A 125,051-nucleotide genomic window follows, 5' to 3' on the forward strand; every position below is an offset into this window, starting at 1 on the left:
TTGCTTATTAATTGGATTAAACTTTTTTACAACAAAATAAACAGTTTGATTAAAAACAATGGCTATTTATCGGAAAAGTTCCCAATCCAGCGAAGTGTACGACAGGGATGTCCGCTATCCTCCACCATATTCATTATATGTATGGAGGTACTGTCTAGAAAAATCAAGCAAGACGAGAACATAAAAGGAATCACAATTAACAATACTGAATTAAAACAAACATTGTTTGCAGATGATGACATACATAAATAATGGTGAAAAAATCCTTTGAAAGCCTCATTGAAATCATCTCTAACTGGTTGTGTATCCGGCCTCCAACTTAACGCATCAAAATCCATAATTTTAAGAGCAAGAACATTAAAAAACTCAAACACAGTGTTTTCAGAATACAACAATTTTATTTGGACATCAAAATATGCCAAAACCCTTGGAATGACATTCAATACAAATCTTGAACTGAATAATAGATTAAACCTTGAGCCTGAACTCTTAGAATTTAAAAACTGCCTAAAACAATGTCAGCATCGTAAACTTACACTTCTAGGTCAAGTAACAGTTGTTAAAACATTCGCGTTGCCAAAACTTGTATACGCCTTCACAGTTTTACCCCCCCCCCCCCCCCCCCCCCCCCCCCCCCTACAATTGAAGAAATAAATACACATATATATATATATATATACAGGTTCCTATGGGACAGTAAGCCAGAGAAAATAAAACGTAATATACTAGTAACAAATTATGAAAAAGGGGAACTAAAATTAACATCCAGTGTTTCATAGCTTCTATTAAAGCATGCTGGGTCAAAAGACTTATTTCAGATGAAAACAAAGGTATATGGAAATGCTTTTATGAACAAATTTTAATAAAATGGGAAATGAACTTATTTTTGAATGCAATACGACGTCAAAAGACATTGAGAATAAAACAAAAGGAAATATTTTCCTAAGAGATATCCTAACCTCATGGTTCAAAATATAGACGGAATATAGTCAAACACAAAAACAAACTAGTCATATTATTTTGAATAACTCTGAAATAAAGATAAAAAACTTTTTTCTGGAAAAAAATGCTAGTATGAAAAAGGCATAAAATATATTGAGCAATTATTCAATTTTAGAGCAAATACATATTGCAGATTCACAGAAATAAAGACTCTGTATTGATTACAAGATCAAGACTTTCTTGATTACTATAAATTGATAACAAGCATCCCTAAATGTTATAAAAACAAAATCAACCAAGAATTTTTACACAACTCAGAGAAGAATCATTATTACAAAGGATAAAGAAAAATATAAAAACAAATCAACTTTTATATAAGATACAGATAAAGAATAAAAAGATAGGAATTAGTAAATCTGAAAATAAATGGAACAAAACCTTTATAAATGACAGTTTAAATTGGGAACAGGTATATAGTATCCCATATTCAACAACAATCGATACACTATTGAGAAATTTCCAATACAGATTCGTAAGGGGTTTAGTACCAACAAATAAATATCTTTTTAAATGTAAAATAGTACCATCAACACTCTGTGACTTTTGCAACATGCACATAGAAACTGTTGTACACTTATTTTGGGAATGTCCACATGTACAAAATGTATGGTCCCAGCTAATTAGGTTTTTAAAGTCTAAAGGCTTAAACTATTGTTTAAGTTACAAAGATATTTGTTTTTGCATACTCGACAACAGAAGAAATAATGAAGTTGTCAACTTTATTACAATTCTTTGCAATTTTCTTATATTTAAACTGAAATATAGAAAAACAGTTCCAACATTTGAACACTTCAAACTTTTTCTCAATAATAGAATAACAATAGAAAAAGAAATTGCACTAGTAAAAAAAAGTTAGAAAAACACAGTCTAAAATGGTCTGTTTTCAGTTCCAAGCATATCGTAGTTTACCCATTAAAAAATCTTAAAATAAGTATTAACATGGATGGAAGCGATCTATATATTTTCCTTTCTCTCCCTTTTATTTTTTTAAAAAACTTAAAAGAATAACATTATTCAACCTGACCAAAATTTTGTGACATAATTTCCTCAGTATGTTACTACTGTCTCCTTTTTACTTGTGGTTCAGACCGAAAAGTAAGTAATAGGTGCACACTACATTTAGTTATTATATACATTTCTTACGAAACATAATACAGTATACTTTAAAACGAAAAAAATATAGACAATGTATATGACAATATTATGATACTATACATGTATACTCAAATGTGATTGTGTACCGTTATGTATGTAAATGGATTTTGAAAATAAATGGGGTTACCCGAAAGGGGCCTCAAAAAAGAAAAAAAAAAGTTGAAGTCGGACCGATTCCCAATTGAGGCAGTGCCTTATTTCATATTAAATCACATGCATCTTACACTAATGTTATTTCATATCAATTCGATTAAGTTAAAAACAGATAACTTTGTTATGAAACAAATCAATAGCATCTTATAACATTCTGAAAACAGTGTTATAACTACTCTTAAGTATTTCATGAGACAAAAATGCATTGTATTTGAAAAGTAAATAAACGTGTATATTGCAATTGAAATTTTGCTCGAATTCTCACGTGCATGCATTTCTGCTTTTTTTACAGATGTCATCATGAGCGACAAGGAATTTCAAGAAATTATAAAACAAACCAGAAACGCAATGAAAAATGCAGCAACCTTTGAAAAAGACTTGATTAACAAAAATATCAAAGAGTTGCAAGAAGCATGGAGAAAGGTAAGTATGATAAAAGAAGATTTAATCATGCTATTTTGTAAAAACAAAATACTGACGAATGAAATGGCTTTTTCTTGCATACTGTTTAGATTTTTTCCGTGATATAATTTGATAGGTCATTAGACTTCTACCGCGAAATAATATTTCACGAAAGAACTCGTACATCTGTCTCGATAAAATAATAATATTTTTTATTACATACGCATCTACACATAAAATTGTTGTATAAATGATAAAATGTGTTATCCACCGTGAGTAAATCGTGCTTATAACGCAGAGCAAACATGAAAATTTGTATTTACGCATGTCCAATCGGAAGCGAAGTGAGAATTTACAAGAACATTCTTCTTGACAGTTACATAAACCTGTCTCCGATTTGATGCGAAATGATTTTGCAAACTAGGTAATTTTGAGTATTGTTTATTTCATCTATTTTTAAACGGCCACTATTTGCGGAAGTATTTTTCACGAGTGTTCCATTAAGATAAATGATCAATATTTTGCGACTTTTATGTGATTGTATTAAAATATCTTGCTGAATGAAAACTGATGTTGGCAATAGATTTTATTAGGAAAATAAGCAGCTGCAAGCTTAAATGCGAAAGGAGAGACGTGAAGTCACCATCGGGCTTTCGTACATAAACCTCTGTTGACCGAATAAACGTAAATTTATGCGGCAAGCCGATTCAATAAATTTGAATCTACCCTGGGGAAAAGTATCCTTCATCCTTAGCGGGGTTTAAAATAATTGTGCAATAACTCTATTGTGCAATAACTCTATTACATACTCTCGGCGATATATGACCATTTTGTGTCGATTCGTCGTAAAACCCAACTCACTATTACATACTCATATTTAAGTTACAATGGAACCTGAACGTCAATATAATTCCATGTTGAGGTTCAAGTTTCATATTTGGTGCGCGATATTGCTCATTACAGACCTGGAGCGGTCTTTTGCACATGTCCGGAAGAGAGTATCGATCGAAGCGCATGGCAAAAATACCGTCGCAAATTACTGCATGTCCGCACGCATTTAGTGTATAAAATGTATAATATACTGGCTAAAGGTTGTGGTTAATATTACCATGGTTACGAAACTTTATTCATGTTTTCACGAAAAGTATTGTTTTTTTTGTCGAAAGTTCATAAAATTTTATGATTATCGTAGGCCGAAATATGCCACCATATCATGCGTACATCTCTTACAACTATGCATACAATGTAATGTTATAAATAACGCGGCTTCTGCCAGGAACCAATGGGTGACAGAATTATCATTTCTTTGGACCAGGAACAAGTTTTTTGACCCAGATAAATTAGTCGAACCGGTGATACCATAGATAAACACAAGCCAGTGCACTCTAGGTCACAACAGCCTAAATAGTTTTCCCTATATATTCTATATAAAACTTACCCTTTTCAAAGAGCTACCAAACATAGCTAGACCCATTTCAGAGAACAAATCCTTACCTTATTTTAAAGAGTTATGATAAAACTGATATAAAATGAAGAGAAAAGTAGGGGTCATATATCTTCTAAGAGAGATTTCTCTGGTCACATTTGCTTACTGTAAACTGACATCAAAATCACACTGCTGTGACCTGGAAGTACTACTCATACTAAAATTGAGCTTGACTTCACCAAATACAGCCTGCTGTCCCATTTTTCCTACCAAAATGTCAAAAATACATCCACAATGAAATTTAAACAGAAACTAGCCTCAATTTAGACCTCTGTTGCCATGCCAAGTGAAAAATTAGTGTTCAAATACCTGGCAGCCATTACGCGACTAGACCAGATGGCTCCCACGCTGGTTCCTTTAGTATAGTTAGGCCTATAAGAAAAACTGTTTTTCTGTAATAGTCTCAATTTCATTTGTATAGTACCAGTAACACATCTGCATGAAAAATACCAAGTTTCAGCTTGATTAAATCAGTTTTCCAGGTTTTATGGCATTTTCAGTAATGCGGGTCCCTGCGCCAATTTTCCTTCAAAATTGATGTCGCGACATAATTTTTAACCAGTTCTTTTAGCCAGAGCTGGTTTACGCCCTATTTCATACATTTTTACCATAATTTGCAAGCAAATTACACAAATTACACTCTTACATTTTGAAATATACCAAATGTCCCCTCTGAAAGGTATAGATGGGCAAAATTTAGAGTGTAAATGTGCATTTAAAAAGAAATACACCCAACACAGTGAATATGTGATTTTTTTGGTTTTTATCAAGTTTTGCAGCAAAATTTCAATGAAATGCTCGTTTTTTACCAAAATCTGACCAAACTACTTCATTTATATCAATATCTGGACAAATCTCAATTTTTACCCACATTTTCTTATAGGTCACAATAGCTAAATAGTTTTCCCTATATATACTATATAAAACTTACCCTTTTCAAAGAGCTACCAAACATAGCTAGACCCATTTCAGAGAACAAATCCTTACCTCATTTTAAAGAGTTATGATAAAACTGATATAAAATGAAGAGAAAAGTAGGGGTCATGTATCTTCTAAGAGAGATTTCTCTGGTCACATTTGCTTACTGTAAACTGACATCAAAATCACACTGCTGTGACCTGGAAGTACTACTCATACTAAAATTGAGCTTGACTTCACCAAATACAACCTGCTGTCCCATTTTTCCTACCAAAATGTCAAAAATACATCCACAATGAAATTTAAACAGAATCTAGCCTCAATTTAGACCTCTGTTGCCATGCCAAGTGAAACATTAGTGTTCAAATACCTGGCAGCCATTACGCGACTAGACCAGATGGCTCCCACGCTGGTTCCTTTAGTATAGTTAGGCCTCTAACAGCGAGCATAAAGGTTGCAACACACTAAATAGCTGTTCTTTATTCTATATAAAACTGGCATATTTCCAATGGCCGCAGCTCACATCAGGACCCATCTAAATGTCTGTAACTTACATTTACTTGAAGAATATTGTCAGTGTTGAATAAAAATCAAAAGAAAAGTGGGGGTCATGTTTGATGCAAGAAAAATTATTTTCAGTCAAACACACAAACTGCAAAATCAGCTAAAAATGAGACCCCAAATCTAGTGGTGGTGTATGATCTAAGTTTCAATGAAAAATTCTGTGATGTTATTTCATTATGAAAATGCTACCTACATGTTAAGCATAGATCTGCCATGTGATTTTAGCAAAACAAAATGCAAAGAAAATGAGGAAAATACCTCTGCAGAGCAAAAAAAACTGAGGACTCTTTGTATCCGCAATTATGCGACTACCATTTTTTCGCGCCATTTTCCTATTTAGTGTCTGTATGCCGTAAGGCTATGTACAAATATGAGAAATTGTTCTTTGTTTCATATAAAATTCAGCTACTTCAGATAAACTTTGATACAGTTTATAGATTTTCTCTCCGCTGTAGACCTATTTTCCACATGAAATTCAAGGGCGGATTCAGGGGGGAGGGCGAACCCGGCGCGCCGCCCCCCCCCCCCCCCCCCGACAAAAAAAAAATCAAAAAACGCCGGAGCATAGGTAATATGTTTTTTGTTCTGGGTGAAAAAAAGTGCAAAATATGCATTTTTCTCGCTAGCTACGCTCGCACAGGTATTTATCTTTTGTTCTGGGTGAAAAAAAAGTGCAAAATATGCATCCATTTCTCGCTCGCTACGCTCGCACAAGTATTTATCTTTTGTTCAGGGTGAATAAAGTACAAAATATGCATTTTTCTCGCTAGCTACGCTCGCACAGGTATTTATCTTTTGTTCTGGGTGAAAAAAAGTGCAAAATATGCATTTTTTTTCTCGCTCGCTACGCTTGCATAGGTATTTATATTTTGTTCTAGGTAAAAAAAAAGATATAAAATGTGCATTTTTCCTTGCTCGCTACGCTCGCACAGTAAAAATCCAACAAAGTTTGCATGAGCTCCAATAACGCTCTTTACCATTTGTACAATATGCTAATAGTCCTTGGTAACCTCTCCCCATAAAAAATCCTCAGAAAACCAAGGGCTAAGAAATTCCATTCTGCGATACTTACGCAAGAATAAGTCTGATAAGTCATAAAACTTGGAACATAATTAGCATGTTATTTGGGGTCCTCCTTTGAAAATACCTAATAAAGTTCCTCAGAACGCCCAGAATGCACCAGAAGGATCCATTTTTTTTTTCAAAATTTTCCGGGGGGACATGCCCCCTCCCCAACACAAAATCCTGGATCCGCCCTTGAAATTCATACAGTTGCTTCGAGAAAACGAAAAGAAAAAAAGGGCTATTGAATAGTATGCAGTGCAATGCAAGTCAACTGGAGTCAGGTACCCTTATCTTTCCGCGTTTCAGAAAGCGGCCCTCAGAATAAACACCATACTTTCGTTTTTTTAAAGTAAACAACTCGAAAACATGCAAATATAGTGTCTTATTTTATGTAAAATACATTCCATGAGTGTAATGATGCCCTTTTGGTCTCCGGTTTACGCGCAAATGCGCGAAAAATGGAAAAATTAGGATCTATTTATTAGGGACTTTTTTCGAGTGTTTTACTAAAGTTCCGCTAACGTTTTAATGCGCAGAAGGTAAAATAAGCACTACTTCATCTAAAATGCCACGGATTTCATGTCTAAATTATAAAAATACCTGATCTGATCGGTAACAGATTTGGTGGTTACGCCACATAGATTCTGCTAATGCATCATTCATCTTATTAACTAGTGGTTACTTGCATCGTGTTCTTGGGAGCTTCAGTGGTGTATACTTATTGATTAAAGGAATATAAGTGGTTCCTTAAATGTTAAATGCGCTTACATATAAATTTAGCTGTTGGTTATGATGCGTTGTGACAGCATATATTGATACATTCTCAAATTCTTGTTCAAGTGGAGATAACCCCCTTGTACTAAAATACGGAAACACACTGTACCGAGATTGTTAATGCTACACTTCCGGTAACCGGGCAAACAACACATGAGCCGTTCCATGAGAAAATTAACATAGTGCGTTTGCCATGCCATGAATATACTACCACTTTAGATTTCATACAGTTTGCCGGGTTGTAGTGATGAATATAGCCAGTCTATCACTCTGATCAATGACATACCGTGCAAAGCCTGGTTGTAAATTATCTAAATACATGTACACTGCTGACTAGCGTACAAATTAAACCAACTAGAGCTAATGCGGTCTCAATCAAATCGAGTCTGCAATATTTACTCTTCTTAAGGACAACGAAAACGCACGCCCACATTATATGCATTTTATTACATGAAAATAAAACACTAACGACTCCATCAGATATATATCATAACTTTATTACAAAACGCAGACTTAACAACTGAAAATAATTCAAAATGTTTAAAATCAAATGTACACCAGTCCATCGAAGAACCTAAGGTGAAAATCCCAAAATCACTCTTTTTCATCACAGTAATGCAAACTTAACAAAGGCAAAAAAAAAATCCAAAACAAAGTCCCTCATAAAAGTCTGTTCGTAATGCCACCGTCGGGATCTTTAGAAACGACAATATCCTCCATCAGCGTCTCTTACAGATGTACATAGTCGTCTCATGGACCTTACTCGGGTGCGGATAGTCGCCTGTGGAATCTGACGCCATTCGGCCTGTAGTGCAACCCGAAGTCCTTGTACGTCACGAATGTTATTTCTCTTCCGAATCCGCTGCTTTAAGTGGTCCCAAAGGTGTTCAATTGGGTTTAAGTCTGCAGACATGGATGGCCAGTTAGCAAGAAGCTGTACCCCGTTTTGTTGCAGAAAATTTAAGGATACTCCCGCCACGTGCGGTCTTCCTGCATAAATAACGTCCCAGGATGCTGCTGAACGAATGGAACCAGGACAGGCTGTAGGACGGTATTAATGTATCGTTGAGCATTCAATCCTAAGCGGCGTCTTCTTCCTCCACGTCCCACACCTTGATCCAAGAAAGCAAGATCTGTCCTGTTGTTTGCAGTTATACCTGCCCATATCAGAGTCGACGCTCGTCCGCTGCGCTCGTCCTCCACAACACAGCTATCCCTGAACCTTTCATCACGGCGGCGATACACATGCTGTCTTCGGTCACTTGAATCGACCATTACTTTGGTCTCGTCAGAAAAAATAACGCTGTCCAATCTTTTTAAGCGCCAACGGGCATGGGCGGCTTCCCAGCATCTTCTTGCAAGTCTATGGCGTGGTAATAAGCGTGGGCCACAGTATGGCCCGTGACATCGAAGACCAGTATCCCTCAAACGTCGGCGAATGGTGCGATCAGAGACCGTCGGATTTCGGCGTCCTGGAATAGTTCTAGCAGTTTCTGCTGGTGTCCTAAACCGATTGGCAATGTGTACCAGGCGAATGTTGATATCTTGGCGTGCTGTCGTCACCCTCCGCTGGCCTGGTCTCGGTCGGTCTTTGACGGTACCAGTAGTACGAAAACGCTGGTGAAGCCGAGAAATTGTAGACCGTTGGACACTAAAACGGTTGGCGATTTGTTGGTAAGATACACCAGCCCGAATCTGTCCTAAAGCTACCAAGCGGTTATTTCTTTGTAGAACCATTGCGTACAATTTGCTAGCAAGTCTGAGTAGTTTTTTTTTTCAAATTTAGTACCTTTTATAGAGGAAAAGTGTGTGTGCATGCAATTTCCATGGGAGCTTTTGACAAAACATTACGATTTCTAAAACTGACCATTGGCATAGTTTGATATTCATTTTTATAAGGATTTTAATTGCTCATTTGTGTCTAACATTTCTAGAACGGTGTGAAAAACAAGTTAATAATTAACAGTTTAAAACATTAAATAATTTCATTTCATAAAGTAACAATGAACTGTTTCATTCTGTTTTCTGTTGTGATCGTATCACAATTAGCCAAAAGTGTTACTTTTGATTTTTGGGGTACTGTCTTTATTACGCAATAACTTCTTTACTATGCAATCAATTTTCATAATTTTGGTATCTAAATGACCGCAATGCATTTGGTTTTATGAAACTGTGAAAAAATATTTATAAGAAAAATATTTTCCTTGTTAAAATGCAATTATCCCGACCGTGCGTTTTCATTGTCCTTAAGTATATTTGTTTTGTCCTCTTTGCTTCCGAATGATCTATTTTTCAGATTTTGTTAGGGCCTAATATATTATGTTGTTATCTATTTCAAGAATTTTACAAAAGCAGTTGATAATTTTAGGTTTTTATTTAAAAAAAAACATCCTTACATCCTTTAAAGATGTTTCAGCAAATAACTTTTTATTTACACAACGGTATGTTCTTTGATTTTAATGCTCCCGAAGGTGGCCATATTAAAATCGGATTGTCCGTCCGTCCGACCGTAACTTTGTAAATTCTTGTCCGGGCTGTAATTCTGTCATCCATGAAGGAATTTTGATATAGTTTGGAATAGATATTAACCTTAATGAGACGACGTTTCATGTTTAACACTCAGACCCCTATCTACAAGGACAAGGTCACACTTAGAAGTCCAACATAAATAGGGTCTGTTTCGTGTCCGGATCGTAACTTTGCCATTCATCAAGAATTTTTAAAAGTACTTAGCATAAATGTTTATCAAAGTGAGAACCCTAGCTCCAATGTCAAGGTCAGACTTAGTGTTCAAATGTTAACAGGGTCATTTTTTGTGTCCGATCCATATTTCTGCCATCTATGGAGGGATTTTGAAATATCTTGGCATAAATGGTAACCATAATCAGACAATGTGTCACGCTCAAGACCCAGATCCCTTTCTCCAAGGTCAATGTCATATTTGAAGTCATATCTTAATAGATCTTTACGTGCCCGATATATAACTCGGGTTAATCCATGAGGGGATTTTGAAACAATTTGGGTTTATAAATGTTTACCTAAGGAGGCAATTGTTACGCGCAAGACGCAGACCCCTTGCTCCAAGGTCAAGGTCATTTTAGAAGTCATATCTTAATAGATCTTTACGTGCCCGGGTATATAACTCTGTTACCCATGAGGGGATTTTAAAAACAACTTGTCATAAAGTTTACCATATGGAGGCAGTGTGTTACGCGCAAGACCCAGACCCCTAGCTCCAAGATCAAGTTTATACTTAGAAGTCAAGTGAAAGGTTAAAAGGGTCTGTTTATATCGGTTCGTAACACTCTGTCAGTAATCAAGAAATTTCGAAAATTAATTAGCAGAAATATTCCCGATAACGAGGAAAACGTGCCATGCATAACAACCAGACCACTAGCTCCACGGTCGATGTCACATTTACAGGTTAACGGTTTACATGGTGTGCATAACTATTCTATCGATAAAGACATTTTAAAATTACATGGCATAAACGTTCCCTATATTGAAATGACGTGTCAGACGCGAGTCCAAGATCTCTAGCTTCAAAGTCAAAGTCGAACTTTGATACAAAAGTTAACATTTATGTTTCTTGTCCAGTCAATAACTCTGCCACCATCAAACATTACTTGTCGCAATTTTTCCCTATGATGAGTTAGTGTGTCATGGTCAAGATCCAGACCCTAGCTCTAAGGTCAAGGTTACCTTCGGAGAAATTTTTTATCTTGTCGACAAATGAGTCATACCTAAACTATACTGGCATATTTTGCGCATCGGACTGTAGCATTCTTGGGCGAACCTCGGGGGCGTTTGTCACTAATAGTGCCAGCTCTTGTTTGAGCTTCAATTCTGTCTTTGAGAGTTACATATATTTGTAATATTCCCTATAAAATGTCAAGGTCAGTAGTGGCTATTGTCAAGTTACCTTAAAGACACACCACAAACTAACTGTAACCTTTTGTATTTCCATGATGCTATCTGACTAAAGTACATCTCCTATAACGCTATACTTAGGATCTGAGGACGTGCTATTGATAGCCTCGTTCTGACGACCATTCCGCTAGCCAATCAGAAGGCTTACTTAAAACATTTTGTAAGAATAAAAAATCTATATTTAGACTGGGTTTTTGATATTTACATTTTTTGTGACGTAAAGTGTCAGATAACCGGTTAGCTCTGTCGGTAAAGCGTTAGCTCTGTCGGTAGAGCACTTGCTCTGTAAGCGACGGGTCCCGGGTTCGAGTCCCTGACTGCCTATACATTTTTCTTAATCTTTGACATTCGAACAAGTCGTCTGATTGGTTAAAATAAAAAATAGATTTACGAATAAACATAGCAATTCTGGAAATCAAAAATATACAGAAGACGAATGAGAATGGGTCATTCTTGGATCTTCGTTTAGAAGATAAGTACTTCAGTCAGATTGATCCATGATTGTAATTATACATTTTTTATATGGAGAAATGAGAAATAACAAGTATCTAATTACAGTTTGACAGTAACAGATATAAGGCTAAGACAATGTATTACTAAATATATTATTCAATTAATGTAGTAGTATGCACGGTACTTCATGTATTAAGGTGAGTTTAGACCACACTTTGTTTTTAAATACAGTGTAAGATAGTTATTATTCTATATTTTTTATAAAATTATACTGTGAAGAGAATGACTGAGTAAGTTTGCAGATGAATTTATGAAAACAGGGCTTAGCTTGTCCACCTGTCATCTTGTAGAATAGTTGTATGATACTAGTATTACCAGAATTATTTGCACAAAGTTCATGTGGGAGGAAAAAGTAGACCACTAGGTATTGGTGGGTCTTTAACTCTTCTATTTGTTGAATACCGTAAAAATAAATGCTATAGCCTATAATTAACGGTCAATGCGAATACGGTAATGTTACACACCGATAGCCACACGAAAACTACATGCAGATATAGACTTGCCACAGTTCGCTACTGCGGAAATCTAAAGTGGTAATATTGGACTGGGAATTCACGGCATGCGGCCAGCATGGATCCAGAACAGCCTGCGCATCCGCGCATTCTGGTCAGGATCCATGCTGTTCGCTTTTAAAGCCTATTGAAACTAGAGAAACCATTAGCGAATAGCATGGATCCTGATCAGGCTTGTCTGGATCTATGCTGGTCGCAAACGCACAATGTGGGTTTTCTCATGGCGCGGCTCATATATTCTTATCTGAATCTAAGTGAAATAAACAGTTTTTTCGAAACACTACCTTACCACTACAAACGCACCCTGCTAAGATCGGACGAGTGTGTATATATATATATTATGAACTTCATGTGGAAAATAGGTCTACAGCGGAGTGAAAATCTATAAACTGTATCAATATATATATATATATATATTGATACAGTTTATAGATTTTCACCATGCAGTAATACTTGTACCATCATTTTGTCAAACAATAAGAGTTTGGTTTTAATATCAAAATTTACCTTATCAGACAATGATAAAAGATTATGATAAGCTCTAAGCGCTTGATCATGCAGGGATTTTACAGCTCCTGACATATTACCAGTGTATTAAACTTTACACCTAAGTACATAAGATTATCCACTATTTCATTTTTTTCTCCATTTAGGATAAAGTCAGGGTAAACTTTTTGTTTACGCTTTTCAAACACACATATTTTAGTTTTGCTAACGTTAATTTTCAAGCCCCATGTTTCTGAATACTGGTAAATACTATCACTTTATGCCTGTAGGCTTTTCGGGTCAGTAGTGAACAAGTCAAGTCAAGTCAAAGTTTATTCGGCAAAAACATATACATGTTCATCGCCAATTACAATGTGGCGGTACATACACATTTTACAGAAAAGTATGAGTCATATATGGTATGAGTGGAATGTACAATCAATTATAAACATATTAAGCATTATGACTAAATATACACACAAGCAAGAACATTTCATTCATTACAATACTATTAGCATAAAAGTAGCTACCCAACTGCTTCGTTCCTTTTAAACGTTGCGAAGTAAATGTACTTTCCTAAATTTAGAAGCTTACTTCTTTGAGTTAAGCTCATAATAGATTTGAATTTATGAACACTAGGCCATACACAGTAATATTTTGGCAAATACTGTTTCCTTAAATCATAATAAAAAGGACAAACCAATAAGAAATGATATTCATTTTCAATTTGTTGCATATTACATTTTGTACATAATCGCTGACTCCTCATAATATTTCTGAATCTTCCTTCTTCATTCGCCAACTAATGCGCAGAGCATCTGAATCTAGATAAAGCTGTTCTATATCTTATGTAATCAATATATGATAAGTATTTTTCTTGACAAAAGTCATTTTTAAAGACATTATAACTTTCTAGTTTTGAAAATGTACTAATGTAACCCGAATAGTAAGATTTACTTCCCTTGATTTATATCTCGCCATTTGTAGTTTGAATAAACAAGCAGAAGTAGTGATCTCTCTTTCGATAAGGTTTGTATACTTTATAAACTACCTTCTTTTACCAAAATAATAAAGTTTTGTAGTGTAAATTCATACATTAAAATGTATAGAACTGTTGTAAGAAACAAGTAGTGCAAATCACCTTACTTCAATAGAACGCTCATTGAAATGTGAAGCAGTCATCAAACGCTTATTAATGAGGATAGTGTCGATACAGCTTACCAATGAGAAAATAGAATCAGGATTGTCACGTGATGTTAGTCATTTAAATACGGCAGAACGGCTTAGGAAATCAGATGGTTCCCAGGCACTGGAGACGAAAGGTCGAAACAGAAAAATAATTATTATAGAAATTAATTGGGGCTTTGCAGTAGAATAGACTATCTTAATTTATTATCCGTGTTCTCCTTGAAAGCTCTGCTACCTTGGAGAGGATAAATAACTTAATATAGGATAGTAAAATACCGGGTCGTAGTTGAGATCTATAGGTAATTAAAACAGAAGGTTGTATAGGCTCATGTTAGTTGGAGATATAGAAACATATATAAGACATACAACCAATACAATTTATTAATACCATTTGTTCGTATTAGTTGAACATATTTACAAGTAATTAACAGTGATTTAACTATAATTGTTTATTTCCTATGAAATCAATCTAAATCATTTACGAATCAGTCATTTGTCTAAAATCATAGGCCAGGAAGCCCAAAGGAAAATTTGATATAAAAATAAACATATAAGGTTTAGCTCGTATGAGTTGACTATAGACAAGAAATTTCAGTTAATAAGTGTTTCAAGTCGTGTGATTTATATATTCCGCTCGGTAAACGTTACCTTAAGTTCTGAATGCCACTGTTGTAAATAATGATCAAATATTCTTTGTATTACTGCATTTATTTGAACAATACTAATATTATTATGATTCCATAAGTAGGAAAATCCTAGATCAGACAGCAAACTTTTCACATTTTTTGACCAACTATTCACTAATATTCCATTGGCGTCGGTTAAAAACATCAATTTATGTAATAAAGAGTTTGGAGATTTCACAATCCTGTACCAATACTTAATAATTATAACTTTACGCAGGACTGACAAAGGAAATCTGCCAAATTCACCAAAAACTGCTGAAGTCGTTGTCTGTTGTCGTATACCGAGAATCTGTTTCAAAAATTTGAGATGATTTTTTTCTATATCAGGTGCTTTATGAAATCCCCAAATCTCTGATCCGTATGACAGAATTGGTAAAATCATGCAATCAAAAAGTTTTACCTTTTCTTCAACATTCAAAGAAACTTTATCAAACAATGTATTCAAAGAATATAACGCCTTCAATGCTTGGTTAGACAATGATTTTTGAGCTTGAAAATATACTGAACAGCAAAAGAAACTATCCAGATGTATAACTGGTATATTTTGAAATAAAAATGAAAATAAAGCAGTATCGTCTGCAAACAATAAGAAGTATATTTGTAATTCATCCAGGGTGAAGGCCTCATTATTATCATTTTGCAAATTTTCATACATGTCATTTACGAAAAAAAATAAACAAAAGAGGTGAGAGTGGTTCCCCTTGTTTTACGCCCATATAACTGTCAAAATAATCAGAAAGAGACCCATTTGCTTTCACATAAGATTTAACACAATTATACATACTTTGCAACATAGATACTACTTTGGAAGACACGCCATCATTTAGCAATTTAAACCAAATACCATTCCTGTATATCATATCAAAACATTTTTGGAAATCTATAAATGATGCATAAACCTTTTTCTTTTCATGTTTAATTATTTATCAATAATAGAACATAGAGCAAAAAATACAGTCTACAGTACTTTTATCTTTTCTAAAGCCGTATTAAAATTCGTTCAGTAATTCATTGTCTTCATATTTGCGCAGCCGCATATCTAACATTATAGAAAAAATCTTAGAAATATACTTGTTAGAGTAATGCCCCAATAACTATTTACATCGTTTAAGTTGCCCTTTTTAGGTACTGGCACTACAATACCTTTACATTAAAAATATGATTGAACAACTTACACAAAACAGGCGCTATGACAGTCTAGTTTTCTATGAATATTTCAGGGATGAGCTTGTCAACACCAGCACTTTTCCCCATCTTTAAGGAAGAAATGGCCTTTATAACATCATCAACACAAAAATCACAATCTAACTGTTCTACATTTACAATATTAATCTCATCACTACTCAAATTCTCTTCAACATTTATATTTGTGAAAATTCTTCCATATTTCATGTTAGGTGTATAATCGAGTCATGTGCGAGAATTTAGGTCACCTACCCAGAAAACAACCACACGGTCACTGTAATTCCGTATTTCAGTATTATTATGCTCAAAAAAGTCAAATTCGTATAGTGTAGAATTATTATTTCTATACAAAGCGGAATTTTCAGGCGGTATATAGCTCACACAAAAGTAAGAATCATATTTGGCACAAGTAAAATGCTGATCAAGTTTAAACCAAATTATACCTCTGGCATTCAAACTGATAAGCTTTAAATAATTTTTATAACATTTTTATAGTACACAATAACTCACCCGCTTTCACGTTTAGCCCTTTTATTTGACTTTGGACGAGGGCAGTTAAAATTATCAAAACCTTCAATTTTAATATTAGTTTTGTTAGAATTCCATGATTCTACAGATAGCAAAATGTCAAAATCATTTACAAAGTTAATAAAGTCACCATCGTTCAGTTTCAAATTTATACCTTGTACGTTCCATAATAGAAACGATAACTGTTTCTCAGAAACTTCCTAGCTGTAGCCGGAAGTGGCTGTATTCTCCACCGTGTACTTTTATTGTTTATGAACAGTTGTCATACGATTAGTATGTTGACTTTCCATCATTTTTGGCTTTAACCATTGCCGGTATCAAAACACGGCGCCGCTCCTGTATGATTTTTGGGAACTGTTTGCTCAGTTGGTTGGGGATTCGCAGAAACGCCCTGGGAACCCGTACCAACGCCAGTTTGTAACGATTTCGCATAATCCGAAGCCTTTTGTTTGATCATGAGTTTATCTGGAAAATGATTGAACTTTACAACAATGGGTCTCTTTTACGCACCATCATATTTATTGCCTAGTCTATGGGCCCGCTCAATTTTAATGCTAGTTTCTGCATCCGTGATTTTCAATGTATCTTTACATTATTCAAGCACAGTATTGGCACAATTTTCAGATCGCCTGCTTTCAACAGTACCGAGTTAATCAAAACCAAAGAAAAGTAGGTTGTCACGCATTGAACGAGACTGTAAATCCGTGATTTCTTCGTGAACCGATTTAAGATTGTCATATTGCTGTTGCAGCTGGGTAATACGATCTCGTTCCTTCTTTTACGTTTTATCTATCTCTGACTGTCGACTTGATATCATCACAGTTTTGTGAATCATAAGCCCTACTGTTCTCAACACTATTCAAGTGATCGTTTGTTTTACGCGCAGACTCTTCAAGGGTAGTAACTCGTGAGTCCGTAACTGATATACTTTTTGTAAGTGATGATAATTGATCCTGAATAGAATCTAACTTTTTCAGTCTACTGTCCAAAGAATCAAACTTATTCATAATAATCTGGTGGAAATTATCCTGTCCCTGGGACTGCTGATTAAACGGCTGCTGCTGTACAGACTGGTATTCTGCATGCCTTAGGGCGAGGTCATATACTGTTGTGAAGATGGTGGCTGGCCTGGGGTGTATAGAAGACATTACCTGGAGTCTGATGATTATAGGTTATTAGCTTTGTATCGGGAAATATGCACGTGTTCTTCAGAGGACATATTGCACGACTTTAGGAGAGCAATATTCTTCCGCTGAAGAACGAGGTACAAAAAATCAGAATTGCTTACACAGTAGATGAAGAAATTGCCCTAGAGTTCGGTGACCTGTGCTTTTTCTTCTCTTATTTGTCTTAGAAACTCATATTCTTCAAGCTCACAGAGTAGGAAAAATACTTAACATTAGAAAAAAAGAACGATCCTAAATCCGTAATTTGTTTTACATTTCTTGACGTCAATGTGGTGTGTCGCCCTTAAATATTCACAAACATCGATGTTTTCAGTTTTACTCAGGCTAATGAATAACATGAATTAAGATCTTTATCATATATAATTAGGTTTTAAAAAGTTTTACAAAAGCTTTTCGTCGATGAATATGGTTCTTTTGCAAGACTACTGCCGTACGTAGCAAACCTGCCGTCAATGTTAATTCAACGGACTTCGATGTACTTTGGCACAAATGTTCACCACAATGAGGCACCCTTGTTTTTAGAATTAATTCCCTTTGTTGTTACTATAAATAGCTTATTTGTATAACTTTTATATAACTAGCCGTAGGGAAAAATCGAGACCACTTTTCTGTGGTATAACATGCATGTCAGGGCACAATGTTTAGGTGCATTTTGACCTATCTCTACCTGGTAAGGAGTTGTGTGTGGACTTACATTATTTAGATTTTTTGTGATTAATTTCACCTTTGTTGTTGCTATAAATAACTTATGTTATAATATTTATAAATACAGGTGCTAGCTGTTCTGTATCATGCTTTTATGATTCTCATTGTTTTCTTTTTTAGGGTAGTAAATCTGAAGTTTCGGTATTTGCTCTGGAAATAAAAAGTACTATTGAAAGTAAATTTGGCAGTACTTACACGGACCTTACTAGGAAGTTGAAGGCGTTGCATAAAAAAGTACCAGATGTGGTAAGACTTCATCCATTCTTGACAATTATTTGATTCACACAAAGCGCCTTCGTAATTCTAGTGATTAAAAAGGCAGAGAGACTGTTTTGTACAACAAAACGCCCGTCACAGCTTTATGTACTGAAATATTTCTACTTGCTCGATACCATTATGTGTACGTTATGGAAATTTGCTACTGGTCTTCTATTAGTTGAATGCCAGCTTTTAGGGGGTTTCCGAAACGTCTTCACACAATCAATTTATCAGTCATGGATGTTTTTGTGACCTCATTGTGTAGAAGGGAGGGGACACTATAAGTTGCCCTTGTCCGTCCGTTCGAATTTGTATCATGCATATCTCAAAAAGTACTTGACACAGAGTCATCAACCTCACTGGATTGTTAATCAGCATGTGAAGTTGTGCACCTAGCGTTTCAGTTGGGATCTTACATAGCTAGACCAGAGTTATGTCCCTTATCATAGTTAAAATATGCATAAAAACCTGAAAGTCGCATGTATCTCAAAAAGTATTTAATCTGCGATTATAAAACATTACAGGAATCAGTACGCGAAGCTGTACACCTGTTTTTTTTTAAAGATTTCATTATGCCAGACCAGCGTTATGGCCTTTGACTTTGTCAAAAATATGCATAATAGGACATAACAGTTTACGTCGCACATATATCTTAAGAATATTGAAACGTAATAGGAATATCGTTCTGCATGTGAAGTTGTGCATCTTGGCTTTTGTTCGTGATTTCTGTCCGTCAGTCCCGAGGTATGGTCGTAGATTAAGTCTAAAAAGAAGCATAAAATGCATAGATATTTGTCATATATGTCACATGTATTTCAAAAAGTATTTGACTTAAAGTCATAAAGTATTATGGAATAGGTACTCGTATATAGCATGTGAAGTTGTGCACCTGGTTTTCATTTTGGGATTTCTCTCAGCCATGTCAGAGTTATGGTCCTTGACTTAGTGAAAATTGCTTAAAAGTTTGTCTCACATATATATTTTAAAATATTTTTACTAGACTCATACCATGTACATTGTAGGAAGGATGGTGAAGGGAGGGGGCGGAATCTGTGTCCTATGGACATACATCTAGCTTTTCTCAAAAAGTTTCTTTTGTATCTTGATACTGCCTCTTAGTATCCCGTCATCCCCCGCCAATATCACACCCACTAAAAGGATTTTTACTTATGTTTGCTTGTTTGGAAGTACTCTTTCACCCACTCACCACCGTGCTATATGCACACATTACCCTGTCCCCTTAATTTATTTTGTTTCTTTTTGTTTTTATTTTTGTTACTTGTAGTATCAATAAACCATTCGCCAACATTATCCTCTTTACTTTAACCCCCTGTCCCCTAAAAAGAAGTATTGTTTTTGGGGTCAATTAGTCGAAAACAAAGCTTTCAGCTCAAATACTAAAAACCCTTTAGTTCTACAGTCGTCAGACATCATACACTGAATGCTATAGCTCCCCTTGTTAGCTCACCTGAGCAATGCTTAGGTGAATTTTTGTGATTGTTCGATGTCCGGCGTCCGTCGTCTGTCGTCTGTCTGTCAACATTTAGCTTGTGTATGCGATAGAGGCTGTATTTTTCAACTGGCCTGCATAAGATTTTGTCTGAATGATTACCTCGATAAAATCTAAGCCAAGTTCGAAAATTGGTCATCTGGAATTAAAAACTAGGTCACTAGGTCAAATCAAAGAAAAACCTTATGTATGCGATAGAGGCTGTATTTTTGAATTGATCTTCATGAAATTTTGTCAGAATAATTGCCTTGATAAAATCTAGGTCAAGTATGAACATGGGTCATCTGTGGTCAAAAACTAGGTCACCAGATCATATCTAAGAAATACTTGTTTAAACTCAAGAGACCACATTTTTGGTCCAATCTTATTGAAAATTGGCCAGAATATTTGTTTCCATGAAATCACTAGGTCAAACATGTTTACACTGTTATGGTGTGTTTCTCAGGTGGGCGGCCTAGGGCCATCTTGGCCCTCTTGTATGAAGGTTGCCTGTGGTCAGTCGGTCAAATGTCAAGGTCACACTTACCTCTTAAACTGCAAACGGTTTCCTCTTACACTACACATTTTTTATATGTCTGCCCTTATGATTATGATATGAAACCAGTATGTAGACAAAAATATATGTAGAGGAAACCCATTGGATGTTTTTTCTTTTGTATTTACTATATACTTGTTCAGGAGTAATTTTTAATATATATATATATATATATATATTTATTTACCTATTTAGAAAAACTTGGAGTAAAACGATTTTTGGCAAACAGATTACTGTTAAAAGTACAGGCATGTTTACAGATACGGGTCATTGTGTGCGTCGTGTAGTAAATAAATAGAATAGATGTACATGACCTCGTAAACCTAAATGCTAAATGCGGTTTTTACTTATATGATGTCGACCGTTGCGGCTTTTAATAAGTTTTAAATGAATCTTTGTTTTATAATGTTATTATAGTTCTTAAAATCAAGCAGAGTGCAGGCAGCTCATGGCGGTGGCAATTGTCCCTTGGATGTTTTATGTGTAGGTCAGGAGGGGTGCTGCAGGTCTCTTTGTAGATGATATTTATAATTAATAACATTCAGTAAAACAACACAAAACATTTTGGAACATTTATTTAAACTTTTGGAGACAAATTTGACCGTAAAGTAACATCTCAAAACAATAAAAAAAAACTCCACCAATACCCGGACATGTTCTATAATAACATCCGCGCCTTGAAATAAGGCCCCTTTTTATTAGCTCAAAGGCTCAAGGTGAGCTTTTGTGACCGCTTGATGTCCGTCGTGCGTCGTGCGTCTGTCAACAATTTCTTGTCTGCACGATAGTGGTTTCATTTATGATTTGATTTTAACCAAACTTGCACACAACTTGTATCACTATACGATCTCGATTTCTTTGTTGAACAAGCCACTTCCCACCGTTGGTTCAAGAGTAACGGCCCTTGAAAGGGCAAAAATATGTTATTTTGGTCTTGTCTGTCGGATAGTGGTTTCATTTAATGATTTGATTTTAACCAAACTTGCACACAACTTGTATCTCCATAAGATCTCGGTTCCTTTCTTGATCCAACCATATTCCATAATGGGTTCTAGTTACGGCCCCTGATAAGGTCATTGGCTATTTTTTCTGCACAATAGCAGTTTCATTTATGATTGTATTTTAACCAAACATGCACACAACTTGTATCACCATAAGGTCTTAGTTCATTTCTTGAACCAGCCATATCCCACTAAGGGTTCTAGAGTTACGGCCCCCGAAAGGGCAAAATTGGCTATTTTAGTATTTTCTGCACGATAGTGGTTTTATTTATAATTTGATTATAACCAAACTTGCACGCAACTTGTATCACCGTAAAATTGCATCACTATAAGATCTCGTTTCCTTTCTTGAACCAGCCATATCCCACAATGGGTTCTAGAGTTATGGCCCCTGAATAGGCACGCAACTTGTATCACCATAAAATTGAACCCTTGCCCTTTTGCATCCACAAACTTTGTCCGGAATATTTCTTCTTCATGCGTGGAGGGAACTTGACGTAACTTGATGTGCACAAATCGAGGGGTGAATGCGAAAGAGTTCTAAGTGCATATAAATAAAGAAGCAGTTAGAACTATTTCGCATTCACCCCTCGGAATGTTCACCATCATGAGACGTAGTGGCATGCGCAAGAACAAGGTCTCTAGGTCTAAAGTCAAGGTCACACGTAGAGGTCAAACGTCAGATTCAATGAGCATTTCTTTTTCATGCATTTGATGTAACAAATGTTCACCACCATGAGGCACCCTTGTTTTTAGAATTACTTCCCTTTTGTTTTACTGTAATTAGCTTAAATTTTTTATTATTGGCTATAGGGGAAAATCGAAACCACTTTTCTGTGGTACAACATGCATGTTACATCAAATTTTAGGTGTATTTTGACCTATCTCTAACTGGTAAGGAGTTTTGTGTAGACTTATATTATATAGATTATTTTAGGATTAACTTCCTTTTGTTGTTACTATAATTAACTTATATATTACAACTTTTTATAATTTCCCAAGTGCTTGTTTAAAGAAATTTGCTATGACGGACGTATATTGTGACATTCTCGCACTCTTGTTTCCCTGAAACTTTAAAACATTTCTTGTTAAAAACAACAGGCCATTTAAAACAATTTTACACAAATTTTTTTTTTTTGGATATTTACCGGTGATATCAGGTATTGACTGTCTACCGTAATTATTCAAATTATTTCCCTATAGTTTAAGATACAGCCTTTAAATTTGAATGACATATACAGTTTTGCAAATAAATCTTAACACTGACTTATTTCAGTGATCAAGAATTTGATCTACTAACCTACTTTCTTAATATTTTAGAATCAGTTTAACATTTGAAACACATGTAGCTCATATTACTCAGGTGAGCGATCCAGTTCATTTCGTATGAACAGCAAAAGGAAACTCGCGAAAGCTACGTCATCGCTGCTTAGTGATAATCGACCGCTGTTCCTGTTTAAAAGAAGTGATGATCAAAATAAACTCATTAGTAGTATACGGAGCTCTTTAACGTCACGACTGCGCATGCATGAGAATGACGTCATGCGCGGCGGCCAATTTGAATTTTTTTTTAGAATGACATCATCTTTCTATTTTAAGAATGACTTCACAATGTTGTAAATAGAAACGATCATTATAAATCTATTTTAAGACTGTCATACTGAAAGGACTTAATGTTTTATGAATAGAAAATGTCTCCCAGAAGTATACGGAGCTGACTCGCATACCTATCTAGGGCATGGTCGCGCACATTGAGGGTCAGGTGCTCAGCCCTAGACGGGGAGACAAAATATTACAAGAAAATCAAATAGAATATGAATTATATTTAACCATATAAATTCATCACAGACCTAAATGAACAATTACAATTTATTTAAATCGAAACAGATTATATTAAAAAGCAAAGAACATTACTAATCTAAATCGAGATATTTATCACATTAAAACTAAAACATTAAACATTGTTTTACTGAAGATTACTTTTTTTTTGTCGACGATATGTACCCCTCGGCGTTCATTAAGTAAATGACCATGTATCTGTTTAAACCAGAGGTCATTCAATATGAACTCATAGTCTAATTCTAGAATGAACTTCCGACGTAGGTGCAACTATTATTAGGTACTGTATACCCATAGCGATGGTCATTAATCAAACGAGTCTTTGATGGTTGAGCTTTGGTATTCATGCTTGATAGTGCACTTTCTGTCTCTCTGAGTCCATGTGGAAAACTCATTATCTTTTTCGGAATAGCGCTGAAGCTTGATAGTGCACTTTCTGTTTTTCTGAATGCATGTGGAAAACTCACTAAGTTTCCTGACTTGGAATTCGTGCGTGACAATGCAAGCGATGCCTGTCGGAGCAAGTATGGGAGAAAGACATTAAATTTCCCGACTTGGAACTCAGGTGTTAATGCCTCTTTCATACCATCAATAATATGATGTTAAAGAAGATTTTGATAGTTTTCTTGAAAATTTGCCAACATTTTCAATGACCATCTAGAGTTTTAGAACCGGTAAGGTGCTTTTTGAAAAAGTTGCTAAAATCATCAAAAATAAGACGTTTTAAGGTCCACTTTTACATTTTGGGTATCTGACATTTTTGAAAAGCTTTTAGGGTGCACTTGACCGTAACCTAGGTGCCAACCGGAAATGAAGTCATTAAACTTCGAAGTCATCGTAAAGGCTCGAGACCGGTACCGTTAAAAAGATCTTTTCAAGTATGTTCGGAAAATATGTACTATTATGGGTCTATCTCTATCCGTTTTCCAGATATTGAGGTTAAAACCGGAATCATTCATCCGGAAACACCCGGCTTCACGCCTTTATTATTAAAGGTAACCTAGGCATGTTGGGTATCTATCCGAAGGTCTCGACGAGTACTATTAGTTGGAAGTGAAATCAATCATGCGTAAAATTCATATTTTCTGCGCGTTCCTAGACTCGAACCTTGTAAAGTGAGGTATCGTTGGAAAGGTTTCGTCAAGAAGATTCGGAAAGTTTATACTTCGTGTCGTATTTTCAAAAGGGACCGAATAATAAGCCAACATCACTTAAACGTTAAAGCCCGGTTAACTCTTTATAAATGAACTAAAGCTAGGCATGTAGTGTATCTAACCAAAGGTCTCGATAAGTACTAATAGGCAATAAACTTAAATTGAAAGTCAAATCGCTCATGCGAAAAATACATCAAAGTAAGCTTACCCGATCCTTACACTTTGATATCCAAAATGGCATTGAATGAATTTACAGGGCGATGTATAATAAATAAAGCCAAAGCAACGGTCTGATTAGTCAGTATAGCTTATAGCAATGCTCTGATTGGCTAGTGATACGACGCATTCTCACTGGTTACTCAGGGATCACACGCATATAAGTCAAAAGTCAATTTGACTATGACAGAAGGCGTTACGAGCTACTGCATGAAACACATCCACTACCTCCACCTCCGCCGCCGAGGCCACCACCACCACCCCCTCCACCACCACCACCCGCCGCCATCGCCCCCACCCCCGCCCCCACGCTACAACCATCGCCGCAGTCACTACCGTCTTCGATGCCTTTTTGTCAAAAGCGTAAGAATGTCTAACAAAACTTGTAAGAAGACAAACAGTGTCTTATTGTTAAAGAAAGACATTTTGTCCCTGATTTAAAAATGAAGCAGTGCCCTGTTTGTCAAGAGTGGTTCTCTAGACGTGACGTAATGCTGAGACATCAACGAAGTAAGCATAGGAGCGACAACGACTCTGAGAATTATTTACCATCTCTACAAATATTGGACACTGCAAGAGAGATGACGTTTCAACATCAATTTTCTATGGTCGTTTTAGGACCAAGTGGTAGTGGAAAAACTGCATGGACAAGAAAACTGCTATTATCAAATCACGTTAGACCTCAGCCTCAGCGTATCATATGGTGTTTTGGACAGTGGCAACCTTTGTATGATGAATTTCAGCGTGAAATTCCCGGGGTCGAATTTGTACACGGTATTCCAGACTACTTGAACGATTTCCCAATACATAAATGTTAATCAAAGGAACCTGCTGGCCTTTGACGACTTGATGACTGAAGCTAAATGCGATCAAAGAATTGCTGATCTCTTTACGAAGGGCAGTCACCACAAAAACATATTTATCGTATATCTCACCCAAAATTTGTTCCCGCAAGGTAAAGCCTGCAGAGATATCGCCTTGAATACACAGTATCTAGTGTTGTTTAACAATCCTATAGATAGACAGCAAGTGGCAACCTTGGTTAGAAGAATATATCCTTCCTCCCATACAATCTTTATGAAACGCTTTGAAAACGCAACATCTAGACCACACGGTTATTTGGTGGTAGACTTGAAATCGGGCACCCCAAAACAAGACCGTTTACGTGAAAATGTATTTGAGACAGAAAGTCCAGCTACTAAAAAGAGAAAACTGATGGATGAAGGCACATATGCAAACGTTGAAAAGAATCAGTTGTTTGGCGATGGAGATTTGTCTGACACTGATGACGATAATGATGACGAAGATGAGAAGGAGGCGGAGGGGGATAATATTGACAGGAAACCAGTGAAGCTGAATGTACCCACTGGACTACCAAAAACAGAAGTTGCAAGGCTGAATGACCATGTAACGTGCCAAGCTAATCACGCGACAACAGAGATGTGTATTTTGAGAGAATTATCCATTCATAAAAAGAAATGTGATCAATGATATACTACCGGATATACGTAAATCGGCCAGAGACTACCTAGTGAGATAATTACGTCAATCTATTATTTGGATAGATGTCCTTAGTATAGATCAATAATGAACACGGCCGAACGACTGCATCTTAATTCCTATTTACCCGTCCCCTTAGCCATTACTGAGGCAATTCGTATGTACAAACCTGATTTGAAAGAAGTACTGATCCACAAAAAGTGCGAAGAAAAGGATGATGACGATGATGATAATAATGATGATAATAATGATGATGATGAGGATTATGATGAATAGTTTAGAGCAAGCGTAAGAAAGCAAAAACAAGCTACACAAACAAAAATGAGCGATCATCTAGTACTTAAATTTGTATCGCCCGTAGCTACGGGGTATGAAATAGCTAAATAAATGGGAAAAGTTCATCAAAAAAGCGAAAATGTTCTTTGGTTGGTGGAAACGACAGTATCCATTACACAGTCTACAAGATTGGATGTTTGCTAGCGGGAGACGAGACATTGACCCTTCTGCAGCTAAACACGTATGGACTGAAAATGAAAAACAGAAATTAAGAGAAAAGGATAGACGTCAAAGTATAAAACGAGGGACCCTATACGAACAGTCCCTTCGAAATTAGAACAGAACAAAACATATTCTTTATTAATAGCGTTATTGGATGAACTTCAGTGAAACACAGGATACATATTCAAACATATGCGAGCTGTATTGCGTATATTACATTATGAACCGATGTTCTGGACGAAAAATGAAGGACATCTAAAACCGTTTGATGTGCATTGCAAGAAGATGAATGGTGACTTTATTTTGTTTTGTTTTAGTTGATACATGTAGTCGGTATTAGTGATACAAGCTTGGGCAATAAAAGATTGAAAGAACAATATGTCTTTGTTATTTATAACCCATACATTTTAATTATAGTTGACAGAAATGTAAGATGAAACGTTGGTAGGTGTGGTGGTGTACATAAATAAAACAACGTATTTGTTTATTGTATTTTATTTCTTCAACATCGTTTTCACAAAGTGATATCATGCTTCTCAATAAACGTCTCTCGCAGTTCTAAATAAAGAATTGCATCAATGATATCTACAGATTTCGTAAGTAAAATAAGACTATGTTTATTATCATTCTCTTGGACTGGAAACCAATCGTATTGAAATTCTTAGCCACCACCTCGTATCACATCGTTGACATAAAGCGCTTTTTCCTCATTCTCAAGAATATACGTCATCCAGTCACTTTGATTGCCTTAATATTCAAATTTTACTTATGAAACCGAATCATGTCGATCAAAGTGTCTTTAAAAGATATAAAAGTGCTATTTTGCTTTAACCACTGTTTTAGGCTTCCGTGGGAAAATGTTTATGCTGTTATTTTGCCAAGAGCCATTTTCTACGGATCATAGTCCAGCATGTAATATAACGGTATGTACGGTCTTTCTACACAATCGGAATATATTTTTTTCGCAGAGATCCGATGGTAACACATCCATCGTTCATTCTTTATAAAACTAACTCTTTAGCCTATCTTTCATACAAATTTCGTATAATTGATCAACACAAATCAGCAACGAGTTCAAGTCAGACACGCTCGCTTTAAAATGCTCTTATCTACCAATTTCTGTTTGCATGGTGATCACAGAGCATAGTAAGTACTTCTATGTAGATATTTCCAGGTCCTTCAGGTTCCGTACTGATGTTACAGGGGCAATTTGGTTGCAAGCTATGGTCGCACCACTTGAGTTCTATTTTCGGATGATATTTGCTCATGTATTGTCGGAGCATATATACCCATGTAGAGTAATTCATATCGAACTCTATTCTTGTTTTTGTTATGTCCTTGTAATTAACATAGAGATACCCCTTCGCTTTTAGAAACTGGCGTAAAGCACACTCTATGTCTACCAAATAATGACCGCCAGGCAAATTAATCCCCATGTCCGTATACGGATCACCAGTGTGGATGATGGAGAAGTCTACATTCAAATTCGACATGTTTCTTATATAGCTTGTCAAAAATCCTACCCAAATGTCTTCCGAAAACCCAAAATGTACTTTACTATAATGCACTTCATAAATCCATACTTTGTGATGTACTGGAGTATACATTTTCCGAATCTTCTTGACGAGACCTTTCCAACGATACCTCTCTTGACAAGGTTCGAGTCTAGGACCGCGCAGAAAACATGAATTTTACGCATGATTAATTTCACTTCCGGTTTGAGTGTACCAATTAATAGTACTCGTCGAGACCTTCGGTTAGATACCCAACATGCCAAGGTTATCTTTAATAATAAAGGTGTGAAGCCGAGTGTTTCCGGATGAATGATTCCGGTTTTAACCTCCATATCTGGAAAACGGATAGAGACAGACCCATAATAGTACATATTTTCCGAACATACTCGAAAAGATCTTTTTAACGGTACCGGTCTCGAGCCTTTACGATGACTTCGAAGTTTAATGACTTCATTTCCGGTTGGCACCTAGGTTACAGTCAAGTGCACCCTAAAAGCTTTTCAAAAATGTCAGACACCCAAAATGTAAAAATGGACCCTAAAACGTCTTATTTTTGATAATTTTTAGCAACCTTCTCAAAAAGTACCTTACCAGTTCTAAAACTCTAGATGGTCATTGAAAATGTTGGCAAATTTTTATGAAAACTATCAAAATCTTCTTTAACCTCATATTATAGATGGTATGAAAGAGGCACTAACACCCGAGTTCCAAGTCGGGAAATTCAGAAAAGCAGAAAGTGCACTATTACGCTTCAGCGCTATTCCGAAAAAGATGATGAGTTTTCCACATGGTCTCAGAGAGGCAGAAAGTGCACTATCACGTCTGAGTGCCAAATGGGGAATTTGATTATTTATTTATTATTATTATTATACCACATTTATATATCACTCTTTTCATGCACGTGTGCACGTTCAAAAGTGCTTCACAGAAAAATTGCAAAAATACTAACAAATACACATACAAAAATAATGCATTCCACATTAACAAAATTCATAAATGTATAACGTATAGATTAAACAAGATAAACATACATACATATTTAAAAGTATTTAGGTTACCCTAGGATAAAATACTGTTCTACGCAGTTTTATGAAGAAGAAGAAAAAGAAAAAAGCATCAATGTATCGATCAGTTAACAAAATACTGTACAAAGCAGTGGGTTTTTAGCAGGCTTTTGAAAGCAGCTTGCGTGTCAGCTTCCCTGATCTTGACGGGAAGGGAGTTCCAAAGCTTTGGAGCAGTGCACGAAAAGCTGCGATTGCCATACATCATGGTTTTAGTTTTTGGCATAACCAGTGATGGCGTGTCTTGTGATCTTAGGTTTCTGACCGGTTTATACACTTCTATCATATCCCTAATATAGGCAGGGGACTGATTATGTAAAGCCTTAAAGGTGTGGGTACCTTGTACTGCACCCTGTATTTTACTGGCAACCAATGGAGCTCCTTCAGAACCGATGTTATATGATTGCGACGGGGCGTCTTGGTGATGATGCGAGCTGCCGTGTTCTGGACATATTGCAACTTGTTAAGTGTGCTGTTTGGAATACCACTTAACAAGGCATTACAGTAGTCTAACCTAGAAGTAACCAGGCTGTTAATAAGGGTCTTTTGTGGCATCACTGGTAAGATACCGTCTGATGTGACCTATTCTGCGAAGTTGTGCATATCCAGCCCGGCACACAGAGTTGACTTGTTGTTCCATATCCATATTGTTGGCAAGTACTACACCAAGATTCCTAACACATTTTGTGGATTTTATCACAGACTCACCGACCTTAATAGAGACGTCATCAATGTACTTTGATGTGAATAGCATTACCTCCGTTTTATCAGCATTGAGCTTCAGCATGTTGCAATGCATCCATGAGACAATTTCATCCAGACAGCTCTCAATGCGGCGCAAAGCCTCACTTCTAACCACAGCCTCTATCGGCTTAAAGGATAGGTATAATTGAGAGTCATCGGCATAGAAATGGTGTAGAAGTCCATGACGTCTGCATATGGCACCCCCGGGTTTAGTGTACATGATATAGTTCTTTGGACCAAGCACTGATCCCTGGGGCACACTGTATTTCATCAAAATAGGCGTCGACAACTCACCATCAACGCACACAGTTTGATAGCGGTCACTAAGATATGATGACATTCATGCATATGCTTTGTCTGTGACTCCAAAATGATGTTCGAGTCGGTGTAACAGCGTTTGGTGGTCAATCGTGTCGAAAGCTGCAGACAGATCGAGTAGCACGAGGACTGTTACAGAATTTTGGTCGAGGGATGTGAGGATGTCATTCTGTACCTTTATCAGAGCCGACTCAGTTGAATGAAACTTTCTGTAAGCAGACTGCAGTCCCTCATGTAGCTTATTTTCACACAAGTGCCGCTCAAGACGCGCATCTACCACCTTTTCTAAGATTTTTGAAATGAAAGGGAGGTTAGACACAAGCCTGTAGTTTTTGAAAATGTTTGGTTCAAGGCCTGGTTTCTTAAGCAGGGGTCTTATCCTAGCACTTTTAAACTCTTTTTGTACATAACCTAATTCCATTGATGTATTTATGATGTTTGTTATCAATGGCAAGAGCTCGTCGAGACATTTCTTCAAAAGCCATGTTGGTAAAGGGTCAAGTTCACAGGATTTGTTTGGAGATTTTTGTATAATTTGTTTTACCTCTTCTATCGTTGTAGGAGCCAAATCAATAAGACAGTTTGCTACTTCCTGGTGTTCGGAACAATGCAAGTCAACTGAATCACAATCAGTTTGGCTGTGCGAAATAATGTCATTCCTAATGTTTTCAATTTTCCCGATGAAAAAGTCACTAAACTTCTGCGCAAGTTCCCTTGATGATGAGTTAGAGGGACGAGAAGCATCATGGCTGTCTCCTAGTAGATTTTTAGTTATCTTGGCCAAACTTTTGTGGTCAGTGCCACACGACTTCACCTTCTCAGAGAAGTAGTCGGTTTGGGCCTGAATTAGGAGTTTATTGGTAGCACATTGGTCCCTATAAAGTTGATGGTCGATTGTTAGCTTAGATTTACGCCATTTCCGCTCAAGCTTGCGTTTCAAGTGTTTAGTCTCATGAAGTTCGTCTGTGAACCACGGACAGCTAGGTCGAAGAACGATGGTTTTTGTGCGTAAGGGAGCATGTTTATCTATCAGTAAGGATAATCCTTTTGAATATTCATTTACTAGCTGATCCACGTCTGTGCCTTCTGGAAACGTATTTAGTTCAAGGGACGCTGAGATGTCTTGTCTGAAAGAACTTACGTCAATAGAGCGTAATTTCCGAAATGAAACTGGCTTCCGTATCGGCGCTGGTTTTGTGGCACAGGCGTTAAAGTGAATTGCATAGTGATCCTGCGACATATTACCAGTATTGTCACAAAGACCTGGATCGATGACCTCGACACATGATATCATTTTGCTGTCGTTCCTGGTTACTACAACATCTAATGTATGACCGCGCGCATGGGTTGGTCCGTTCACATGTTGATGCATACCACATGACTGAAGTACACTTTTAAATTTGACAGCATCTCGGTCTTAATGACTTTTTCATCCGGTATAAATTTACGCATTAATACCAAAGCTCAACCATCAAAGACTCGTTTGATTAATGACCATCGCTATGGGTATACAGTACCTAATAATAGTTGCACCCACGTCGGAAGTTCATTCTAAAATTAGACTATGAGTTCATTTTGAATGACCTCTGGTTTAAACAGATACATGGTCATTTACTTTGTGGACGCCGAGGGGTACACATCGTCGACAAGAAAACTAATCTTCAGTAAATCTTGCTTTTTTCAACATGTATTTATCTTAAACAATGTTTAATGTTTTAGTTTTAATGTGGTAAATATTTCGAATTAGATAAGTAATGTTCTTTGCTTTTTAATATAATCTGTTTTAATTTTTAAAAAAAATGTATTTGTTCATTTAAGTCTGAGATGAATTAATATGGTTAAATATAATTCATATTCTATTTGATTTTCTTGTAATATTTTGTTTTCACGTTATCTCCCCGTCTAGGGCTGAGCACCTGACCCTCAATGACCATGCCCAAGATAGGTATGCGAGTCAGCTCCGTATACTTCTGGGAGACATTTTCTATTCATAGAATATTAAGTCCTTTTCAGTATGACAGTCTTAAAATAGATTTATAATGATCGTTTCTTATTTATAATATTGTGAAGTCATTCTTAAGATAGAAAGATGATGTCATTCTAAAAATAGAATTCAAAATGGCCGCCGCGCATGACGTCATTCTCACGCATGCGCAGTCATGACGTTAAAGAGACCCCTATACTACTCTCATTCATTACCTGACAGGACTTTTGTAAACAATTTATCAAAAATAATAAATGATTTGCTGACTGAGCAGTTTTGTTGAAATTTTTAGCATGTTCATTTTCACCGGAAGTTTGGCATAGAATGTATATATGACACTGAAGCACTGAAACACGTTAAAGTGAGTGGAAATAAAAGTTAAATCTTGGTAATAATGCAATTCTGCATGTTTTGAAAAGCGTTGTATCGGGAATACTTTTGGTTATTCATAAGAATTTCTTTCAACAAACCTATATCAATAAGTTTGTACCACAAGTCACTTTCAGGGTAGCTCTACTCACTTTTTATTGATTTTTAGAGAAAATACTCATCTAAATTGTCTGGGCTAGTCCCTTTAAATGCTTTTGAGGGTCACGTTTTTGGCTTTTATGTCCAAAGTTTAATTAGATTTAATTGAAAATACACGTCTTAAATTCTTGTCCTTTAAGCAAGTGTATTCCTTATAAAGTCATTATTTAACAAAATTAAAACGTATTGCTTGCGGTGCTCGACTTTTGGAAATAAGCATTCGAAGAGGTTGCATTTATTCAGAAAAAAATGACAGAAAAAATCAAGACAGCGCTAATCAAACAATTACACGCAAAACATCATTTGTGCAACACAACCATCCTGTAAATGTTAACTGAGTCGCCGTCGTTGACGATAAATCGCTGTCGCAGAAAACTTCAGACTTCAGTTTGAATAATCTTTCAATCATGAAATTACGTCAGATAATTGGTGATAAGTTGGAAATAATATTGTACTGACATGGCATCTTTATATCTTTAATGTTGGGACGAAACTTATCAAGGTCTTCGAGTGGTTTTATGCGCAGGAATTGAACCACGAGGCGTTAGCCCGAATTGTTAAATATATAAGCGTTTGAACGATGAACCGTGATTTATAAGACGCTTAAGCACGACACGAGAAGACAAGACAATACAAAAACTAGGCAACTTTCTGTCGAGTGGCAGTCGTGCCTTTGCTCAGCCAGCACGACAGTACGATTGATAAGAAACCAAGTAACGACCAATAAAAAGGTCGCAAACCCGACAGATTTGTATATCGAATTTACATGAAAATGAGTACGAAAATGTCGTTCAGGTGCCATTTATTTGTCGTGCTATCGTTTTGTCATGTATTGCCCCGCCAGGTCCACAGAACAACAGATAGACACAATTTGTATTACATGGGTCGTTATGTTTGCGTCTTCCTTCTTGTAGAAAAGCATACAGCAGTTACATATTTTACACGTACTTACGACGAATAAAGATCGACAATCCAACTTATCGTGCTGTCACCGTCTTTCTGTTGTGTTCTTGTGTTTCCGGCCAGCAAATATGACATCTCGACAATTAAACATACAAAACGACAAAATATTTCTTGTCAAAATTTCGTGTTTGCATCTTCCAGTAGACATGCCCACAAGAATTACCTATCCTAGAACTATTTCTCCGTTTAAAAAAGATGTACTATTTGTTTGTTTTGTTTACTTTGGGTTAACGCCGCTTTTTAACAGTATTTCAGTCATGTGACGGCGGGCAGTTAACCTAACCAGTGTTCCTGGATTCTGTACCAGTGCAAGCCAGTTCTCCGCAAGTAACTGCCTACTTCCCCACATGAATCAGAGGTGCAGGACGAATGATTTCAGACAAAATGTCTTTTATCAAATCGTCACGGAGAACATACGTCTCAGGCGCAGGTCGAACTCGCGACCCCGCGATCCGTACTGAGCTAAGCCTGCGAGGAGAGTGGTATACATATGCATATGTGTTACTGCTGTTCCAATAGCAACTCGACAAATACAAAATGTGTCGTGCTTGCGGGGCAAATACACTTTATTTGCCCATATTTCTAGTGAAATGTATTGTTGTGTTGTCGTGCCTTGGTGTCTACGCCCCGCCAACACGGCGACGTGTTTTGGTGTCTTCCATTAGACATGTGCACAACACCTCTGCTCTATGTTCTGAAAAAAAGTCGTACAGACAGGTATAGATTACATATGCATATGTGTTACTTCTGTGCGCATATCTACCAGAAGGCAGACACCAACCTGACAACTCGACAAATGAAAAAGTGACAATACGACCGACAGAACTTCAAATATAGGACGCCAGAACAACATTTTTTATATCCGCCATCATGTAAACTCGACAAAAATTAACAACGTTTACATTATTTCTATGTATAACATAATATAGCTTTTAACTTATTCTCTTTTTATCGATTTAAATAACACATACTGGTTATATTTCAGAGACCTCCTCCGCCCAAATCATCGAGATCGTGAGTGTTTGTTTTATTATATCTATATATACAAATATCATAATCTAATTTAATACACGTAATTAACAGTTGTAGAATTGTATAAAAAGTGTAGTTTGTACACAGGGGTTGGATTTAGTCTGAATTTTGATGTTGCTAAGGTGAGAACAATGTTTTTTTTTTCTCTTTGAAGCCATAAGATATGGCCCGTTTATCTTTTAAACACACACACACACACACACACACACACACACACACATCAGGCAACGACGTTTTCAATAATGACGTCGGTTATGTAGATGATAGATATTGCTTAACTGTAGGTTGCATCATTGAAAAATATATAAAATATGAAATAATGCATAAATTCCGTAATTGTAGATTCGGCAAATATTTATATAAGTAGTAATTATTATTTCGCATTCAAAGACGTTTTAAATAGATTGATGAAATATGTTTCTTATATCTTCCGAAGGGTATTATTATTTTCTTTCGGCTTATAAAATGGGAATATGTCGAATTTCGGTGTACAGTTTTTTGCACAGTTTGCTATATGTCTGCTTACTGGGAATATTGCCGCGTCTGCTTGTCTTATATGATGATTATGTAGTGTTACTCTGTTTCTTAGATTGATGGTTTCTCCTATATAATCTTCTTTAAAACCAGAGCAGCGTATTACATATATCACATTCTTAATTTCGCAGGTTGCTGAAAGTTTTATTTTGAAATATTTACCGTTTCTAAATGTATATGTGTTCCCTTCTAGAAGATGAGCACATTTTGTGTCATCAGATTTAGCGCGTGTTAATAATTTCTTAAGATTAGCTGGTTGTCTTTTACTCTTTATGAAATGGTGTTTGTCTATAATTCCTCTCATTTTGTCATCCGCTTTTAATATCGGTGTATTATTTTTGATGATGCTAAAAAACTCTGCATTTTTCGGATTGTGTATTGATGCGAGTGGAATTGTTGGAGAATTATCTTTTTCTTTTACTTGTCTTAATTCACTTTTTGTGATTCTTAGCGCCATTTTAATGCCATTTTCAACAAGTGGCAAAGGGTAACTGCGAGCTTAAAGGTATCTTCTTAGTTCTGAAAGTCGATAAACACGTTGGTATGTATTTGAAACTATAGCACATATCCTTCTTGCAAGACAAAACGGAATATTTTCTTTTGTATGTTTCGGGTGACAAGATTTAATAAATAAAAGGTATTATATTGTTTGCTGTCTGTTGGTTTATAGTAAACATCTGTTTCTAAGTAAGTGCCTGATTCTATTACAAGAACATCCAAGAAGGGTAATTCCGTGCTGCTTTCTCCATCATAAATTTCAGATTGTCATTGAGACTGTTCAACAGTCTTTCTAGAATTTCCAGGTCTTTAGTAGAACGTGTCCATAAAATGAAAATGTTATCCAAAAAGCGTTTCCAGTGATCTTTGAAATAGTCTTTGAATTCCTCACCAAATGTAGAAGAAACGTCATTATATAATTTGTTTTCAAGATAACTAATAACTAGTGTAGCATAGCCTGGTGCAAAATTTGTCCCCATGGCCGTACCTTTTATTTGCCTATAGTATTTTCCGTTAAAGTAGAATGTATTATTCATAAGTATTAATTTTGCTGCTTCCGTGATGAATTCCTTATCGAAACGTTTAGGTATTTCTTCTGGATATAGATTTAGCCAGTATTGTAATGCCTCCAGTCCTAACCCATGCGGTATATTAGAGTACAGAGATTCAACATCAAAAGACACTAGAATTGTTCTTGCAGTAATCCTTTCTGGAAGAGAGTTTAGAAAGTCTGTACTATCGCGTAAATAGCTAGGGACATATTTTGTAAGTGGCCTTAGTAAAATATCTAAAACATTACTGAGTATGTGTGTTCGGCACGCTTGACTAGCAATAATTGGTCTTAATTTCAAGTCTGTAACATTTGTGCAATCACCACTTGAAAGATAAAAGAGGAAATGTTTTCTTTTACAGAAAATGGTTTGACAAAGGGATATTATTTTTAAAAGACATTTACGACTACAGATTTAAAAAGTTCTATTCCTTCGATTTCGTTAAAAATCTTTACGATATATCAGAATGTGATTTTATGTTATATCATAAAATAATAGGGGGAGTAAAAGCCAATTGGAAACTGAGATTGAAACATGAAGACATAAATACAATAGTACAGCAAGAATATTTGGTTTCAAAAATAAAACAGGATACTCAAGTAAATAAACTGTTCTACAAATTACAAGTGAGGGCGAAAAAAATTACTAATACCCGAAGTCAAAAATGGGAAACACTTTTTTTAAACGACAATCTAAATTGGAAAAGTATTTATACTAATCCCATTATCAGTACAATTGATACCAGATTGAGAACATTTCAATATAAATACTTAATGAGAATAGCACCAACTAATGTATTCCTATACAAATGTAAAATATCTTCATCAAATATGTGTGAATTTTGTTCAATGGCACCAGAAACATTTATACATATGTTTTGGGAATGCCAATCAATACAAACCCTATGGAGTGATATTAAGACATATCTTTCAAGAAAAAGTATCGCAGATATCCCTTTTAACTTTAAAACTATTTCACTAGGTTTCTATGGAAACATTGGGAAACGCAAACAAAAAATTATTAATTTTATTCTAATTTTAGCAAAATATTTTATTGTTAAAAGCAAATACAACAAATCTCCACCAAGCTTTGAATTATTCAGAGTATATCTTCAATACAGAATAAACATAGAATATACAATTGCAAGTATAAAGAATAAAACGGACACGTTTAATGCGAAATGGAAAGAATTTCTTGATGTTGCATAAACAATACCAAATACAATGTACAAATATATATATATATATAATTTGTGAGCAAAACAAATACTCTACTCTGATTACTCTTTGTATTTTTACATTATATTACAAATAGAGACACACACCAACCCCTACCCCCCCCCCCGCCCCCCCTCCCCACACACCCCCTCTCCTTTTTTCACGACACTCCATCATCATTTCATTTCATTTATCATCATTTTCCATTATTCATCATATAGAAAAACATTTTAGAACGAAAACAAAATGCATGTCCTTTATTTCTATTACTGTCTGTCATTGTTACAACATTTAGTTCAGAACTATAGATATATATAACTGAATAATCTTCTCTTTGTATTGTCAGATAGAATAGTATATGTTGTTAATTGTTTAATTTGTTCTAAAGTGAAATAAAAAAATTGAAAAACAAAAAAAAAAAAAAAACATTTGTGACTTCAACATATTCTGTTGCGGCATTTTTACATAACTCACTTATTTGTTTGCTTTTATGGACCTTTGGTAGACCATAAAAATTACTTGCCTTTACTTCAAAGTTTTGGAGATAATCTATTTCCTTATCTGTAAGGCAGTATTGAAACTCAACGATCAGTTTGCAGTAGTCCATAACTGACTAATAAATATAAGAAACAAGAACTTCAAGAACAAAGTAATCTGACGTTAGACTAAACAATATTGTAGATAGATTTTAAAATACAACTAGAAGTACTGAAAAAAGAACATTAATGCGTCTGTTACAGAAAGTCTTTACATTAAAAACATTCACGACGCAAAGTTATGTTTCTTTTTACCGACAGTAAGGACATCAGATTTAGTTATCTATTGTCGAAATCGAAATAATAGAGTAACAAGATGTGCACAATTACTATGTGTCAGTACCTGTAATATACTTTATTTCTAATCAGTATGTGCTTCTTTCAAATACTTGATAAATTTATTCAGAATGGGATGATTGTACTTTTTTTTTGACACACCAGATGATAATTATGTTTATATTTTACATTCTTTGTTGGTAGACACAAAATATCTCTAGAAGTTTCTGCTCTGCGCTGTTTATATTAGGTACGATTTCACATTTATGGTCATTTTTTTTCTTGGAAATGTCTCAACCCTTCAATTTCTTGAAATCGGATTATAGTGAAGGTTATAAGCCGAAAAATTGTGCACTTTGTAGAAGAGTTTTTGTTTTGTATAATTATTACGCATTATATCATAATTTTACAATTCTGATGTAGAACCCATCGCTGCATGAAGTTTTTACCAAAATATAGGCCGATTTTGATTAAACTTTTCCAGTGGGGATTTTCATTGTTCTTGTCATAAAATTTTTCTTTTTTGTTTAATTCTAAAAATATTTTGTACAAATATTTGTCTCTTTAATGCCGAAGCGATACATATATTTGTTTGGTGTTTGTTGCAAAATTACTGGAGCGTGTCGAACTTTATTGATTTAAGCGATTCTGCATGTGAAACATGTATACATTGGCCTAATTTGTAAAAATACATGTAAAGGACCAGGTTGAAGCCGCGCCAACTAAAGTCGATAATATGTCAATGTAGACGTAAGTAGACTTTTCTGAATTTTTTTTTCAGTTGACGATTTCATTGCAATTTTCTCATACAGTGTTCTGAAGCTGATAAAAAAAAAAAAACACTGGACAGTAGTATAAGGGTCGGTTTACTTGTAACCAAGCGGCCACCGTTTTGGATGACCTAGTTTGCATATAAGAAATGAACTCAGTACACATGCGCGGAGGCCATTTTAAGAATAACACCAACTTTCTATTTTAAGAATGACTTCACAATGTTATAAATAGAAACGATCATTATAAATTTATTTTAAAAATGTCGTACTGAAAAGGACTTTATGTTCTATGAATAGAAAATGTCTCCCAGGAATAAACGGAGCTGACTCGTATACCTATCTAGGGCATGGTCGCGCACATTGAGGGTCAGGTGCTCATCCCTAGACGGAGAGATAACATGAAAACAAAGTATTACAAGAAAATCAAATAGAATATTAATTATACTTAACCATATAAATTCATTTCAAACCTAAACGAACAAATACATTTTTTTTAATCAAAACAGATAATATTAAAAAGCAAGGAACATTACTAATCTAAATCGAAATATTTATCACACTAAAACTAAAACATTAAACATTGTTTAAGATAAATATATGTTTAAACTAGACATATCAGTATATGGCTGAAGGTGACGATTGTACCCCCGCACGCACTGACACAGTACATTGCAATTTGACGCACACAAGACTGCATAATTATGTGGACTGTAAGTATAAAGACTCTATGTATATAGTATAGTAACAAAAAACAAAGTCTCATAACTCTGCAGAATATTTATCTAAAAGAACGTAACATGCACCATGCACAAGTAGGGTTAGTACTGATCACTTGTGTGAAGTTTCATTAAATTGTGTTCAAGGGTTCGGGAAATTAGGCGCGCACAAGACTGCATATGCAGACTGTATGTATATAGTATATTAACAAAAAACAAAGTCCCATAACTGTGCAGAAGCTTTTTTCTGAAAGAACCTAACATGCACCATGAACAAATAGGGTTACTACTGATCACTTGTGTTAAGTTTAACCTAACGTGCATCATGCACAACTACGGTTGTTACTGATCACCTGTGTGAAGTTTCATTAAATTGTGTCAAGGGGATGAGGAGAGTTGGTGCACACAAGATTGTGTCTATGTATATGGTCTAGTAGCAAAAAACAAAGTCCCATAACTCTGCAAAAAAGAATTCTGAAAGAACCTAACTGCATCATGCACAACTACTGTAGTTACTGATCACTTTTGTGAAGTTTCATTAAATTGTGTCAAGGGGATGAGGAAAGTTGGTGCGCACAAGATTGCATATGCAGACTGTATGTATATAGTATAGTAACAAAAATCAAAGTCCTGTGTGAAGTTTCATTAAATTGTGTCAAGGGGATCAGGAGAGTTGGTGCGCACAAGATTGTGTCTATGTATATAGTATAGTAACAAAAACAAAGTCCCATAACTCTGCAAAAAAAATTCTGAAAGAACCTAACTGCATCATGCACAACTACTGTTGTTACTGATCACTTTTGTGAAGTTTCATTACATTGTGTCAAGGGGATGGGGAAAATTGGTGCGAACAAGATTGCGTATGCAGACTGTATGTATATAGTATAGTAACAAAAATCAAAGTCCTATAACACTGCATATTTTTTCTGAAAGAACCTAACATGTACCATGCACAACTACAGATGTTACTGAACACTTGTGTGAAGTTTTGTTAAATTGTGTCAAAGGAATGACGAGAGCGGACATGATTGTGTCTATGTATATAGTATAGTAGCAAAAATCAAAGTCCCATAACTCTGCAAAAAATTCTGAAAGAACCTAACTGCATCATGCACAACTACTGTTGTTACTGATCATTTGTGTGAAGTTTCATTAAATTGTGTCAAGGGGATGAGGAAAGTTGATGCGCACAAGATTGCATATGCAGACTGTATGTATATAGTATAGTAACAAAAATCAAAGTCCCGTAACTCTGCATTTTTTTTCTGAAAGAATCTAACGTGCATCCTGCACAACTACTGTTGTTACTGATCACCTGTGTGAAGTTTCATTAAATTGTGTCAAGGGGATGAGGAGAATTGGAGCCCACAAGATTGTGTCTATGTATATAGCATAGTAACAAAATAAAGTCCCATAACTCTGCAAAAAATTTCTGAAAGAACCTAACTGCATCATGCACAACTACTGTTGTTACTGATCACTTTTTTGGTTTCCGGATGACAACTCAAGAAAGCATGGAAAGGAACATGAAAGTCGATAAGGAGAATGATCATAACCAGCAGATAACCCCTATTGATTCTGAGTAAGTAGGTCAAAGGTCAAGGTCACAGTAATCCGGAATATTTAAACAGTTTCCGGACGATAACTTGAGAAAGCTTGGGCCTAGGATCACGAAACATAATAGGTAGGTTGATCATGATCAGCACGCAACCTATATTGATTTTGAGGTCAGTAAGTTAAAGGTCAATGTCAAATTGACCAATAACAGGTCTACAGTTTCCAGATGATAACTCAAGAATGCTTGGGCTTAGGTTCTTGAAAGTTGGTAAATATGTTGAGATCAGTAGGTCAAAGGTCAAGGTCACAGTTACCCGTAATAGCTGAGCCGTTTCCGGGTGATAACTTGAGAACGCTCAAGGCCTATGATCACGAAACATGATAAGGAGGTTGATCACGATCAGCAAATGACTCCTATTGATTTTGAGGTAAGTAGGTTAAAAGTCAAGGTCACATTGACCCAGAACAGTTGAACAATTTTTGCCAAATATCTAGAGAATGCTTTGGTCTAAGATCACATTTGATACGAAGGTCACTTATGACTGGTAAATGACTTATAATTATTGATTTGAGGTCAGTACGTCAAACGTCCAGTGCACAGTGACCAATTAATTTCTGTTCCTTGTGCAGTTACTGAATGCATCAAGGGGAAGGGTGGGGCACATTTTGTGTTCTACGAGATCAAGGTTAGGTGTGACTGAAGGCTAACAAATTATATAAACATGATTAAGTCTTGTTATAAAAAAGATGTCCAAACCTTTCTCTATCGATCTACTTGCGTTCAATGTAACAACGTTGTTTAAAATATGATTTTACGGTTGCCTAAAGCCGCCGTAATCCCAATTTGTTGTTTCCACGTCAAAGATCATGTCACCAGTTTTGAAAAAATGACGCATTAGATACTTTTATATCAAACTAGTGAATGAAGTATTGCCATGCAATACAATTCCCCTACTGGAAGGCACCTAATTTTCTCTACTGCAGAATAGTAGAGAAAACTGGTCTCGATTTTTCCCTACGGCCTGTAATAAATAAGTTACAATTTAAGCTATTTATAGTAAAACAAAGAGGCATAATTCTAAAAACAAGGGTGCCTCATGGTAGTGAACATTTGTGCCAAATTACATTAAAATCCTTCCATGCATGAAGAAGAAATGTTCCTAACAAAGTCATTCTTGTATCTGACCTTTGGCCTCTATGTGTGACCTTGACCTTCGACCTAGGGACCAGGTTCTTGCGCATGACACTCTACCTCATAGTGGTGAACATTTGTGCCAAGTAATATTCAAATCCTGTCTTGCATGACAAAGTTGTACACCCGGCAGGAAAAATGTCCCATTGACATTTGATCTCCAAGTGTGACATTGACCTTTAAGCTAGGGTTCTGGGTGTTGCGCATAACACGTCGTCTCATCATGGGGAACATTTATGCCAAGTAATATTAAAATACCTCGATGGATGACCGAGTTCTGGACCGGACAGGAAAGAACTCTATTGACATTTGACCTCCAATAGTGACCTTGATCTTTGAGCTAGAGGTCCGAGTTTTGTGCATGACAAGTCGTCTGATCATCGGGAACATTTGTACTAAGTAATATCAAAATACCTCGATGAATGACAGAGTAATGGACCGGACACAAAACAGACCCTGTTCATGCCATGTTAACATTTGACTGCCAAGTTTGACCTTGACCTTTGAGCTAGGGGTCTGAAAGTTGTGCTTGACACATTGTCTTATTATGAGGTACACTTGTGCCAAGTAATATTAAAATCCCTTCATGGATGGCAGAGTTATAGACCGGACAGGAAAAAAGCCCTGTTGACCTTTGACCTCCAATTCTGACATTGACCTTTAAGCCTGGGGTCCGGATTTTGCGCAGGACACGTCGTCTCATCATGGGGAACACTTGTGCCAAATAATATTAAAATCCTTTCATGGATGACAGGGTTATGGACCGGACGCGAAATTGCGGACGGACAGAAGGACGGACGAAAAGACGGCCGGAATGACGGAAGGACGGAAAAGCGCATTCCTATAGTCCCCGAAACTGGTTTTCAACCAGTAAGGGACTAATAATTTCTATATCAAGTTTTATAATATTCTATAAACTTTGTAGATGACACAATGTTATTGTTTCTTTTTGTCAGTAGAATAAAGGTCAATGTCATTTGAGAAGAATTGCATTTTGATATGCTTATTCCTTTACACAAGTATTTAGTCAATTAATATTTTATATAAAGAATGCGGTATCCTTTGTTCAGTTCTCATGGATTACTTTACTTTGATTTCATACTGTTTTAACGCCAATTGTATATGACTTATTTGAAAATGAGATATATTTTATCTGTCCGCCTCGAAGCAGGACTCCACATTTTATCTCCACACATGCATATATTCATAATTTTGAGTTAAATTAAAAAACAAGTGTCAATTAGAATCTACAAAATGAGTTGTCGTGTGATTAGAACAGAACAGAATAGAACATACGTTTTATTTTGAGTTTTACATAGTATATCATCATATACAAATGTACATATAAATGATATACAATTAAACATGTTAACACGTGTAAAAGAGTAAGTTAACATGGATGAATAATACATTCGATAATATAAGATATTATAAAAAAAAAGTACCTAAAAGCTGCCAATTATTTGTAGCCTGCACCGAAACATATATGACTGGTTAACCGTATACATTTAAGAGTTCCAAGTAAAGTAAATTGCACAGAGGATGTATCAAAGATAAATAACAACATTGGTCGAAAGCATAATTGACAAATGAATTGAGAAGAATGTATTTAACGAACCGTATGTACCACTATATGCAGAGGTGTCAAGCCGCCAGGAGAGGGTCACATTTAGACCATCTTTATGGCAGCACATCCTGTGTTGCGCAAGTGAGTGCCCCCTACCCCTTCGCAGATGTAGGTTCCCCATGGTTGACGACTCGACAATAGCGTTAACGTTACATCTGTGATTTAACTGAACATTCACATACTAGTAATTATATCAGGCACAAAGCTACAATTAACCATTAGCATTATTTTTTTTTTTACTTCAAAGGATTCTTTAATATATTTAGCTAGATAGTTTAAAACGTTCCTTTTATTTGTTGTAATCAGTTCAATAAAGTTCATCATTGATGGCCTAATGTAGTAATATTTCTTAAGATATTTTTTTCTTATATCAATATAACACTGGCATGGATGGAATGATATTCGTTTTCAATATCTAATGTTCCGCATGGTGGTATTCTGTTTTGGCCATACCTACCAGTTTGGGTTCTAAGAGCGTGTGCGGATATTCTGATTCTTGTAAAATTGAATCTAAAACTTTTAGGCATTAAAAGAAGATACTGTATTACAGATGTTTTACTTTATATAAAAAAACTTTTAAACCAACGGCGACGCCGACGCTGGGGCGAGTACAAAAGCTCTATTTTTTATTCGAAAAGTCGAGCTAAAAATGTAACAGATTAAACTCTTCCATTTTAACTTTACTAAATTCGCTACGTTTGTACACGTTTCAAAATATACGTGCAAGCATAAACATATAAGTGCATGTAATTAATTATAGATATATGTAACGCACAAATATGTAGGTGAACATATATATATGGATACGCACGTCTGTATATATACGTCTCCTTTCAATGACGTGTGGATTTTGAAATTCATGCATTTACAAGTGCAATTTGAGTACCTATAGTATTGATTTAAATTTACAAATGCATTCCTAATTACAAGTGCATATTACACGTGTTTTGTACATGAAAGGTGGAACATTTAGGAATAATGAAAACAATAAGACAATGAGCAAAGTAGGAGTGCTTGTAGTCTTACCTTCAAATAAATTCACCTTTTTTCCCAGCATTTTTTTTTCATTCATTAGACGGGCGCTAGTGCTTTTGTGTTTTAATGTGTCTTTGTATTTTCTATGAGAAGTAGTAAATCACCAAAGTAACACGTTTTATCTATGAAAACGTACAGCGAAACAGTCCGATGACTGTATCTACATCTTCATAGTGTGTGACCAAGGCTTAGCTAATACATCGCAAAAGTACCCGCCGAGTATTAGTAAAAATCCGTTAGAAAACAAGGTTGAGCGATGGCTTAACTAATACTGGTTTGAGCCTTTCTTAGTGCTAGAGTTGAAAAACTGGCCAATAAACTACTTACGAAAAAACAACTGAACAAAACTATTCAAAAACCAAGCTTAAAACGTACCATTAAAAGTGTTGTTCAATTTGTCTATAATTTGACAAATTCAAATGCCGTAACTCCATATACGCACATTTCTTTTCATTTCTGAGTACCCAGACTAGTTAATAATTTCCTCCGACGTTTTGCATAAAATGGTGGGACATTTGTATTGCATAAATAAGTATATGATGAGTTTTGTATACCAATGCCTTTTATCATGATTTCAAGGGACTTAACTCTGAGCCTTATATTTTACCATAAACAGGGCGAGTAGAGTGGGTTCTACATCTAAAATATTTCGTTAAAGATAATAGTAATGTAGCAGATAAAGAGCCAAACTCGAGACTCCAAAAAGTGCACAGTTCGAGCCTATTTACAGTCCTATAACTTCAACTATTAACATTGAACTGTTATAGAGATCCTAACGCACAGCTGTGCTTACTTTTTTATACCGTCCTTATATTTCGAAATTAATTGCACACCGTGGCCCTTTTTCCTGCGCAGCGATAACTTCGAGTAGCTTTTAGCTCACCTGAGCCAAAGGCTCATGGTGAGCTATTGTGACCGCTCAATGTCCGTCGTGCGTCGTGCGTCGTCCGTCCGTCAACATTTCCTAAAAAAATCTTCTTCTTGAAAACCACTGGGCAGAATTACACCAAACTTCACAGGAATTATCCTTGGGTGGCCCCCTTCCAAAATTGTTCAAAGAATTGAATTCCATGCAGGAAAAACTTTAAAAATCTTCTTCTCAAAAACCAGAAGCCCTAGAGCTTAGATATTTGGTGTGAAGCATTGCGTAGTAGACCTCTACCAACTTTGTTCAAATCATGACCCCGGGGTCAAAATTGACCCCGCCCCAGGGGTTACTTGATTTTACATAGGAAAATCTTAAAAATATTCTTCTCAAAAACCAGAAGCCCTAGAGCTTAGATGTTTGACATGTAGCATGGCCTAGTGGACCTCTACTAAAATTGTTCAAATCTTGATCCCGGGATCAAAATTGACCCCGCCCCAGGGGTCACTTGATTTTATATAGAAAAGTCTTCAAAAAATTTCTAAAAATAAACCAGAAAGCCTAGAGCTTAGATATTTCACATGTAGCATGGCCTAGTGGACCTCTACAAAATTTGTTCAAATCATGACCCCCAGATCAAAATTGACTCCGCCCCAGGGGTCACTTGATTTTACATAGGAAAATCTTCAAAAATTTTCTAAAAATAAACCAGAAGGTCTAGAGCTTAGATATTTGACCTGTAGCATGGCCTAGTAGACTTCTACAAAATTTGTTCAAATCATGACCCCCGGGGTCAAAATTGACCACGCCCCAGGGGTCACTTGATTTTACATAGAAAAATCTTAAGAAATCTTCTTCTCAAAAACCAGAAGCCCTAGAGCTTAGATATTTGACATGTAGCATTGCCTAGTAGACTTCTACAAAATTTGTTCAAATCATGACCCCCGGGGTCAAATTGACCCCACCCCAAAATTTCAAAATTTTCTAAAGATAAACCAGAAGGCCTAGAGCTTAGATATTTTGACATGTAGCATTGCTTAGTTGACCTCTACAAAATGTGTTCAAATCTTGACCCCCCGCCCCCCCCCCCCCTCCCCTCCCCCGCAGCTCAAGGGGTTACTTGATTGTACATAGAGAAATCTTCATAAATTTGCCAAAAATAAACCATAAGGCCTAGATGTTAGTTATTTACATTGCCTAGTAAACTTCTAAAAACAGTGTTCAAATCATGACCCCAGGGTTAAAATTGGCTCCGCCCCAGGGGTTACTTGATTGTACATCTGAAAATCTTCCAAAAAATTTCTAAAAATCATCAGTTTGACATTTGAAACATGTAGCTCATATTACTCAGGTGAGCGATCCAGGGTCATCATGACCCTCTTGTTTAAATATTTCTACATGAGAGACATTTTTTCATTTTTTTTGTAAATGTAAAATACAAAATAGATACGTGATTGAGACTAGAAAAATGTTTATTATGATTTTTTAAATAAAAAAAAAAGAATATCCAAATTGAAGCCTCCGTGTGAAGTAGTAAATATATACACAAAAGCTATCTGTCAGTGATCTGTAACATCTAAACCATTGAAATATCAGCGGTGTTTGATCATATGACTGAGTGAAACAAACAATAATACTTTATATGTGTTAGCATTTAAGGTTTCAAGCTAATTTATTAAGGCATAAACATTATACAATGTCCATCTCCACAAACTAAAATTCAGAAGTTGTTAATTGTTTCGTAAAGAATGAACTGTCTTAATTTTCAGTGAAGACAAACTAACGCCAGTGGTATCAAAGTCGGAAATTCACTCGCGTAAAGGAAAATCCACGGAAAAAAGGCAAGTATGCTTTAGAATTAAAATGTATTAATTTGTGATTTAAGTACTGCATAAAAAGTCGTGTAGGCTTTAAAAGCAACAAAAGCAAGAAAAAAATAACTGCAAACGTGGTACACTGATGTTATATTTATGTTACGGCGGCTTATGGCTCCCCATAAACAAGCACAAAGATCAATAACGAAAAGCCAAGCTCTAAGAACGAGAAACCCAGTGCGGTTGTGTATGTATAATAAATGAACAAAATGATTACAAATAAGTACACAAAATTAATCATTTCGGTAAAATTAAATTTTATTTTTATATATATATAAAAGTAGCGAAAGTCAAGATGCCATGGCGCTTTTAACAGATTTGTCTCAGATCAGAAACATACTAAGCAATGATGCATCGTCACCTTCAAATGATGTTCAGACACTTGTGACGGACATTCGATCTTTTTCAGAACGGTAAGTAAATTGAAATAGGATTTAAAAAAAATTGTTTTATGTTAGGTACACTTTCAACTTGTCCACGTTTTAGCTTGTATAGTGATCGTCCTTTGTTGTCGTCGTTCTTCTGCTGTCCATCATATGTTGAACATCCGACCGTTGTCCGTCAACGGTTTTAGAGTTACCTCATAACCTGATCAGTCAGTCATCATGAAACATACACAGAAAATATATGACAACAAAGTTTGAAAACTGACTTGATTGCTTCAAAAGACAAGACTTACGGCTCCTTAAGAACGTTTTTAATTTTCTTCTAAAACTTAAAACCCTGGAGATTAGGTATGTATCCTCTACAAAGTTTGTTGGGGTAGTAATTGGCCCCGCCTGCTGTCATTTATTATGCCCCCCTTCGAAGAAGGAGGGGTATATTGTTTTGCAGATGTCGGTCGGTCTGTTGGTCGGTCGGTCGGTCGGTCGGAATGTAGACCAATCCGTTTCCGGATGATAACTCAAGAACGCTTGGGCCTAGGATCATGAAAGTTGATAGGGAGGTTGGTCATCACCAGCAGATGACCCCTATTGATTTTGAGGTCTGTATGTCAAAGGTCAAGGTCACAGTGACCCTGAATAGTAAAACGGTTTCCGGATGATAACTCAAGAACACTTGGGCCTAGGATCATGAAAGTTGATAGGGAGGTTGATCATGACTAGCAGATGACCCCTATTGATTTTGAGGTCAGTATATTAAAGGTCAAGGCCACAGTGACCCTGAACAGTGAAACGATTTCCGGATGATAACTCAAGAATGCTTAGGCCTAGGGTCACGAAAATTGACAGGGAGGTTGGTCATGACCAGCAGATGACCTCTATTGATTTTGAGGTCAGTAAGTCAAAGGTCAAGGTCACAGTGACCAGGAACAGTAAAATGGTTTCCGGGCAATAAATCAAGAACGCTTGGGCCTAGTGTCAGGAAAATTGATAGTTAGGTTGGCCATGACCAGCAGATGACCCGTATTGATTTTGAGGTCATTAGGTCAAAGGTCAATGTCACATTGGCCAGGAACAGTTAAACGGTTTCTGATCTTCTTGTCCAAAACCATAGGGCCTTGGGCTTTGATATTTGGTATGTAGCAAAATCTAGTGGCCCACTACCAAGATTGTTCAGATTATTTCCCTGGGGTCAAATATGGCCCCACCCCGGGGGCCACATGGTTTATATAGACTTATATAGGAAAATTTTTTTGAAAAACCTCTTGTCCATAACCACAGGGCCTAGGGCTTTGATATTTTGTATATGACATCATCTAGTAGTCCTCTACTAAGGTTGTTCAAATTATTCCCCTAGGGTCAAATATGGCTCCGCCCTGGGGGTCACATGGTTTACATAGACTTATATAGGGAAAAACTTTGAAAATCTTCTTGTCCAAACCACAAAGACTATGGCTTATATATTTTGTAATGTAGCATCATCTAGTGGTTCTCAGCCAAGTTTGTTCAAATTATCCCTCTAGGGTCAAATATGGCCCCGTCCCAGGGGTCACATGGTTCATATAGACTTATATAGGGAAAAACTTAGAATCTTCATGTCCATAACTTACATCATTCAAATTTGGACCACATGTATAGTTTTGAGTGGCAAGATGAACCTTGACATGAGTTGACCTTGATCTTGACCTAGTGACCTACTTTCACATTTCTGTAGCTACAGCCTTCAAATTTGGACCACATGCATAGGTTTGTGTGCTGAAACAAACTTTGACCTTGTTATTGACCTAGTGACCTACTTTCACATTTTTGAAGGTACAGGCTTCAAATTTGGACCACATGCATAGGTTTTTGTTCCAAAATAAAATTTGACCTTGATTTTGACCTAGTGACCTACTTTCACATTTCTCAAGCTACAGCCTTCAAATTTGAACCACAAGCATAGTTTTGTGTACTGAAATGAACTTTGATCTTGAGATTGACCTAGTGACCTGTCTGAAGGTACAGGCTTCAAATTTGGGCCACTTGCATAGTTTTGTGTTCCGAAATAAAATTTGACCTTGATTTTGACCTAGTGACCTACTTTCACATTTCTCAAGCTGCAGCCTTCAAATTTGAACCAGATGCATACTTTTGTGTAACGAAATGAACTTTGATCTTGAGATTGACCTAGTGACCTACTTTTATACATTTCTGAAGCTACAGGCTTCAAATTTGGACCGCATGCATATTTTTGTGTTTTGAATTGAAATTTGACATTGATTTTTACCTATTACCTACTTTCACATTTCTTAAGCTACAACCTCCAAATTTGAAGCACATGCATAGTTCTGTCTACCGAAATGAACTTTGACCTTGAAATTGATCTAGTGACCTACTTTCACATTTCTCAAGCCACAGCTTTCAAATTTGGACCACATACACATTGTTTTGTACCGAAATGAAATTTGACCTTGATTTTGACCTTGAGCTAGTCTTGAAATTTGGAACATTCAAAAATGGCTCATTGGATGGCGCCAAGATCACTCTGTAATCTCTTGTTAGGTTAATAGGTTAAAGGTCAAGGTCAGATTAAACCAGAATGGTAGAACTTTTGTTTACAGTGAGCATATAATTTCTGTTCCTTGTGCAATTACTAAATGCATCAAGGGGGGCATTTCGTGTTCGACGAGCTCTTGTTCAAATTTAAAACTCATTTTGCCATAACCGTAATGTCATGAGCTTAGATATTTGGCATGTTGCTTTTTGTAGTGATCCTTTACCAAATTCGAATACATCATGCCCTTGGGATCAAAGTTGGCCCCACCATGGGTGTTACTTGCCTATCATTGACTTATATAAAAAAGATTTTGAAAATATGTTTGTCTCAGACCGTAGATATTTTTCATGTTGCATCGTGTAGAGGTTTTCTAACATGTCTGTTGAAATCATGCCCCTTAGATCAAAATTACCATTGCCTTTGGGTTGAATTATTAACCAGGTTTTCAACGAAAACCTGAGTTATTAGATTGGGGTATGTCGTTGGTCGGGCGGGCGGGCGATCGGATGGGCGGGCGGCGGCGTCAAACTGGTGTTTCCGGTCAATAACTTTTGTTTCGGTAAAGATATTTGAATAAAACTTGGTATGTTTGTAGCTTATATCAAGACAAAGGCTGGGATTGATTTTGGGGTTTCTGGGATTAAGGTCAAGGTCACTGTTACTTAAAATAGAAAAAGGGTTTCCGGTCAATAACTTAACTTAGGAATGAGCTATCATGATGAAACTTGGTGTATAGAAAACTTATATAAAGTTGTAGCTTGGGATTGATTTTGGGGTTACTGGGATCAAGGTCAAGGTCATTGTTACTAAAAATAGGGTTAGGGTAAGGGTTAGGTTAGGGTTAGGGTTAGGGTTGTGCTTTAAAGTGGTGCACTGTGATTCAGTATACCTTTTTATTCTTATGAAAAGTGTTGAAAATCTGGTTTCGTGGCATTGCCGCGTTTCTTGTTTTACATTAATGTATACAGAAAAATTATATTGAAGAATATTTTCTTGTTTAAAACTGTAATGCCCTGAGCCTAAATATTTAGTATATGTTAATGTTTAGAAATAGTCTTCAGAATTTATAGAAGTCCGACCCATTGCCATTTGCTGGTGGTCATTCGTTTAATTTAGACATATTTAAAAACTGTGAAAAATCAGGCTACACTGACCTAAATTTAAAGTAGTTTTGGGGGATCAAAGTTAAAGCCAGTATTTATAATGTGTATGTTTCATGATGACTGATCAGGTTATGTGGTAACACTAATATTAATAGAATCAGTATTACCGAAATGGAGAAACAGTTTCTGGCCGATAAGTATATTTTCAGCTGTAATTTCTAATGTTCTGTTGTTTTAGACCAAACTGTAATATATTTTGCACCCTTCATTGATAAAGCAAATATGATCATATGTTGCATACTGTTACACCATGGAATGTATAAAAGCATGAACGTTCGCCTTTGATATAACATATATAAAACCACCAGTTTAGACTGTCAGATATATCAGATGAACGAAATAGGGCCATCAACTTTCAGCTATTTAACAGAAAAAATATTAAAAAATGTAACCAACTTATACAAGTATTTAGATGAGCGATCATTGCCTTTTTTCAAAATTTCAGACCAATATTTAATGCAATGTAGTTCCGACATTATTTTCCAGAAATACACATTTTACAAAATACTCATGTGTGGTTTAACATTTTTTGATAATTCAGATCTTTATCAAAGCAAAGTGACTAATATTGTAAAACTCAGATAGAACGTTTAATAGCTTTCAACATGAGGAAAAACATCGCTTATCTTTTTTTGACTTGCAGTGTGACTGCAGAGAATAAGAAGCTTCTGATGGAAGGGTAAATATACATTTGAGATCTTCTTTGTTTTTTGTTATGTTTAACGTCTCAAATATAGGTCATATGGCGATTTTCCACCATTTGATGGATGCCCCTTTATACATTATTTCAGCCATGGGCGGACAGCACGGAAAAAACATAATTGACCTTGTGTAAGCTATCTAGATGATTTCTCACATGGAATAATTCTACACCATCCCAAGTGAGGTTTCGAATCGGTGAGGGGCAAGTTATTCTAAGTCATCGGCTTTGACCACTCGGCCACAGGGCCCCCTAAAATTGCATTACTCGAAATTAAGCGAACTACTAAAATAGGAATATTTTTGATATCTTGAACTCAGCCTAAAAATGAAATGGAAACAACCTAAACATTACTATACTTTGAAAGACAAATAAACACACCAGCAAATATACGACCAAGTAAAACCTTAAATCACTAGAAAATACTAGATATAATAATAAGGCTTTGGGGTATAAAGAACGTTTTCCTATTTACAGATTTGTTTGTATGATCAGTTAAACTCGTACATGCGTTAGCAGTGGCACACGATGTTTTGCACTACAAGCACAAATACCCATGAAATTTTAAAATTTAAATCTATGAACTTGTGTAACTTGAATAATTATTCACACTATGTCGCTGAGTATTATGAACAAGTTTCATCCTACACAATTATACCCCAGTCACACATACGGCGCGGATATCTACGTCTAGCTACGGACAGAAACGTAGTAATCCGTATCAATCCATACCTGAGCCGTACCTCAGAGTAGTCATTCGTATTAAGCCGTACCAAAACGTGGTCAAAACGTATTCAACTCTTATTCCAAACTTGCAAGTTTCTCCAACTTTTGAACATGCACAAAAGTTTGAGCGAACCGTAGCCATTTGAGCGTGACTTTAGTCCAACTTGGCTGAAACTTATTCATCCGTAGTTAAACGTACTTAAACGTAGTTATCCGTGCTGTTACGTACCTTGCCGTAGCCGAACGTAGTTTTCCGAGGCTGCTCGTACTTAAGCATAGTTCAACGTAGTTTACCGCAGACCCGTCCGTGCGCTGGGCAAGTTGCAAGGAGCAGTAAAACGTAATTCAACGTAGTACCTCGTACCTATCCGTACTTATTCGCGTCCTGTATTGTTTTGTTTGTTTCCTGTTTATCACCATTTTTCCCGTACTAAGACGTACTGCTCCGTAGTTATACACCCACAGACTAATCCGCACCGTACCTCAACACACGGACATATCCGTATGTGTGACTGTAGCTTAAGAGAAAGGTGAAATGTCTATATCCGAAGAATGCGGCCGCCCCTACAGTTCTCAACATGAAAATAGAGGATGAGTGAGTTGGATTTTACGGCGAATCGACCCAAAAAGGTCATATATCACCGAGAACAAGTTATTTTGAAAACGCAAATTGAAAAACATCTCTAAAAGCATTATGTAAAAAAAACATATATAATGTTAAAAATACCATTTGTAAAAATCGCAATAAATGTGAATTAAAACATCTGATGTTCAGATTTTACAGATACATGTCTGTCTGTTTTAAAAAGATAAAAATACATTATTGTCGATTGAAATTGTTTCAGACAATTCTTTCAGAGATTGACCGTTATAGTATGTACTGCGCTGTGATTAGCGAAGTCCATACAGTCGATTGGAATGTGTTTAATTGTAAGCGGTGCTTGACGTGGTACATGTTCAAGTTTATCGTCTTGTTTAGAAGATGTGTCAAACGAATATGACCTATTCGACAGCGAGAGAGAACAATTTCCTCCCTGCGAACTGTTCCCTTAATGCCATTCGCTTACAGTGGAATTTATTGAACGAAGTATTGTTCCATTACGATTGCGCATTTAGATAAAATCTACTTATGCACCTTTGGTTTCAAAACAGTATTTGGTAATTTCAGTTTAGAATGTGGTAACGAAAGGGATTTCTTTGCTGTAGTATCAGCTTTCGTTAATACTGTTTTGTTCACTTTATAATGATATACAGTTAAGAGCTACATCAACCGCGTTTGCCTCGGCAGAAAATGTCATTGCGTTATTTGGCAAAAATAATTTCGATCAATGAATATGGTTTACAACAGCACATACTTCAAACCATCTGTATAAACTTGAAAATCGGTATTTGAAATTACCTTTAAAAGATATGGTGATTTCAAGCATTTGGTTTTCATATTGGTATAATAGAAAGTTTTTATTTAATATAATATCAAAAATCTTTGCTGTGTCAACAACGGGTATTTTTTTACCGTCTAGAAAAAGCTCAGGGTCACGTAATTTACAGAAGTAGGCACACTGAGGTTTTGATTCTGAAAATTTAAAACCATTTCCCTTGGTCCAAGTTTGAACATTATTCAAGCACTGTTGTAAATGGCGTTCAGTGATAATGGTAACATATCAAAAAGTCATCAACATATAACGAACAATCTGTCCATGGTATCGAACATTTCGCTATTTTATTAATTTTAGTGCTAAAACGTGTAACATATAAAATGGAACTTTGCGGAACGCCCTTTTCCTTCTCAAAAGAGTCAGAAAGGACAGAACCAACACGTACTTTGAAACTGCGATCGGATGCAAATTGAGATATTAACATTTAGACGACCTTTTAAACCTAAGTCATCAAGGTAATTCATTTAACCATACCTCCATGTTGTATCATAAGCTTTTTCTAAATAAAAAGATGTTCCTTTTTTGACAAATGCATCACGTATAACATAGATAATCTGTTGGACCGCACTCATTGCGAAAACCGCTTTGGAAATTTGTAATTCATAATAATTTGATGAAGGGCTTTCTGAAAAATTATTACTAAGATTGTTTGCAATATTCTCTGATGTAGATGCAATGGAGTTATCTGATTTTGTTAAATGGCCGAAGTTTGACGTTATTCCTGTACGAATTACTTTACGAATCATAATTATAAACGATCGTCTGGAATTTAGTTTAGATACATATAAATGCCAAGACTTTTTCTTCGCTTGTTAAAATGTTCTGTGCGCTTTTGTTCTCAAAATTTTAACTGATTTTAGATTTTCTTTAATTTTGCCGTATATTGAATTTTAATGGCTACAATTTCTTGAAGTATTCGGAATGGCTTGTCGGCAAATTCAAATAAAATAACAGAAATCCGATCAACAGTGTAACATGTTATGCTTAGGAAGCATTTCTACAGAGGTAGCCTCCCTTGTCTTGTATATAATACCCAGGCAACGGTTCACTGTAGCTCAGTCAGTAGGCATTAGTGATAGTAAATAAAGTAGTTAGAATACAAGTGTTATCATTCTATATTAAGTCCTACATCATATCATTACATGGTGTCAGAAATACTGGATTTATGAACTTGCGCACCATTTAATTGTTAACATTCAAATAGAATAATTTCATTTAAATTTCTCATGGATTTATAATTATGGATTTATGAGTGAATTTCACAATGTCAAGGGAAGTCACAACTCCAGCTATAAAAATGGACTTATCTGGGGTCCCAACTCCTTGCATGGATTGGAGGAGTACAAACCTTCCTGAAACATGGCGCAAATTTGTAGAACATTGTGACCTCATTTTTAAGGGGCCCTTGAAAGACACAGATGAAGAAGTCAAAGTGACATATCTATTACTGTGGGTTGGCGAAAAGGGCATAGACACTGTGGGAACATTAACCATCTCAGAAGCCAACAGGAAAACGTTAAAGCCTATATGTGATGCAGTGAAAAAAAAACACCTAAATGTAAAACGTGGAACCATTTTGGATCTGTATGTAAATCCAATGTTAATGAAATTCTCATGTCAGAAAAAGATAGCTTGGATAATGACAGTACTCAGGATCTGTTTATTAATTGTGTAGAATCAAGTGGGATAAATGGGCGTGTATTTGCACAATTTGAGATAGGTCCTTCAAAAACATTTAGTTTATACAGAATTTATTTTAGGTCGATTTTGAAGGAAGTTCTACAACTTATATTAATCACTCTCGACACCTCATTCCTGATGGAATCCATCGCCACGAGGGTATGAGAGAAGAGGCCAGTTTCCCTTTTAGTGCTGAGCGCCAAGCAAGGGAGGTACTGATACCATTTTTCACGTCTTTGGTATGCGGCCGGGGATCGAACCCACGACCTCCCGCACTCGAAGCGGACGCTCTACCACTAGGCTATCGAGGCGGTTAAAACATTTGTTAGGTTTATACTTGACACGGGTAGCCAGGTAAATGTGTTACCACACAGAGTATTTCAGAATCATGGAATAAGCACTGTCCTTGAAAATCCAAAATCAAATTGTCTGCCTAAAATGGAAATGAGTTAGATTTTATGGGATGCATTAAGATACAATGCAATCATCCAGGCACTGGTTCAAGCAGTGATGTGCTGTTTCATGTTGTCAATACAAGGTCACCCCCATTATTAGGGCTCCAGTCATGTATTGAATTAAATTTGATTAAGCTCACTTACTCAGTGGAATCCCAGGTGAACCAGTCTGAGTTACATCTCACAAAAGAATTAGTCATGAAACACTATCCTGCAGTGTTTAAGGGTGTTGGCAACCTCCCTGGTGAATGTAAAATCCATGCTGACCCATCAGTCCCCCATGTTATACACCCTCCCCGTAAAATACCACTTGCACTTCATGACAAGGTTAAAGCTGAACTATCGAGAATGGAAGAGCTAGGTGTCATTTGCAAGCTAACTGAACCAACAGAGTGGGTCAGCTCCATGGTTGTCACAGAGAAAAGCAATGGGGACATAAGAATTTGTTTGGACACCCGGGACCTTAATAAAGCCATTCTACGCCCTCATTATCCATTAAGGACACTTGATAACATATTGCCACAGTTGTCAGGTGCTAGATATTTTACCAACTTAGATGCCAGATCTGGATACTGGGCCTTGAATCTTGACCATGAGTCCTCCCTGCTCACATGCTTCTATTCCATATTCGGTCGGTATAGATATCTCAGGATACCCTTTGGCCTCAAACTCAGTGGGGACTTGTTCGTCCGTAGAATGGATGAACTGTATGCAGATTTACGGGGCGTAGTTCTGATAGTAGACGACATCCTTTGATACAGAAAAACAAGACTCGAACACGATGAAAATCTTAAAGCAATCCTACAAAGGTCCTTATAGAATGGAATCAGATTTAATGAAAGCAAACTTGAGGTTGGTATTTCCGAAGTAGGGTATTTCGGTCACTTGCTGACTGCAGATTGGTTGAAACCCGACCCGGCCAAGGTCAAAGCAGTAGAAAGCATGCAGACACCTTCGAATAAGACAGAACTTGAGACGATATTGGGCATGGTGAATTATTTTTCCCGATTTGCTCCCAACCTTTTTCAGGTCACCGCTCCTATGAGGCAATTATTATCAAAAAATGTTCTGCTGGCAAAAGCCGCAAAGTGACGCATTCAAATCTATGAAACAAATAATCACTACACCTGGTCTGGTACTTGCATACTATGATCCCAGTAAGACCCTCACCCTCTAAGTTGATGCGAGCAAATATGGACTAGGAGCCGCGCTTATACAAGAGGATAAGCCGGTGGCATATGCGTCCAAGTCATTAACCCCACAGGAGGTTAATTTTGCACAAAGTGAAAAAGAAATGTTTGCGATACTGTTTGGGGCCAGGAGGTTTCATCAGTTTGTTTATGGCCGAAAGGTTCTTGTGCAGTCAGATCACCTCCCATTAATATCCATATTAAGGAAGCCCATCAGTGCCATTCCTGCAAGACTCCAAAGAATGGCTATCAATTACAAAGGTATGACCTTGACATTAAACACTACCCTTCAAAACAGGTCCCAGTCGCAGACAGTCTCAGTAGGAAATTCCTGAATGATACATTTCCTGACCTTTTTGCTGGGATGGACATGCAAGTGCATTTGGTCATCTCAAGTCTACCCATATCTGACAGGAAAATGCAGGAAATCCAATTCTTTACTGATCAAGATGAAGAATCAGTGCTGTTGAAACAAACAATTCTTCATGGTTGGCCTGATGTGAAAAACAAATGTTGTGATCACATTTTTCCCTACTAGAATTATAGGGATGAGCTCACTATTGTTGAGGGTTTAGTTATGAAAAGCAATCAAATCATTATCCCCAGATCTCTTAGACCAGAAATGCTAAAATTAATACATCTTGGTCACATGGGAATAGAAAAATGCCTCCGCAAGCCAAAGATGTAATGTTTTGGCCCAGCATATCAGGCAGTATCAAGGAAATGGTCACAAATTGTGAAATCTGTTTAAATCACAGATACTCCAACCCAAAAGAACCCTTAATCCCCACAGAGATTCCTGATTATCCATGGCAAATTATAGGCCCTGATTTATTCACCTGGGAAAACAAGAATTACTTGATAGTAGTTGATTACTACAGCAAGTATTTTGAGGTCAAACAAATCAATAGCATGAATAGTACAGCAGTCATTAATGAGATAAAAAGGATAATGGCCAGATGGGGAATAAGTGAAAAGGTCATTTCAGACAATAGGCCTTGTTACAGGTCCCAAGAATTTGCTGAGTTTGCCAAAAACTGGGATTTCAGACATGAAACCATTAGTTCTTACCACAGCCAGTCTAATGGCATTGCAGAGAAATATTCTCAGTTTACAAGAGAATACTAACTAAGTCCAAAGAGAGCAAAAGTGATCCATTAATTGGGATTCTTGAATACCGAAATTCCCCCTTAGAGTCCGGTTACTCAATTGCACAGTTGGCAACAGGACGGCAACTGCGCTCATTCCTTCCAACCTCTAGAGAGAAATTGCAGCCAACACTAGTACCCCCTAGCTTGGTCAAGGAAAACATAAGGCTGTGTAAAGAAAAAGACAAGTCGTATTAGACAGACAGACAGTCAAACCATTAGAGCCCTTAGAAATAGGTCAGAGAGCTAGAATACAACAGCCTGATAAATCTTGGAAACCAATCACAGTCATTGAAAAGCTCAATGAAAGGTCATATACAGTCCAACCCCCTGATAGCACATGGTACACAAGAAACCGCATGACCTCTTAGGTACAAAGGAAACCACCCAAAATGTTTGTATCTCAGATCCTGAATTGCCTTCATTATCAAATCATTGTGACGACCTTTTTGATTCAGAGATCAAACAGGCAGTTCCACTCTCACAAAGTGCCGATACCACCCAAGATTCTAATAGCTACATGTATGTGACAAGGTCAGGCAGGGCTGTGAAACCCAAAGTAATTGAATCCATGTAATTCTTAAAGGAAGTGTCAATCAGCTTAATACTAAATTTAATGTAAGAACATGTGGTGAACTGTAGAAATCTTACATCAGATGCCAGGAATAATGTGTGAATGGAACTTGGGATCTCTTTGAACTGCAGGAAATAATTCCTGTCCAGCAAAAACTACAACAACGGGGAAGACAGATATTAATGACTGTGTGGTTTGAAGGAATGAACTAAACAAGAGGTCATATTGCTCCAAGTTATTGTACACAGTGTATTGACTTACATGATGGTCTTGTATATGATATCTTTCTTAAATACTTATCATTTGTGCATGTTTACAAGAAGGGAGATGTAACATGATATGCATCAGTGATAGTAAAAAAATAGTTAGAATACAAGTGTTGTCATTCTGTATTAAGTCCTACATCATATCATTACAAACGGGATCAAAAAAATTTGTTAAACTTCTTATAAGTACATTTTAGTCATATTGGTTAAATGCCTGTGTCTGATGCAAAAAGACTAAATACAGTGCGTATGTTTTCAGTCAACTCCAGCCAATTTCAACGTCAAAGTAAGTATTTATAATGTTAAATTTCAACGTAAGGTCATGAAAAGGAATAAGGATGGATGGATAACTTCATTTATATCCATTAAAAAAAATAGAAAAAGCGGAAACCCCACAGGTCGCTTAACACGACAAAAACGAAATGTTGCAGGCTCGGTTTGATTAAGCCTGTTCATGGACTGTAGTAGAAATGCATGCTAGAAATGCACGGTTGAGCAGAACTCAACATTTACACATGCTACAAGTACAAAATATAATTTAGAGACAGCCGCATATGTCTCTAAATTGTGTTTTGTAATTTCAAACTAATCTGAATGAACATATTAAAATATCATCCAATTAGGAAACAAAATAAGAAACTACTATCAGTTATCTTTATCATATTTAGCACGTCACACCTCAGAAAGGTCCAAGACAAACTTTCGAACTTGAACAAAATTGCTGGAGACGGAACAACAATGGACTTTGACCAAGAAAAGAGCTGGGATGATGTATGTACAGAAATAGAACAGATTGAAAAGAGGTACATTTCTTTCTTGCGTTGACAAATATAATCATGAACCTGCATTTTGTCAAAGATTTTATACACTTTCCTGTGATGTGATGAATACTACTGCTATGCTAATAAAATCAAATTTTTTACAAAAGTTTCGTCGGTATATTCTTTTTTTTTTTGTCATAGTTTTCATTATTGATTATAGATTTCATAAACAGTGTAGAATTTTCTTCTGTTACTGTTGTGACAGTTTGCATGTTAAATTAAAATGCGCTATTACATTAACATAACAATGACTAGGACAAAGTTGCAAAAAGGGTACAAGATATGAAAATGGAGTGTTACATTGATATTTATGGTTTAAGCCTTCACTAATTTAATCAGATACAGCAATATAGCGTTTATGCTGTATAGACGATTGTGTCCTCATTCATTACCATTATACACAATGTTATCACCTATTGTACCAAACAAGTTAAATGCTATAATACTGTAGCCAGGAAACGAAACAAAATTTGTGCATCGAAGTTTGTATCACAATTCAGACTCCACTGTATTTGTTGCAAAGTTTGTTTGATTAAGGTTTGAAGAACTGTTATGAATTCGTTATACGCTAGTGACGTATTGAAATAGTAAAATCGGGAAACCCATAGGCCGCCACACACGACAAAAATGAAAACGCAGACCCAGTTTGATTGAGCCTGTTTTCAGTAATGAAAATGCCTGATACTGTCCATATCCTCTAGAAGAGGTTTAAGCAGAGGATTTATGCACATATTTATATAGTTTTTTTTTTTAAAAAAATAGACTAATTAAATAGGGAAATGTTATAAATGTTTACGACATGTTGGTTTCTTACAGAAGAATGTTTTAAGAGAAACTTGCCATAAAGTGTCCCATGTCTTATGATCTTGATTTATATTTGTCTTATGCATATGGATATGTTATTTCATATAGAGTAACTGACGACCTAAAAAAAATGGACACTGTGATGAAGGAATTGGAAAATGAAATCAATAACTTGGAAAACATTAAAACGATTCCCAAGGAAAGTAGAACCACTGAGTCGCGAGAGGCGACACTTACAAATAAACTAAAAAAAATCGTATCAAGACTTCAGAAGTTGAAAAACCTAGAGGAAGATGCGACGTAAGTGTTCATTTTGTAGATATTTGCAATGACTTTGTTTTTGTTACAGAAAGAAACGTTTAATCTATTGCTGGTAGGGTTCTTGGATATATATATATATATATATATATATATATATATATATATCCCAAATGTATTGTAATTCAACAATACGGATATAAATACAGGGAAAAAGAAGAAAGTGACGGAGATCCACTAATATTACATTTGCGGTTTATTTAGATTCTGTCCAGTAATAAATATAAAAGAACTCAACCGGTTTCAATGCTTTTGCAGATCTTCGGGAGTGAAAATGTATATATATATATACAGTCAAACCTGTCTGTAGAGACCACCCTTGGGAAGTCAAAATGGTGATCTTTGTTGACAGGCTGTGTCAACTTAGGTAAACTGGCTATTTTTGGTTAAACGGAAAAAGAAAATAGTGGCCACTTTAAGCAGATTTTATATTAGTGCTTTTATTAGTCCCCGTTTGGTTGAACTATAGGATTGCGTTTTTCCGTCCGTTCGTTCGTCATTCCGTCATTCCGATCCATAACTCTACCATCAATTAAATGATTTTGATATCACTTGGCACACATGTTCTCTGAATGAGAAAACATTTTACCAAGGTACGGGCCGGACAGGAAAAAACAAACATTTTGGCATTTGACCTCCAAGTGTGACCTTGACCTTTGAGTTAGAGGTCTGGGTGTTGCTCATGACAAGTCTTCTCATTATGGTGAGCATTTGTACTGAGTAATAATAAATTGCTTGATGGAGGACGGAGTTATGGACCGTACACGGAATTACGAGCTGACGGAAGGATAGTGAAATTGTTCATTTCAAGTTTCGTTACTGTGAATACTAAACATTCTCCGTTGTTTGTTTACGATACGCCGACATGTGCATACAACCATATTACAAGTAAATAAAGATCAAAAGTGTTACCAGAATTTATAAGTTTATGGATTTAACTGTCGTTTCTGCACTCAAAAAATACGTGGACTTTCTCTATAATGAATAAGTTTGGGAAAGAGACTTGTGCTCATTTTAAAATAGAAAATAAATAATTTGTTAAACTTTGCATTGCAATCATTTGTCGAAATCCGCGTTAAAGGTGTTTTATCACAGCGCATCTAGCCATATTCATATATAGGCACTTGACAAAACTAGGGATATCAATTTCATAATTCCGATGAATGAATGCTTAACTTCCCAAACGCACCCCGATGTAATAATTATATATGAATGAACCCTGAAAGGGGACTGTAAAAAAGCGCACTATAAAGACCATAAAATGACTTTAAATTGATTCTAAGGAATAGATTGTAGAACTGTTTTTATAATATCTTAATACAAATTTGACATCTTAGTCTAAGCTTTGCAGAATTATTTATACTGTCACGGATCTCATTTGGTACATCTGTTTCATGGAATATATATTTATGTTGTATTGTGTTCTAATTTGAACACATCTCGTACCTATTATAGTTTTCCTAAGTCCGTGAATGGCTAATATATTGACAAAGGCAAGCGAAAGGTATGGTTCGTGATCTACTTACATTGTTATGATAAACAAGTGTAGAATGTTATGATCTTACAGGTTTTCAAAAAAAGTAGACCTACACAATTATCTTAACCAAAGCCGACAAAACCTCGTGGAAGGTATATGCTTAAATGCCTAAAGATCTTGGATTATCTGTAATATTTTTACTAGGAACGAGGACTTTGCACGATTGTCGCATCGGAGCAAAATGAAACATAAGTATTTGCATGTGGGAAGAAATCAAGTCATTGCACTTATATTTTAACTTTAATCATAGGGGAGTCGACAACAAATAATCACAAAAAAAACCAACATAATTATATATAGCCTTTTATTACATTGCACAGAGTCCAGTTGAACTGATTTATCGTACGTGATTTTTCAAGATGTTTTGATTTTGAATGAAATCGGATTATCAATAAATAACTTCAGTATTCAGTCGTGTAGTTGAAATGTCGTGTCGATGTTTTATCGTGCTCCATTTGCTTCTACTTAGTGCTATGAAACAAAACGCAAGAGCAGTTTTAGCAACATGTTCAGCGTCAAAATAGTTATATTTGTGACATTTCATTGAACATTATGGCATTTAACGGATTGTTTTGTAAATACGTACAGCGTAGCTTTAACTGTTTACGGGATCTTAATGCCATTTTATTGCAACATATAGCCGAAAATTTAATGACTGTTACAAAAACTTATTATCATTATGTATTTAAGAAATATTACAATGACTCAATGTAATTCCAAGGTAGGGTTACAATTGCAAAAACGAGTATTATTCTTTCAGAAAAAAGGCACAGAAACAAAATGACGACCTGCCCAAGAAATTGAAAACTCTGGAAGAAAAAGTGAATACAGTTTGGAAAGCAGTAATGAAAAATGATTCTAGCGATGCCCGTGCTAAAGCTGACAGAAGTAATGATTCAGAGAAAATGTTATCGGATATTGAAAAGAAGTTAGTGGTGTCTTACTTATTTCATTTAAGTATTTCTTGTTAAATTGTATCTCTCAGGTCCCAGATACTCCGAGAAAGATGCATCAAGTTATATAGTGACAGAAGTTCTCAAAATTTTCCTTTAGATTACCTCCCCTGATATTTTGATTTTTCATGGGTAATCTCCCCTGAAAACTAAAATAATATGATTCTCTCCTTTTCCCTACGTGTAATTTTAGATTTCTTTTTGATATTTGTATCAGAATGATATATTGCAGCCTTCTACCGGAAAAAATTCTTGAAACTCAAATTCGGATTCTCATAATCAAAGAAATTATATACATTGTATTTCCCATAGGCATCAATGTTAACTTCAATACTAATTATCTCTCCCCGCCCCCCCCCCCCCCCCCCCCCAAAAAAAAAATAAAAATGATAAAATTTGAAAAATCTCTCGGTGAAAAGTTTTTAATTTCGAATGTCTTTAAAATGACCAAATTTCATTTAATACAAGATATGAAATATGGCTATTACACCATGTTATCCTTAAAATGTCTATGTTTGCTTACCACGAATAAATGATAAATTGACAGTTAAGGTACACAGCGCTGTAACAGCCATGGTTTACGATTTACAACATAATTTATGTTTGCTTGCTGGATATGTTCTATTTCTTTGTACATCTAGCAACAGGTGTTGTTACTTTCTTACGTTTACCGTCCTTTAGGTCATTTAAAATATCATGTTCTAGCCTCAATCCATGTAAAAACGTAAAAAACTTAGAAGCGTTTTATTTATATTTACAACTTTTCCTCACTTTTTTTCTTTACTTCATGCCTTGCCGTTATCACGGGAGATACCAAAACAAAACACTGAGAAATTTGTCTTTATACTTTTAACTTTTCGTCCTAATTATCAGGAGTTTAACAGTTTTGTATTTTAATTATTCTTGTAACTTTGTGACTCATAGTTTGTAAGATACATAGATCAGTATCAATTGGCAAAGAAACTAATTTAGCGTTAAGTGATATATGAATAGTGAAATGTAAAGAGTATTGTCATCAAGCTCAGTTTGGAAGATTTCTAGATAATAATTTAATGACATTAAACTACATCCTATTTATATTTGTTTGTAAATATAGTTTCTATCAAAATGTCATGTATGGAAGTGTTTGGTTCATACAAAACTATTTTCTTTTACAGAGTTATCAGCCTGAAAAGTTCTGAAGAAGCAGCCTCGTACGTATATCAATTATCATTTTTGTTATAAAAACAATTACAAACATGAGTATTTTATAGAAGAAAGCTATTTCTATCAAGATTTTGGTATGAAATACTGGCATGTTTAAATTGTTGGGAGGCCGAAGCAGAACGATGTTTTTCTTATCCAAGTGGAAATACTCGTAAATGAACCACAAACATGTATATCTTACATTTCTTCTCCTTTTGCACTGTTTTAATCTATCCAGTATTGCATTCTTTCATAGAGCAACACAATTGTCAACTCGCGACAAACGTTCTAACGGGGTGCCACTAACGCTCTCTATTGATAAGAGTCAGTTATTGCATGTATTTCTAACGGCGACGTGACATTTAGGCGGTAGGGACCATGCGAAAAAGAATTTGTTGTATAAAATATATAATTGCTTGAATCGACTTTTAGTGTAGACGATCGGGTCTAGAATCTTACCTGGGGTAACAGAAGTTGGACAAAACGGAAATAGTCATTTATCCATCTCGATTTACCTCAGATATGCGAAAAAAGTGTACGGTTATGAGACATTTTTCTTCCCACCATCATGTTTCGTCTGGTCACACGTTTCAAAAATATACATACTCTGTCTCTAAATCTTTCCAGTGACTGACTTTCCTGACCGTGTATGAATTTGTACAACAGTGCTCATTTTGAGAAAGAAGATGGATTACAAAACCTTTTTAACAATTAGTTCTTTTTAATTACTGGTCTATGGCCAACGTTTCCGTAGCCACTGTCTGGTTCCAACACTATACCGTGGCTCATAATAGTATATCCAGGTCTCATCTCCAGTTAGGAGCTGTGAAATTGTGCGATCAACTGAAATTGAAATTTTTTCTTTCTTAAACCCATGTACTGGTTGAGAATCGCAAGAGTTCCTCCCGTTGACGACCGAAGAAAAAACCGGTATCTCGGACACCGTGTTCCTGGCGTCTTCATCGATAAGACGTCTTACAGCAGCAATTTTCTTTGACGTCACTGCTGTATTGAACCTTTTTAGACTAGACCTGATTTTAAGGACTCCCTGATCATTTACACATGAAAACAGTATTCTCAGATACTACAGACTTCCAGGTATGAAGTCTGGATATCTGCTTTTTATGTATTTCTAAAGAACAACATATTTTAATGTACACTCTAATTTCAGATTTTTGTTCGCTTTTCACGGCTACTAATACAAAACCGAATATATCCAAAACGCTTGGATACTTTTCAGTCAGTTTTCAATTGCAGGATTTTAAAGGAGTCATTCATGTATCATCCATGAAAAACGCGAATTTCCTGCATGTCAACTGCTTACGGAAGTAGCAATGTTTGAGCTAGAATATATTTTGTTCTTCCAGCCCACCATCCCTACTAATTATGGTCATCGCGTAACAATTACTTTATTAATTATGCGTCTGTGTTAACTAGAAGCTATACATTTGATTATAATATTTGTGACAACTGATTTATTTACTTTTAATTTTTAACTGTTATGTATTAAAAGATAAGAAAGAAAGCAATTTTCTAACTTATCCTAATGAAATGAAATGCTGGAGTAAGGTAACGTTTCTATATGAATCTATTAATGTATCGGCGGTCCCAGTGTATGGGTGATACTAAGTAATAAATAGTTATCATAGCCCTAATTCAATGTTGGAAACGGGGTGTTTTCATAAGAATTGTACGTTGTGCATAAGACTGTGAGAACATTTCTTTTATACAGGAATATTTGTAATAAAGACAGTTAGACCATTCATTTAAAAGGGACCAAAATTATCCGAAGATTAACAAGGAAGTACATAAATTATATTAGAGAGTTTGAGATTTCAACCTTCGCCTTCCCTTTCAACGTCTCTTGCAAAGTTAACGTATGAAGTTGAAGTTCGATTAAAATTCCTTGAGATTTCAAACTTTACAATGAACCTTACTTCTTTTAATCCGCCCATTCAATTTATCGCATGGATATTAGTGTGAATACAAAAAAAAACACATTTTATATAAAATGATGTCAGTATACCATGCACGATTGTAAATTATATATGATAGGAAATAAAAATGATAATAATATCAACGTATTCTATTGATGACGGTGTTCTTGAAAGATATTACAGTTAATATTTTTTAAAGAAAAACATGAGACACCAACTACTACAAATGCATTTCCCGATATACTTTGAAGTTAAATTAAATATATGAGATAAAGCAAACACAAAAGACTGTTGACTAGTATTTCATAGTTTTTCTTAAAGTTTCTTTTTTTTTTACTTAAGTCCTTAAAATGCGTGTTTTACTTGTAGACTGTACCTGTTGAAAATCTAACCTTTTAAAAGATATGTTGATAACATGAGCCAATATACACAAGTTATGAATACATTTAACAAGCGATTTGAAACAAATGTAAGATACACTCGTGATATCATACGTTTTGGCATCGTGGCACTCAGTTTGACTCTGTATAATGCCAAACTCTCAGACAGCACAATATAATCGTGCCAAGTCACCATGTGTTTAGCGAAACAGTCAAGAACTGCTAGGTGGAGACGAAAATTGTCGCACGAAATAACATGTGGGCATATACACGTATTTGTTTGAATATACTATTTCATAAGTAAAGCATGTGCAGATCAAGGAATTTTGATTAGAGGGACACCAACTTTAAAGAGGCGTCACTCATCCATGGGGTGGGGTGGAGAGGGGGGTGGGGGCTTAGTCACACCAAGTTTCAAGACCGATTTTCTTTGTAAAATGTAAGAATCAAATGGGGATTGACCCACAATGCCCTTCTGCCAGGCTCTGGGTCCGTGCTTGTAAAGAATGGAGTTATCACATACGGCTAACAGGAAACTTCTCGCATCATGATATCATAGATCTGAGATTGTCTGATACTTCAGACATTTTTTCCCGTCTTACTAGTACCATTTTATGTTTATAATTAAAACGCAATTGTCTTAAGTGTCCGACAGAAACGGATTTTTTTTTTTTTTTTTTTTGAAAGTTAAAATAAAATGTTCCACCAAATGATAATCGCGCGTTATCATTATTTTTTCAAGTAAAATGACTGTCATGCTATATGCCTCCATCCAGATTTCAGTCTTTGATGCCGAGTATGTGGACAGAGTAGATGTACAAAGACCGAAGTTTTGACTTTCGTGATATCACATCTTCGGACGTTCAAAACTTCACTTCTTACGCCAAAAAGGCCTTTCTGGTATAATCAGTACCGCCTGAGGACACGCATATGCCGTAGAAGTTAAAGTCTGAACAAAATCTCAAAGTTTCTCAAAATCACTTGATAACTTCATACTTCCAGGTTCAATTCAATGTATTTAGTTAAAGCCATTGGCGAAACAAAACGTCATTATTCTTATACTTATTGATAGTGTTTCGCATTAAATTTAGTCCAGTTATACATATGGATAATCGAATAACTTAATAAGCAGAAATTCTGAAACTAAGCTTTTTATTTCACATAGTAATGAAGCGAAGGCTTAGGCTTACTTGATACTACATGGAAAACTTTAGAAGCAACGTCAATTATAAATAAAATACACGCATATCGGTGACGTTTTACCCCAAATATATATGAGAGACGTTGAAGGGGAAGGCGAAGGTTGAAATCTCAAACTCTCTATTGACAAAGATGTAGCGGTGGTCATACCCTTAGTTGAACAAAGGGTACACTTTTAGTCATTTATTTATTTTTCGACAAAAAAGAAGAGTCTTTTATATTTTTTTTCAAACAAAGTGGATAAACAAATAAAACATTTCTTTTTTCAACAATCATTGTGCTGTGTGACCCGCGAAATGTTCATGGTGGGTTTTTAGCACTGCCGCATCTCTGTTATTTGTCCGTCCGTCGTCAACAGTTCCTTCAAACAATTTCTTCTCATGAATCGCGTGATGCAATTTCGCCAAACATAGCCAGAAGCAACTTCTTTATTTTATTCAAATATTTTCAAATGGCCACCAGAGCTAAAGATAGTCAGTTTAAAAATTATCTTGTCCAAAGCCGCAAGACCCAGAGCTAAGATATTTGATTTATAACATCATTTAGTAGTCCTACACAGATTTTGTTCCAATCACACCCTTTGTTTCAAAATTAGCACCAAATTGTTGTTCACTTGCTTAATAAATAGACTAATATAAGAAAATATTCAAACATATTCTTATATAAAACAGTAAAATCCTACACTTATTACATTTTGCATGTTGTATTGTGTAGAGGTCTTTTACAAAGTTTGTTCAAATCAGGACCCTAGGGACAAAGTTGACCCACTCTTAGATTCATTTGTTTTACAAAACTTTGTATAGGAAAACCTTTAATGTTTTTGTCTAAATCTTCAAGCTTTTGAGATTAGACATTTGGCGTGTAGACTTATGTATTGTTACTTTACTACGTTTATACAAATCATACCTATGGGGTCAATAGGGTCACTCAGTTATATAAAATCTTCATATCTGAAGCTGCAAAACCCAGAGCTTAGATATATGATGAGCATCATCGTCTTGTGGCCCTCTGTCAGGTTTTTTCAATTCATTCCCCAGGGTTCAAAATTGGCCGCTTATTTTATGTAGACTTATATAAGAAAACCTCTAAAACATATTCTTGCCTGAAACCTCATAGTCTAGAGCTAAGGTATTTGGCTTGTGACATTATGTAAGGGTCTTTGTTCAAATCATGTGAAAACTGTTCCTGCCCTTGGGTTGACTTATTTTACAATGTGTGTAGGAAGACTAATGAATAGTCATAGGGATGATATTGATAACTTTGATGAATATTGACTGATTTTATTTTATTTTATCTTAATTTTTAAGTAAAACTTACAACATAAATTGCATAAATATGTCTAGACCTAATGCAAGTTACTGGCAATATTTTATAAGATAATCAAGATCACAGCGGGAAGAATAAAAGCGAATACCTGATTTTTATTATTTTAGTAGAATAAATATAGATAATTCTGTCAGTTGTTTATTTTGTTATCATATCTTCCAATTTTAAGTCTTTTATAACTAAAGCATATCACCCGAGTGCGGTTCCATCACTTCAGCATATTGTAAATGCTATTGGAGTTTTGCTCTAAAAGTAAACATATGAATATTGCAATCCTTAGAGGGTGATACGAAAAACGTTCAACGCGAGATATATGAACATAGACCGAGGCGTCAGCCGAGGTCTATATTCATATTTCGAGGGGGGAACATTTTTCATATCACCTCAGGAATGCAGTATTTATTTTATTATGCCAAAATGATATAAAGGCCAAACAATTACTGGAAATCAATATAGATCTAATGATTTAAATGAATTATGTAACATTAAAAAGTAATTACTAACTAAATAATGAAGACAGAATTAAGGAGTCTTTACTTGTTAACAATCGTGGCGACTTTGCTGTGTTATAAGACGTTTATGTATCGCTGACCGCTATATTTATGCTTATTTCAACAGTGTGTTAATGCTGAAATCGACATCAGTAACATTCGAAAAATACCGATAACTTTATTTCTAAACGATAGATATATCAAGTGTGAGCACTCATTTTCTAAGTTAGGTCATTTTCAATCTGATGGTGATAGTTTCGATTTAATATTTGATGAAAAAGTTGTTTTCGAAATTTTTGGCACATTCAAATCATTAAGCAGTGCGAAAGTATCAATCTCTCAACGGGAGATATGAAAAAATAATATCACATGCGCAACAGCGCTATTTTGACTTTCTGCACATGTGATGCTATTTTTTCATATCTCTCGTTGAGAGATTGATACTTTCGCATGATATGAAATTATTGATCATATCACGTGCGCAGAAACTGAAAATAACGATTTCGCGCATGAGATATAAAATAACTGGGGATTATGATATATTATTCAAGTTAAATTAATGGGAAATTTGCACTAGTATAATTATGGTGGCATATTTCTGCATACGATAACCAGATAGGTTTCGCGAAAATGTATCGAGTTTTCACGAAAAACGGAAAAGTTTTCGTGAAAGCATTAAAAGCTTTTCACGAAAAGAACTGCAAATATTAAGTGAGAATATTTGCGTAAGTGCCCACTTCTGCATAAGAAAACCAGATAAGTTTCGCGAAAATGGGCCAAACTTTCATGAAAAACGGTAAAGTTAACGTAAAAATAAAATGTTTTCGCGAAAATAACAGTTTTCACGAAAACAAGATGGCTATAAACAGCATACTGCATTCGGTGTCAGTCTGGCATTTGGATATGTTGTATGTGCAACGGACTAAGATATGTGTACTATCGTTGTTCATAGTATGGTGGCATATTTCTGCATACGATAACCAGATAAGTTTCGTGAAAATGTATCGAGTTTTCACGAAAAACGGAAAAGTTTTCGCGAAAACATTAAAAGCTTTTCACGAAAAGAACTGCAAATATTAAGTGAAAATATTGCGTAAGTGCCCACTTCTGCATAAGAAAACCAGATAAGTTTCGCGAAAATGGGCCAAACTTTCATGAAAAACGGTAAAGTTTTCGTGAAAATAAAATGTTTTCGCGAAAATAACAGTTTTCACGAAAACAGTAAAATCTTTCAGATGGCTATAAACAGCATACTGCATTCGGTGTCAGTCTGGCATTTGGTTAGGTTGTATGTGCAACGGACTAAGAGATGTGTACTTTCGTTGTTCAAAGCGTTCCGAATGTTTCTATTTTTAGATAAGTAACAAATCTTTCATGAAAAGATTAATTTTCAAGATCTTTTATCTTAACTGCAGAAGTGGGCACTATCGCGAAATTTTCCACTTAACATCTGTATTTATTTTCTCGAAAAGGTTTTATTTTTTCGCAAAATTTTTCCTGTTTTTCGCGAAAACTCGATATATTTTCGCGAAACTTTTCTGGTTATCGTATACAGAAATATGCCACCATATCATAGCGTTCCGATTGTTTCTATTTTTAGATAAGTAACAATACTTAACAACTTTTCATGAAAAGAGTAATGTTCAAGGTATTTTATCTAACTGCAGAAGTGGGCACTATCGCGAAATTTTCCACTTAATATCTTATTTATTTTCTCGAAAAGTTTTTATTTTTTCGCAAAATCTTTCCTGTTTTTCGCGAAAACTCGATATATTTTCGCGAAACATTTCTGGTTATCGTATGCAGAAATATGCCACCATATATAATAAAATGAAATATGCACTTCTAAACAAAGAATTACGGTATTTTGCACCGGCAGTTGAAGTACATGCACCAAATTATTGAGAGAAAAATCTGAGTAATTAATGAAACGCATATCAAAATTTCAATACAGAGTTTTCATATTAATGTCTGTGTTCAAAGCTAGAACATTACGTGTAGTTCTGTCAACGATTTCAATCTTACATATCCCTACAATTTTATGAATGACTAGACATAACAGCAAGCAGCTAGGGAAATGCATGATATTTCTCCACCAATTTTAAACATGAAATTCCAAAGGTGTTTACTAATGTTTAAGCTTTTCTCAACGGAAATAATTTTAATTACACTGTCTTGTTTAACTAGTTGAAATTGGGTAAGTGTGAGTTTGGCATGCACTTGCATAGATTACTGACCTTTCCGATGCGATGAAAACATTTACCTACCATTTCGACTCCCCGCATCTCCTTTCATCTTTCTATCTTTGCGATGTGTTGCTCTGACTATGTTTGTTGGTGCTGAAGGCGTCCAGGGAGTCTAACCTTACCGTATATTTTTGTGCACTTTTTTATCTCCCCGCCAAAGGCGAAGGGGATATTAGAAATGCTCTCCGTCTGTGCGTGCGTTCGTCCGTCCGCAACGATCTTTGTCCGGAGCATAACTCCAAAAGTACTGGAGGGATTTTCTTCAAACTTCATACACTGATAGAACACATTGGGAGGAAGTGCAGTGTGCAAGAACAATAACTCAACCTTGCCTATTTTTTGAGTTATTCCCCTTTATCTTTTTTTCTTAAAAACAATTGTCCGGAGCATAACTCCAAAAGTACTGGAGGGATTTTCTTCAAACTTCATACACTGATAGAACACATTGGGAGGAAGTGCAATGTGCAAGAACAATGACTCTACCTTGCCTATTTTTTGAGTTATTCCCTTTTATCATATTTTCTTAAAAATTTTGTTCGTAGCATAACTCCAAAAGTACTGGAGGGATTTTCTTCAAACTTCATACACTGATAGAACACATTGGGAGGAAGTGCATGTGCAAGAAAAATAACTCTACCTTGCCTATTTTTTGAGTTATTCCCTTTTATCATATTTTCTTAGAACATTTTGTCCGGAGCATATCTTCTTCATGCATGGAGGGATTTTGATATATCTTGGCACAAATGTTCACCACCACAAGGCGGAGTGTCCAGCGCAAGAACCAGGTCCCTAGGTCTAAGGTCACGGTCACACTTAGAGGTCAAAGGATATAAGAATGAAAACCTTGTCCAGAGCATTTCTTCTTCATGCGTGGAGGGATTTTGATATAACTTGGCACAAATGTTCACCATTACGTGACGGAGTGTCATGCGCAAGATCCAGGTCCCTAGGTCTAAGGTCAAGGTCAAACTTAGAGGCCAAAGGTCAGATACAAGAATGACTTTGTCCGAAGCATTTCTTCTTCATGCATGGAGGGATTTTGATATAACTTGATACAATTATACACCATCATGAGACAAAGTGTCATGCGTAGTTTCCTTCTTTAGAATTACTTCCCTTTATTGTTACTTTAAATAGATTTTATTGTAACTTTTTCATTACTAGTCGTAGGGAAAAATCGAGACCACTTTTCTGTAGAACAACATGCATGCTACATCCAACTTTGAGGTGTATTTTGACCAATCTCTACCTGGTAAAGATTTTTATGTGGACTTTTTTTTTAAAGATTAACTTCCCTTAGTTGTTACTATAAATAACTTATATTGTAACATTTTTATAACTGACCGTAGGGAAAAAAACAAGACCACTTTTCTGTGGTACAACATAGATGTTACTTTCCAATTTTAGGTGTATTTTAAGGTATCTCTACCTAGTAAGGATTTTTTTGTGGACTTAGAAAAACAAAAGACTTACAATGATTCTTAAACAACCACAAAATTAAAATTCCATTTGCAAATACAGCTGCTAGAGTAAAGAAATTTGCTGAGACAGGCGTATATTGTGACATTCTGGCACTCTTGTTCCCTGTTAGCTTTCCATTCCTTCTTTTTACAGTAGCCATATAGAAAAACATCATAGCTATACTGTTCATGAAAATTAATAAAATTTAGCAGTAAACCACCTCACCACTGACTTATTCTTTCTTCCACATCTTTTAAACCCCTGATGCGGACCACAACTAAACGGTTCTTCAAAGCTTTCCCCAAAATTAATACTTTCAGACACTAACTTGCCAGGAACTTTAGCCTTCAATTATAATATGCCCGGCGGGGGGATTAGCCATGTCTAACATGGCTCTTGTATTTTTTGTAATCATACATTGCGTACTCCCGAACCCGACAAATGCGCGAATGTTACAACTCCGCGAATAAACGATAAACGTATTCCTACAGTAACCAAGATTATGAAGATTAGCAAAAGACATATTATCATCATGTTTTAACAAATCAAAATTATAACTTTGTTATTCCAGAAAAAAGGCACAGATACAAAACGACGACCTGACTAAGAAATTGAAAAATCTGGAAGAAAAAGTGAATACAGTTTGGAAAGCATTAGCTGTGAATGATTCTGGCGATCCCCGTACTAAAGCTGACAGTAATACCAGTTCAGAGAAAATGTTGTTGGATATCGAAAAGAAGTGAGCGTTGTCTTATTTATTTCTAAAAGTATTTCTTGTTGCACTGCGACCGCTAACAGGTCTCAGATATCTCGAGAACGAATTAGTATGATCACCAGTTTTTGTCATAAAGCAGCCTAAATAAAGTTTAAGGTTACGAAATCAGCTTTTGACCACAAAGTATCAATACATTGGATGTAAGGTAAATGACTGGTATACAGATTCATAACGAATAACAATATAAAGTAGTCTTTATTTGCTACAGGAGAAGCAGATATTTATAGATCTACCTTTCTTTTTTGTTAGAGATCTAACACAGAATAAATGTACATGTATTGTTGATGCAAATTATACATCGTTCTAAAATGATCCGATTTATTTACGTATCAAACAAAGAAGACTGAAACTGTGTGTTTTACAAGAAAATCACTTTTTGCTCGTCTTAATTAGTAATAACGTCACTTGTTATTTTTAGTTAAGTTTATCTTGTTTCAACGATCTCTAAATATATTTGGGTTAATAACTTCAATACATGTCGAATAAAGAGATTCACTGCATGAAATCCAAAACAAGAACTTGGAGATAGACTGGCTCCTGTCGCTATGTTTTGTTCTGTCATATATTTATATACAAGTTCTCAATAACAACTTGTTTTTATATTGATCTTTGTTATTGCCCCTGACTCTGGTGTAAGGTTTAGCCATTTTAAAAGTTTTAAATTTACTTTAAAATATTTGCAGTATTAAAAAATAACCATGCAGCCCGGGAACCAGACTAAGAGATAAAAGTGCGAATATACTCTATAATATGATATAACTGTACGATATGCATGTGTCATATAAAACATTTTTACAGACTTGCCGATGACAAGAAAAATCTGAACTCAGTGATAACTGAAATCGAAAAGGAAGTGAAGAATTTGGAAACGTTAAGAAACGTGAAATCGGAAAAAAACAATGAGCAAGCGAATTCACATACGAGTAAACTGAGGCAAATACACGCTCAATTAATGAACTTGAAAAATGCTGAAGAAGCAGCTTCGTAAGTACAAAATTATAATTTTGTTTCAAACTAACCATTACGGTAAAACAAAGTAATCTATAAAAGTTGCGTATCCATTAAACGTGGATCGAAGGTCAGTAGTTTATCGTTGGGTCGTCCTAAAATCAAATTGATTTATCCCCCCGCCAAAGGCAAAGGGGATATTAGAAATGCTCTTCGTCCGTGCGTGCGTGCGTCCGTCCGCAACGATCTTTGTCCGGAGCATAACTTCAAAAGTACTGGAGGGATTTTCTTCAAACTTCATACACTGATAGAACACATTGGGAGGAAGTGCAGTGTGCAAGAACAATAACTCTACCTTTCCTATTTTTTGAGTTACTCCCCTTTATCTTATTTTCATAAAAAAATTTGTCCGGAGCATAACTCCAAAAGTACTGGAGGGATTTTCTTCAAACTTCATACACTGATAGAACACATTGGGAGGAAGTGCATTGTGCAAGAACAATAACTCTACCTTGCCTATTTTTTGAGTTATTCTCCTTTATCTTATTTTCTTAAAAAAATTTGTCCGGAGAATAACTCCAAAAGTACTGGAGGGATTTTCTTCAAACTTCATACACTGACAGAACACATTGGGAGGAAGTGCAGTGTGCAAGAACAATAACTCTACCTTGCCTATTTTTTGAGTTATTCCCCTTTATTATATTTTCTTAAAAAAATTTGTCTGGAGCATATCTTCTTCATGTATGGAGGGATTTTGATGTATCTTGGCACAAATGTTCACCACCACGAGGCGGAGTGTCATGCGCAAGAACCAGGTCCCTAGGTCTAAGGTCAAGGTCACACTTAGAGGTCAAAGGATACAAGAATGAAAACCTTGTCCAGAGCATTTCTTCTTCATGCATAGTGGGATTTTGATATAACTTGGCACAAATGTTCACCACCACGAAACGGAGTGTCATGCGCACGATCCAGGTCCCTAGGTCTAAGGTCAAGGTCACACTTAGAGGCCAAAGGTCAGATACAAGAATGACTTTGTCCGAAGCATTTCTTCTTCATGCATCGAGGGATTTTGATGTAACTTGGCACAATTATACAACATCATGAGACGAAGTGTCCTGCGCAGTTCCCTTCTTTAGAATTACTTCCCTTTGTTGTTACTTTAAATAGCTTTTATTGTAACTTTTTCATTACTAGTTGTAGGGAAAAATCGAGACCACTTTTCTGTAGTACAACATGCATGCTACATCCAATTATGAGGTGTATTTTGACCAGTCTCTACCTGGTAAAGATTTCTGTGTGGACTTAAAGGTCCAATACTAAGGAAAGTGAACATTTTAATTTCTTTTAAAAAGCACAGAATCTATTTCATTTTATTGGAAAATGAAAGTTGGTATGTAGAAATTTGAAATAAATCGCAGTATATGTACAATTATTTTTCTATGAAGTATGAAGAAAGTTAAAAAGACCCGGGGGGTCATTCTGTTGATTCATTGAAATTTCAACATAATACACATACATTTCTTTGAGTTCCAAAGACCTTCTGTAAATTTTGACCTGCCAATCTTCATTATTTAGTGTCTTGCAGAAGTCTATGCACTGGCTATGAAAAAAATTGCCAACTCACTTTCCCTTAGTAATGGACCTTTAAATTTTTTTTTTTTTAAGATTAACTTCCCTTAGTTGTTACTATAAATAACTTATATTGTAACATTTTTATAATTGACTGTAGGGAAAAAACAAGACCACTTTTCTGTGGTACAACATAGATGTTACTTTCCAATTTTAGGTGTATTTTAAGGTATCTCTATCAGGTAAGGAGTTTTTTTGTGGACTTAGAAAAACAAAAGACTTACAATGATTACTAAACAACCACAAAATTCCATTTGCAAATACAGCTGCTAGAGTAAAGAAATTTGCTGTGACGGGCGTATATTGTGACATTCTGGCACTCTTGTTCCCTGTTAGCTTTCCATTCCTTCTTTTTACAGTAGCCATATAGAAAAACATCATAGCTATACTGTTCATGAAAATTAATAAAATTTAGCAGTAAACCACCTCACCACTGACATTCTTTCTTCAACATCTTTAAAACCCCAGATGCGGACCACAACTAAACGGTTCTTCAAAGCTTTCCCCAAAATTCATACTTTCAGACACTAACTTGCCAGGAACTTTAGCCTTCAATTATAATATGCCCGGCGGGGGGATTAGCCATGTCTAACATGGCTCTTGTTTGGATTTAAAATCAATCTACCGGCTGAGTGAAGCAGTTAAAGGGAATTCCTATAGTTTTTATGCGCATCTTTCTGTGCAGCCGACGCTTTCTATGGAAAACTGAAGTGAAGTCAACATTTGTTGAAACATGTGACAAACAATCTTAAATATGAGGAATCTTGAATGAAATAACATTTTTGATAAGTTTTATCTGTAATCAAATGTTGATACTGGTCTATGTTGTATTGACAAGTACCCTGCCTGACAGGTATCTTGCCATTTTTGTGGTTGTGTTTTCACATCGCATTTTAGCACAAAGACAGTGTCGTTCATATAATGTAAGATAATTGACTTAGTACTGATAAGACAGCATCACCTTTCAGATTATTTAGCATTCAGTTATAAAAGAATGAAGAATTTTTAAAACTTTTTTTAACTTCTAGTAGGTATATATATGTAATCCATTTGGACAGGTTCGCGCCATTTTTTGTCCAAACAGGTGTTGTATTCGAGCGGTCTTAACATAAAATTTAGCATGGTGACCCATACATTTTTAGCCATTTTTATGCTCACAATACAATTATTCATACAGAAGAAAAACAGGAAAAAATTCTATGAAATAGGTTTTTTTTTCAAACTTAAAAAATATTCTTCACGATGGGTATTGTTCATAGGAAAAATTTCACAAAAGTGAATAGGAAACAAACTTTTTTTTCATTTGTACCCATTATTATAAGGATATAGTATTACAAATATGACTATGATATCAAATAAGTATATAATAAAATCTGTAAAAAGAATAAACTTTATTGTGCTGTCTTGATGTATATTTTAGTTGGTATTTGTAAAGCAGAATATTATAAAAATGTTGAAAAATCGCTGGCAGTTTCGGCAACAGTGGGTATGTTCAAAACAATTTTTCACAAAAACAAGCCAAGTGACCCATTGTTTTTATTTGTTCATTGTTTTCAGCACAAATTTAAATCATATATGTGAATTAAAAAAAAAATCTATGAAAGGAAAAAAACTATAGGAATTCTCTTTAAAGTACGAAATAGGACAATTATGCAATTGCCTCTCAGAGATTGTCTGTTGATTAATTCCCAATAACACTTAATAAATTTATTTGAACGGCATAACGTTGAATGACTTAACACTATCAAAGAAGCTAATATTAGGCAAACATGACCAATTATACAAACTAGAAACTGGTTTTTTACGAAAACATATGTCTCAGACCACTTATCGCGCAGATATTGTAAAATGACTCAAAGTAAGGACCAAACCTCGAGCCATAATATTCCAACTATATATAATACTTGACTTGGCAGTGGTGTAACTCCTGTGAAGTCTGGTGGTATTCAAACCCGTCTATTTGCATAGTAGCACAAATCAAACAATTTGACAAATCAAGTATGACCCTGGAAACGATTTTACCAGAACGGGACGATAATATGTACAACTACGCTTCACGTTAATTACATGTGAAGTTTGGTGAAATTCAGCCTAATTGTATAAAGCAAGTAAACACTGTATAATATGACAAATCGACGGCTATAACTTTGCTGAAAGTCATTGAACCGGAACATATCGATGATATGAATAACATGGTTTCGTACTGATAACGCCTGTAAAGTTTTGTGGAAATTGGCAATGGGGTAAGAGTGTAAGAGGAGTTGTCAGAATATCATAAAATTTCAAAACTAACGGGGCATAACTGACAGCATTTGCCGCAGATGTTTGGACCACACTGAAAACAATATTGAGGCATGTTGGTTGAAGGCTAGCAATGCAACCTAATGGTTTTCATAAGATAATTGACAACACATATTACATGCTAATCGCATGTATTTTAACTACTCTGTAGTTAATCATTATAGTTGCCCTGTTGAAAAATATTTTTGATTTAAGTGAAAATACATTTCTTTTTAGCTCGACTATTCAAAGAATAGATAGAGCTAATGGACTCACACATGCGTCGGCATCCCGATTGGTTAACTTGTAATATGTAAGCTTGTATCTCAGTAACCACATGTGGGAATGGCTTGAAACTTCAAACACTAATTCTAATCACTGTAATAAAATAGCTTACATTTCCCAGGTTCCCTTACTCTATTTTACTTTCAAAACAATTATGCCCCTTTTTCGACTTAGAAAATTTTGGTTAAGGTTTTATATGTAAACTGGTATCCCAATACCCACTAATGGAAATAGATTGAAACTTCACACACTTGTTCACTGTGATGATCCGACATGCAGTGCACATATTCCATAACTCTACTTTGCATATTTACAAAGTTATTCACCTTTTTTGACTTAACTGTTTTTTGGTTATGTTTTTGTATGTAAGCTGGTATCTCAGTACCCACTAATGGGAATAGATTGAAACATAACACAATTGCCCATTGTCGTGAGCTATTATGCATTGTACAGGTTCCATAACCCTGTTTTGCAATTTTACAAAATTATGCCCCTTCAATGCGACATCAATTTTTATTGAATTGAAAAGGCTGTTGCACAGTCGAGCATTGCTGTACTCCGACAGTTCTTGTTTCGTTTGCTTGTTTTAAAACTTTGTTTAATGGTCTGCAATATGTTCGTATAAGAATGGCTATAGTATTTGTCTGAATAGTAGGTATTTGTAACAAAAGCCTTATTATATTTATTGTATAATTAATTAGAAATATTTTTTCAGAAAAAAGAAATTAAAACAAAAAGACGATACAAGTCAGAAATTGAAACGTTTGGAACTTTTGGAAGACAAGGTGAAGACGGTTTGGTCAGCAGTTTGTAGTAATGGCGCTTCGAGCAATGAGACTGATACAGAAAAAATGTTATCAGACATCGCAAAAAGGTTAGCTATTTTGAAGAATTATTTGTGTCTGAAATAGTAATTATATTTCTATAGTCCGTTAGTAATTAAAATATGAGAGGTATTTTTCAAGAGCATTATTAAGTTGATATGTCTTGGGATAAAGAAAAGTGTGGACTAATACTGAGATAGTGTACAAGGTAAGTCGTTTAACAACGACTAAGTCTCAGTTTTAGGGCGAAATTAATACCCTTTATAATCCGAAATTGATGCACTTAATTTAAAACAATGATCATGTATGGGAAATCCACAACAATTTAACAGATAAATATTTTGTTAATCATGTATTGATAAGACCAAATATTAGAAACAGTACAATGTACTATGTTAATAAATGTAAATATCTAGTATATAAAACAAAATAAACATTCCGTCATTAAATACTTTCACCATAAAATATTCATGTATTTTGAGAGTTGAAACATTGTTTTCTTTCTTTATGTAAAATACATTCCAGCAGTGAAATAATATAATGATATCTTGACGCACGTTGTAAACACAAATGCGCTAAAAATGGAAATTTTAGGATCTTTTTATTAGAGTCTTTTTCTAATCGAGGCATACGTTTTACCGAATTACTGCTCGTTTCATGACAAAAGCATACTAGTAATCAGTTCAGAGCCACAGACTTGTCCTTTGATACTTCTTCTTATATCAAACCTAGACATACACCAAAGACTTTCTGTTCGTTCATACAAATACAGGTACTTTTTACCTTATTGAAAAATGCGTGGGGAGGAGTGTGGGGATTGAGGGAGAAGGGCTTATAGACGGTTATCATTAGTAAATAGTAAATCTATAAGAATTTCTGACCTCTAATATTGTGTACCTACTAAACCAAACAATGAAGTTCAATTTCTTTTTCAGACAAAAACAAATACAAGACCACGTTCAAGAACAACTTGACCAAACTCAAGAAAGCACAGAGTTGTTGAGAAAGAGCATTGAATGCATAAAATCAAAACTACTCAACAAACCTTTCATGTTTGAAAAGCCAGAATGTTATCACAGAAGGAACATTAAAGACTTCAATGAAAGACTCAAGATACAGTTGTCATTAGTGCATGAAATTGAGGATCTCGTCAATGAAAATGCAGAAAGGTAATACTTGAAAATTCAAGACGAAAACCAATTATTTACATATAGTCTAACTTATATTTTTGAGCGAATAATCTGAAATGTTATGCTAAACCGAAAATACATGTAGAGGCAAAGGTAACGTTTACCCTAAACATTTACAAAAGAGTTCATAAATTGTTTACCAACTGTTTAAGGAAAACTGCTGATAAGTTAGAGCGAGACGATTGAAAGTTATGCATTTATTACAATAAGGGTTTCTGGCTTACTAATAAATGTAAGAATGTCAATTCTTTGGCCAAAATGTTTATTTTTCCCTTAGTAAAAATAGGGTAAATCACAATTTTAAAATATATTTGTTTAAGAAATGCTATAAACATTTTGCTGGATTTTTTTTTCTTTTATGCTAACTAAGATATCCTGAAAGCTTTATAACAATCAGTAAAAAGTTAAAATCAGCATTTACATTTTGTCAATTTTATTGTCCAAGATAACAAAGGCGTATGCACTCAGTCAAAACAGAATGTGTGTATTAATCCTTCTCTTGTAACTTTGTAACCAGATTACCATGCCAAGTCTTCAGCTCAGAGTAAGTATACTAATAACATCCAGTTGCATTCAGTTGATTCATTATCCTGTAAATTGACGTAAGTTCTTATGCAATATTTTGACATGAACATCATACTTTATTCTTATGTTACGATTTCAAATCCGTTTTGCAAAGAAACATAATATTCCAAAGTTTGTCATGAATAGTAATGCCACGCTTTAGCAAACAAGAGAGACTGCAGGCGGCAGTACTGCTGGCGTCTGAAACTTCCGATCTTGACTTTGCACGACAACTGTTATAGGAATGTATTATTATGTGATATATTTGTGCAAAGTAATATCAAAATCCTTTCAAGACTAACTAGGTTATAGCCAGGACAGGAATAAACACTATTGACCTCTAAGTGTGACCTTGACCTTTGAGCTACAGGTCTGGATGTTGCACTTGGTGCATTATCAGATGCTGGAAACATTTGTACCAACTAATATGGTCCAGACTCAATGAATGACAGTGTCCTGCCCAGGACATGAAACGGACCCTAATAATAGCATTTTACATTGTGACCTTGACATTAAGCTAGGGGTCTGAAAGTTGCACATGGCGCATTGTCATATCATGGGAGAAACATTTGTGTTACATAATTTTAAAATCCCTTAATGGCTGTTTGAGTTACAGACGGGACAGGAAAAAGGCCCTGATGACCTTTTACCTTCAAGTGTGAACTTAACCTTTACCTTTCAGCCTGCGTTTGATATGTCGTCTCATTATTGGGAGCATTTTTGCCAAGTTATATCAAAATCCGTTGATTGATGACAGAATTATGGACAGGACACGGAATTACGGACGGACGGACGGAAAAGTGCAACCCTATAGTCCCCGAAACTGGTTTCCAACCAGTAATTGACTTTATTTAATGAGATACAAGTTTATTTGGGCTAAACTTTGATCTGATTAGCGATAAGGGGCTTTTACGGCCCTCTTGTTTGGGATCAGCTTGTCAATAGCCACGGTTAAACTAAGTAAAATATGGATTCAATGAATGTGCATAAAACATTAAACTTCAAATGATGATAATTTAAGACTAAACATATACTTTTGAAGTCAGCAGCTTGAAGGTCAAAGTCACTCGGATCAATAACATAACACTAAATATATATCATTTGCAGGAAACGAAAAACATACACTAATAAGCATCAAAATCATGTAGGACGATCATCGCATGTTTTCCGTGAATTTCAGTAACCGTTTTAAGGTCATAAGGGTCAACTAGAAAGCTTATGTTTGAAAGCATTTTGTTCCTGGATACTTGTACTTGTTTCAGGTTTTCGAGCAAATTTGTTGAAAGAATGGTAGTTGTGCGTCATTTAAAACACCTGTTCCACTCTCTTTGCCAAGAGGATTTAAATTCACCAAAGAGGCAACAAGATAGTAGAAAGAAAGGTGAAAGGGAAAGCAAATCTCAAAAAGATGATAAAGAATCAGATGAGTTACTGGTACTTTCTAACGCGTTCAGGAAAAGACTTGAAGAACGAGGAATTACTAAGTAAGTTACGTTTTTTTGCGTATTTTGATAGTAGTGTAATTCTGCATAAATGAATATTACTTTCAACTGCAATGTAAAATTCTGAATATCTAGGGTTGTGTGTGCTTACAGATGGAAATATTTTAGTATTTGCTTTCTCTTGAACTTGTCGCAGTTTGTTTGTTTAACTTCAACGCTTATTAATTCATGTTTCTATTATGCTGTCCCAGTACTTGGACACAGTGTTGAAATATTTTCCTTTGGGATCATGGGGTAAACTCTATTACTCTTTTATACTGTAACAGAATTCCGCTTTTGCCGTTGCTATGGGGCGTGATGGGTGTTGCAAATTTCATAACCTCTTATGAACATACTCAGGCTTCCAAAGGGTCTTGTAACAGTATTTATTTTGGATAGTAGTTTTGCGCTAACAAAGATTCTCGGGGTTCTTTCATGTGCTCAATTCAACACAATTGTGCAAAGACGTCTAGACATACAAGGAGATATCTGATTTGATTTTACCATTGATGATTTAATTAAAAAGCACATGTAAGAATCATGGTAGCTCTCTTTCGTGGAACTATACAATAATAATTAAGTCCAGATGTAACATATTGAACAAAGAATTCAGTTTGTCCAGGTCGCATAGGGAATGTGTTCATATAATGAAGACATCTTTCAGAAATCGTTTTAGTAGGTTTTGATGAGTTGCATAAACAGGAAGGAATTCCAACAGACAATCATAGTAGTTACAATTAAAGTAAAATGTAGATAACTTCGTAGATACAGGTTAATTGCCTTTATTATGTACTTTGTTGAGAAACGTGCCGGTATGTCATTGCTTTCTTTCGATCTACAAATTTAATGCTGTGATTCCTTAGTCATATGTTATTTTGGAATATAAAGACATTGAAAAAGGTTAGTATGTTGCCATCATTTGTTTGCTGCGGAAATGTATCTAAAAGGCATGTGCCGTCACGAAGGTATGTGGGAATATGATTAGTTAGTGCCGTAATAAGATGTCAAGTAAATTACTTAACCCGTGAGCCTGGCGAGACGGTTCAGCAATTATTGGTTGCAACTTCAAATCGGAAACATTTTATATTTCATTTTGTTTATCCTTTAGGATCCTCAGCTAAATTCTGTATCATTCATTCAGCATATTATTAACTATATTTTTACAATGTTCCGAATCCATGTTTACGGTTGCACCACCTGCGTGCTTCTTTAATGATAACTTAGAAATCATTTACCAGGGTGTTGGTGACTGTCCTTTCAGTTCTATTTATGTTGGATTTTCTTGATTACTACTACTCGAGGGTAATTATTCATAGTGAACACGAAATTTTGCAGAGCCGCGATTCTGTTCCCCGATGGAATGACGTCGCTCCTGTTTTGTTTTGTTTTTTACCTTTAACGGATATGGATCTTCTTCGCCATCAAAATATTCAATTAGCTGAAGTTTTCTTACAACTCTTGGATGTCATTTTCCTATTCTTGAAGATTTTTGTCTGTCTTGGGGTTAATTTTAAACCCTTTTCTAAAAGCTTAAGATTGATAATTATTTAAAGTTTTGGAACATAATTAACTGATACAAGTAAATGGCTAAAAGTAAAGTTCCATTATTTTGACGCCCTTTGACGTAGGTTGTATGCGACTTTATTCAGTTTTGGGGAGGCTGCGATTTTGGTACGTGACATTCCCTGTTTGATATTTGTCTTTGTTGTTATATTTTCTGGTCCTTTGGGATCATGGAGTCCATTTAACATAATATGTAAAAGTGTTCCGCTTAAGCCGGTACAATGGGACGTGAGAGAAGTTGCACATTTCATTACCTGTCATGAACAGGCTCAATCTAACCGGGTCTGTATTATTATTCTTGGTGGCATTCTTTACTTCCAAAGGATCTTTTTACAGACTTTATTAATTATCACAACAGCAATCTTTAAGTGCCGTGTGGCGATTGGAAAAAGTCATTGCGTACTTGGATTCAGTATTGTTATATTTTCTGGTCCTTTGGGATCATGGAGTCCATTCAACGTAACGTGTAATAGAGTTCGGCTTAGGCCGGTGCTAAAGGGCGTAAGAGTTGTTGCACATTTCATTACCTCTCATGAACAGACACTGTCAAACCGAGTCTGCTATTATTCTTCTTGGTTGCATTCTGTTCTTCCAAAGGATCTTTTTACAGATTTTATTTATCGAAGTTACTATCACTCCTGAAGATCTGCCTAGGCAGTGGAGCCGGTTTCGTTCTTCTGTTTATGTTACAGGAGAGAACCATATAATCTAGGTGGATCGCTTTCGTTTCCTTCTTTTCTTCCCGATATAATATACATATTAAAGCCATATTGCTCTCATGATTTATTAAATAGATACGTTTTGTTATTACAGGAGTTAACAAATCAAACTGGTACTGAAAATAAAGTGAAACAGTTATAGTAATTGTATAATGCATGTTTCAAAATTTTCTCTTAGTTCGAAGAAGAAATTAATTCCTTACAGTTAAACTATCATTAATATATTCATAATAAATGTTCTGATTTCTTTATACAATTTTTTTCCAAATATTATTTATTCCAATGTATGTGTCATGTATTTTAAAGAGCTGTTAATGGAAAGCACACTGCATAGCAAAAATGTTACTATATTCTAAAACTACAGTATTAAATAACTTGATAGTAATTTGTTACTAAAATTCTGAATTTCTAAATTAATTCATACAATAGAAAAACTACAATCACCACCAATAAGTCAATATTTTATACAATATTGTTTACATAGTAATTCATTATGTACAAAAATTATTGTATTTTAACTAATATAAATAAGTATAAGAAGTTCTATTACTTAGAAATTACTTGCTCACAAAATGGCAAAGATCTGCAAAACTCTTCTTATGTACAGAGCTTTCAAACATAAATATTTAAAACTAAATAACCTTTTAAACTACAACTGAATTTCTACTTTAAAGAAGTTGCCGGGTATATTTGTGGTAACGTAGAAAAAATGGCCGTTACGGACGTAACAAACGAACGTCCAGATTAGAAAATAGAACAAGCTGCCCTACAGACAAAGGGCTTTCAGAATATTATAGTGTAGAAAATTCACAATTCAAAGAAAAATACGTCGGACATGCGGACAAAAACTATGTCAGTGATTTAACCATTTGATATATTGTCTAACAGGTAAATCTGAAATTATGTATGTATTGATAATCATCTTTATCACAAAATATGTATTGTTATACGTTTTAAAAGTCTTGTAAATGGAAGATTACCGTACCCAGTTTAGACATTCACAAAGAAATGGACAGTACTTTTGTACCTCAGTTCATTTAGACAGTCTAGAGATTTATACATATATAGGATAAAGCAAATACATATCACGTGGTTATATGCCGTTATAACAAAGTTACTATGTAGTATCATAACTTCCGGAACACTACTCGTGTTGTAATATGATCACCTTTTCATTTTAGAGAAACGGTAGACTATCTAAAGCAAAGACTTGGAGAAATGGAAAGCGTACAAACGTCCACTGAACGCGAAATCAGTGATTTAAAGAAAGAAAAAAGTGAACTTAAGCGGAGGTATCATATCTCTATTTATATCTCTATTGTAAGTTACATGCCATTCCCCTTATGTAATTGTTAACAGTAAATCTTGGCCTAGTTTTGAGACATCATGCATATAAATAACTTGTTTACATTATTTGGTGTTCCGTGGCCGAGTGGTTAAGGTCGCTGACTTAAAATCACTTGCCCCTCATCGATGTTGGTTCGAGCCTCACTCGGGGCGTTGAATTCTTCATGTGAGGAAGCCATCCAGCTGGCTTACGGAAGGTCGGTGGTTCTACCCAGGTGTCCGCTCGTGATGAAATAATGCACGGAGTGCACCTTGGGTCTTCCTTCACCATCAAAGCTGGAAAGTCGCCAAAAGACCTATGATTGTGTCGGTGCGACGTTAAACCCAACAAAAAAATTATTTGGTGTTCCAGAATTTTCTACAACAATACTGATAAAGAGGGTGTGGTAGTCATTTCTAAATTCTAAATCTGGATTGTTTTTGTTTTTTCCAGAATCCTCTTTTCATATGAAAGTTCTGGAACCTTCCATGAGTTTAAATGAGTTGTATGGGCACAGGGTAAAACCGAAAGTAGAATGTATTGCAAAACATTCCTGTATTTCTAATAACAAAATATTACCAGTTTGGATATTTAACATTTGCAGGATTTAGGCTAACATTGTGGATTAAATAATTATCTTTGAGAATGGTTTTATATTCTTTGGACAAACTTAATTCAGTTTGGATTTGCGAACAATTTAGAATTATTACTGTTTGGATTCAAATTTGACTAGGACAGGATTAGGACTATTATTGCATTTGACTTATAAGGTATTTCAATTGTTACTTTTACGAATTAAATTTTGTTTTTGTTAATAGTTGCTGGTTTGTTTTTCTATTACTTTTACTTACTGTAACAAGCAGTTGTTACCGTTAGACGTAACACTATTGAAATATAATGAAACTTCCAGGCCGTTACAAGAGATTGCTGGTTAGAAATCTTGATTTTAAATACATATTGCATTCTGTGTATCAGTCATAGAATACGATGGCAATTCGGATGCACATTTTCACATTGATATCGTAGAGATATTCGAAGTTCCTTATCATTACCCTCTCGGGATAGAAACTGCTGTTAGTTCTGCACGTTTAGATCGAAATTTTTTCTACAATGTAGAATTTGATTAAACCTAGATTTTTCAAGACTTCAGAATATACCTAGAAAATTCAATAAAAAAAAAGATAGGGTCGTGTGCTTGATTTTTCGCTAGACTAATTTGAAAAATTTGGACCTCGTGCAATATTTCATAATGGGAGTCTATGTAAAAATCATAAATTTCATAACTATTTTGCGAATAGGTTTTTTCTACAATGTAGATTTTGATGAAACTTTTCACGGTTGTTGATAAACATATGGACTATAATTTGGTGAAATAAAATGTATAGTTCCTTGTCCTTATTTTTGAGATATTTGACCATGATTAAAGTGAACCGGACATTTCACGCTATTCTTAATACATTATTTTGAATTTTTTAACGTGCCGTATGTTTTAATATCATATTTTAACTTCAGAAATATAGCAACAGTGCCATTGTAATAAATTTACTTATAGGTTTCGATTAGTTCATAAACTGATTTTCATTTCCGTACGCCGAATCCAGGCTTTATTCTACGTTTTCCGGATAAATAACGTTACGCCATCACTTCCGGTTTTTCAAACATGCAGAAGTACCTTAACTTATTCTATAGGTACGTTTTAAATCATATAAATTGTACCATATAAACGCCTCTTTAAGTTTTTGAAGTCAAACAAAACACTAACCTATATCTCAAATACGATGTCTTACAATTTTTCATTACAGATTAATCAAGTGCCATTAATCTGTCTCTACTATTATATTTTTCTGTCTTTTCATCGTAGATCAATGCAGACTGAAGAAAAATACCAAAACGAACTGCGGGAAATGGAAAAAGAAAAAACAAGCTTACTGACAAGGTAACTTGACTGAACATACACATTTTATCGGATAAGTTTTTCTTGGAAATCATTTTCACTATGCTCTCCTTGTTGTTTTTAGGGGGTGGAGACATGAAGTTCCCGCCTTGTCCGTACGCCCTGAAATCCTTGTCTGGAAAATTCTGAAAAGTACTATAAGAAATTTTCAACATACTTCGACTGCGGACAGCAAACTGCGGACTTACAGTAGGGGTTTCCTCATAATATTTTAAGGTTTACGAGAAAGAAAACACAGTAATGGTTATACAACATAAATATATATTCTTTCTTTCGAACATTAAAACTTTTATTGTTTACATGTACAGTATCTTTTAATTTCACTGTAAAATCAGTGTATTGAGGAATCATCTGTTACAGCACATTTCTATGTTAAAACATTTTATACATGTGTTTGAAAATATGTTGTGATGTTCCTATTTCATATTCTTTCTAGAAATCAGTTACTGACATATCTAAACAATTTGACTTAACGATTATCTATATGTAGGATGCATCTAGACTGAGACGATGTCGTAGCACCGGCTCATTATATGCAAACTAGCTGAACATTCTTAGTTTAGAATAACAGTTTTACCACCAGACTAAATAAGAGACTTTAGGAACAAATTTAAGCTGTGTGCTTCATTTAAATTAATTTAAAACATTGAAAATGTTATTTTTTATCAAAGTGTTGCAAAAACATCGTTTTCTACGACAGGATTTTGTTTTCCTGATAAAATCTTTAATCCTACACAACTTAAAAACCGAAATCTCTCCTCAAGTAGTGTGTACAAATTTTACGGCGCTAGCCAGTGTGCAAATACTGCATACATATTAATACCAGCCAATAATCGTTAGCACAAGTACGATTAAATATCATTTTAAAAGAGCATTGGTATCATCGTCTTATTGTTTGAAGCTCCTAAGCCGAGCAGCCCGCCCGCTTAGCTCAATGAGGAGAGCGTTGGTCTACGGATCGCGGGGTCGTGAGGTCGATTCCCGGGCGGGGCGTATGTTTTCCGTGACGATTTGATGAAAGACATTGTGCCTGAAATCGCCCTCCACCTCTAATTCATGTGGGGTCATGTGGGGAAGTTGGCAGTTACTTGCGAGGAACAGGTTTGTACTGGTACAGAATCCAGGAACACTGGTTAGGTTAACTGTCCGCCGTTATATAACTAAAATACTGTTTAAAAACGGCGTTAAATCCAAAACAAACAAACAAACATAAGCCGGGCAATACGTTTGAGTGCTATGCAAGAAATATACGAATATATGTTCTTAAACACAGAAAATAGACTTGGATTAGATTAACCCATGGGGTAACCTCAAACTGGGCACGGGACCCTTGTGAGGCATCTGAACCATCCTCTCTGGTCGGACACCCCACCCCCACTTAACATAAATGGTATCGTCAGAAAAAAACATGAAGTATGCTTGTTTTAGACGATATGGCTCCTTGAAATCACAAAAAAAAATGTGTCCTAGAAATGATGAAATGCGCTTCTTCATAATGCCACCTGCAGTTTTGAATGACTCTGCCATAGTCTTACGGAAATATACTACTAATAATTAACTTTCATATAGTTTTACTACATACGTGCAATGTGTCATGTTTGAAACTTTTACGAAACACTTTATAATTTATGTATTGCGTAATGTAAAAAGAGGCTTTTCCGAAAAACTTCTCTTACAGTTTTTAGGGGGACAAAATTTATCAATACAAAATGCACTTGTGGATGTTACACGGATATGACCAAAAAGAGAAATTATTGTTCTTGGACATTTCACAGAATGTCTGTTCATCATACACTATACAAATATTATTTAATTATCTTTGGTACCTAATGTCAAATTCAAAAGGGATCTGGCTCAGACTTTCAAAAAAAATCTTGCCATTTTGTAAGACATTCAGTACAATGCAAATTAAACAAATGAGTATTCTTTGAAAAGATAGCATATGCAAATTTATTATATGAAGCACAAATATATGCATTCTAATCACAGACACTTTAGGTTTCTTTCCGTTCTTTTTTAGCTCACCTGAGCACAAAATTCTCAAAGTGAGATATTGTTCTCACCCTATGTCTGCCGTAGTCCATCGTGCGTTGTCTGTCATAAGCGATTAGACTTTTTATACTTTAGAGGTCACATATTTAGCCGAATCTTAAGGATGTTATCCAATTTTTAGCCCACCATCATCAGATGGTGGGCTATTTAAATCACTCTGCGTCCGTGGTCCGTCGCCCTTCCGTCCGTTAACAATTTCTCGTTATCGCATCTCCTCAGAAACTACTAGGGGATTTTTACCAAACTTTGTCAGAATGATATATAGGTACCCTAGTTGTGTCCCCCTGAAAATCAGACCGATTCAATATTTTTTGAGTGAGTTATGGCCCTTTGTTTATTTTGATTTCTAATATATTTTATCTCCAGTGGTCCTCCAAGTAGTTAATTGGATTTTTATGGCCTTACCTGTATAAGGGTCATAAAATCTGCAGAAACTAATAAGATAATGATTGAAGTTGTTCATTATTTTCCTATTACACATCAGCAGTGAATGGACTTCCCTAGTAGATTGATGTTTAATTTGTTTAGTACTCAAATTCCTGGGTTTAATTATTAGTAATTATATGTGAATTCTTTGTTTCCATAATAAGAAAAAAATAATAATTGCATATAACTCATTAATGGTGTCATCTCTTTTGTTTAGGGTATGGTTTTAGTTATAAGATATAATACAAATAATTATATGTGCATTCTCTTTTTCCGTAGTAAGAAGAAAAAATGCATATAACTCATTAATGGTGTCATCTCTCTTGTTTAGGGTCAGGTCACTTATTTTAATCTAGTGACCTACTTTTTTGTTTTTAACTTACAACATTAAAGTTTGGACCACATGTATAGTTTTGAGTGGCTAGGTGAACCTTGACTTGAGTTGACCTTGATCTTGACCTAGTGACATACTTTCACATTTCTGTAGCTACAGCCTTCAGATTTGGACCACATGCATAGGTTTGTGTACCGAAATAAACTTTAACATTGACATTGACCTAGTGACCTACTTTCACATTTTGGAAGGTACAGGCCTCAAATTTAGACCCCATGCATAGTTTTGTGTTCCGAAATAAAATTTGACATTGATTTTGACCTAGTGACCTACTTTCACATTTCTAAAACCACAGCCTTCAAATTTGGACCGCATGCATATTTTTGTGTACTGAAATGAACTTTGACCTTGAGATTGACCTAGTGACATACTTTCACATTTCTCAAGCTACAGGCTTCTAATTTGGACCACGTGCATGGACCACATGCACAGTTTTGTGTACCGAAATGAACTTTGACCTTGATTTTGACCTAGTGACATGTTTGTGCTTTGCTTATAGCACATTTATTTATTGACCAATCTCTTTGATATTTGGTATATAAGTACCTTGTATGGAGCCAGAATTACCAATTGAATTAAGAGGTCACAGGATCCAAGGCCTGTGGTGAACTGGATTCTGACATAGTTACCTTCTTTTAGGATTTTGATGTAGTCTCGAAATTTGGAACATTCAAAAATGACCCTGTGATCTCTTGTTAAATAATTTTGTTACAATGCCCCTTGTATGATCCTCTAACGAAGTTAGTCAAATCATTATGACTGGTGAAATATATTGCGACTAAGGTCACCCAATATCAGGATTGTTTAAAATAATTTGATATTTCAAAAAGAATGGCCACCAAAGCGTCTATGCCCTATTAACTATGTGTTAACAATAGGACCCGAACAACTTTTTTGGCAATTCATTCAAATGACCATTTGAAGACTCTCAACCAACATTACTCAAATTATTGTGATTCTTCAAGAAACATGCCACCAGAGAGTTTGTAACTTTCCTGCATATGTCTTCGTATATAGTGCGATATCTTATCAGAAACTGCTGGTATTGCTTAAAATAATTGTTCCTTGTATGAGCCATTGCAAAGAATGTTCAGATTATTTAAATTGTTTAAAAGCATGGCCACCAGAGCCAAAGATAGACAAGTCTTCAACAACAATTCCCCCTAATCAATGGCTCCGACTATTGTTAACAAAGACGTTCCTTAAAAGGCCCGCTCTCAAGATCGTGTAATCCAAAAATGGCCGCTTGGAGGCGTTGTTAGCTTTCTCTACATGAATATAATGGGAGATTAAAACATTACTAGCTTTAATTCGGAATAATATCGTATGAAAGTTTTTAGGTGACTATCTACTAAGTTTGTTCACAATCATGACTACCATTGCTTATATTGTTGGAACTTAAAAAGAGTTCTTATCATCAAATGATTGTCCCATTTTGAAATTATTTCACAGAAATGTTCCTTAGGTAAATGTTCATAGAATTGTGATGTGTCAAGAAAAGGCTGCCAGAGATGAAAATATAATAAAATTAGACAAAATGTTAAAATGCCATGCCCCTCGAAACGACTGGTCCAAGTGTCAAATAATTTGACACAAATGTTGCTTTGGTCAACCTCTACTAAAGTTATCAAAAGTCACTCTGATTGAAAACAAACGTGGTGACAATATGAGAGTAAACCTCTACTTACATTGTTAAGATCAATGCTTGTTCAAAACCACGACTGCCAGTTTCTAGCTCATGTTAATACAGCTCTATGGCAAACTGAAAATCTCTGAATTTGCAGACCAACTGTATATTTTATTTAACAGAAATATTTCTTGTTAAAAACTGTTAAATTATAAAACTCTGATGAACAGTATAAGGGTCATCACAGCCTTCTTGTTAACAAATCTAACACTTTTTTCATAACAAGAGTGTAAACCAAGCTTTTTCTATGACTCGACATAGTGACCTAGATTTAATTATTTTACCTAGGGTTTCCTCCCAGAGAACAGGGTCACATTTGACATATCAGAAAACATTCTGCCTATGTTTCATGTAGATCAAATAGATAATACAGATTCAGAGGGTTTGCAAGCGATGATTCATTTAACATAGCAGCTTAATTTGTGTCCTAATATGATAAAATTTCAAACGGCATCTAGTATTAAACAATGATTTAGTATATGATTTTACCTGGTGGTCTTGTATTTTGATATAACAGTTTTAAACCTGACCTAGATTTTAAATTTGAATGTATATCGCATCTATATTGATAATGATATTTTCTTATTATTTGACATATCGACAAATTTTTTACTTTGAATTTAATTTAATTAACGATGGCATCTAAGGTTTAAACAAGATTATTCTATGATTTAAACTAGTGACCCGGGTTTTCATCAAATGTTTATTTTTGATAAAGATTATAATTATGTGACAAAATTGTATTTAAATATGATCAGGATCAAGTGGCACATTTTTTGAGAATCAGCTATTCAGATCCGACCCATAATTAAATATGATCTAGAGTTTACAGATATCAGTATAAATATACTACGTAAAATAAAATGTAAAATAAATGATTGGCTATGACTAAAGATGTTAGAATGAAAACATAGTAAAATGTGGCATTTTTTGAAACATCTAGGAACAAATAGGTATAAACACGGTTAAAAGGAACATCTAAGAAGTGAAATCGAGGTCAACATATTTAAGTCTTATTGTAGTCAAACGTTACCGAGATCTTATAGCCCTAAACGAGAAAACAATGGGCAGAACTTAACAATCTGTAATTTTAAAAGAGGATCTTAGGCTTTTCAACTTGTATATTACATAAACTGCCAAAAGACAAAATTAAAAAGCAGACACTATATCAAAGGGTAGATTAGACTTTACCAAAACTTATGAAAGTGGATGTTTAAGAACCACCCAAGACAATATATTTATCGTGCTGAACGATCTGAAAAGAATAACCTGTCATGTTATTTCTGTTATGGCAGATTGACAGTTAGTTGTGGTGGAACTGCGAGTAAAACTTGTGATTGGTATGAAAGCTTACTAGGACTTATTAAAACAGTTATTCCTTAGGGTTGACCAGGGAATCGTTTTTATTGCAATTTTAAGCATTTTGCAATCTCGAGACTTAACCGTCACGCTCCGATAAACTGCATCACTAGCAATCATTTTATAGTCAGTACATATCGACCAATCCACCCACGCTGAAAAACTTTCTGTGTATACTGTTGGTAAAAAGTAACGTCGCAGTATGAGTCAAACGATTCCTGTTACAGATAAGAGTGAAAGAAAGAGGAATTTATCATCTCCCAACGAACAGAGTCAGCTTAAAGCCGAATCAACCATGGCCTGCATTGATGAGCACATAGAATAAAAGACGTCGAACAGTTTATTGATCAATATATCAATAAGAGTGTTGTTGTTGAATCTGCCTTAGTTGAGATCAGTTCATCCACACCTATCACAACAAACTTAGCGTTCTTGTTGCGTCTGTTGTAGAGGAAGTCATGTCACACCTTGACCCACACTTGAAAAGCTAGAGACAGAAAACTCTGCACACAGAGACAGGGTTGCTTCCCTAAAACTTAAAACCGACGTGACTGAGCAATACAGCGGACGTAACAGTTTGCCGTGTCTGGCCGTCCTGAATAGCCCTAAACGAATACTGACTAGAAAATCCTCAAACTAACCAATTTTTCTAGGCGCAAACATGTCCATCGGCGAGATCAATAGATAGACCAAGAACCTATGCATTAGCAGTTACTAGTAACAAACCCCTGGCGCCTCAGAGACATTATGTCGTATTTGGAACATACAGGGCCCGCCAACTTTTAACAACGAAACCAAAACTTTAAATTATCTGATCATTTAGGTGTCTTTTTCAACGAAGACAACTCGCGAGAGGAGTGTCATCTTCTCTGACTCTCGGAAACTCGTTAAAGCAAAACATGTGGATCATTAAAGATAACGACTTGAGAAGATATCGCACTGAATCTAACGATCCCCTGGTCAACTTCAAGCAATCTCTAACTGTGTTCAGTGTACAAAACTGTAGTCCGTCTTCATACAAAAGAGTATGTTTTGACAAGTACTCTCTGACCAATGGGTTTATAGTGTAGTGATATTTATTCAGTTTACAGATATAACAAGAGAATTTACTAGTTTGGCCGTGCTCTATAATGCTTGCATGTATCCGTTTCAAACAATAATGTAATACATAACTTACGTTTAATTTATTACTTAGTATATACATGTATATATCTACTTCACAATACTTCACTGACATATAACGATATAAATATATATGATACATCTCTTACTAAATAATAAGTATCTAGTAATGATGATGTCTGTCCATCCGTCTGTCTGACAGCATGTTAGATTGACAAACATTAGTATATATAAGGCTTGCTGCACTTTTGTTTGATACCGAGTATTTTTCATTGACAGGTAATGATCTGACGACGTCTGACCTACAGTCTGTTTGTCAGGCCGCATGCCTCGTACGACTTTTATCAAGTAAATTCGTCTGTCTCACTCTTTTTCATCTTTAAAAAATCATATTCATCATATTGATATTGAATTGTTCATTTGATTTTGTTTTGATTTCTTAATCAGTAGGTGAATGTCTAAAGTTGTATTTAATTTTATCTTATACGGTTTTATACTACTTACAGCTTTGTAATATGGATGTAGAACGTTGTCCGGTATATGTACGATCTGTACTTATTGGTTGAAAATGATTTATTGACATGTAATTATCTGATTACGACCGTCCGCCCGTCTGTCTACATGTCTACTGTGAAATTTACCTATGTGTTTTTATTGTATTATACGCCCGTTTGAAAAACGGGACGTATTATGGGAACGGCCGTGACGGACGGGTGGGCGGTCGGCGTCCACAGACTTTGTCCGGAGCATATCTTCTTCATGCATGGAGGGATATTGATGAAACTTGGCACAATTGTTCACCATCATGAGACGGAGTGTCTTGCGTAAGAACCGGGTCCCTAGGTCTAAGGTCAAGGTCATACTTAGAGGTTAAAGGTCAAATTCAAGAATGATTTTGTCCGGAGCATATCTTCTCCATGCATGGAAGGATTGTGATTTAACTTGGAACAATTGTTCACCATCATGTGACGGCTTGTCATACGCAAGAACCAGGTCCCTAGGTCTAAGGTCAAAGTCACACTTGAGGGTCAAAAGATACAAGAATGAAAACTTTGTCCGGAGCTTTTCTTCTTTATGCATGGAGGGATTTTGATGAAACTTGTCACATTTGTTCACCATCATGAGACGGAATGTCGTTTGCAAGAACCATGTCCCTGGATTTAAGATCAAGGTCACACTTGGAGGTCAAAGTATACAGAAATGAAAACTTTGTCCGAACCATATCTTCTTCTTGCATGGAGAGATTTTGATGTTACTTGGCACAATTGTACACCATCGTGAGATGGAGTGTCATTCGCAGGTCCCTTCTTTAGAATTACTTCCCTTTGTTGTTACTATAAATAGCTTATATTGCAACTTTTTCATTACTAGTCGTAGGGAAAAATCAAGACCACTTTTCTGTAGTACAACATGCATATTACATCCAATGTTGAGGTGTATTTTGACCTATCTCCACCGGGTAAGGATTTTTGTGTGGACTTACAAAATTTTTTGGATTTTTTATTATTATTATTATTATTATTATTATTATTATTTAAGATTAACTTCCCTTCATTGTTACTATAAATAACCTATATTGTAACTTTTTTTATAATTGACCTTAGGAAAAAACCAAGACCACTTTTCTGTGGTACAACATAGATGTTACTTTCAAATTTTAGGTGTATTTTAAGGTATCTCTACTTGGTAAGGAGTTTTTATGTGGACTTAGAAAAACAAAAGAATTACAATAGTTACTAAACAACCACAAAATTAGGATTCCATTTGCAAATACAGGTGCTATTTGCTAATTTGCTGCGACGGGCGTATATTGTGACATTCTTGCACTCTTGTTCTATGTTGGATTTACTACCTTATATTCAAACCTGTTTCGTTCGACTATGTTTACCTGTAACTCCGACGTACATGCACATTATGGCTCACTTGTTACTTTATAATGTTGTTACATGAAATATGTTGTTGTCTTGTCCGTCTGCTCTGCTGTTCTCATGTCGGATGATGTCCTCTGTGACATTTATACTTTAGTGAGTTCGTCTGTATCATTTTAACTTGTTTACTTTCATTGCATACTGTATTTGATTTATTATATATAAATCTAGTTCGGTTTACAACTCCGATGTACATGTACATTATGACGCAAACTAAAACCGTTACATTTGATCTGGCAGTCCGTCCCTCCGGCGTTGCATCGCGGACGGGCACCTGAGTAGAACCACCGACTTCCGTAAGTAAGATGGATGGCTTCCACACATGAAGAATGCATTACCCCGAGTAAGGCTCGAACCCACTTCATCGAGGGACAAGGGATTCAAAATCAGTGACCTTAACCACTGAGCCTTAGAGGCCGCTTAGTACAGGTTCTACATGTAGATTTGCAAGTATTTATTCTCGCTCGTGTGGACTTCATTTGATATATATAATTTACTAATAGTATTTGTCAGTACATTAAAGTGCAACAAAGCTTCATTACATGTTGATAATTTACGCGCAGTTTATACTTGTCTTGGCATGTTTTGTTTGTTTGGGTTTTTTTTTTGGTTTTTTCATTTTTTTGTTGCTTTTTTTTTGGGGGGGGAGGGGGGGGGGGATGGGGGCGGGTAAGAACCCAGGACCCATTCCGTGCATTATTTCATCATGGGCTGGCACTTTGGTACCATATCGGTGAGGGACAATTGATCTGAAGTCAGCGAACGTAACCACTTGCCATTGGGTCATGTCTTGTCATGAGTAATTTATTTTATGTGATTAAAAATTATTATGCGGATTCTGACGTCAACTTGTATAGCATTTTAGCTCGACTAATTCAAAGAATAGGTAGAGCTATTGGACTCACCCCGTCCGCGTCCTTATTCAGTTACGTTTTTGTATGTAAGCTGGTATCTCAGTAACCACTCGTGAGAATAGATTGAAACTTCACACATTTATTTTCAGTGATAAACTGAGTTATATTGCACAGGTTTCATAACTCTGTTTTGCCTTTTTGCAAAATTATGCACCTTTCTGGATTTAAAAATTTTGGGTTAAGGTTTTGTATGTAAGCTGCTATCTCAGTATCCTTTAACGGGAATGGATTGAAACATTACACACTTGTTCACTTTCATGATCTGGCATGCAGTGAACAGGTTCCATAACTCTGTTTTGCATTATTACAAACTTATGCCCCTTTATGGATTTAGCAGTTTTTTTTGTTAAGTTTTTGTAGGTAAGCTAGTGTCTTTGTACCTACTGGTGGGAATGGATTGGAATTTCACACACATTAGGTGATGTGCATTGTACAGGTTTCATAACTCTATTTTGCTTTTTTACAATTTTTTGCCCCCCTTTTTGACTTAAAATTTTGGGCTGATGTTTTGTATGTAAGCTGCTATCTCAGTATCCTTTAATGGGAATCGATTGAAACTTACACAGTTGTTCACTTTCATGATTTTACTTGCAGTGCATATGTTCCATAACTCTATTTTGCATTATAACAAACTTGTGTCTCTTTATGGATTTCGCAGTTTTCGTTAATACTGGTGGGAATGAATTGAAATTTCACACACGTGTCCACTGGCATGAGCTGATATGCACTGTACAGGTTCCATAACTCTGTTATGCTTTTGTTTAATTTTTTGCCCCTTTTTCGACTTAAACATTTTGTGTTAAGATGTGTATACATGTAAGCTGCTATCCCAGTATCCACAAATGGGAATGGATTAAATCTTCACACACTTTTCACTTATATGGTCTGACATGCTATGCCAAGATCTCATAACTCTATTAGTTATACAAAATTATGCCCCTTTTTCGAGTTAGCGCAGTTTTTGGTAAAATTTTTGTTTGCAAGCTGGTATCTCAATACCCATTAATGGGAATGGATTGAAACTTCACTCACTTGTCCACTGTCATGGGCAGATTTGCATTGTACAGGTTTTGCAATATTACAAAACTATGCCCCTTTTTCGACTTTTATATTTAATCAATTGACAAGGACGTTGAATAAATAGTCGACCTTTGCTGTCCCTGTCTTTTGACAGCTCTTGTTCTCAATGGTATGATATTCTGCGCTATATTGATTTTTCATTCATAAATTTACTCTTTCAATGGTCTTAAGCCAAATCGTAGCGTACGAACTTTGTTCATTTTAGTCAGAATATATCCAGAAGTGAGTCGGCGTTTTCATTTATTTTATTTATTTATTTTGTTGGGTTTAACGTCGCACCGACACAATTTTAGGTCATATGGCGACTTTCCAGCTTTAATGGTGGAGGAAGACCCCAGGTGCCCCTCCGTGCATAATTTCATCACGAGCGGGCACCTGGGTAGAACCACCGACCTCCCGTAAGCCAGCTGGATGGCTTCCTCACGTGAAGAATTCTACGCCCCAAATGAGGTTTCGAACCCACATCGATGAGGGGCAAATGGTTTGAAGTCAACGACTCTAACCACTCGGCCACGGAGGCCCCTCGGCGTTTTCATGTACCATGGCAAACATATATAATCAAACATATTTGCTTGCAAATTGACAGTATCAACACTGGCAGCTTTATTTCTTATCTGGTATTAACATTTACAATTTTCCCTCTTTAAAAGTTAGCTACTTATTCTTTCTGTAAATGAAGTTGTAACATTCCTCCATTATCAGTATATGAATATAAACACTATACATTTTAATTCTGGACTCAATGAAACAAACGTGTGACCTGTCAAGATTATCTCAATGACCTTTTAAATACTAGTATTAAATTAATTTAATTGATTATTATGCCATTTGGAACACATAAAACATAGCTAATTCGTTCCGAATCACATGTTGTCACATGATTTTGCTATTAGGTTAATGCATCAAAAATAACTCAGCATTTCCATTTTGGCAATTACCATATGTCCATCATATAATTCAGATAAAACTTTACCACACAAATTGTCAGGCAGTCACACGAATTCCCTGCAGTAAAAAAATATTGAAAAGCTCATTGCTTATAAGCTTATAAGTCAGGGTTTGTTGACATTTGATATCACACAATAAAAATAAATCTATGACTCTTGACAAAGATTTGTCACGCTGTGTTTCATGTGCAACTCAGGAAGTTTCGATTCAATGAGAGACAGACTGAATACATTAACACCATCCTACGTGTCACATGAGTTTCCCAAATAACAAGGTAATCTTAAAAGTCCGTCAGCATTTGAATTTAATTTCATATTAATATATTGTCTTATATTGAATGTCATAATCATAATCTTATAGAGTGGGTGTGAATCTTTGCAATCTGCAGCTGTAGTAAATGGTTTTCCTTTCTTCGGACCAAAAGATGTCGACAGTGCTTGATTATATGTAATAAGCGTAAATCTATGACCAAACAAATAATCATGGAACTTTTTTGTCGATCTTACAATTGCTAGCGCTTCTTTCTGTACATAGTTCTTTTGAACATAGTTCTTTTTTGCATTAGCCAATGTTCTGCTTGTTAAAGCTATATGTCGTTCCTCTCCAGTCGGGAAAACGCGAGAAATAACACTGTCACATGCTAACTTTATTGGAAAGTAATTATGTCTCCCCCACAGGTGGGGGAGACATATTGTTTTTGCCTTCGCCGTCTGTCCGTCCGTCCGTCTGTCCATCTGTCCGTCCGTCCGTCCGCATTCAGCTTGTCCGGCTCTCAGGTCAGACTGCTGGCCGGATTTGGACAAAACATCACAGGAGTGATCAGTAACAAACCTAGTTGTGCACATCGCCGGCACGTTCCGGTTCGCTACACAAAATGGCCGCAAGAACTAAAAATAAAAAAAAATCTTGTCCGTCTTTCACAGGTCAAACTGCTGGCTGGATTTCGACGTAACTTCACAGGAGTGATCAGTACCAACCCTAGTTGTGCATATCGCCGACACGTTTCGCTTCACTGCATAAAATAGTCGCCAGAGCTAAAGATAAAAATATCTTGTCCGGCTGTCACAGGTCAACCTGCTGGTTGGATTTCAACTTCACAGGAGTGATCAATACCAACCCTAGTTGTGTATGTAGCCGACACGTGCCGCTTCGCTACACAAAATGGCCGCAGGAACTAAAAATAGAAAAATCTTGTCCGCCTTTCACAGGTCAAACTGCTGGTTGGATTTCGACGAAACTTAACAGGAGTGATTAGTACCAACCCTAGTTGTGAAAATCGCCGGTACATTCAGCTTCGCTGCACAGAATGGTAGCTAGAGCTAAAAATAGAAAAATCTTGTCCGGCTTTCACAGGTCAAACTGCTGGACAAATTTCGACGAAACTTCACAGGACTAATAAGTAACAAGCTTTGTTGTGCATATCACCCACACGTTCCGCTTCGCTGCACAAACTGGCCGCCATAGCCAAAGTACAGTTTCTACAAGCTCCAGTTGATGCTATGCTTGCTATGCTTGCTTCAAATTAACTTTAGTATATCATTGTTCATTTACCAGTGAAGCAAATATATCCTCCACCCTTGGAAGAGCATACCAATCAACTTTCAGTTGTGGATTTAAAGTTATTTTGTAATCCCTGTATAATATTAATGCGTCCATCAGTTTTACTGTAACGTACTATGGGTGCTTCCCATTCGCTGTGGTCGACTTTTGTAATTTCAAGTCTTTCAAGTTCATTTTGAGGACGTATAGTATACGATACAGCCCTAGGTTTGAAAACTTTGGACTTGGGTTTTCTTGCAGTACAAGGTTTACTTTCATAGCTTTAACATTACTTATTTCATCATGAAAAAAAAAATGTTTGCACTTGTATAAAATTGCCTTCAGTTTCGATTGTTAGACAGGGCCTAATCTTTGCTGTTTTGAACATCCACGTACAAAATTCCAAGTGTCCTGAACACATGAACCGTTTGAGAATCGTTGCAGTATTTCATTAGGGCTTGTGAAAAACACTTAATAATATGTTTAAATGACATCACTTATATGACAGAACCAGTATCAAGTTCCATTTTGATCTGTTCTCCTTCACAATAGGTGTAACTGTTAAACTGTTACTGTTGCAGTGTTGATTGCTAACACATTTTCATTTTTTTAACAAACTTTAAAGGGTTGTATTTCGTTTTGCCAGATTTCTTATACGAACAAGTTTTTACTAGATGTCCAGTATTTCCGCAGAAATTACATGTAGAGTTTAAAAAGACATTTGCTTGGATCATTTCCTTTCTTATCACATCAAAAGCATTTTCTGTCATCCGCGCTAGAATGGTCTTATAATTCTGTAATTTTCTGCTTCTGTTTTAGCTGTTTTTCTCGTGTAAGAACTTTGTTTATAATTTCCTGTCCCTTCTCACTGCAAATTGCAGCTCTTCAGCGTCTTTGATGGCAGTTTCCGTGGCTATTACAATATGCAGTGATTGTACGAAAGTAAAATCCTTGACTGAAAGTATTCTCGCATACCAGAGGTTTAAGTTAAAGCTCTGGCACATCTCGCCGATATACTAAGTATTGAGTTTGGTAACATTACAGGTAAAACGTTGCAGCCAGTTAGTGACGTTCCATGACAAATCTTCGCGAACCAATCTAAATCGGCCGTGAAAAGAAATGTCCATTTGTTGTGGTGAGAAATGCTCATTCAGTATAGTAACAATGGTATCCAATGTCTTTGATGCTGGATCTTCTGGAACCAGTAAAATTCGAAGTAGTTTGTATGTTTGTCCTTCCTTCAGACAAAGAAATGTTGCCACTTTTCTTTAATTGGATGGATGGATGGATAGATAGATAGATAGCCTTTTGACTGTAAACAGGTAATACTTTTAACTTAATTTTTCAGGCTATCACAAATGGCCGGGGCCCGACTAACAGACAATAATCCGAACATAGCAGATCTTAGTGACCCAAACAGACCAACAAAAATTGGAGAGCAGTATTCTGAATTGTATGACAATCAATGGACGGATGCTTTTGAAGCGGTTCAGATGCCAGATGATAAATGTTTACAGTTTTTACTTGAAATCCTCCAGGTTAGTTTTCGAATATTCTCTACTTAAGTTTAAACAATTTCTGATACGTATCTAAATTCAGTCAAGTGAAGAAAGTGAAGAAAATACCCTTTTGAAGTCAGGAGAAAATGTTTTCATGAAACGAATAAAAGATTGATATGGAATCCGAAGTACTTAAAAATTACACCTAGGCTTAAAGTGAAAGATTTTTGTAAGATTATGTTTAACTGGTAATTGTTTTCTTCACGGACGAATTTTAATCAAAGGTTTTACTCTTTTTCTTGGTCAGTGCTGTAATAGATAGGAAAAACAACGAACACTTTTATGACAATTTCGAGCGAATACAATTTAATTCGCCTATCATACGACATGGCCCTATTTATCTATTCTACTCGAGAATAGTAGTACTTTCAACGTATTACACAAAGTGTTTATATATTAAACCTAAAAAATCTGTATTTAGCCGTGTTTTCTGTTTCTGTTTTTTTTTTTTCAAGTGTTTGGTCATCAGATCTTACCTTAATAAGATGGATATAAGATATATTTGATGGTATTGCGCTATTAAGGTTGTATTCTGCTTTTAAGTGGTGCCTTATTATCCTGTGAATATATTCCTTTAAAAGTCCATCCGTGCGACGACCCAGGGTCGAATCCTCCACAGGCACTTGGGAATTTCGTCATAAAATTATATTCTCCTCAATTTCTGTTACTGTTAAAAGTCGTATATCGTCTGGAATCCGGACTTCGTCTCGTGCCGAAAAAGGCACAATCTATGCCAATATGGCTTACACGACTTCTTTGAAGAGGGGAGGTGTTACTATCGCTTACCCATAGAGCCTGTACGTTTACAGCCAATCTCTGACAACTGCGTTAGATAGTCGACTCTTTGACTCAGTGGTGAGAGCGTAGGACTTCCACCCGTGGACCCCGGGTTCTACTCCCGCCGCAGGCAACTGGGTTTTTTTATTCATATAATTCTATCATCAATTTCTGTTACGGCAAAAAAGTCGTAAGATATAAAGCATCAAACTTTGAAAAACGGCGGTTGTGCTTAGGAAACACCTCGAAATGTAGAAAAATTACAGTCGCAAACACCTTAGGTCTCGAGAATCATAACACTAACATAACTCGCATCGCGTACGTTGTTTTACATGTTTCGCTAAATTTTCAAAACAAAATGTCTAATCGTAATTTGTCCAATTTCTTTCGTATATACACATTTTTTTCTATTAAGCTAGTTTTGCACGTGTGATAAACCGGACATAATAGCGTAACGCCATTTATTCGGGAAAAAAAAACGTAGGTAAAATGGAAATCATTTTATGAATTAATGGGAATTTTTGAGTATTTGTTTTTAAAAAGCAGCGCTACTATCTTTCTATAGTCAAGATACATTAAATTATTCCAAACAAATGGCTTCAAATCAGCTTGAAATGCGCAGATCTCTTTAGTCTTTGGCAAATACCTAAAAAACAAACACACGTAACTATGCATTTTATTTCACTATATGTTTGTACGACTGTGAGAAGTTTGATTTAAAATCTAGATTGTAGAAAAAAAAATCTTCTCGCAAAAATGTTTTCAAAATTGTAATTTCCCCGTAAACTCCCATTATGAAAACATATTTGAGGTCATTTCTTTTTAATCAGTCTAGCAAAAAATCGACATTACCGAATTCTCTTAGCATTTTCTGAAGTTCTGAAATATAATAAGGGTTTAATTGAATTCTACACTGTAGAAATAAAAATATCTGAACGTGCAGAACTACCTTAAGTCTGTATGCTTTTGTCAGAGAAATTCGTAATGCGACAAAATAAATTATGGTCGATAGCTCCTTAAAATAGTATTACAAAATATGAATATCATCTGGGTACGCCTATGTCCGCTTTATAGTTCGAAAGCATAACAGAACCAAAGGCATGTTGGCATGTTATTTGTGCTTTTGTCAATTTTTTCTCGTGTTCCTGTTTTCGAATTCTTCTCAAATGAACCTTGATATCCATCATCAACATGAAGTGGGCATACGCATATTTTCGGGATTTTAGTAGCTCATCGGTCTTCGTGAAAGAGGCGACCACATATTTAATTGTTTCCTGCATAGATATATATTCAGTTAAAACTTTAAAAATCTTCTTATAAGAAACTGTTTGCCCTTATGAATTTCTTTTTCACAGGAAATATCTTTTGTTGACACTTGTATGACAATCGTTCCAATTCGTTTAAAACTTGACCGCCATGTTTCCTGTATGCATATATTGACATAAAAAAGTCCTGTCAGAAACTGATGGCCTGATTTTAAAACAAATGCACACAAATGGTCCTTGTTTGACCCTCTACCAATATTTTTCAAATAGATCAGATTTGTCGATACATGGCTACCAGAGGTTATAGCTACATTTTCAAATATATATGTGGCGGACAAATAAAGAAATCTTGTCCGAGCCTGATGTATTCTTAATTCTAGCATGTACTGCTTATGGAAGGTGTTATAAAGATATTGGTATATGAAAGAGTTGCTGCTGTTAAAACCGTTGATTTTTTTTAATTTAGTTTTAGCCTCGATATAACACTAGATTTTTCAATGACAATGATAAGTGAAGAGAATGATTTGATAGAACTATTTTTTTATAAATGTTTCGTCATCTGCAAATACCGAGGTTTTATTATTTTTTACATTTAAAACGGCCAGAAATAAAATTTCTGTAGCAATTATGAATAAGTAAGGGGAAAGTGGCAGCCTTGGTGAACACCTCTATTGATTTTAGTAGTTCTGGCAGATGTCAGTTATTTCAAACACATCCTTTTATATCATGATATTTTTATCAAGCATTTAATTGAATCGAATTGAAGTACCGTATAACTGGTATTTTTTACCTGCTGCTAATTTTTACTATTTTTTACGACCAAATCAGATTCGTAAATATGCTTGTATAAATTCGCCACATAAAGTCAAATAAACTGGTAGACCTTGTGATTTCGTAAATTTTAAAATCGTATAAAATAAAATAATTTGTTTGTACCCGAAATCCGTAAACTTTTACAGCAGTAAAATTAACCCGTTATACGGTATTTTAGTGTCTTTAAAAGAAACCTATGATCAAGACTATTGCATGTTTTTTTTTAATATCGGCAAAGAACAATAACCCGTTATTAATGTTGTCGTTTAGGTGATCTTTTATTAATATATCAATCTGATATTTTCTCCAATGTATCTATCTTTGATACATCCTGTTTGACAGTTACTGATAATAGCTGGAATTACTGATTTTATTCTATTTGCTATTGCTTTTTGAGCTATCTTGTAATCCGGACAAATTTGAAATCCTGAGAATTTTTAGAAAAAAACATTCTGTAGTTTACACCTACAAACTTCATAACATAGAGCTCAAACATGTGAGGCAGCTAAGTACTTAGGCATAAGCATCTCCAAAGATTTAAATTGGTCTAAAATATTGGCAATATTATTTCCAAAGCAACTTCCACTCTTCGCTTCATACATCGAAATGTCAAAACTGACAATAAAAAGGTCAGACTTGTTGCCTAAAATACCTATGTTCGTCCGCAATTAGAGTACTTTTTAAGCGTCTGGCATCCATGGCAAAAACAATCTCACATGTAAAGTTGAAAATGTTCAAAGGTCAGCTGCCAGGTACGTCATGTACGACTACAGTTACACCAGTAGCGTTACCCAAATGTGTGACACCTTAAAATGGAATAAACTCCAATACAGAAGGTGATTCAAATCATCAGTATTATTTTACAAAATAAGGGTCCGCACAACTGCAGTCGACATATCTCATCATATCCCTACTAGAAAATTTTTAATTCCCCAGTATCACACTCAGTACTTTCCTAACTCCTACTTCCCGAGGACCAACCGAATTTGGAAGTCCTTACCAACCTATGTCAAATCTCCAGCCCAGTCTCTGTATCTTTAGAGAGAGAGACTGGTGGTGGTCAACATGTAATTGCATCGCTTCTGTCCTGTACTATCTTTTAGCTTAAATTCATTTGTCACATATTCATTTCTTTAACAACTGTTTCTCTGGCAGAGCCGCCCGTCGGAAATCGACGGTTGGGTGAAAGATGTAAATGCAGATGTATATTTAACAAGAGCACCGCCTTGCGGGTGCAGACGCTTATCTGATTTTTTAAAATAGAAATATTGTCCTACCCATGATTTTCTAAGTCTAAAAGGGGCCATAATTCTTGCCAAAAGGACTGTAGAGTTATGGTAATTTCTGTGCAGAGTCAGCTTTTAATGGTGAATAACTGCTCTAAGTTTTAAAGCAATAGCTTTGATAGTTTAGGAGAAAAGTTTACCTAAACGCAAAACCTAACCAAGAAATCAGATATATTCTAAGTCAAAAAGGGCCAATAATTCTTGCAAAAAGCAGGATGGAGTTATGTTTCTTGCTGTACAGAGTCAGCTTTTAATGATGAACAAGGGTTGCAAGTTTTTTAAGCAATAGCTTTGATTGTTAAGGTGACAAGCTTACCTAAACACAAAAATAACCAATAAATCTGATTTTTCAAGTCCAAAAGGGGCCATAATTCTTGCAAAAAGCAGGATGGAGTTATGTTTCTTGCTGTACAAAGTCAACTTTTAGTGGTAAACAAGTGTTGCAAGTTTCAAAGCAATAGCTTTGATAGTTTAGGAGAAAAGTTGACCTAAACATAAAACTTAACCAAGAGATCTGATATTTTCTAAGTCCAAAAGGGACCATAATTTTTGCAAAAAGCAGGATGGAGTTATGTTTCTTGCTGTACAGAGTCAGCTATTGGTGTTGAACAAGTGTTGAAAGTTTCAAAGCAATAGCTTTGAAAGTTTAGGAGAAAAGCTGATCTAAACATAAAACTTAACTAGGCAACGCCGACGCCGATCAACTGATGACAATAACTCATCATTCTTTTTTCAAAAATCAGATGAGCTGAAAATGATATTGATACCAGTTTGTTAAAAGGTTCAGTTTCCGACCTGACTCGTTGCCTTAAACTAAGTGTATATTTTCTTTCACTTAAGCCACAATGTAAACGGAATATAGCAAGAACGGGCTCGATTATCGGAAGTATACGAGCTATGTACAAATACCTTCATTTTTGGTTGACATTACATATAATCTTAAAATCAGCAGGGTTCATGCACTGCCCACGAGCAACGTTCATATCAAAGTTAAGGATCATAGGTCAAAGCATTTTACAGTTACTGAACGGCGACGCAGTTCCCAACAGACGGGCGATTCGACTTTATTTATCAAAGACCGAAAGGTAGTCAAATGTGAACATCCCTCTTCCCTGTTTTTGTATAGCCATACAATGGGTTATAATACCATTCCAAAACTCTGTCTTCTGTTTTTTGATATTTTTTTGTTTTCTTTCAATATCTATGCAACCAAAAAGATATTGCATTGAAATATGAAAAAAAAATGTTATTAAAAATATAAGTTCACATACAGATCCATTGACTTTGACATTATTTCCTTTTCTTGCGTTTGTAAAATGTCACTAAATTAACAATTCCTTTGATACTTCTGAACTCTCTACAAGCACATTGGGGTTGGGATCATATTGCAAGTTCACACACTAATCCCAAAATAACAGGAAACATAAACACCTCAAATGGGGAGACGTTTTACAACACCTACACGGCACTTCAAGATTGATCTTATGATAGTTCATTAAATATAAAATCAAAAATGAATCAAAACATATAAGGGTACGCGTTAAAATGTTTTGAGATTGCCATCAGTCTGCATTATTTTTTATCATGTATATTTTGTAACTTACAAAGGATTCTTACAAATTGTGTGGAGTAATTTCTGATAACCAGCAGAAGGCATTGAAGAGAAGTTTATATCAACCAACCGATGGAATGAAAGGTCATGTGAGTATCTTTTCCTATCATTTTGTTCTGTTGTAATCAAGATCATTTTATTCTGTGAAAAACAGGAAAGTTATTGAAAGTATTCTATAGATTTTTCGAAATTTGACACAATCATATCTTTACGACTCAGTAGTCGGTTTATAGTTTCAGTTGATAGATTTGATTGTTAAGCGGCTCCCTCTACTAAAACAGAGTTAAAACTGGTAGATATTTTATGTTTTCATAACAAAGTTAACTAAAAGCAAAACTTGTTTTAGATGATCTTTCAGATGGAACAGATTGAAATTAAAATGATATAACTGGTATAATTGAGACTGTTTAGATGAGCAGTTGAAAACCGTGTTACAACACAAAAAGGATTATTCATATTTAAGAAGGCTATGAAACTTACTTACTGACAAATTACATGTTATGGAAACGCATGGAAATTAGTTGTTATTCTACTATGTTTCCATTCAAAATTGATAAGCGTTTGTAACAGGGTACTGAAGGTAAACTGCTTTAATTAGAAAGCTTTAAATAAATGTTCGTAAATGACTCATTGCTCCGTAATGTACTGGTCAAGATGGTAGGAAAGTTACTATTGCCGAGCCAACCTGTGTTCGATTTCCAACTGAGACATGATTTTCTTGAAATACCTTTAAAGAAAATAGTTTTAAAAAACTCATTTTCTTATGTTTATACTATGGCAAAATTTCAATTTTAAAGGAATATTATTTTAGCCAAACTGTGAAGGCATGGCTTTTTAACGAACTACTTCTGTGCTATAATTTACAGTAGATTACATAAAACGAGACGACAAACTCAAACACTTTGATATTGCCTCCTTTTCCTTATAGCATATGCCTCGAAATATAAACCGTTATTTTAGAAAAACAGTTTTAAAAAGTATGTTAAACAGCCAGTAAATGGTACTAAACATTGTTATTTGTCTTTCAGCGTCATGAGGTTTTTCCATGCGCTTTGTTTAAATACGACTAATTCATCTGTGATGTTAGGAAAGTTTTTATTACCGAGGCAATCCGGGTTCGATTCCCGACTCCGACATGATTTTTATTATTCAGCTTCTTTTTTTAAAAAAAAAGCTGACTTTTGTTTGATATGTGCTTACTTATATTTGATAAATATTGCATGCAAAAAAAAAAACGATGATGTCACTGACTGTAGGTGCAGATGAGAATACCCGGTTCTCGTGTCACTGTTTACGCGGTAACCTAGCACAGCCTCGTTATCGTTTAATCAGTTAAATTCTAGCCAGATATTCCTATCTGCATCCATAAACTAAAAAATCTTGTAATCTAGGGTCAAAAGTTCAGTTCTAATGAGAAACATTTTTTTTTTCATTATATCAAGTCGGAAGCAAAGGAAAAAGAAGTTGAATTGTCAGCTGTGCAGTCTAAAGCTCTTTCCGAGTTACGAAAGCAGAGTGTGGACGTATCGTGTACCGATGTGATCACGGTTTGTTAAACAATTTGCTTCACTTGTTAAACAAAGAAGTTTCATTTGATTGTATCATATAAGTTAAAACAAATATCTTTAAATCTTGCGTTTCAAAAGAAAAAAATTATTAAGTGGTGTTAAATCTCGTTAAGTTTAATTTAAGAGAATTGCATTGAAAAGATCAGTGTATGTACTAGTTAAAATAATATATCACGTTTTAACAAACATGCATGTGGTATTATGCAACAGCATTTTTTTATTTCATAGTACATCGCTGCAAAACACAAGGACTGGTTCAAGAAAGACGCACTGAAAATTTATGCAAAGCAATGTATAAGATTGTGTTGGTTCATGCATGTACAATCCCCTCCACTTTATCTCGATATGACAAAAGGAAAAAAGCTCGACACAAACAAATACAAGCCATACACAAAGAATGGGAAGAATATTGCATTTGTCGTTTGGCCACCTCTTCTTTTGCACGAGGGCGGTGCAATCTTATCGAAAGGTGTAGCTGAAGGAAAGTAAGATGCAAAGATAGTTCCATACACAACACTCAGTAACCAGGTTCGATCTTGTACACGTGTATGACTTAAACGCAATAGGCAAACATTTCAAAAGCTTCATAGTGTAATACGAGTTTGGCCAAATACATATAATACCCATCTTCGATGTTATGCATATTGAGACTTTAACATAAGTATATTTTTAACGTTTATAATATTACGAAATCTGAATGTTTATAAAAATTGTAAGGAACAAATTTTCATAAAATAGAAAAAGTGGAAACTCCACATACCTACATTGTGCCGCTAGAGTTATCATTTTAAAAACCTTCTGTTGAATATTTGTGGTTGTTAGTGGTGTTTTACCTTTTCAGATATCAAATATAAATTGTGTACAACTGCTTCTTAGTTCAAAACACACTTTACGAAGACAAATATTCATAATATATTTATAATTGAAAATTGTCTTTGGAAAAGGTCAAAATACACATAGGAACAAATAAAATAATATCCTAGTTTTCTTGATGGGTATATTACAATTATATTAGTTGTTATTTGTTTGAGGCATATGCTAAGTTTGCATTCATACTTATTTTGTGTGAACGAAATTCAGTATTAGAATAAAATATTATAGACTACTTGTGGAATATTTTTTTTGTTTTACTAGCAACAAAGACTATTGTTAAATGTAATTGTAAACTTTTAAGTTAGAAATAAGTCACATATTTGTGGTATTACGCATGGTCATGTAATAACAGAAATGGTAAAAGCATTATATTATAAATTATTTTATTCATCTTAATTAAGTAAGACAACAAAACCAGAAAAGAATTATGCATGTGTGGCTACGGAGATATCAATTGATTTGGAGCTTTTGACATGTATTTTGAATAGGCAAAGTTATATTCACGACTGAGACTGCAACGAAAAGCAGTAGAATTGGGTTATAAAAATTAATATAAAAGTTGGTACACATTGACCAGCTCCTCGATTGTCTATATCCTATATAACAAAAATGTTTAACTTTAAAGATTCCTAAAATCACATACATATAACATATAGCTTTATATGTATAAACAGATTACTGATTCGGGGGGAAAACATGATGACGTCTATTCAATTTTCAAGTACCAGCTCTGTTTGTAAATATCGGCATACTCTTAAAGTTTTACATTTCACTCATTCTTTTTTCTTTCACTCGGGTTGTTTACTTTCATTCAGCTTTTACTGGCGACAACGCACGGAGTCGGTTGTGGTCCTTGGTCATATTCACAAGGCAACAACCCAACATTACGTATTGTGTCAGCTTTTCGATCCGTCCTTTTTTGAAGCCGTTTTCAATGTCAGAACTTTGTCAAAGTTTGTGAATGTTTTCAATTTCCGCGACTTACGTCAACGATTCCTTATGCCTTCTTTTTATTTTCTAGTGTTAAATTCTGATTACATATGATATAGAAACTTTTATCGGTTATTTCTGCTAAGTATTTCCTGGAGACTTAAAGTAAAACATTGTTATTTTGACGTTTCTAACAAAGTGCACTTGTCATACATGTACGTCTGATTGATTTTCATGGTGAGCAATTGTTACGCAACAGTGAGGCTTGTGGAACGGCCTTCTAACTGTTTAAATCTGTGACCACAATGTTTTGCTGTGGAGTGTTCTTTCCACGGTTCCACACAGTGAGTTCATGGACAGTCCCATGAAATTTCTGTAGAGCATTCATTTTCCACAGTTCCACGCAATGGGTTGTGGTCTGATTCTGTGAGAGTATAAATATACTCCCACATTTTCAGTCGTGGTCTCCAATTTCAAAATTCGTGCATGCACGCCGTTTTGGCTGTAATCGACATTTTTTCGAAATTTTGGCTTGATATCGAAATTCTTAAGATATGCAGCATTTTATTTGTTTTACTTTTGCACTTTAAGGGTTGTATGAAATAATAAAATTAGTAATAAGTTTTTTGCATTAACAAAACTTTGATTTGGGAACATTATGATCTTAGTTGCTTCACGGCTGTTCATCTTTACAAAACGTTTGGAATATCTTCTTGCAACGTTTTTATATTATTTACATCAGAAACTGTTATGGTGTTAGTAAATAAATTATAAAGAAAGTTGTTTGTGGTTTCCCATGGATGAGTTTAGAAATTTAAATGTTAAGTGTCCAAGCAAAGATTAGCTTCCCGTAGGTCACATCAGGCAGCGAAACAGCGCGTAAACAGATAGTCACATCGGCCAGCCAGGCAGGTCCGTCCACACTGATCAGTCTACAGAGTTCTAGTCTACATAGGTCCAATCTATATAGGTCCAGCCACACTGAACAGTCTGTAGGGTCCAGTCGCGTCGAGTAGTTGTGGAGTCACAATCACGTCTACCAGTCTTTAAGGACGGTCATCTAATTAATGAAACAGGGTTTAGTTCCAAGTTTTTCAATCATGCGCCAGCAATGTTAGCATATATACATACATCATCTACATCCGACTCACGGTCCAGTCCAGTCCTAGACCACATCCATGGGCCGTCCGGTCAAAAGTCCGGCTTTCAGAGGATTCCGGTTTTCAGAGGATTTTGCACAAATGTCTGAGAGAGTTATGTAGTTATATTCTTATATATTACATTCTGATATACTTTATCTGACCGTATCATGTCAGTATATTTTAGGTTTTACTATTGTATCTCTATGTTATGTATTAAAACTGAATAATTTCACAGAAAAAAACATTACTTAAAATGATACTATATTTCTTTTATTGTGGAGATATAAATAAGTCACTGAACATGCATCATGTGAATCTAGACATTTAATAATTAATAAAAATATTTATATTTTTCATATTCCGAAAAAATGTTATTCTGTATATCAGTATTCTTATTAGTTATTAAATATTTAGATTCACATATTCATGTTCCATGACTTACAAGAGCTAGTCAATCAACTTCTCCCTATTAGATTAAAATATTTTGCACGTTATAGCTAATGTACAAAATACAAACGTACACTTAAATGTTGTTGTTTTTTTTTCACATCTACTTAGTTGACATTTGTAAATATAATTTGGTAAACAAAAATTGTCATCTGCTTGAGATTATGTAGATGTAGCACTAGCGATCAGTCAATGACACAAATTATAATCCTACCTTGCATTTACCTATACACCTGTATGGCACAAGTTAAAAGGCACAAAGAAGTAACTGTATGATTAAAAACTTGGTGATAAGTCATTTCATTGTAATGTCAATTTTCATGGTTTTCGGAATACAGAATTACCGGTATTCAGAGTGCTTTTTGATTAAATTTATAAGAGAAAAACTTGGGACTTTAAAAATCATCCGATTTTCAGAGGATTCTGGTTTTCGGAGGGTGCGGTTTTCGGAGTTTTTATCATACAGGCCATATTGAAGCATTGGATCACGGAAGAATTACAAGGACAGGAGTTCAATACTATTTTCTGGTGGCAGCGAGGGTTCTACTGTTTTTCAGTTGTAGATCCAGATATTCGAATTTATAATTGACGTTGCCAGACATTTGCTTCAGTGACTGGCATCTAATGAAATTTTGCATGTAACTACGAATAGCAGATATCCTCATCATTTAACACAGTCTTATCATACAGTATTTCAGATCAAGTTTCCCGCTACAGGCACTGGAAATTTCTGAGATGCTCTTGAGAGTCTTCCACCACCAAGAAGCCAGTACTGGTTCTTCCAAGGAAAGGCTGCTTTGCCTGTGTCCGGGTAATTTTAAGAACTACCTGTCTATCCGCAAAGAGCTAGGCTTAGTTAGCAGGATATGCATGTATCTAAAGGAGTTTCTTTCTGTATGTTCTTGGTGCTTTGTCTCACTTTATCCCTCTGGTCAGATCACTTTGTGTCTGTACTAATTACTGAATTTGGTGCCCTGAGTTGCTACCTTTGCATATATGATATATAAATTGTGTTTTTGGAAACGGTTGATTACAATTTACACTATTACATGTGTAGATTTTATTTTATTTTTTTACTCTGAAATGGTTAAATATCATACGTATATCAATTAAGTAATTCTTTATATATCGGGAAAGTAAGAAATTAAATGAATCGAAAATTATGGTATGTTTGTAGAATAAATAAAAGGGAGACTTGTGTCACCTTTGGTCAAATTGAACAATTTCTGTTTCTTTTAAAAATATTGGCAATCAGCGTGGTACAGGTATTATGCCATATTCAATGTGAATGTAATTACACAAATTTTACCAAACTGTTGCAAAATAGTAATAATCAAAAATGATGCGAAAAAGTAGAATGGCATTATAATTATATTCAAAACGCATTTATAGCCTTACCAGTGTTGTATATATCTGTGTTGTTATAACCTCCTTACTTAGTGGTAATTTGGGGCCAATAAAACGGATATATCCGCGTGACGGACATACAATTTCTGTCAGCTTTCATTCATTAAGATTACAGTATAGAAATTCATATGTAAAATCATTTTAAATTGAACATGTACAATCAATTATGAAAGTTTCATAATGACGATTTTTATGATAACTGAAAAAAATCATGAAACCAGTCCAAATTTTCACGAACGTAAAATTAAATTTCCAAACAATGAAAAAAATGATCATGATCTTTTTTTTCTAATTGCATAAAAAGTTCGTTGATATCATGAAAACATACGTATTGCTGTGGTAGTTTAATTAAAGCACTGACTAAAAATATTTTTATGATATTTTTCTTGCATTCATGTAAAATTTATCTGTTATCATGATATATTTTTAGTTTTTATCAAAACCGTCATTATTGTTGCAAAAGTTTCATGAAAGTTATGTGGCGGAAAATCAACTCAGACATCAAAATCTCCGGACGTAATTTCCGCCTTTAATTTGACCTAGGCGGACCTTGAATTTATTTTCTATTTTTTATTCGTTTTTATTTGGTTACGCTGCGCTGCAAAGTTTTGGCAATTTATTATCAAAAAAACTAAAAATAAGATTTAAACCAAAGTTTTTATATAAATACCTTGCGTTCCTCACTTTTTCTTCTCCAGATAAGCCTTTCAACATTGTATGGCCGTTTCCCGTTTCATATTTAATTGACATACATTGTACTTGGCATAATTGACATTGATATATAAATGAAAATCAACAACAACAACAACATTTTATTAGCAAACATTGACAAGAACTTGCCTTTGGCTAATGAATAGAAAAAAGAAATTACTGATAAAATAGATATGTAATCATACATTACATGTTATGAATATGTTAATAGTATGTATATCTGTATAGCATGTACATATGGCGGCAGCTTGAACAGAAAAAGGTAATATTACCTAAACAGTTATCATAATTATTAAGTACACATTTATATCTCTGCATTTCTGACACTATATGCTTCTTGAAGGTATTTACAAATATTCAAAATAGTTTTCCTTTTATTTGAACTCATCAGACAGTTAAATAAATTGACATTTGGTCATACTATGAACAATGCCACTCCACTCTTGTTTAAACTGATCTCTTAGTCTGCATTTCAATATATCAAAAGTGATGTTCTCTTGAAAGTTATGCCACATGTAGCCGTATCCGAGACTATCAATAAGAAATTTAACATTTTTTGCCCAAAAAGTACATCTTGCATTATATATCTTCGTACTGAAGTTGAAAAATCTTATACACAAGCGATCCTGTATCGTTCCTTATTTTCATCCAATAATTCAATACTCTCTCTTTACATAAAACATATATAGGGTATCTTCCAAGTTCTCCTAAAACGGCCATATTTCTGGTAGATGCTTTAACTCCAAGAACCTTTTTACAGAACTTCTCTTGAATTCTATCTAGAACATCTGTGTTATAAATGCCAAAAACTTCTGCACAGTATAATAGAATCGGCTCAACCATTCTGTCAAAAAGTAAGAGTTTAGTTTTAACGTCAAATTCTATTCTGGAGAAAGTAGAATATAAGCTATTTACCGCCTTTAATGCCTGTTATGCTAAGGATTTCATTACATCTAGCATTGACCCATTGTATTTAAAATTAATACCAAGGTAACGAAATGTTTCAACAATTTCTAATTTCCCGTTATCAATGTACCAGTTATGATCAATGGCTGTTTTTCTTTTACTAAAAGCACAAATTTTTGTTTTATTCACATTTATCCTTAATCCCCATTTAATGGAATACATATATAAGCCTGAAGGCTTTCCGCACTAGTGGTAAACACGACCATGTCGTCCGCAAATAATAACATATAGATATTTAAATAATTTAAGTTAGTTTCTGTCAGTGAATTAAAATCGAGATTTATAGTAACATCATTTACGAACAATATAAAAAGTATGGGCGAGAGTGGTTCCCCTTGTTTTAAACCAAGTGAGACATCGAAAAAATCAGACAATTTTGCATGTATCTTAACACAAGCTGAAACTCTTTCATATATGGCTTTCAACATATTCACCAGTTTGCTACTAACACCAGTATCAATAATTTATGCCACAATGCATCTCGAGCTATTGTATCGAAAGCCTTTTCATAGTCGATAAAGGCACAATAAAGAGATTTATTCTCTGACAACATTTTTTGAATTAAACTATGCAAAATAAACACACTGTCAACCGTACTTCTATTAGTACGAAATCCAAATTGCATATCGTTAAAAACTGTCGTATTTTCACACCACGTATCTAATCTATTACGCAAACATAAAGAAAATAGCTTAGCTATGGTATTGATAAGTGAGATTCCTCTGTAATAATTAGGATCGTTCTTTTCCCCCTTTTTATGAATGGGGACAATGATTCCCTTTGTCCAGCTTAAAGGATACACCCCATCACTATATATTTTATTGAAAATTTGAACTAGAAATGGTGTGATAAAAGGTTTGGCATCAATGAAAAAAATCTGAGACAACCAAATCAATGCCTGGTGCCTTATTTCTAGATAACGAGGAAATGCACTTATCAATTTCAGCTGCATCAAAAGGCTTATCTAAACTATCTACTGTAATATGTTCAACATCACCATGAGTAAAATCATTCAGTATTGTACCATTTTGCGCTGGCTTATTTAAAATATCGGCAAAATATGCCGAAAACTGCGTTTCATTTACGGGAATACTGTTTGAACTTTTAGCGTTTCTATACTTTCTAACTTTTTTCCGTAACTGTTTAGGTGCTTTACGGCTTAATTCAGAAAAAAATCTGTTTTTCTTTATCAAAATATTTAGATTTAACTTTACGTTTGACATTGCAAAAATGTTTCCTGCTCTGTAGAAAACTCATTTTATTCTCTATACTTGGATTAAGATTAAATTTTCGTTTTCCAGTGAAAAATTTAGCTTTTGCATTTCTACAAGCCTCATTAAACCATGGGCTTGTGCGCTTTTTGATTACTTTGTCTATCTGTCACAGTTCTACCAAATACAGCAAATGAACATTCATACATGACTTCTGAAAATGTTGATATTTTCGAATCTAAATCTCCTTGGTTACTAACTATGTCATTAGTTATGTCAATAAATATCTGTCGTTTAGATTCGAGCACATCAAATCGTGTGATCTATTTGAATCCCATAACAGTTTATTGTATGTCATTGAACTATGATTCAATGGCTTATGTACATTATTTTGACAAACAATATTGAAAGAAATAGGGCAATGATCAGAATACTCTGTTAAGCTTAAAACTGACATGTCCGATACGTATTCAAACAAAGGTAAGAACAACAACATAGGAAGAAATGCGCATCTCGATTTTTAGAACTAGGATATTAATTGCTATATTCAACTGAATTTCTTATGTTGTATTTGTGATATTAACACAAAAGGATTTATTCGCGAAGTAAAATTGATTAAAAACTTACACTCAGTGTGTCGAATAAAACATTCAATCACAAATTAATTAAACTGATTAAATCATTTGCTTTAACCTTTTGATCACGTTACCGCATGTTCATTTATATGTCGTCTGCATACGACGCTACAACAACAACTTCGCACTGAAGTTCATTATTCTTCGAAATCAGTGGAAATTAACCGTCTGAGAACGTATCAAATTTTTATTTTACAAAAATGAAATAGATATCATTCAGAAGATAAATTTATTGAGAGTAGGAAAGCATTTGCACCTAAGCTTACATATCAATGGTTTTATACAAAAAAAAATTGCTTCTAAGAAACACATGTATGAGATTTTTACACATTTTATATGGAAAATAGAAGGGAAAAATGACGAAATGATGGCATCAAACATCATGTCAGGAACGAATCAAAAATGAAAATAAAATTTAATTTAAAAATACCGTGTGATGAATCAGATGTTGAACTTTGGTAATATTTTTGCACCTAAGGTTTCTTATTTTTAGTAATTTTGTTATTAAGTAAAATGTGTACATGCCCTTCTTATTTCTATATAGAAAATCTGACTGCTATGGATTATTGGCCGGATGAATATTCTTCGGTATGAAACAGACCCCAGCCAGAAAATCCGGCTCAGTTAATTTTGCGTCACTCATGGCCGATACAGACCACCCGGAAAACTGCGGCAGATATCAAAGAGAGTTATATGGTATCGGTACGAAATACATGATGATACTTCATACGTCAACTGAAATATCGAAAGGCCAGTACGTGAAATGTAAACTTTTTAAATATACATTGTACCTTCTTTTAAAGGTAAAGAAGACTGGACAACTTGAATGGCCAACGTAGAAGTCATTGCTCATAGGTACAGACGGGGATGAGAGGAGAGAATTTATCGACGGCTGCCTAGAAGAGAGGGCCAAGCACGTGAGTTTGTTTTCACACAGCTGCCTTCATCTGTTCTACAGAATAACGAAGAACTGATCGTCGAGTTCAGTATTCGCTACCGTAGAATCAAAACAATATTGTCGTTTGCTGTAAAGTTTAGCTGTAGAGTCCAAAGACATGGAGAAACACCTGAAGAATATGCGACTGTCCTCTAGGGGCTGTATGACAAGGCACATTGGTACAGAGACAGAAGGACCGGAGAGAAAGACGGGGTGCGAATAATTTTGGATAGACAACTTAAAGAATACTACAAAGAAACGGTAAATATTCACGAGGTTGTCTTCCATGTAGTAATCGTGATACCGACATGCGATTATGTCAACAGAAGAACCTGACAGCAGAGTTACTATTAGCTGTGCGGAATCGAGCAGTGCCAAACATGTCAGTAATGAAGGTACAGATGATCAGGCTGAAATACTAGACAGATTGGCAAAGCAGGACAGTCAAACGGGCAGAAGGTCCGAAACAAAAGGACAGCAATAAAAGATATTGCGTGCTTTCATTGCCATAAGAGTGGCCATTTTCTCACTGTCTCTTAAAGAAATCGAAGAATTGATAACTTTGCTAGGCGAAGGGAGAATGACCGGCTCTTGTGGCCAAAAAGAGGTCCGACTACACACTGAAGGAAAGGTCAGCAAAACAGTAAAAGAAGATAGAGTAGTAGCATACAAATATAATATACTGGGGACGAGGGGTGCACTATTTGCTGAGCAGACATTGAGGAGGATGTTATGCTTGGTTATGAGATATCGGGCTCTGAAGACCTACAATTGTCTAGAAACTTGTTGGATTGTATAGATCAACAAATTGGCAAATGTGCTAGACCTTTAAAAACAAGGTATGTTCTTAGCAATGCTGTCATCAATATACCTGGTCTAGCAGAAACAACTGGAGATGGTACTTTTGTACAGAATGTGGGTGATACACATTCTACTAAGTTGAACCGCCTACCTGAACCTACCAATTGTTTAAAAATTGAAAATCGGCTACATATAAAATCAACTGACAGTAGTCGTGACACGGTAGATGGTATGTACGCCTCTACGTCAGAGGCGTGCAATTTAAATGAAGGAGCTGAGGAGTTCAACAGATACCGAAGAGCTGTAGCTTCACAACCGGAAGATGGGATCACAATATCAAAGAACAGAAAATAAATGTTGAAAAATGTCATAGATGATCTAACTGTATCGTTTGAAAAAATGACAAAAGTAACTTTGCATTTCAGGCGTCGACAATAGCCAGTTCTACATTTATAAATGATTTAATTTATTTACATATTGTATTAATTATCACAACAGCAGTCTTTAAATGCTTATGTGACGGCCGTAAAAGTTTCCCAGTGCTTAGGCTCAGTAGTAATATATAACGTCTGGTCCGTTGACTTATTAGAATTCTTTCAACATATTCTGAATACCTCAATTCCGCTGATGTTTTCTTTCACTAAGCTCAGCCAAACTCCCTCCTAAAATGCCCCTTTCGTCCACATGCGTAGCAGGTATCATTGACACCGGCTTGTCTTGGCCAACGAAAGACATTTCTTCCAGAAAGTCTGCTCTCCTGTGAAGGCAGGTGTTGATGTTACAGCAGTTGAACTCTGGGGACATTGTAACCCATTGCTTTTTTAATCCGGGTATCGGACGTTGCATGAAAAGAGAATTTTTGTCAGCAATAAAAGCACGTGTCTTGGCTTCTTTAAACATTTTCTCATACTCACGATCACTGCTACAGACTTGAGGGAGTTTCATATTCTTTTACTGTGGTCCAGCCCCCGTGGGAACTATCTGCGATTCTGATTAGCTTATTTCTATGATGTATCGTGATGAGATCATTCACTGGCTCTTGCACACAAGCACCTCCAAGGCTTGCTACTTTATTGTATCCCACCTTTTACAAAGAAAAAAGGGGGACATAGAAATGGGCTGCGTCCTTCCGTCCGTCCGTCACACTTCGACTCCAATCAATAACTCTTCCACTCATCAAGGGATTTTGAAATTACTTAGCATTAATGTTCCGCATAATGAAACGACGCGTCATGCGCAAGACCTAGACCCCTAGCTCCACGGTCATAGATGTGAAAATATATTGACGTTTTGGTGAATAGAACTTTTATATAGATATTCCCTGCAACATCCTTGACCGGTCCTTTATATATATATAAATATCATTGTGTTTCGTTTCCAGCAAGCTGTGTGTTTTTTTCTGAAGTGCGGTATAAATGTATTAATTTTGTCTCTTATTATCTTTCTGGCAATTGACATATAGTTTCCTGTAGAAATTGACAGTTCCTCCTTTGACGCCCTCATCAAAACTGTACAAAACTTCATTGGGTTTTCTCGTTTTTTTTTATTTTATCTAAAGTCTCAGTCACACTACACCGTATAGCGTTAACGGATGTCCAATGTATTTCCAATCCGTTCGTGTCCGTTCGCATGCGTTTCGTTTCCGTTTCTCATGTGGCGTCTGCGCTTTTTGTCCGGCGAAGTTCGTTCCATCCCGTGGAAGGTTTTGAGCATGTTCAAAATTTAGAACGTACACCACAGGACGAAGTTGTCCGTTAGATGTACGGTAGCAGTGCGCTGGTATGCGTTTTGTTCGTTACTCGTGCGTTCCCTATTCTGTACTTGTCCCGTTCGCTTCCTATCTTGTCCAGTGGACCTGA

General features: G+C 35.3%; 2 protein-coding genes across 2 annotated transcripts; both read left to right on the plus strand.

Moving 5' to 3' along the window:
- Positions 1–2,609: 2,609 nt before the first annotated feature.
- On the plus strand, positions 2,610–48,346 carry LOC128557250 (uncharacterized). The gene is made up of 4 exons (XM_053544433.1): positions 2,610–2,733; positions 18,560–18,685; positions 35,051–35,079; positions 48,244–48,346. Exons 1-4 carry the CDS (start codon positions 2,611–2,613, stop codon positions 48,344–48,346), a joined length of 381 nt encoding a protein of 126 aa, XP_053400408.1. The 5' UTR covers position 2,610.
- Positions 48,347–48,630: 284 nt separating this feature from the next.
- LOC128556865 (uncharacterized) lies at positions 48,631–116,537 on the plus strand. Its single transcript, XM_053542683.1, has 17 exons — positions 48,631–48,761; positions 53,074–53,109; positions 61,274–61,408; positions 62,339–62,530; positions 64,846–65,013; positions 66,196–66,231; positions 75,836–76,003; positions 76,838–77,023; positions 81,897–82,055; positions 82,941–83,174; positions 85,022–85,243; positions 88,704–88,814; positions 90,711–90,785; positions 105,601–105,790; positions 111,561–111,653; positions 113,007–113,111; positions 113,361–116,537. The coding sequence occupies exons 1-17, from the start codon at positions 48,649–48,651 to the stop codon at positions 113,619–113,621; spliced, it is 2,484 nt and encodes an 827-aa protein (XP_053398658.1). The 5' UTR covers positions 48,631–48,648; the 3' UTR covers positions 113,622–116,537.
- Positions 116,538–125,051: the final 8,514 nt, after the last annotated feature.

Source organism: Mercenaria mercenaria, chromosome 5, assembly GCF_021730395.1.
Source record: "Mercenaria mercenaria strain notata chromosome 5, MADL_Memer_1, whole genome shotgun sequence".
NCBI classification, from domain to species: Eukaryota; Metazoa; Mollusca; class Bivalvia; order Venerida; family Veneridae; genus Mercenaria; species Mercenaria mercenaria.

Excerpts from the sequence above, each read along its gene's own strand:
- LOC128557250 (XM_053544433.1), top strand. The coding sequence starts at position 2,611 with ATGAGCGACAAGGAATTTCAAGAAATTATAAAACAAACCAGAAACGCA. Across the intron at positions 18,686-35,050 it reads ATAAAAAAGTACCAGATGTG|AGACCTCCTCCGCCCAAATC; the intron begins GTAAGACTTCAT and ends GTTATATTTCAG. Across the intron at positions 35,080-48,243 it reads CCGCCCAAATCATCGAGATC|TGAAGACAAACTAACGCCAG; the intron begins GTGAGTGTTTGT and ends CTTAATTTTCAG.
- LOC128556865 (XM_053542683.1), top strand. The coding sequence starts at position 48,649 with ATGGCGCTTTTAACAGATTTGTCTCAGATCAGAAACATACTAAGCAAT. Across the intron at positions 48,762-53,073 it reads ATTCGATCTTTTTCAGAACG|TGTGACTGCAGAGAATAAGA; the intron begins GTAAGTAAATTG and ends TTTGACTTGCAG. Across the intron at positions 65,014-66,195 it reads TTATCGGATATTGAAAAGAA|AGTTATCAGCCTGAAAAGTT; the intron begins GTTAGTGGTGTC and ends TTTCTTTTACAG.